Below are 138,942 nucleotides of genomic sequence, written 5' to 3'. Positions count from 1 at the left end.
CTATTATTTGTGAAAAATCTAGGGAACACCTGGGCATTCTGCATCACTGGCATCGGTAGGGGAAGGTAGACATGATGGCCCACCGTAACTCTCCCATCATACTAGGAACCATCATCCCGAGTAGGAGAGTCTTCATCACCCACTTGGCCTCCATCCTTCTTATTCTGGAGTTGTGAAGGAGCTCTTCGAGTGAGTCTTTCAGGGATCCACAGGGGGTTTTCTTCCTCCTGTGGAAAAACACACACAGCTCCCCTGGATCTTATAAGAATAGGATCCGGGCCTTTCCAGAGATCAGTCAAGACATCTTTCCATTTTACCATTTCTTTTGGCCTATCAGGCTCTAAACTGTGGCGATCAGCCGCAGTGTGGCCTTGGGCATCACAGTTCAAGAAATTAAGGGTAAAAAGTGCCATGGATACAGCAACTCTTGGTACCGAGGGTAGAACATCCTCAATACTCCCCTTTTGTTTAATCAGATATGATTTGAGTGTACGATGGGCACGTTCCACAATGCCCTGTCCTTGAGGGTTATAAGGTAGGCCAGTTAGATGGGTAACATCCATTTGCCGACAAAACTGTCGGAATTTTTGAGAGGTATATGCTGGTCCATTGTCTGTTTTTAAAATTCTGGGTTTTCCCCAAGCACTCCAGGCCTCAAGGCAATGTTGAATCACATATGAGGCCTTTTCCCCTGTTAGGGGTGTGGCAAACATTACGCCAGAACAGGTGTCAACAGAAACATGAACATATTGAAGCCTTCCAAAAGAGGGAATATGAGTAACATCCATCTGCCACATCTGCAATGGTCTAATGCCACGTGGGTTTATTCCCATGTGGGGAGTAGGTAAGAATTCGCAGCAATTCTGGCATTGAGTAACAATTTCCCTAGCCTCTTTCCTGGATAGAGCAAAACGACGGCGCAAGGTCTCAGCCGTCACATGAAAGCGCTTATGGAATTCTTTTGCTGCTTGTGCATGGGTAGACAAGGCAGCGGCCACCAGCTTTGTAGCCTTGTCCGCTAAGTCATTCCCTAAGGACATGGGACCTGGGAGTCCAGAATGTGCTCGGACATGGGTAATGAAAACAGGAAATCTCCTATTTAACAAGGCAGCTTGTATCTTCTGAAAGATGTTAGCAACTCTGCTGGAGGATCTTATTATTCCAGCTATCTCAAGGAGATTAACTGCATTAACCACATAAGAGGAATCTGATACAATATTGAGGGGTCCTGGAAAAGCCTCAAGAACCTCCAGTACTATCAGACATTCTACAACTTGAGGTGAAGTTTCATTATATTGTTTAGATATAACCCTATCCTTGACCACATAAGCTCCCATACCAGTTTTTGATCCATCAGTGTACACCACAGTCCCATCTGGGAGTGGGTCTTTAGCTGTCACTTGTGGAAACACTATAGCCTGGTTTAGGGCAAACTGTAAAATTGGATGCTTTGGAAAATGATTATCAATTTGTCCTGAAAAGGAAGTAACTAAAACTGCCCAATCACTAGATGTGGCTGCCAAGGTCTGAACTTGTGCAGCAGTATAAGGCACAATCAAGGAATCAGGATCCCTGCCAAAATGTGTAACAGCTGCTTTTATTCCGCGAAGCGCGAGCTGTGCAACAGCATCAGGGTACCAGTCAATAATCTTAGCAGGGAAGCATTTGGATGAATCCAAAGTAATGGTCCATGTTGCCACAGGACTGCAGTTGGCAATTGAGCTGTCTTAAAAACACACAGATTAAAAGGTAGTGACTCCTCAATTCGTTGTAATTGTGCTTCCTGTAAGGCCTCTTCCACCATCTGTAAGGCTCGGTGGGCGGCAGGGGTAAATTTTCTGGGTGAGGAGATATGAGGCTCACCCTCCAGGAGATCGAAGAGGGGTTTTAGATCAGCAGATGGAATTTTTAAAAAGGGCCTCAACCAATTTATATCTCCCAGAAGTTTCTGAAAATCATTTAATGTTTGTAAGTGGTCTTTGCGAATTTCTATTTTCTGAGGAACTATATTTTTGGGAGTAATCTTTGAGCCCAAAAAGAGCCCTGTATCTGCAATTTGAACCTTTTCTGAGGCAATCTCTAATCCCCACTGTTTTAATTCAGCCACCAGCATGGGAAAAGCCTTTTGTAAAACATCTAACTCTTTGTGACAAATAAGAATATCGTCCATATAATGGATAACGATTAAAGATGTAAATTGCTTCCTAATTGGCTCCAAAGCCTCCTGCACATATAGCTGACATATTGTTGGGCTATTGGCCATGCCTTGCGGCAGTACCTTCCACTGAAATCTCTTGTCTGGTTCCATATGATTAAGAGAAGGGATAGTGAAGGCAAACCTTGGTCTATCCCGTGGGTAAAGTGGAATAGAGAAGAAACAATCCTTAATATCTATAATAATAAGCTTCCAATCTTGAGGAAGTGCAGAAAGCAAAGGAAGGCCTCTTTGAACAGGGCCAAAAAGATGCATCTGATTGTTAATGGCCCGCAGGTCGTGGAGTAATCTCCACTTCCCAGATTTCTTCTTAATAACAAAAATTGGTGTATTCCATGGGGAGGTAGAAGGCTCTAGATGCCCCAGCCGTTCCTGTTCTTGCACTAATCTTGTGACAGCCTCTAATTTTTCAGAGGATAGAGGCCATTGAGAGACCCATAACGGCTCCTCTGTTTTCCATGGTATGGGTCGTGAAGCCTCAACGGCCCCTAAATAAAACCCAGTCCTTTTCTACCCCGATTTCCGTGTTGTGTAATGGGTTTTATTCTGCCTTGTTCTTGCCTACCCAAGCCTCTACCATTTGTATACCCCATCTTTGCCATAATGGCTGATGCCTGGGGGAGTATTCATTAGTTAGGGTCATGCCCATGGCTTGTAACACATCTCGTCCCCATAAATTTACAGGGAGTGGCAACACATAGGGGGTAAAACATCCCTGTTTGCCTTCAGCATCCCGCCAGGTTAAGGCTGAGGCACTGATGGCAGGAGAGGACTGGTATCCAAGACCTTGTAGAGAATGAGATGAAACAACAGTGGGCCAAGACTTCGGCCACCAATGGAGTGAAATAATGCTTTTGTCTGCTCCCGAATCCATTATCCCTTCAAATTCTTTTCCATTAATTAACAATTTTATTGTAGGTCTCTCATTTAGGGGTATAGCCAGATAGGCTGAATCACTTCCAGAAGATCCCATAGCCCTTTTTTGTAAAGTGTAGGTTTCTCCATCCCCGAGGGAGGGCAGCAACACCAGTTGTGCAATTCTATCTCCCTGCTTTATAGAAAATACACCCCGAGGGCTAGAACAGAGAACTTGAATCTCCTCTTTATGATATGGGTCAACAATCCCAGGATATATAATGAGTCCCTGTAAAGTTAAGGAGCCACGGCCCAGAATAAGCCCAATGGTGGCAGGGGGCAAAGGTCCAGGGGAATGGACTGGGACCGGTTGAACATTCATTTGGGGCATGAGTAAGAAGTCGGAGGCGGCACGCAAGTCCATTCCGGAGGTTCCTCGGAAACCTCTACTTCCTCTTGATTGCTTTTCTGAAATTGGTTCCCATATTTCTGAGGGCCCTGGGACCATGGGCCCCGTGACCCGTTTTTGATTGGGGTACCTTGGATTCTTCAATAGGGGGCAGAAGCCTCCCTTTTACATCCCGGACTGACCTGCATTCGCTAGCCCTATGATAACCTTTACCACAACGATAGCAAAGCTTCGATTCTCTTGTTCTTTCAGGGGCTTGACAATCTTTCTTAAGGTGCCCCATTCTCCCACAATTAAAACAAGCTTTTCGATTAGATAAATCTCTATACCTGTGCGTTTGTAAAATGGCGGCAGCTAGTCCTGCATTGGTTAGGGGTCCCCCAGCTCCCTGCACACTCTGAGCCAATCTTGTAAACCTTTGCTTTTGCGAGGGCGATAGCCGCTCGACATTCCTGGGTTGCTTGTTCATAGACAAGTTGCTCAATCAGGGGCATAGCTTGTTCTGAATCACCAAAGATGCGACTGGCGGCCTCTGTCATTCTGGCCACAAAGTCTGAAAATGGCTCTTGGGGTCCTTGGACAATCTTTGTAAGGTGTCCACTGGACTCTCCCCTTTTTGTGAGGGCCTTCCATGCTTTAATAGCGGCGGCGACACCTGACCATAGACGCCCCAGATGTAGTTGGTTTGATTAAGGGCATGTTGACCCTGACCTGTCAGCATTTCAAATGTCCACTGCCTCTGATTCTCATCTTCAGCCGTGGCATTAACTCTAGCTTGTGCCTGGGCTGCATCATACCAGAGCGCCTTCCATTCCATGTATTGTCCCATGTTGGGAAGCACTGCTTTCACTGTCGTTTGCCAGTCAGTGGGAGTCATGGCAAAATTAGCAAGCCTTTCCACCTGTAATGTGGTAAAGTTAGCATTGACCCCATAATTACGAACGGATTCGGCCAATTCTTTAATTTGATTGTAATCTACGGGGGTATGTACTCTTCCGCCTTCCACATTCTCGAATACTGGAAAAGCCATTTGTATTTTTCTCCGTTCCTCTAAAGGTAAAAAGGAGTCAGTACCAGTATTCAGCCGAAGCTCATATGGCGGAGGCGCTGAGAGGCGTGAGCCCGCCGGATTTATAGGCGGTGGCCTCACATTCATTTTTGTTTTCAGTGGCCGGTGTCTATCAGGGTGATATCTTTTTCCTCATACCGTGCCACCTCCTCCTCTAGACCACCTTCTTCGCTAGAATCCAGAGTGTCAGAATCAGAATTATCTAGCTCCAAGGCTTCTAGCTCTACTGCAGGGTATAGACTAGATTCTGGCTTTTTCTTTTTCTTAGATTTGTTAAGGGGTGAATGATAACTCCTTCTTTCTCTCCCCCTTTCTTAACTTCCTGGGGAGGGCCTTTTTTCTTAGACATGTCTTTTCTTTTGCGAGCTCCCATTCTCTCACTCCGTTCAGTTTCTGACATGCTATCCTGAACTTCCTCTAAGGTTCCCTGACTTTCTATTATAGCAGGGTGACAGGCCTCATCCTCCAAGCAGTTTTTAACTAGCTTCCAAATGGCTTTGGTACCTAAGCAGAGATCTCCTTCTGCATGCTTCCTGTCTAGTTCTTTACCTAGCTTGTTCCATGAGGCCACAGTGAGGGACCCGGAACAAGCATACCATGGTGCCACTCTATCTACCTCCTTCACAAAATTTTGAAGTGTTCGTGGTGCAATTTTAAGATCTCTTTGTTTTAGCACAGTCTGTAAGGCTGTAACCACTGACTGTGACGACCCCATCGCGCTGACAGCTTATCTAAAAAACGCGCTCAACTCCGTTACCAGACTGACAGCACCAGACTGACAGCACCAGACTGACAGCACCAGACTGACAGCGCCAGATGGACAGCGCCAGATGGACAGCGCCAGACGGACAGCGCCAGACGGACAGCGCCAGACGGACAGCGCCGTTCTGTCAGCACCAGCCACGATGAAGGAGAAGGACAAACAGGACTAGCACCAAAGCCTCCACTGACCCGTCCCACGGTGATGACAAACTAAGGCCAAAGTCGAGAAAGGGTTGTTCAGGATAAAGCATACCTCTCTGAACCTACGTCCCTGCAGTTCTGAATCCGCCCCGTCTTCCGAGGGGTCTCCCGCGGCGCCGGCGATGTTGAAGAGTTCCGGGTTTCGGCACCAGATGTCCCGCGCTACCGTCTCGCCAGCAAGAACGACGCAGAACACTCGGATCCTTCTGCAGTAAAGCTTTAATGCATCTTGAGAGATAGATGATCAGCTTCTTAGAGGGAGACCCCAAGCTAAGAAACCCAGCCCCTTATATAAGCCTAGGAGCTCCGAGTGAGATGTGTAGAGCCGGGATTGGTGGTTTGCACATCACCCCAGATGACGTCACGGGAGAGGCACAGTTTAAACGGTTAACTCCAACTGACAGCGACAGTTAACTCCAACTGACAGCGACAGTTAACTCCAACTGACAGCGACAGTTAACTCCAACTGACAGCGACAGTTAACTCCAACTGACAGCGACAGTTAACTCCAACTGACAGTGGATGTCAGCGCCATCTTCTAACGGCAATAGCGATAGCGAGGGCGGCTCCTCACACATATACCTATATACATAACCTCTACACACATACATACACACATATACCTATATACATAACCTCTACACACATACATACACACATATACCTATATACATAACCTCTACACACATACATACACACATATACCTATATACATAACCTCTACACACATACATACACACATATACCTATATACATAACCCCTACACACATACATACACACATATACCTATATACATAACCCCTACACACATACATACACACATATACCTATATACATAACCTCTACACACATACATACACACATATACCTATATACATAACCTCTACACACATACATACACACATATACCTATATACATAACCTCTACACACATATACACACATATACCTATATACATAACCTCTACACACATACATACACACATATACCTATATACATAACCCCTACACACATACATACACACATATACATATATACATAACCTCTACACACATATACACACCTCTACATCATATACACACATGCATAAATATATACTTACACATCTATACACAAATATACCTATATACACATACATATATGTGCACACACACATGTACACACATATACACGCACTGTGTTGCTCAGCAGTTAGCTCTTCCCTCACAACACTAACAGAAACACAATCATCTTTTAGAACAGTGGTCACCCATGTCACTCAAACATTACACTAGATAAGTCCAGTTTTTTCACCCTGTTCACCTCCTGTTGGCTGTAACAACAGAGCAATAAATCTGGAGGCAAGAAACAGCTGCAGGAACTCAGAGAAAGATTTCTTTGGACCTCAGTTTCCTCCTTATGTAAAACAAGGTTGTGTGTTTTCCAAGTCTAGTCTCCAACTACCTGTGGATCACAACAAAAGGAAGGCTGGAGACAGGCAGGACTGGGTGTTGAGTTCCATCCTTAGTACCCTTGAGTGAGTGGTGACCTCTCAGGGACTCTGTTTCCCATCTGTAAAATGGGATTGTTGATGACTGAGATGTAAAAAATAAAGGGGGAAACGCCCACCTCTCCAGGGCAGAATGCTAATCACTCACCTGCCCTCCTTAAGCTTGATCTGTGATGGTATCTTCACTTTCTTTCCAGTGTCTCTTGAGAACTCTATAGCAGGTGTGTGTGTGGGGGGGTGTATAGGGATACATGTGTGTGTGTTTGAATGTGTGTAAAGGGGTTTGTGTGTGTATATAGGGGTGCATGCATGTGTGCTTGCCCATGTGTGTGCGTGCCAAGGCCAGAGGTCAAAGTTGAGTGTGTTCTCTGTTGCTCTCCACCTTTAAGATTTCTTTATTACACTTTTATTTACTTGTGTGCATGCATGCCCATACCACCGCACATGTGTGGAGTTCGCTTCTCTCCGCCCACTGTGCAGTTTCTGGGGATAGGTTCAGATTGTTCATCTCTGCAGGAGCCTCACCCGCTGAGCTGTCACCCCAGTCACCCTCCTGGTTGGTGAGGCAGGGTCTTTAACCACTGTCTGGCCTAGACTGGCTGTCACAGAGCCTCTGGAGCCTGACTGTCCCCTAGGGCTAGGTTGTAGGTATCTACTGCCACTCCTGGCTTTTACATGGGTGCTGCAAGACCAAACTTAGGTCCTCCTGCTTACACAGCAAGCCCTTTACTGGCTATCTCCCCAGATCTGACAGCTGGCAATTTTGATGGAGCCTGAGCAATCTCTATTTTGTTTTATTGTTTGTTTTTTTTCTTGTTACATCTAGAAAGGCTTTACCTGAAACAAGGACACCAAGATTTACTTACTTTTTTTTTTAACTAATGGTTTCATAGTTTAACTTGTTTAGCGCTGCAATCTTCTCTGAGTGAGCGTTTATGTGTGGGGTGGAGAACTCTCACTTCATTCCTTGGCACATGCATATCCAGTTATTTGCTGAGGAAACTCTACTTTCTCTGTCCAGTGGTCCTGCCTCTGTAGCTGCCAATCAACTGATCACAGAGCGTGGGTTAGTTTTTGGAGCCAGTGGAGCCATCAAACCCACGACAGTACCTTGGAGTAAGTTATAAGCATGGGAATGGCCAGTTGTGGTGTTACCTGTCTTTAATTCCAACTCTGGGGAGGCAGAAGCAGGCTGATTCCTGGAGTTCCAGGTCAACTGGCCTACATAGTGAGTTCCAAGACAGCCAGAGCTATGTAGAAAAACCCTGTCTCAAAATAAATAAATAAATAAAAATAATAAGTAACTTGAGGGTGTTACTGTAGAAAAAAATCACTTTGAAAAAATTTAAATCCATCTGGGATCCCCAGAAGGGGTACACGGTACCTGTGGGTCACTTTGGGAAGTGCTGACATCTGGACTGTAAAGTCTTTCAATCCAAAAGTGTGAGGTGTCTAGTTTCTCTTACGACAATGTTTGTTGTTTACAGAGAAGAAGCTTTGTGCTCCTGTGGGATTTATTTTTCTTCATGCTTTTTAAGTGGAGTTCTTTTCAGATTGCTCATTGTTTAGACAATACACTCATTTCTGTATTTTGCACGATTGTTAACCCCCATTTACTTGTTTATTAACCTTTTAAAAATGTTTTCTCAGTACGGGGTGGGCGTGCAGTGGCGCACATGTGGGGGTCAGAGGACGACTTTTTAAAATGTTTTCTCAGTATGGGGTGGGCGTGCCATGGCGCGCATGTGGGGGTCAGAGGACGACTTTTTAAAATGTTTTCTCAGTACGGGGCGGGCGTGCCGTGGCGCGCATGTGGGGGTCAGAGGACGCTTTGCACCGAAGATGGAACTTCAATTACCAGGCTTCCTTTCCTGTGAGCCATCTTGCTGGCCCCTGGTTACTAAATATGTTGGGTGGGTTATCCAGGATTTTGATGCATACCAAATCATGTCACCCATGAGAATTCATTGTTTTACTTTTTTGCCTTCCAATTTTGATGCCTTTTATTCCAATTTTGTCCCAAGAATGTTCAGTACAACACTGGTACAAATGAAAGAAGACATCTTGGTGTGGCCCCTAATCCTTTCCTCCAGTTGCTCATTACCTTTGGCGTTTGAGGCTCTCACTGAGCCTGGAGCTGGGGATGGCCAGTGAGCATCAGAGATCTGCCCGTTTCCAACCTGTCCGCCTCATGCCGGCAGTCGGTGTTTTGTGCCACAGGCTTTTTTACGTGGGTTCTGGGCATGTGAACTCAGGTCCTCGTGCCTGTGCACTGAATTTTCTGCTGTGGTCTTTCCACTTTACATGAACCATTCATTCTGCCTCTTCTCTCTCATTTCTCCGTCACATATTTGCTTACCACAATGAGGCCCACCTGTCTGGTGCCACAATGCACCGGCTGGCCCCATGGATGCCTTCCCACCAGTCAGAGCCTTGAGGACCCTGGCTAGGTGGGGTGTGGATATCTTCCCACAGGGAATTTCTTTTTAGTGCTAATTTCTAATTTAGTTCCCTGTAGTGTTTTGAAAGAAAATGGCCCCCAAAGGGAGTGGCACTATTGGGAGGCGTGGCCTTGTTGGGGGAAGTGTATCACTGTGGGGGTGGGCTTTAAGATCCTTTGCTTAAGCCTTGCTCAGTGTCACAGTCTCCTTCCTGTGGGACTCTCAGCTACTACTCCAGCACCATACCTGCCTGCACACTGCCATGCTCCCTGTCATAATGATATGGACTGAATCTCTGAAACTGTAAACCAGCCACCCCCATTAAATGTTTCCTTTGTAAGAGTTCCTGTGGTCATGGTGTCTCTTCACAGAAAAAGAAACCCTAACTAAGACAGAAGTTGGTACCAGGAGTGGGGTATTGCTGTGATAGGTGTGACCATGTTTTTGTTTGGGTTAGGGAAGCAGTGGTTCACACTAGTAGAAGCATGGAAGACAGTAATGCTGAATGTGAGTTGATGAACTATGGAGATCAAGAGGTTTCAGAGAAAACTGTTAGTTTGTGGCCTAGAGACTGGTCTTGTGATATTTTGATGAAGGAAGTGGTTGCTTTTGGCCCTTGTGTGAAGATTCTGCCTAAGGCTAAAGTGAAGAGTTTTGGCTTAAGCCCATTGGCAGAAGAAATCTCAAAACAGTCTAGTATAGACTCTGTTGTGTGGATATTAGTAGTAACTTTAATAAAGATCTGTAATGAAAAGGAGCAAGCTGAGCAGGGTAAATTACAAAATGTACATTTTGAGAAAAAGAGCATCAGGAAGTGGAATGGAGCTAGGTCCTCTGCTCAAGGAGATAAATGGATTAAGAAATTGATTTAAGGGAATGGTAATCTCAGGGAAAGATCCCACCCAGATAAATTTCCAACTTATGAAAAGGAATGAAAGAAAAGCTTAGAGCCAAGTGTAGTGGTGCATGCCTTTAATTTCAGCACTGTGAAGCCACAGGCTGACAGATCTCTGAGTTTGAGGTCAGTCTGGTCTACAGAGAAGGTTCTAGAATAGCCAAGCTTACGCAGTTAAGGGAACCATCAAAAACAGATGTAATTGAACAAGGGGGCCATATTCCAGCCCCAACAAACAGCAGAACTTGGCAGCTTTGGCCACATGGTTTGGGCCTAAGAGTTAAAGATAGAAAAGGGGGATTATGGAATTTGCCTCCAAGATTAAGGAAAGCCACTGAGGCCAGCATCTGTCAAGGGTGTCCCTGAATGGAGGCCCAGAGAGGCCATTGTGTGAAACTGTTAAAGCCTGGATTGCCTTGGAGAACCTAAGATGTTAGAGCTGCCAGAGTCATGGGATAATGGCTGAGGAGACCTGCTAACAGGGTGGAACCAGCCCAAGAGAAAGAAGTGTGTTGCAGTCAACAAAGCGGGACGGAGTTGGAGATCTTAACAGTGTTTTGACAGCGGCCATAGAGGTGCAGAGTTTAGAGTTTACCCAACTGGTTTTAGTCTTGCTTTGGTCCAGTATTTCCTCACTATGCTTCCTTCCCTATGTTTTGGAATGATAATGTATATCCTGTGCCTTTATATGTTGGAAGAATGTGATTGCTTTTTGATTTCAATTTTACAGGTGATTATAGTTAAGAGATTGCCATGAATCTCAGAAGAGATTTGGATTTTGAAACAAGTTTGAGACTGTTATAGACTATGGGGACTTTTGAAGTTGAACTGAATATATTTTTTGCATTATAATATGGCTACAAGCATTTGGGGGCCAGGCAGTGAAATGTGGTGGTTTGAAAAAAAGGCCCCCAAAGGGAGTGGCACTATCAGGAGGGGTGGCTTTGTTGGAGTAGGTATGGCCTTGTTGGAGGAAATGTGTCACTGTGGAGGTGGCTTTGAAGTCTTTTGCTTAAGCCTTGCTCAGTGTTACAGTCTCCTTCCTATTGCCCGAAAGATGTAGGACTCTCAGATACTACTCCAGCACCACATCTGCCGAAACACCACCGTGTTCTCCATCATGATGATAATGGACTGGACCTGTGAAACTGTAAACAAGCCACCCGAATTAAATTTTTCCTTTATAGGACTTGCTGTGGTCATGGTACCTTTTCACAGTAATAGAAACCCTAACTAAAACATTCCCCAATGGTAAGAGAACATAATTCCTATTGCTTTTACATTTTATTAGATCTTCAGGGCACGGTAGTGCACACCTTTAATACCAGCAGTTAGAAAGTAGAGGTAGGTGAATCTCTACTTTCCAGGACATCCAAAGCTACATAGTGAGACCCTGTCTCAAAAAAGAAAAGTGAATTAACAAAAAGATTGTATTTGTTTTATGGCCTTTACTGCTTGTTACTTCATACTTGGAAAAGAGTTTGTATTCTGCAAGTTGTTGGGCCAAAGGGCTGGAAAAACATCACTGGGTCAGATCAGTCAATGATTCAGCTCGCCTCCTTGCATTGGCCCATTCAGGCTGCCATAGTAAACACCACAGACAGTGTGGCTTGAGCAACAGAAATGTATTATTCTTAGTCTTGGAGGCTGGAAACCCAAGGCCAGGGCAGCAATGTGGCTGGGTTCTGGAGAGAGCTCTCTGCTAGGCTTGCATACAGTACCTTGTGCTGTGTCCTCACTTGGGAGGCCAGGAGAGAACACAAACTCTGTTTAAAAGTGTTTTCCAGCATAAGGGTAACTTGGCAACTGGGAACCAAGGAATACAACAAAGTCACACCATGCAACAAACCTCACACAAGCAATTTATTTGGGAAAACACAAATAGCAGATGCCTCTGAATGGAAAAAGAGACAGCAAAGGGCTGGGCAAAGGGGAGGACTTTTATAGGGTCTTTGGAGCATGCACAGCGAGACAGTGGAAAAGTATAGCATAGTGGGAAATATTGCTTGGCTGTTGACTCTGAAACACAATTCAGCATTTAATGTTGAGTAATGGGGCAGGGATTCCCAAATCTCACAAGCTCGGGATCAAGTCAGAGACAGGCTGTGTTACCCTACACCCCCTTTTTGTTTATTATTGATAGATAACTAATCAGAAGTCAAGAAAGAGGGAGACATTGTCATTAGACTACTTCCTGTTGTATGGAGACATCTAAGTCCTTGGGGCAAGCTTGTTTTTCAACATCAGGGCATAATCCAGGATCATAGGCCTCTGATTCCACGGCTAGGGACGGTGTATTTTCTTCTGTAACTACTTCCTGCTGAAACTAGGATGTTATTGTCAGGGCCCAGGAAAGCTGGAATGCTAGCCAAAGGCTGGGATGGGATTCAAGCAATGGGGCATTCATCAGAAGCATGTGGGTAGCTGACCCAGCTGAAGAGACAGGACAATCACATTGGCTTGACTGGTTCACATCAGCTTTTAGCATGTTCAGGACTCACAACCATTTGCAGTAGTTTGTAGGCCACAGCTGATAGTGTCTACCAGCTAAGTAGAAATGAAACAGATATAGACTACAGACGAAATTAGTTTAGGAACATAAAGGAAAACCATATATTTGGAACTTTCAGACCCATAGTTCTGGTAGTTGGGGAAGGAGAGGAGTCCCGAGACCAGGGAGAGAGATCCCACCCTCAGGATAGGCAGGTGGGGAAACTTAGGCTGTACTTATCTGGAGTCCAGTTGACCTGTGAGGGGTGGATCCAAGTCCTATGACTTCCTCAATTTTCTGAAGCTACATGAATTTTTCTTGTTTACTAGAATTACCTCTGTTTGTAATCTGTACTGAAATCCACATTGTAGAAAAAGTAGTAAACAGGTGTCAGTAAAAACAGTTGGAGTAGATTCATGCCTTCAAGTCATAGCAGAAACTTTGGCTTAAAAAGCATGACATATAGATAGGACAGAGAAAATTTTGGCACAATGAGAAGCACCTTTAAGTCTGTACTTAGAAGGCAACTGTCTTGGTTGGGGTTTTTATTGCTGTGAAGACACACCATAACCATGGCAACTCTTATAAGGTAAAACATTTAATTGGGGTGGCTCACTTACAGTTTCAGAGGTTTAGTCCGTTATCATCATGGCAGGGAGCATGGCCGTGTGCAGGCAGACATGGTGCTGGAGCTGGGAGTGCTACATCTTGCAGGCAACAGGAAGTCAACTGAGATACTGGATGGTGTCCTGAACACAGGAAACCTCAAAGCCCGCCTCCATAGTGACACACTTCCTCCAACAAGGCCATACCCACTCCCACAAAGTCACACCTCCTAATAGTGCCACTCCCTATGAGATTATGGGTACTAATTGCATTCAAACTGCCACAGCAACCAAAGGATATTTATAATCTTGAGCTTGTGACTGATAATAGCAGTCAGTGTTCAGCTTATCAGAACTCCACTGATGAGTATTAAAACTCTGCATCTTCAAAACAGAGGGGAGCAGTAATCTAAAATATTTTTCATTACGTTAGATCACTTTCTTTTATCTTTACAACTGGCATTTACATACCTTACTTAAAATACTAGCTTTCACATCCTCAGACACTTTCTCAGACCCTGAGAGCTTACTTAAGCTTGTGTATCCTCAGAATTTTACTACCCCTTCTTAGGCTCCCATGCCCTACTTGTAACACTTTCTTAGACCATCTTTGTTTACTTAAGCTTCATATTCTCCATCTAACCGGTTACCAGAGACAGGGGTAGTTACTACTGAGAACAGTCATTGCAAGGCAAGTTCCTTTAAGTTCTCCTGTTTCCTTCTTTCTCTGTCGCTGTCAGATGGCTCCCCTGACACAGGACAGAGATTGTGAAGGAAACCTTTAACTATGCTTGGGTCTAGAGGAGCAGGAACCAACATCAGAGTCAGCTTTCCAATAAAGCAGGATAGCATAAAACAACTCTACTATTACCACTCTCAAAAGGTATTTGAGTCTGTGTTAAACTGAATCCAGTGATCAGAAAGCTTAGAGATGAATTCTGAGCCCTGGCCGTCAAAGCAGCCATGGCAAGCGACATTAGCAGTGGTGACTGGCACCTGGTGGCAGCAGAGGAGACAAAAGCAAAACAAATAAACACAAGACACAGAAAGCTTGCACATTCAAAGGAGACCAGTCGGGAACAAAACATGCAGTTGCCACCTTCATTCATACATTCAGCTGAGCGTGACCCATTTTTGTCTCAGTTTTCATGTTTGCACACCCAAAAGAGACAGACAAACCTTTCCAAACAACCAGAGCCAGGTGGGAGGGCAACATCTCACTTTTTGCTCTGGACAGAAGTGAAAGGGTTTTGTAGTTGGATGATAAGGTAGGAATGATGTTTGGCTATAGATGGGTTTTGGGTGTCCCATACTCAGGAATGTACCTGGAATGCTAACATGGGGAAAGGTGTGTCGGATTGTGTGATTTGGAGAAGGGGGCTGGCTGGCAAGTTTGGGGATAGCAGATTGGGGAGCAAAAGAAACAGAGGCTCCCACTTTGTCTAGAAGGTCTCTTCCCAGCAAGAGGATGGGACAGATGGCTACCACTAGGAAGGAGTGGGTAATGGGAATATCCCTAAAACCACAACTGAGTGGTGGAGTTTGGTGAGGTTGGTAAGGCTGTCCCCCTACCCTGATAATAGGGGAAGGAGAAGGGAATGTGGGTCCCCAAGACTTCATCAGGATGGAGTAAGTAGTCCAGGCATCCAGAAGGAAGGAGATTTATTGCCTTGATACCATGACGGCTACCTGAGGCTCCCTGTAGAGTTGGCGGTGGTTGGGCCAAGGGAGCCCAGGTCCCCTCAGTTGTCCAGGGCCAGGCCTAAGAGGTTGGCTAAAGGTCTGGGCCTGATGTCCCCAGACTGTAAGGGACATGGGGGCAGTCAACATGATGGTAACTTGGACATGGTTAAGGTATGAGGGCTTGGGCAGGCCCAGCCCCAGTGACCCTCCTGCTCCCTGACCACATTTGAAGCAGGGACCCAGAAGGTCTTGTGTTTGGGGAGACAAAGGAGCCTGGGCAGTTGCTATGGCCAGCTGAAAGATCTCCAGCCAACATCATATTTTTGTTCTAGGCTTTCTCGTCTCTCCTGTGGTATGTCTTGAAGGTCACTGCTAAGACTTCTGCCTGTGGGGTCAGGGCCCCCCTCTCTAGGCATTTAAGTTTGGTCCTAATGTTAGCAAACTCTGGGAGAAGAAGCTCATAAGGAATTGTTTGCTGTCTAGGGTCTCGGGATTGGGTTGGTATACTGTAGGAGGGCCTTTGTAGTGTGGTCTAGGAATTGAGACAGGTTTTCATGTTTGTCCTGGGTAGCATCTGGGATTGTTTCACAATTTACCACTTTTAGGCTAGTCTTATGGAGACCAGACAGGGGGTAAGTTATTAATCGATATCTAGCTAAAATACTCCCCTGCCACAGTATTGTAATTCTATTTGGGATCCTGGTTGGGGACTGCTTCAGCCCTGATCAGGAGGGCAGTGACAATTTGGTGAACTTTGCATGCATCCTAGCACCTCTCAGGGAGAAGGCTATTGGTGAGAATCATATAAACATCATGGAAGGCGAAGTTGTAAGAGTGGGTAATATGTTGGAGTTCTTTAATAGAGGTGGAGGAATTAGCAGTGTAGGACTCCAGTCTTTTTCCTATCTGAGAGAGTTTGCTTAGTGAGAATGGAACATGTACCCTGACTGAGCCATCCACCTGGGCAACTTCCTGCAAAGGGAAAACCATGGCCAGGTTAGGCCAGGTAGGAGGAGGGAGAGAGGGTTCCATGGTGGAGCAGGAATGAGTAGTGGGAGGACTAAGGGTTGCCAGTGGACTGAAAGTGAGTGCCCGGGAGATTTGATTAGGGTGGCCTGTCACTGGAGAGGAGCCACAGGAGGAGAAGGAGCTGTGGGCTGAGGCTGGGAATGGGGAGGCTTGTTAGCTGGACCGGAAGTGATGGCAGAATCATCTGGTTCAGGCTTCATGGCTGGGAAGAGCTGGGTGGGAAATAGGAGAACAGAGAGAGGGTTTGGAGTAGAGATAAGAGAAAGCTTGGACATAGGGAATCTTTCCATTTCCCCTATTGCTCACAATAATTATAAAGGTCCCAAATACTGGGATCTAGGGTGCTGCTAGGCAGCCATTTGGATTGGCTATCTCAGGAATTTGATTGCAAAAGTAAGTTTAGGGCCCTTCAGGTTGGGTGCCAAGTTGGGAGGTGAGGTTTTCTAGGAGGCATCCCAAGGGGGAATGAGAGAGAATGGATGCCACTTAACACTGCGTCATGGGGCAGGGATTTCCAAATCTCTGAGCTCAGGGTCAAGCCAGGACCAGGGTGTTTTTCCTTTGACTCTCACCCTACACTGTTGTCAGCTTCTGACAAAGTCATCAGTCCCACCATGAGCTAATGACCTCTGTAGGGAGCAGAGTAAATGTATGTTGCTGACATGGCTGCACCTATTCTGAAGACTTCAAGGGCTCAGCTCCATGGGTTTCCCCACATGCCCAGGCTCGAGGAATGGTAAAGCTTTCCTTGGGGGTCTAAGCATGCGTGTTTTTGAAAAAACGATCAGTGTGTGCAAAGACTGGCAACTGCAGCTTCCTCCTCCCAGATGTTTATGACTGAGAGTGCTCCCTACCAAAGAGTGCTCCCTACCGAAGCCTCCCACTGAGACTAACCTCTTCCTGCCCCCCCCCCATGCTGCACCTAATAAACTCGCTAAGGTTCCTGGAAGTGACACTTGATCCCAGCTTCCCTGTAAGTGTGTCTGTGTGTCTGTCCTTTCTTCATTCCCCTGCCTGTGTGTGTTTGCCTTCCCTTTATTCACTAGCTGACCCTAGCCAGGGTTCCAGGACCCAAGCTGCTTGGGTTGCAGCACACATCCCCAGACCTTATTTTCAGATATCATCACACTGGGGGCCTGGGTTTTAACATGTGAGATGGATGAGTACACAAATATACATTCCATACTCACTCCATCCATCACCAAGAGGAGGTATTGACATCTCTATGATAATAGTATATTTGTCTACTTGCAATTTTATCAGCTTTTGCATTATCCATTTTCAAGATGTTATTAAATGCACAAATGGTTAGGATTACACCTCCCTTATCATCTTAGCTTTTTACCATTACAAAATGAACTGCCCTAGCAATAGTAATATTATTTTCTTTGATGTCATTTTTCCCTATGTTATTACCCAGATTGGTTCAGTGTAGGCATGATACATATTTATCATCTTTACTCCTTAAAAAACAACAACAACAAAAAGGTCTCATGGATCTCAGGTTACTCTGGAACTCAGAAAAACAAACAAACAAACGAATCAACTGAGACATGTGGAAATTGAACTCATGACTTCATGCATTCTAGGTAGTCCATCTACCTACTTATCTACATTCCCAGTCCCTACTTTTAGATGACTGTGTCTTCGTAGTTCAAGCTTTTTTCTTCCAGGCAGCATATAGTTGGGTCTTGCATCTGCCCTTGGAGATACTCAAACAACTTGCATTTGTGACTACTGACATGATTGAGTTTAGGGTATCACATAGCAGTCAATCCATCATAGACCAGTTATTTTCCACTATTAATTTTTATTCAAAATATCAGTTGACTAATAGATGGTGCCCTTACTGAAGGCTGGTAGAGGTAAGTTTTTAAAGTGTGTTTGGAGTTAGTTCATCAATATTCTTTAGTCTTAAAATTATATGAGGAAATCAGGTTCCATGAACATTTTTGTGAAGTACTAAGTTGAGAAGAAGATCTTTAAGGTTAATTAAGTCATCACATGACCAAGAAAACTTTTACATTCCCATTTCCAAGTGCTCAAGATTTTAGCACCAGATGTGGTGCTTCAAATCTGTACTCCTAGAACCCAGGAGGCAAGGACAAGAGAATTAGAGGCCAGCCTGGGCTACATAGTAAGACCTTGTCTCCAGAGTTCAAAGTGGGAGCACAGCTTTAAGAAAAAAAGTTCAAGATTTTGAAAAAAAAAAAGCCAAACCATTCAAGACTTTTCTCCACAAATACTGCTAGGACCAGAGAACAAAAACAAAAATTGACCAATGGGATTATATCAAACTTTAAAAAATCAACAAAAGCAGAGGCAGGCGGATCTCTGTGAGTTCGAGGCCAGCCTGGTCTACAGAGTGAGTTCCAGGACAGCCTCCAAAACAATACAGAGAAACCTTGTCTCGAAAAACAAAAACAAAAACAAAAAAAATCAACAAAAGACAGCCTGGAGAATGGGAGAAAAATATTTGCAAACTATTCATTTAGAAAGGGATTAGTATCCAGAACAAACAGAAATTCAACAACAAAATAGTAGTAATCCAATTAAAGTTTGACAAGTGCTCTGGATAGAAATTTCTCAAAACAAACAACAGCAGCAACAACAAAAAAACCCAGACCACAAATATATGAAAAAAAAATCAACATCAAGTGTCATCAGGATACTGTAGATCAAATCCATGAGATGCCACTTTGCACAGTTAGAATGGTTCTTACAGAAGAGAACAAAATAAACGCTGACAAGGATGTGGAGAATGGGGAGTTCTCATACACTTTGGTGGAAACACAAAAATTATTACACTCATAATGGGAAACACTGTGGAGGGTTCTCAAGATAGGGTTGGCAAGACAGTTCAGCAGGTAAGGGTGCTTGCCACACAGACCTAGAGACCCAAGATCAAGTCCCAGAACCCACAGAATTGTTTTCTGACCTCCCCAAGAGTGCCATAGCACATGCTTCCATCCCTCACAACACATACATACACATACACGCAGTAATAAATACAAGTATTTAAAAGAAACTAAAGGACTGGAGAGATGTCTTGGTGGTTAAGAGCACTGGCTACTTTTTCAAAGGACCTGGGTTCAATTCCCAGCTTCTACATGGTGGCTCACAACTATCACAAATGGATGAAATGTGTGTGTGTGTAATGTGTGTCCACATGAAAAGCGACTATTGCATGTTCGTATTCATATGTGGATGGCAAACCACTGATCTCACAGATGTAGAGGGCAGAAAAGTGGCAGGAAGGCTGGGGACAGATGACTGACAGGTTTGGAAGCTCAGCTGGGAACAGAGAATAACAGTACATGTTCCATGACATAGTAGGATGACCATGGTGATAATTATATACCTCAAAACAGCTTGAAGAGGACTTTTTTTTTCCCCTGGTAGGGTTTCTCTATGTAACAGCTCTGACTGTCCTGGAACTCACTTCATAGACCAGACTGGCCTCGAACTCACAGACATCTGCCTGCCTCTGCCTCCCAAGTGCTGCGATTAGTAGCTGCCTCTGCTGCTGCCACCACCACCACCTGTATTAAAAGAGGATTTTTCATGTTTTTAAACACACACGCACACACACACACACACACACACACACACATTTGAGGTCATGGATATAACTCACATTGCTGGGAGTGGTGATACACATCTTTAATCCCCCCCACTCAGAAGACAGAGGCATGCACACAAGTGACTCCACAACCATCTGTAGATCCAGTTCCTGGAGATCTGATGCCCTCTTCTGACCTCAGAGGGCACCAGGCACACATGTTCTACACAGATGCACATGCAAGCAAAACACTCATAAATATAAACAGACAGGTAAATAAATGCATAAATAAATAAACTTAGTTAGGCCAGTCCTCTGATACTGAGACACTGTTCTGGATAGTTCTGTGAAGGTATATTTTAATTAAGATCAGACTTGAGACCAGAGTTTAAGCAAATGGAGAAGGCTGCCTTCCAACATAGGTGCGGGCTCATGTGGTCCACTGCAGGCTTTAACAGAAGACTGGTGGTCGCTGAGCACAAGAAGGGACCATCTATTAAAAATCAAAGCAACCCCTTCTGCTACCTGTCCCCTCTATCTCACTGTATATGTGATTGTAATGGTCATTCTACTATTTATAAAGATGACATTAACTCTCAGAAGAACACAGAAGTCTTCACGCTACTGAATTATTTTATTATATTATGTTATTACATATGACAGGGAGAATGTGGAAAAACTGGACCACTGACAAATGGCTGGGTCAGGTGCTGTGGAAAGCCACTCATGATGGCTAATCTTGTTACCTCGACTGGCTGGAAAGCAGCCTGCATTCTAGATTCCGAGAGCCTTTCAAGAGACCGCTGGCTTGCGTGAGAGCACGCAAAGGGTAAAGACCAGATTGAAAGTGGACCGTATCACTCAGCAGACCCAGATGGAACCAAAGCAAGAAGGAAGCAGCACATGCATACTAACTACACTCTCAACTGTGGCTACCTTCACCCATGGATGTCCGACTCCTTAGCTTTTGAAGCGATTCAAACTAGTTACTGTAGGTAACTCCAGGTCTTCAGCCTCCTACTCAGACCCTTTTTTTCTGAGGCTTCCAGATTCTTGGGGTGAGCAGTTCCTGGGTCTCCTGGCTTTCTAGCATGCATATAGTCAGGGACCAGCCAGCCTCCCACTATGTAAGCCAATTTAATACGTTACTTTTTACAATTCAATCTATTTCCACAGATTCTAATCCTCAGAGAAGTTGACTAACACAGTCCACAAGAAGTTAAGCAAACTATTACCACGTGACCTGGCCATACACTCAGAGGCACATACCTTAAAGAACTGACAACAGGTATGCACAACAAAACATGGGTTCACAGCAGTTCAATCAGCAAAGCCAAAGGGTAGGGAAAAAAACCCAGAGGCCCACAAATTAACCGATAAACACAATGTGGCATGTCCATACAACACAGGCCCACCTGCTAACACAGGTAAAACACCCAGGAAGCACTGAGCCAACGAAGAGCCACGCAAAAGGTCGCATTTGTACAGCTCTATTTATTTTAAGTACCTAGATTAAGGCATCTCCCAGAAACAGAAAGCAGGCTGTTTGCCAGGGGCTGGGAGTGAGGGATGGTGGGAGTGACTGCTTCATGGGTATTTGGCTTCCTAAAGTGGGGTAGGAATGTCCTGGAACTGGATAGTGGTGCCGGCTGCACAACATCACAAATGCAGCAAACAGCATTGAAAATGGTAATAAATCATGCTTTGTGTATCCCACACAATGTAAATTAGAGTTCACATTTAAACAGAAAAGGGCGGTTTGTGAGCTCACCAACAGTTTAATGCTGTGGAAATGAAACTGGGTAACAAACAGAAGAGTGAATGGAGAAGTGGGGGCCCTAAAATAAACCACCAACACGACAAACAGGTTGGTGGGACTCTAATAACGGCATCATTGTAACCGGTGGGTGGGCAAGTGCCTCCAACCAAAGGAAAACTCAGGCCTCCACACTTCACTGGGGAGTAGTAACAAAGACGCAGGCTGTCCCAACTCAGCTATGTGCATGCAGAGCTAAGCGGCTCTGCAAGGGGCAAGGCTGGCTGCTGCAGGTCTGCGCCAGGTGAGACACTAGCGTAGGGCAGGGCCCCGCTGAAGCTTCGAACCCCTCCAGGGACTGAGTGGTGTCAGCGAAGGGAGAAGCAAGAGACAGCCCTTTCTGAGGGCTTGTGACACAAAATGGCTTGGTCAAGGCTCCACAACTTCCTCTGGGGTGTTCTCATCCTCCCAGTCTCCCACGTTAACCCCATTGCAGGCTCTCCCAGAGTGATGTCCTTACCCAGCATGTCCTGACAGAGCATGCCAGAATGTGGCCACTTTGCCCTCTCGGACCCCAGGAGTGGAGGCCAACATCAGGCTAGGCCATAACTTTTCTCTGATCCCTCATCCGTGCACCTAAGCTGTTGTGGAATATTATTTTAAGATGTGTTATATTTGTCTATGTTGTGGAACAGTTGTTTAGTGATGCAAAGATGTGCGGCATTATTTTATGTTACAGTTGTTTAACTCTGAATGTTAACTTTGACTGTCTAAAACACCTGACTGATAAAGAGCTGAACAGCCAATAGCTAGGCAGGAGAAAGGACAGGTGGGGCTGGTGGCAGAGAGACTAAATAGGAGAAATTTGGAAAAAGATCAAGGACTGAGGAAAGGAGAGGAGGACATCGGGGGCCAGCCAGCCAGCTACACAGAAGCCATGTTAGAGTAAGAAGTAAAGAAAGGCATATAGAATAGAGAAAGATAAAAATCCCAAGGCAAGAGGCAAATGGGATAATTTAAGACAAACAAGCTAGAAACAAGGCAAGCTAAGGCTAGACAGTCATAAGAAAGAATAAGCCTCTGTGTGATTTATTTGGGAGCTGGGTGACAGGACCCCCAAAGAGTAAAAATAACCAACCACACTAGCCAACTACTAGCACCGTATCATTTAGTTTTTGCAAGGCAGGGGTCATCATAGTCCACTGGACTGCCACCCTACAGGGCCCACTCAGCTCATGGAGGCCTCAGTCTTGGGGAAGAGGCTGTTGGCACCCACTGCTCCCTGGTGGCAGACTCTACACACTGACCAGTGGTGCTCTTTGAAGGAATCCTTACCCTTGATAGCTTCCTTTGGTTCTAATGTCTCACACCTGGGTGATAGGGTTAGAGGGGTGTAGGGTTTTGACCCCCTTTACTTTAAGTATCACCTATGGTATGCAGCCTTCCAAAACACTTTTAACCTCTCATCGCACATGCTTGTAAGTTCCTACGTATATTATTTACCACAGTCACAGCTATCACTGAGCCTTTCATTCATCCTAGATCTGGCACTAGTTCCATTTGACAGACATTGTGCTTAAAGTTATCAATGGGTATGTTTGTAACTGCCTTATCTAGTTCATAACTAAGAATTCACACAGATAACCATCGTTTTTAAATGGAGGGCATTATGCAGGCACCGAGCTCACTAGGAAGATTCTCAGTAGACAGAAATGCTCTGGAAACCCAGGCATTGAACTTCAGACCTTGGAAGGACTTTAGTGGTTACTTGGGCAACCTACTTATTTCCTATGAAAAACAGCCAAGGGCCTAAGTGACAGGGAGACCTGCCCAAGGTCATCACAGCGAGAGACAAGACAGTACTTTTCAAAGCTGACTCTTTCTTAAAAAAAAAAAAAGTGATTCATAATGCTAATTTTAATATTTATCAAACCAGTGGTAGGAATGAATTTTTAATGCAAAATAACTATTATGGTCTAAAAAATTGAACAAACTGGGCTTTCAACACTACATAAAGCTGTATGAATCCCAACCTACTGTGTAGGGGAATAATGGATTCTTAATTGAATCTGTGCCTGAGAGTGGAAGAATGATTTTTAAATGGAAAACCTCCCAGAGCTGCTGAGAAATAAGTTTAGTTAGATAAATTATTCTAGGAGAAAGAGCAAAACCAGGCCAGAAAATGGCTTTTTCTAAAAACTCCCAAATAAACCCAATACAGTTCACAGCTGGCAAGCCACAAGCTCTCACCTGCCTTCCTGGCCTCGGCAATGTCGCCTGGTCCTGGTCCCTGTCTCCAAGGTGTCATGGAAGCCTGTCTAGCAGGTCTGGGACCCTACTCACTTATCTCATTTATATTACCAGCATCCTGGGACATGCTACCCAGAGTTCTCAAGGGCAATATAGGCAACAACTACCCTCAACTTTCAGGCCTGGCAGAGAGCCTGGGAATGATCTAGCCTCACAAAGCCCAGAGATAAGAAAACTAAGGCCCTGGGAGGGAGGTACCCGGTCCAGAAAGGTCACATGGCGTTAATGGCTCTAATCACCCAAGGTAAGTGTTTTGGCAGATTCATCAACCCCATTTCCATCTCCAGCTGTGAGGACCTCAGAGCCATGTCGCAGTCTCAAGTGCTAATTAAAATCAAGAGAATTATGGACATACTATTTATAGGTAGGAGTGAAGGAATTAACAAGATCATAAAAGCTGGGACCCAGAAGAGCCTACTGAGATTCACATTTTACACTCAACTTTTATTAAGACAGAACACAGGGTAGGGGTTGGGGAAGAGCTGGAGAGATGGCTCAGCAGTGAAGAGTAACTGGGGCTCTTGCAGAGGACCCAGGTTTGATTCCTAGCACACAAGCATCTGTAACAGTTCCAAGGGATCCAATGCCTTCTTCCAGCCTCTACAATCACCATACATACATATATACATGTAGGCAAAACTCACATACATTAAAAAAAAAAGAAGAAATCTAAGAGGGGAAAAAAGGAAACAGGTAACATGCAGTCTCAACTTTTCCTGACAGTGAACTAGGCCTTTAGCTGTAGTTGGTCTTGATGGACCAGTTACTAAAAAGTCTCTTGCATCATGAGAAACAGGTAATCCCACACCTGGGAGGCAGCACTGCCATCAATAACAGCAGGATGGTCATAACCATCCTCCAAACACATCGGTTGCTTCGGAGCAACCTATTTCCAGGGTCTCTCTCTCTTTTTTTTTTTTTTTTTTTTTGGTTTTACGAGACAGGGTTTCTCTGTATTGTTTTGGAGGCTATCGGTCCAGCCCAGCCTCGAACTCACAGAGATCCGCCTGCCTCTGCCTCCAGGGTCTCCTTTATTACTTTGAGTTTAACCAATAATACTCAGTCACCAGGTCTTCCACTGGATGTCAACACCAGGAGAATGGAAACCCATAAAAACTTTCTTAAAGGATGGTGTTTTGATTATTTTGCACTTTTCCTATAGCAGCTTCACTATTCTGCAAATAAAACGGCTCCCATGAGACCTGGCAGTGGGAATGAAAGTGCTGCAGCCCAAGACCTCCCAAGTGGCCATCTATGTTTGGGGGAAGTCACTAGCTGCTCTCTGCCAGGCCCCACTACTGCACAAGGATGAGAGGCTCTCTCTGCAGCAGTATCAACTGCTAACTGGTCAATCAAGCTCCAAGAGAGAACTGGAGAGGAAGTTCATCTCGTTATTTTGTTTGTGACGCTAACAGCCTCAAGGGGGAGATTCTGTGCAGACTGAATGCTCTTCACGGATGATCACTAACTACTACTCAAGGCAGGGAGAAGAAACATCACATAATGTTGTTCAACAACATCATCTTTATTCAAAAATATATATCTATGAGACATTTCAGAATATACTGCTGCCACCAATGGCAGCCTATACTTCTAAATAAAGTCCTAAATTAATATACAAATTTAAGCTTTAAAAATATCCTTTAAGAAAAACAAAACAAAAACAAAGACTGAAGACTTTCTGAAGACTATGACCCTAAAGGAAAGATCCTTGAGGCCTATGGATGCCCTAAATAAACACAAAACCAGAAGTCACCCATCCCACCCGCCAGATCAACTCTCAGGGACAATAAGTTTCATTTAAATTAAACAAGGGAAGTAAGCACACAGTTGGGAGACTGGGAGTGGGAGTGAGGGGGACGACAAAAAGATTAAAAAACCAAAGCATTTCATTAAAACGAAACTAACTTCCTCACAGGAAGTCTGCTAGTAACAGGTGTTAAGAGGCCAACACATTCATTTACATAATCGCTACAGGTTCATTTCTTGATCTTGCTGTAAGAATTATGCACTGATTGCTGGTCAGAGATGCCAAAGGATAAAACACAGCAGTGAGCTAATCCATTATGTTTCCATCTTTTCTCCTAGTGATCAGAGCTGCTATAGGCGTTTGGTTTGTGGCCAGCAAACACCTCTTCCCTAGGGAAGCAGCGACTGAGGAAGGTGTTCAGAAAAGGTGTGTCCATGTGACTCTGAAGTGGCACTCCGTGTGGGGAGGTGTTTGACAACAGAGATTGGGATTTCACTAAAGTCAGTGCTGTCCTGTAGCCTCTGGGGAAAACAATGATGGCAGAACAACGGGCAGAATAAACAAGCAAAAGGCAGCGTGCACTCTGTGAGAGAGCGCCAACTAGACCAGGCAGGCTCTAACTGGAACCGAGTCCCAACCTCACAGCAGGTGGGGCGGCTTCTCAGATTGACACACAGGTTTACATATAAAAGGATGTGTGCTTTTTTTGGTGATCCTGAAAACAGAAATTCAAAATAATGATGCTTCTCAGGCCCCTTCACTGAATTCCTTCTTAAGGCTTTTGGATTTCAGCTTCGGGCTATAATTCCTATTACACTAGTAGAGCAAATGGTTTCCGCCCTTTCCAATGTCAACAATGAGCCTGCCACATGAGAATGATTTTTCAGGTCCAAGCCCGATCTTTACTAGACTAAGATAAAAATCCTAACTACATCATTCAGTCATGTCAGCTGGCATGATAATGGAATTAAAACCCCAAATTAGTCTCCCTGCGTTCTCTCTCTGCTGGGGTGAGTTGTCTCTAGGAACACTCCTCTTTGCATGGGATCGTGGGTGCAGGGTGGCACGACCCGCCTGGTATGCTCAGTCTCCTATCTGCAGAGCTGCTCAAGTCTAGCCACCATACCGTGTATGGATGCCCACATGATGGAGTTAGCGTATACTCCAGTCCCCAAAGGGGGAGAGCAACATCCACGACAGCCCAAGCCCTCTCTACCAGTGGAGCACTCATCGGTCCAGGCATGCCACCCCGACAGCCACCTTCACAGCACCAGGGGCAGTGGGGCCTCTTTAGGGAGGTGCTCTGATACTGGAGACCCTTGAGAAGTGTAGCATGGGAAGGCTACGGGGAGACACCAGGCAAATGACTTGTGATCCCTGTCACTCTGTACCTGTGCTGTGACTTCATATCCCAGATCAGCTTTGGATCTTATTCCTAGATTCTCTAGATTGCTCAAAAACAAACCCACCTAACCCTGACAATACCTCTCTAGAAATAATGGTCAGGAAGGTCAACAATTTGGCAAACTGCCTAAGGCTGGGCTGCCAACCTTGAGGGCACACGGTAGCCAGGAGAGCCAATGCCTGCAGCCTGAGTCCCTCACTGGGAGCCTGTTCTGAACCTGGCCAAACCCAGCTCAGAAAGGGGCTACTTCCATGACATGTGCTGTCACTTGGGGCAAGATTCTCTTGAAAGCTTCTGGAAATACACATGATTTTCATGGCTTATGGGTGTAAGAGAGCTAAGAATGGAAAAGCAATGGGCATAAGAACATGAGTGGGAGGGAGTCAGTATTCTTAGCAAGTACGAATCAAAATGAGTCCATCTGCACGGTTCTGAACGGTACTCAGGAGGAGCCGGAGAATGAGAAGTCAGAGTTCCCTGCTTCATTCCTGCAGTGGATGCTGGCTGAAGAGATGGAGCCAGGGCCAGAAGGTATCTTCAACAGTGACTTGCTTCTTCTCTGGCACACATGGGAACCTGGAGCACTACACCTGTCCTAGTCAGTTGAGAAGAGATCACCAGCAGAAGGCAGCGGTGCCAAGCCCCCTGTTACGTTGGGCAGCAGAGAGAGGTCTGGCAAACTCTGAATGTGGGACTTGAGTTCCTTGCGGACCTGGGTTACTCGAGCAAGCTTCTGTTTATACTCCTAGGGAGACAAGGGGAGACTATGGGTTATACTGTGCAGGCCAGTCTACTAGCCCCACCCACCTGCTTTGCACACCCAACCAGACTGGCACTGCTCACCACACTGCAGATGCCAACCACCCGAAGGTCCAGCTTATTAAAGAAAAACCAGCTCGCCAAACTGCTGAGAGTCTGAGGAAGGACATCCAGCCCAGCACATGGAGTTGGGAAGTAAAAAGAAGTGACATGTTTGTATTCTTTTAACTGGTCCTCAACAATTGTAGAAAAACACAGGTGCTCACTTGTTCCTGAGATCTTGAGGGCTTTATCTAGACTAGCAGTTCTCAACCTGTCAGCCACAGCTCCTATCTCCAAAAATATTTACATTAAGATAATAGTACCTTAATGAATATAGATAACTTAATTTACATTAAGATAACAGTAGCACAATTAGTTACAAAGTAGCAACAAAAATAATAGTATGGTGAGGAACTGTACATAGCATTAGAAAGGTTGAGAACCACTGATCTAGACAAAGCTAGACAAATCACTAGAAATATAAGCAAACTTTTAGTGTTAAAAACTTATAAACCACTCCAGACTGATCGCTCATGAACAAGCTCTCCATCTCCACATGCTCAAAATACCCACCTGCCACCAGTTGGTCCAAGACCCCTTCACTGCCGTAGTCCTCGCAAAGGCCTCCTAGGAGCCAGTGCTAGTTTCTTTAGGGATGCTGCCAGCCTAAGCTCTAGAGTCTAGTCTCCCCACACCCTCCCACTGAGAAGGCATAAAGTGCCCCACCATCCCCACAACTGCTCAGAGCCCAAAGCATTTGAATGTCACTGATTCCAAACTCATTCTCTCCCTTCCTGGCCCCTCTGAACACGTTACTGCCTGTATAGTCTAGTCATCCAGGACTCTCCTCTGGCTGCTTCTCTTGGTCCTAGCAAAGGCTGATTCTGCCCCTCTACCTACTGGCTGAGTGCCATCTGCCTCAGAAAATCCACTTAGTGCTTAGAGAACAGGTGTCCACTCACACCTTTGCTCTACAGACCTCCCATGCTGGGTGAGCACTAGAGAGCCCAAGCAGCTGTTCAACGTTCACTCACCTCAGTCACATCAGATTTCCACAGTCCTTTACATTGTGACTCCCAGTGACAGAAATAGGCAGGGTTTTTTTTTGGTCTGTAGCTCACAAATACTTGTGATACCTCTGTATGGGAAACCACTGGGTCATGTGATGTCTGAAGCTTAGAGACTCCTAGAGGCTTATTTCCCCCACAAAGCATTTTACAAGGATAAGGAGGTTGCTGAGGCTGGGCACAGGATGCTTAAAGACTTTCTTAGAGGACCCTCGCCCATAGCATTGGTTAAGATTCCGAGGCCAGGGGTTGGCACTGCTTCTGCCTGTTCTGTCCCGTTTGAGACATATTTCCTTCTTTCCTGCCCAAAATGCAGGAACAGCCTTTACCATAAAAGTCTTTTTTTGGGTGGTAGGGACATCTGAGACAGAGTCTCACTATGTAGCTATGGCTGTCCTGGAACTCAATATGTAGACCAGGCTGGCCTCAAACACAGAGATCTAACTGCCTATGCCTCCCTCCCAAGTGCTAAGATTAAAGGTATGCACTACCACACCCAACAATAATTCTCAGTTCTTAAATGCCAAATACCTAGGCACACCAGGAAGATGAGTTTGATGGCTTATATGAACTATTAATGAAGACTCTTCCATCAAACCAGAAAGCTATGAACCCATATGCTCCATTCCACGCCCGCCACAACTCAAAGTGCCCAGAACAGCTCACAAAAGACAAACATATAAAAGGTATAGAAATCTTCCTTACACTTGGACTTCCGGCAACACTTTCACTCCTACAAAGAAGCTACCTTCCAGTCTAAGCTCTACAAGGCTAAGGTCCCCTTCCTCTGCTTGCACCAACACTTAAGTGGCATTTGTCTAACACATCAAGCCAATGGTCTCTTTCTGGGCAAGATGCATTACTAATCACAGCACTTGGAAGACTGAGGCAAGAGAATCACAAACTCAAGGCCAATCTGAGCTACACAGAGAGATCCTGTATCAAAATCAGAACAAATGAAAGACCTAGCAGGCCAAGAAGCTTAAATAATCAAAAGGGTGAGTCAAGCCTGCATTAGAACAAGGGACAGCAGAATGATCCATCTTGGTGACTGAGAGGTGACCAGGTCGAGTTGTAGCTAGTCTTTTTATGGGTCACAGAGCAGACTCCATCTCTTCCCTTTTTGAGGAGTCAGGCTTTCCAAATAAAGTCAACTATAAATGCTGCCATGAACTAACAAAACATTCAAGAACAAGCCCAAGCAAAACTATCCCAAGTGCAACTTCAGCGCACCCTTCTAATTCTCCCCTTCCTATGCTCCCCAAAGCAGGGCAGTGTACCCACCCCCACTAGGTGCCTTCCCAGTTTTCTCTGGTTCTGAGCAGGGACCATAAGCATTCAGGAAAATGTAAGAATCCTATTTCTCAACATACCAGCCTGCCTTTCCTCCTGGTAGTGTGTGGTCCTTAAGCTGTTGCTAAAAGACTCCCTTGGAAAACAATGCCCGGAGCAACTCTTGACCCTTTCCATAATGCCACCTGCGGTGGTTTCAATAAGAATAGCCCCACGGGTTCATATATTTGAATGTTTGGTCACCAGGAAGTGGCACTACTTGAGAAGAATTAGGTGTGACCTTTTCAGAGTAGGTGTGGCCTTTTCAGAGTCACTGTGTCACTGGAGGTGGGGTTTGAGGTTTCAAAAGTCCTTGCTAGGATAACTTCTCTTTCTTCCTGTGGATTAGGATATAGCTCTCAGTTACTGCTCCAGTGACATGTGCATAGCTATATTTCCTGATACGATGATAAGGGATTAAGCCTCTGAAACTGTAAGCAATTAATGCTGTCTCTTTTAAGAGCTGCCTTGGTAATGGTGCCTCTTCACAGCCAAAGAACAAACAGCACCCAGACCAGCTGCCTCTGAGGAGGCACACGGGGGGGGGCGGGCAGCGGCTCTGATGCTCAGAAGGTGCAGCTTTCTTCTCTTAGCCACTCAAATAGGGCAAGGACAGAGGCCACAGGCCATTTGTTAGAGTCTCCTGCACTTGTGTGTAACCCTGATCTACCCACTCACACCTCCCTGCTTGGTCCAGGCATTTGAGAAATTAGGAGCCGCACCATGGGCACCCCAGGATGCTGGTGCTGCAGAGCCCTGCCAGCTTCCTTCTCTCCTGCAGCTGTCCTCCTAGACACAACTCACAAGGCCTTTGTTGCCCTTTTCCTTCACAAGTACCTTCCTGAGAAGCCAGGGCAAACTCCCAAGCCCCACCCCTATCCTTCCTGCTTGGGCATATTTCAGCCCCTGGCTACTGCAGCCAACCTACCCACCGGACATCAGTGCAGAGACCTGAAACAAGTCAAGTCACATCTGACCTGATGCCACTACCTGAGTCAAAATCCAGGGGCTGAGATGAGCTTCCAGGGTTTCAGTGGCTGTAAATGTAGACAGCCTAAGGTGTGCCTAGGATTTATGCTCCTGGCAATGCTTTGGAGTCTTCCTCACAGCCACAAACTACAGGAAAAAGTGCTCTAACACCCCTTGCTGTCCCTGAACTCAAGCACCACAGCACATGGGATGGGGTGCTGAGGGAGCAGGGCTTTCCACATTCTTTGCCTTTTATGGCCAGGGCAGTAAGCCAGAGGAGCTCTGGGATAAGGGGTTAAAGATGACAGGGGCTGACAGCACAGTGACCTTTTTACAGGAATTCCATTTTGAAACAAATAAAAGTATGTGCCTTTCCTCCTGCAACTTGAGTAAGATATTCAGATCGGAACATGAGTGCTCTCAAGCCCACTGTCTCCTGGGCTGAACTGCTGCAATGTGGCACCGCGCTGTCTCCTGTATCACCTTCTGCTGAGTTATGGGATGGACACGCTCCTCCAAGGTAAGAATCACGAAGGACTACCACGCACAACACAGTTCGTGGAGGGCCTTGCTTTAAATAAAAGTGGCACCAGATCAAACTTAACTCCAGGAGCCACTTTGGTACAGGAGAGGCTGGCCTATGCAGCTCTGTGGTACAGCACTTGCCTGGTGTTCACAAGGCCTCGGCAACAAACCCAGCACCAGGAAGTGGAAGAAGAAGAAAGGAAGTAACTTTTATCTGGGTACGATTTAACCTAACCCAACTCCTCCCATAGCACCAGAAGGCTTAGCCTCCACTACGGCTCACAGGACCTGCCCTTAAAATCACAGCCTCGGTAAGCAGCTCCCTTCAACCATCCTTCTGGCCAGGAGAATAGCACGTACATCTTCACATTGGACATAAAGAGTGCTGCTTTAAGTTTTCTGTCAAAGATCCATGTGGAACAAAAACATCACTAACCTGTACCTCTCTCCCAGCCAGCTCCAGGGCAGTTATCACATTTCAAAACGATACACTCTGGGTGCCACAGCAGGGCTGGAGCTGCTGAGTGAGATGCTGGGGAAGATACAAGGAAAAGAAGGAATTGTGGCTGCATCCCCCAAGCTTGAGGCCTGGTCAGCTTCACTACTAAAGCCAATGATAAAAGTGTATACAGAACCTTCCCAAAGAGATAGACGGCAAGATGGCCACCAGAGGACGGCCCTCTGAACACCCGCCCATCGATGGTGGTGGGCGTCTTAAACACTGGAACACACAAAGTTTTTCTGGGAGCCTTCATTACCCCTGGCGACCCTCAGGTGTTTCTACTGTCACAACAAAACCCCCCAGTCTTGGGGCTACAGAGATGGCTTGCAGATGAGAGCACTTGTTGCTCTTCCAGAGGACCTCAGTTCAATTCCTAGCACCAACATAGTGGCTCTCAACCGCCTGTAACTCCAACTTCAGAGAATCTGACATCCTCTTCTGGCCACTGTGGGCACCAGGCATATACATGATGCACAGACATACACGCAGACAAAGCAGGCATATCCCCGCAAAAAAAAAAAAAAATTAAAACAGACAAAAACACATCTGACAGGGACTGCACAAACAAGGGAAGAATACAAAGTTATATATGCCTATACATACACTAAGAACATTGTAAAGGACAAAAAAATATTTAGGATGAAGCAATTCTTTCTAATTTTAATGTGGTGATAAAAGAATTCACAATTTAAAGTCACACTTGGGGGTGGCAGGCCTGTAGCCACAAACAAGAGGATCACAAATCCAAGGCCAGCCTGCACTACAGAGGTAATCCAAGGCCAGCCTGCACTACAGAGGTAATCCAAGGCCAGTCTGCACTACAGAGGTAATCCAAGGCCAGCCTGCACTACAGAGGTAATCCAAGGCCAGCCTGCACTACAGAGGTAATCCAAGGCCAGCCTGCACTACAGAGGTAATTCAAGGCCAGCCTGCACTACAGAGGTAATCCAAGGCCAGCCTGCACTACAGAGGTAATCCAAGGCCAGCCTGCACTACAGAGGTAATCCAAGGCCAGCCTGGGTAACTTACGAGGGCTGAAAACACAGCTCAACAGCAGAGTACCTCATGTTCAAGGTCCCACATTTAACCTCCAGTTCCTCGGAGGTTAAAAAAAAAGCACAAATAATAATTTAATAGAAATCTGTAAGAAACATTGAAGAAAGACCCCCCTTGGCTTTCAAAATGCAGGTGGTTGTGCAATGGGACGCTTATAACATATATGCCAGTAAAATCAAAATGCTAAAACATTTTTTAAGATAGTGTTTTTTTGTAGCTCAGGCTAGCCTTTGCTGTGTATCTAATGATGACCTTGAACTCCTGATCTCCTGCTCTGTCTTCCAACCCCTGTGATTATAAGGCTTTCACAGGAGTAGGAACCATGCCTGTACTGTGGGTGGCTAGGAGGCTTGGACAAAACTAGTATGAATTAACAGATTTGAGGCAAAAAGAACCAGCCCTCCTAGTTTCTATTTTTTTATGTGCAATATTTAATCTTTCTGATTTATATGTTAAGAGACATGTAGATTTGAAGAAAAGGAATTATTAATGAAATACAAAACCCTCTTTTCACAAACCATTCAATTGCCCTTATAGTCAAGTAACTTTACCAGACACTGCCTTGAGAGTATGAAAGGCCCTGTGACCAGAGGCATCCTTTCTTCTCTAAAGGCCTGCCTCTAAAACCAGGGGAGGGGGCGGACCCCAGGATCTTTTTAACTAAGTGACACCACATTCCAAATCCATGCATCTACAAACCTGGAGAGAGGAAGTATGCTACCAACTAAGCCCAGAGCTCATGGGAACACCCTCGGAGTAGAAGAAGTTCCCTGCCAAAGACAAGACTCTTCACCATGCTCAGAAATTTGCCAAGCTATGACCAGCCCTGACTGCTGAGCTAAAGGGGGCTAGAGGTATAAGAATGGTGACACATACAGCATTTATACAAACAGGGGAATAACTAGGAATCTAAGAGACGCAGAGCTCTGAGAATAAAGTGGAGGCAGAGGTCACATGTACAGGGAGGGAGGACTTGGCTTTACAATGTGGGGTCTGAAGGCATGCTGCCCAAAGAGGCAGTCAGGTACAGATAAATGACGTCTTAGTTAGGGCCTCTGTTGCTGTGAGGAGACACCATGACCATGGCAACTCTTATAAAGGAAAACATTTAATTGGGGTGGCTCATAGTTCAGTTTTCCATTATCATCATGGTGGGACATGGCAGCATGCAGGTAGACATGGTGCTGGAGAAGGAGCTGAGAGTTCTACATCTTGATCCAATGGTAACAGGAAGTGAACTGACACTGGGTGTAGCTTGAGCATAGGAGAGAGACTTTAAAGCCCTCCCCCACGGAGATACACGTCCTCCAATGAGGCCCCACCTCCCAACAGTGCTGCTCCCTATGAGTTTATGGGGGTCAATTACAATCGAACTAGCACAGATGAGTAGGAACTAACAAGTAAGGGAAACAGTGGAAAGTAAAGAAGTATTTCAAGCAGGAGAAGGAAACAGCCCACATAAAACCAGAGATGAGAAATCAGCAAGGGCAAATAGCAGGCTGGTGGGGAAGAAGGGGAGGCAAGCCATGGCAGGGTTAGGAGAAATGGTGATTTGGATCATTTTAGGGGCAACGAGAAGCCACTTAAATGGTTAGGCCAGGGAATGGTATGCTTAAAACTGCATTTTTTAAAACACGAGAGAGTTGTATGAAGAAAAGATTACAGGGCAAAAAGAAGTAATCAGCAAGTAAGGCTACAGCAGGAAGGTGACAGCAGAGGGGTCAGAGTCAAGAAAAACAGAGACACTCAATAGGGTTCGGAGGCCAATCTGAGGAACTAAGAGGTACAACAGGGAAACTAGGGGATTGGGACTAGAGATGTGGACTACTGGGTAAAGTTCTGGGTGAGTGCCAGCATGTTGGGGAGGAGGCTCTATGCAGCCTCGCACGGCTCCACACTCACCATCCTCTTGCCTCAGCCTCCTGAGTGCTAGGATTACAGGTGTGCCGCTCTGCTAAGTAGCACTGTCACGGTGGGACTCAGTGGGAAGGAAGGAAAGGCAATTTAGCAGGAGGACACAGCCTGCCTTACCATGTTGTTTGAACTGTTTGAGCCAGCTAAGGCACAGTCATGCAGATGGGAATTAAAGCAAACGAAGTGAGTCTCTTGGGAGAAAGGTCCAGAATGAGAAATGGCTAAAGGTATGCCAACCCCTACAGGACAGAGATGGAGAGAAGCACCACAGAGAATGGGTAGGTAGACTAGAGCCAGCAGAAGGAGACTCAAAACAGGTAAAGAAAACACCAGGTACTGAGAAGACAGTATATTAAAGGCTACAGAGAGGGTCAAAATACAGAGTCTTGAGACATACTGACAACTACCTCAGGAGTTAAACTGTTACTTTACAAATGACAAAAATCACATTAAAGGGCAGGAGAGACCTGTTCTTCCAGGACATGGGTTTGGTCCTTAGCACCAACATCAGGTGGCTTACAAACACCTAAGACTCTAGCTCCTGAGACCTAATGCCCTCATTGGCCTCCAAGGACTTCTGTATACAGTAGTGCACACAAATCTCTCTCTCTCTCTCTCTCTCTCTCTCTCTCTCTCTCTCTCTCTCTCTCTCTCTCTCTCTCTCTCTCTCGTGAAAAATAAACAAATCTTAATCTCAGCAAAGCTAAAAAAGCTGCAGTGGCCATAATGGTGAAAGTCAGGGACCTCCTGGAAGAGGCCAAGCAGCTCCCCACCACAGGGTCACATGGGGCACAACATCTCTGCATAAACAGCTCTCAGTCAGGCTATGTCCTATAGAAGTGAACTCTGTGAACAAAGCATCAGCCAGAGATGGCATGGAGAACTGGACCTGCTCACTGTGCTGGTTTCAAGGATGCTCAGAGACCTTCCTTGCTGGGCAATTTGCTGTGCTGAAATTTACAAAGTTACTGTGCATGCTAAATTAAGAAAAGAGAGCTAACCACACGTTATCTTCAAGATAAAGAACCTAAAACAGGAAATGAACAGACAAGGAAGTGGACAAAGCCTATAATGGTAGATGAAGCCACCTTAAGTTTCATTTTTATTCCTTAGAATAACCAGAAAGTTGCTGTCTTGCACAAAAAGACTGTTTCGGTCCTTGTTTTAAGCCATACCTTCTATAGTGAACTATTTATTTTTAAAATTGTGTGTTTGTGTGTGTATCTGAGTGTAGTTGCCAAGGAGGCCAGAAGAGGGTGTCAGATCCCCTGGAGGTGTTTTAATTTTTAAATTTAATCATTAAGTTATATGTATATGGGGGGTGCACATGAGTGCAGGCGTCCTGGGAAACTAGACTGGTGGGTGTTTGCTGGAGCTGGTGTTATAGGCAATTATGAGCTGCAAGAAGTGGGTGCTAGGAACTAAAGCTGGGTCCTCCCAAAGAACAGGAAGTGTTCTTAACTGCCAAGCCATCTCTCCAGCCCCTTACAGGTGGTTTTGAGCACCTGATATAGGTACTGGGACACAAACTTGGGTCCTCTGCAAGAGCAGTCCACACTCTGACCACTGAGCCATCTCTCCAACCCTTTCTTTAAAAAAAAAAAAAACCCAAAAGACAGAGTCATTTGTAGTGCAGGCTCCTACCTCAGCCTTCTGAATGCTGGGGCATAGCTATGTATACCTGGCATTACAGACAGAAACAGACACAACTCCTGAGACTGCAAAGCATGCAACCATCTTCCAGTTTCCCCCTTTCCAAACAGCCAGTATGAAGTGAGAGTTAAGGCCCAGCTTAACAGCAGGACATTCACAGAGACTAAAATAGCACTCACTCACGGGGCAAACAGAGTTAGCTACCACAGCTCAAATGTCTGTCATCTGAACCCTGCTCTGAAAATTCTGTTCACTCAGGTCAGTGTTATAAGTATCTGCCATTTCCCCACAGCTGTTGCAAATGTAAACAAGTCCACTTAAAAGCCAGAAGACAGCCCATTCTAATTAAACTGCTTCACAAAACAAAGACTCCCCTTAACTTGGGGAGGACTGTATCTAGAAGCTTTGGAAAAGAAGGAGATCTCCTAGGACAGGAGCGTAAGTTGGGGAAAGACCCTGAAACAAACACTCTTCCGCGTGCAGAAAGACACACAGACACCACATGTCTACACAGAGATACGTCCCGAAATATAGAGTAAAGTCATCCAAACACCAAGAGTTGGCAGAGGAGGTGCAGGTGAAATGGAGAGACCGAGTGAGGAGAGAAATGCTCACAAGGGACCACAGGGACCCAAATCACTCACAGCTTCTGTTAGCAAGGAAGGTAATTATGCAAAGTAAAAACAAGATTTAAACACACTAAACACCACCCCGTATTTTAAAAGTTTCTCGTAGGGAGAACTTTGTCTCCCTACATACAACCCAGGCTGACACTGGCCTGCAGCTTATGATCCCCTGCCTCAACCTTCTCCCTGTTGGAATTACAGGTGTGTTCCACCATGCTTGACTCTCCATTTTAACTTTCATAGAAAAATAAAAGAACTAGATCATAATTAACAACGATTCTTTGTACATTATAAACTAATAAGATTATGTTTTTTCCTTACATGTATTATCTGAGTGGTGATATATTATTTATGATTTATTAAAACTTGCCTGAGGATTCAGAAAGCAAAGTCAGCCACAAGCCACAGAATCCAGGCAAACACCTTTAATCCTAGGACTCAGGATTAAGAGGTAGACAGATCTCTGTTGAGTCCAAGGGCACACAGATCTACACAAGATTGATCCAGCCCTAAAGAGAAACAGAGCACACAAAGATGGTCTCAGCTCCTGGGATCACAGGGTCTTCAGCAGTCAGTCTCAGGCATTCATTCTCCAGCCACACTGAGGATAGGCGACAGCCCTTTTAGCCTGCTGTAGCGGTAAGAGCTAGTGGCTGGCTGCTTTGCTTTTCTGACCATCAGCTTGAAGTTTGAACTCCAGTATCTGTCACTGGTTATTTATTATGTTACATCTGGGTTTCCTCTAATTTATTAGTTTTACAATCAGAAAAAAAGAAAGAACAAAGTATTTGGAGTGTAAGAATGGCTGTGTACTAGGCAGGAACTGGGGAGCAACAGAGTCAGTTTGCACCTACACACATTGTATGTGACACCCACACCAGTGGAAACTCAGCAGGGCTGCTCAGAAGGCAGCTAGCTCAGTGCTGCCAACAGTGGGCTAGGGGGTTCAGCTCAGAGACATAGCACCACATACACACACACACACACACACACACACACACACACACCTCACACACTGCTCCCATCCACTCACACTCACTGCTCACATCCATACACACTGCTCACATACACTCACACACACTACTGACACACATGCACACACAATACTCACACACACACACTCACTGCTCACATACTCACACACACACACTGCTCACATACACTCATATACACACTATTCACACCCTGCTAGACTGCTGCTCTGGATAGAATCTGGCCTTCACTGTAAGAGTTAGCCAAGTGAAAGAATTAAGAGGAATGTCCAATACCCCAATGTCCAGTCCCATGTCACTCATGGAAGCCCAAATACCAACCCAACACAAGCCCTCACAGATTGAAGGGAAACATAAAGAGGAGGAGGCGGGGAAGAGGCCCTTAACAAGGCAGGGAGCAAGCCATGGTCAGCTAGGGAAAGGATCTAGGTACCAGCCCCCAGGATCACCTAGCAGCTGTGAGCAGAACTGCATCTTCACTACGTGTTCTAACTGCCCTTAGAGGTGATAATGATGGGCTGGTGAGGACAGAGCTGTCTGCTGCAAGGGCAGATAGGTGGGGCCAGCTCGAGTCTGTCTCAGGACACGTGGCTACCCTGACACGCTCCATGTAGGTCAGCTGCAGTCATGTTCACTGGAGTCAGGAGATCCCGTACTGGCACTATGACCTTGAGCTCCTCATTTAAACCTGGTGCTTAATTCTTTTGTGAAAAACAAGGACTAGACTGTAAGGGAAAATGAGATAAGATTGTGGTTTTGATCCTGTGGGAAAGAGGAAGACTGTATTCCAAAGCTGACAAAAGGGAGCTCTCTATCTCCACCTACTGTTTGTACCATTGTCAAAACAAATGTTTCTAAACATCTGCACCCTGAAGAGGAAGAAGAAACGCTGCCAAAACCAACAGGCCATCATCAGCGTGGTTTAGAAGCCCCTTGGCTGGAGCCAAAGAATTTCTCGAGTTGTTAAAACCTGCAGTACACAGAAATACATAGAGTCACATGGCAATGCTGGACTTTTCATCATTCTGCCCTCCCAGCTGTGTTGTCTGAAGTCAAATTCTTAAGGATTCATTACAGGCCAGGAAGAGGTGTGGAGAAACAGCAACAGCCTCGAGTTCACTTCTCCCTGCCACCAAGCCACACATGGAGGGCATCAAGGAGCAAAGTGGATTCTCAAATAGTCACAGATCATTCTGGAATGCTTGCCAACTGTTGCTGTCACTTTCCTGCATAAGATATCACTGCTCCACAACAAGATGTTTTGGGGATTGTCTAAATGACTCAACTCTGGCTGCTCTTGTAATGAGTAAGATGTCTTCCTGCTGTTTTTCTCATGGAATGAAGTTTCAAAAACAAAACATTACAAACCTGAATGGCAAGCTATGAGATTGTGTGTGTGTGTGTGTGTCCCAGATTCTACTCCTGCCCTATGGCTAGCTCCCTACAGGTCTAAGTTTCTTCACCAATTCAAAATCATACCATGTGTTCTCTACAATGTCTTAAACTCAATAATCCTGTTACACAGACATCCACAGCCTGGGAACTTTGCTGACAATACACATTCATGCTTTCTAGAGATGAGGAGCACCACCAGATACTGAAAGGACATTTCTACCCTCAATCTGTGCCAAGGAGACTTATGGTGCTTAAGCAAGGCTTTAATGGTGCCAAACACATCAGTAAGTGACACTATAGTATGCTTATTAAAATTCTGCAGCAGAAGCGTGGGTGGTAGTGGTGCACGCCTTTAATCCCAGCACTCGGAGGCAGAGGCAGGCAGATTTCTGTGAGTTCGAGGTTAGCTTGTTCCAGGACAGCCAGGGCTGTTACACAAAGAAATCCTATCTCAAAAAAAGCAAAAAAAGAAAAGGAAAAAGAATTTGCAGCAGAGATTAAAGCAGGCTTAATGCAAGGCCATCTAGCGCTTGTTCACAAACCATAAAACAAGATCCCACCACCAATAAGATTAAATGCAATTGCTAGTAAAATTCAAATGGCGTTTTTTTCTGTTGTAGAAACTGAAATGGTGATGGGAAAGTCTTAAATTCATATGAAATTTTAAGAGGTCTTACACAAAATAATTCGAGGTGGGGAGGGGCAGATTGAAGACTTATTCTTCTTTCAAACTTCCTACAGAGCTACATGCTGAAGTGATGTACCATCATGGGGCATACAGAGGTCAGTGGTACCCAACTGAGAATACATACATCTATGGTCAGCTGTTTCTTGACAAGGGTGTCACACATTCAGATGGAGGAAGAACAGTCACAGATGCTGCTGGGCAAATGAACATCTAAATGAACATCTATACACAACAGGAGTTGGTTGGTTCCCTACCTCACATCATATACAAAACTAACCCAGAACCGATGACACCCTAAATGTAAGAGTTCAGACACTAAAGCTCCTAAAAAACAAAGTGAGAATCTTCATGTCTTCGAATTGGGCAATGGGTTCTCAGAAGCAACACCCAAAACAAAATCAAAAATTAAGAGTAAAACTGGAACTCATCAAAATAAAAATGACTTTCAGAATAGGAGAAAATATTTGCAAATCTTATCTGGTAAGAACACAGCTATCCAAGTACATAAAGTACACTTAAGACTCAAACTGCAAACAACCCAACTGGAAAATGGACAAAGGGACTTGAATAGACAGGCTTCCAACAAGGACAACAAACAGTCGCGGAGCAGGTGAGGATGCTCATTGCTACTGCTACTCTGGGAACCACAAATCAACCACCACAGGTACAAGTCACATTCTCTAGGCTGGATAGAAGAAAGAAGTGGTAAGTACTGTCAAGGATGTGAAGAAACTGAGGCTTGTACATTGGTGTTGGCAGCAGAAAATGGGCGAGCTGATGCTGGGTAGTGGTGTCACACTTCTTTAATCCTAGTACTTGGGCAGCAGAGGCAGGAGGGCTGCTGAGTTCGAGGCCAGCCTGGTCTATAGAGCAAGTTCCAGGACAGCCAGGGCTACACAGAAAAACCCTATCTCAAGAAAAAAAAGAAAAAAGAAAAAGAAAATGGGGCAGTTGTTATAGGAAATAGTTGGATAGGTGTCAAAGGTTAAACACAGAATCACCATTTGATCTAGCAAACTTCAATTCTAGTATAACACACACTCAAGAGAAATGAAAAGATGTCTACAAAAACTTGTACATCACTGTCTATACAGCAGCATTATTCATTACTCACAGTAACAGAAAAGTAGATGTCAAATGCTCATCAATAATAACAAACAGACAAATTTGGTAGATCCATATAATAGCTAATAGCTATTACTGTTGCAATAATTATCAATATTTGCACTAACATTCATCCTCAGTAAGAATGAAGTACTGGCACATGGTACTTTGTGGATAATCTCAAATTATTATCTAGTTAAAAGGAGAGGCATGAGTATATAAAATTCCCAGGGGCATCGAGGGTAAGGGCAGTGCTGAAAATGTTAGAGGATAGCTGCTCTATACTATGAAGTACTAAACATCACTGAAATCGAGGTTCTTTAACATGGTTAACTTTATGTTACATACATTTCCACCTCAAACTACAAACAAGCTGTAGCTAGGGATGCATCTGGAACTCTCTCCTGTTTCGCAGTCTTAGTGCACCACAGACAGCCCCTTTCAGTCTAGACCATGGACACACTCGTGACAGTGCAGGAAGCTGCTGTGCTAGAAGGTGAGACTGCAGGAATCTGACCCTTTGATTTCTTTCTTTCAAGCAGAACTCCTTTGGAAGAGGCACATTTTACCCATCTTTGTGCATGTGTCCATCAGTGAACAGGTACAGACTGGTGACTCCATAAAGACAAGACCCCAGTTCCACATGGGGTCTGCAGTGCCTCTGTCCATACACTTTATTCTCTGAGAACAGACAAGACTGGGCACGCTCAGGGTGGTTATGGCTGCAGACCATACGCTTTATTCTCTTCATACACCTGTCCAGGCCTCTGGCTGCTCCCCTTCTATAAACATATGTCTCTCCTTCAATTGCCATTTCCTTTTACAAAAAGGCTTTATTTCCCATCAGGGATTATCTTAAACCACAACCAGAATTGTCAACTGTCTTAACTTGTTTGGTTTATATTCACCTATTCTGTTGACACCAGATTATGACTTCCTTGAAATGCAATTTCCTTCTGGGAGCAAGAATGGGTCTTCCTCCCCTCTGGACTCTGACCCAGCACCTCTGCCACTTCAAGATTCAGAAGCTACTAGAAACCAACATAAAGTTCTTAATGGAAAGGAAAAGAGATGCTTCCTATCTAAAGGAAAATACAAAGCCACCGAATAAAATATAGAATAAACTTAAGTATTCACAAATTTGAGCTGTGGGGAAAGATTCCCAAAAAAACACCTGTACATCAGGAGCCCATCAACTGTGGCATTTACACACTGAAGGCAACGAGAGGTTTCCAGACAAGATTTAACTAGCCTTCTGATTTGGCAGTGTTCAGGACCAACAATTACGAAAGGGAGGTGGAGGGATTGTGGCATTGAGGTTTCTCTCAAGCTGTACACTGGGTATTACCACCACCGTCTGGACAGAATGAAGATCTGTCTATTATAAGGGGTGAGAGGAAATAGTAGACTCAGAAGAGCAGACTGTTCATGTGTTTAGTAAGCATGGGTAAAGAGCTAATGCCATCCATCAGCCTCTAACATTTTTATCTAATCATTTTCTTTTTCAAATGTAGCAAACTTCTTTTTATTTTCAGAAATAAAAAGAATGGTCCTGCCCAGTTGGCTAGTTGAGTTCTGTCTTGCAGTACCAGGGTCTTCCTACTCCATCCTCAAGTGCTGGGTTCCAAAGCCATGCCATTCTATGAAATAGAAACAATGGGACTGAAAAACTACAGAATGGATTGAACTGTGACCTCTATGCCTCATAACCTCTTGGGGCATCCAGTAAGCTACCTGTTGTGCAGAACAGTCACCTATGAACCAGACAGCTAACTGCAGCTGGGGAAGGGATAGAACAAAGACTTAACAGGCTCTACCAACAGTCTCCTTCTCAAAGACTGTCCTCTGTGGTGCTTGTCACGTTCCACCCAACAACAGCTGCTCATGATAATCAATGTCTGACAGATCAGAGAAAGCCCTTAATGTGTCGCCAAGGGGCAGTTCAACAGATGGCACAATGACTTACAACCAGAATCATTAATTACAATCTCTTATTAGTCCCAAGGTACTGTGCTGAAATGCTTCCTCAGTGAAAGATGAGCGCTTCAGATAAATGGCCGTCTGCTACTGCTGATGACGTTCCCTTTAGGGTTCTGGTCAGTGCTGAATCTACAGGAAAGCCACACTACTGCTCAGCTGTCTCCTATCTTCCACATTCAAGCTGGCTAGACGGTTGAAGTCCCCAGCAGCTTTACCTATCACAGCTTCCAAAATCATTGCAGGTAAGGCTCTGGCATTCCCTCTCTAGTCAGCTGACCACAGAATGACCAATGTAACAATCACCAGAGCTAGCTCAGTGTTCCCTCCCTCTGTGTCAGAGAATTTTCCTTAGCGGGAAAAGGGTGGCCTTCCGCTCCCTTATCTACTGAGGGGACGTCATGAGATGTTTCTTGCGATCATTATGAGCTATTCTCTGACTCAGACCCCTCTGTCCTTCCCAGAAACAGAGAGGAGAAACTGCTAAGAAACAAAGCTCAACAACGTGGGGCAGACGGAACCCCAACAGCCACACTGATGGCTCTGCTCCCCAAGGACAAGGAGCTAATCTGAATTAAGCAGATGGTGAGGGGATTCTAAACCCTTTCTTGCTGGAGACACCCAGATACATGCTCTCAACTCAGGAAAAATGGGTTCCTGCCCAGTTTGAATCAGGCTACATAAACACAACTGAACTTGTAGAATATGTACAGGAAGAGGTTGGAGGCAGGAAACTTACTGGTAAGCATGTGTATATGTCAGAAATAAACCTCAAAACAATTCAGATTCCCAAATATAAATAAGTAAGTACCCTTTGGTTTTGCTGACCCTTCTGTATCTCAATTTATAATGTTTCAACTCTAAACTGAAGCAATTTTAAGATCCTAAATGCTGCCACTGTTTTCACAATGTGAGTTTTTCTTTCCTGAACATGCTAAAAGCATGACTTCAGCTCTTAACTAGGCTACAGTAAACACAGTTATCCGATGGACACTTCTAGTTTTCAGAAGATAAAAATAAAGGTTAATCCAGGAATAAAATAGGAAGGGCAGGCAGTTTAGGTCTGTTCTGCAATGTACTCACTTCTAGCTTTTTCTCTTTTTCTGACAAAACCTCTTTCTGGTTTTGGGTATACTCCACCAGCATCCGAGCCAGCTGGCGCCGGTCTTCCAGTTCCGCTGCCAGGCGCCCGTTATATTCCGCTAGTAAGAGACATGCTTCATCTACTGTTTTTGAAAGACGTTCAGCTGCCTCTTTGTCTGAGTACAAATAAGAGCAGAAAACAGACAACATACAAATCACACAGGTATGACTGCAAACATTCCTGAGAGAAGGTTCACAGAATCCAAGAATAAACCGGAACCTGCGAACCAACAATGCTGGCCAGCCAAGAATCCAAAGGTGCCAACTCTGTCAATAAGACACATTTCCTAATTACCTGAAGTGAGGCAACTGGATGGGGCAGGAAAGCTGGCAGGCTGAAAGAGCTTCCAGCAAAAGCTCTCCAAACAACCAGCATACAGATATTTAGGGTCATCTGTGAAATGATATCCCTCGCCTCCGAGAAGATGAAGCACTTTTGCTTCTATTACTGCACTAAGAATATGTTTTCCACTGTTCTGAACAGAGCAAGTACTCACTCTTGGGTGTGGAGAGACTGACAGGAAACAGAAGTTGTATGAGGGGCTCAGATGTGGTCTCAGAAACTGACCTGCATAACTCTGTTCACCAGAGAAAAAGCCTGGCATGTGGGAATAAGTTTGCCTCCCACGCTTGCAAAATATAGGATCTAAAAAGGAGGAAGGGTCTTTCAGATGTATGTGAACATGACCCTCAGTAGAAATAGTTTATAAAAACACAAATAAGAAGCAGTGCCACGTATGGTGACTGCCACAAATTCCGATCAGCCTGCTTACACAGCAAGATCCTAAAAACAACAACAAAACAAAACAGAAAAAAGAAGGGGGAAACATATTTTTCTTAGATGTGCACGATATCTTGTGTTGCATTTTAAGTGTCAGTCATCATTGAGCAGACTGATATCACGTCCACATAATGTGTCCTGTCAACCATGCTTTGGGGAAAGAAGAGAAACACTAAGTACAAGAAAGGTATTCTTGGAAAGAAGTGCTGAACAGAGGCTGGTGTACAAATGAGCAGAGACAAAAGGATGATTTAGCCATAAGGAACTGCTGCAATTGTGTGGTGATGCTGTAAGTTTAAACACGTGCATCTTTCTTTTGGGGGCCGGAGAGATGGCTCAGTGATTAAGAGCACTTTATTGCTGTTCTAGAGAACTTGGATTTGGTTCTCAGCACCCACATCAGGTAGCTCACAATCACCCGTAACTCCAGTGCTGGAGGATCCAATGAAATTTCGGCACCTGCATACATGTGGGGCATATAAACTCACATAGGCACACATATAAACATAAATAAAAAAATATTAAAAATAAATAAAAGAAAAAGGTCTTTTGGGTGAAAATAGTAGGTTGATGCTTCAAAATAGAGGTTACCAGAGCTGCCAGCAGTTCCACAGACAGTTTGTCCAGGCAATGGAATTTAGAGGTTCCAGCACAGAGTAGCTATCTGGTCCTTACTTGCCTCTGTGAACACCGGAAAATGAACTGCTGAGGGCTCCCTGATGCCACAGATGAGGTTTTCCTCCCTCCTTGGGTTAGAGAACACACACTTGGGATGAGTGAGCAAAGCAAGGTGGGCAGAGGGCCTGGGACAGAGGGCAGGGACCAACGCAGTGCAGACTGGCAGTGCGAGCAGTGAGCAAGCTGAGTGGCTACCTTCGGCTTTGTCAGCTCTAGACTGCCGATCTCTTTATAACAGCAATTGCTAGACACCTGTGGCAAAAATGGCAAGGAAATACTAATTTTTAAGATTTAAGATAAAAAAAAATCAATTCTCACCCACGAGAACTTGTATAAAGAAACCAGATCATTTATACAAGTAATTGGAACTCAGAAACCACATTTTATCACTTAAGAGTTACACAAAACCACAGGCTGGGAATCAGATTAGTGTCTTGCTCAACCACCAGGGGGAGGGGGAGGAGGAAGAGAAGGGGGAGGGAGGAGAGGGGAGGGAGGGAGGGAGGGAGGGAGAGAGAGAGAGAGAGAGAGAGAGAGAGAGAGAGAGAGAGAGAGAGAGAGAGAGAGAGAGAGAGAGAGAGAGAGAGACAGACTGGCCGACTGTCTAAATGAGATGTCTTCATCAAACCCCTCCCCTTAGGGCTCAGGGAACCCCAAGGTTATAAGAACAAGAGCCAGTGGGGATGGAGGGAGGACACTAAGGAAATAGTGTCTTCCAAACACAACAGGACTGATGCTCATATGACTTCACAGAAACTGTGGTAGCATGCATGGGAGCTGCACAGGTCTGAGGCAGATAGGGCCCCAGTGCTGAGTAGAAGTGGACAAGAGCCCCCATTCCTAACTATCTCTAAGCCCCAAATCTTCACAAAGGAAATATTAGTTTTTTCTAGTGGAGTCTCTCTGGACATACAAACCACATTTACAGGCAGGCCCATGCCCAGCAGTAGATGGCCAACATGAAACGAACTCGATGGTACTTAAGATGCTTTGTCCTGTAATTTGTTAGTTAAAATTCACCTTACTGGTCTTTTGCTTATATATATGGGTTTCTGATTTTCTGTTTTTATATGTTTTGTTTCTTTGTGTGTGTTTAATTATGGTTTATTTGTTCTTCTATTTGTTTTCAAAAGAGAGAAAGAAGGTATGGAGTTGACGGGTGGAGAAATAGGGAGGATCTGGGAAGAGGTGAGAGGGGGGAACTGTGATCAGAATATATCATGAAAAAATTTCAATTAAAAAGGGGGGGTAGCCGGGCAGTGGTGGTGCACGCCTTTAACCCCAGCACTTGGGAGGCAGAGGCAGGCAGATCTGTTAGTTCGAGACCAAAAAGGGAGAGTGTTTTACACAAAAACTGTAGTCCAAATGCAGAAGCAGATATTACCTGGGGTTGACTGTGGCTGTGCTCTGGCCTGCCCTCCCCAGGCCTTGCCTCCTCTATCTGGGCTCAGGAACCCTGATTCCTGGGTTGACTCACTCAAACACTTAATTTCTGATAGTCCCCAAGTTTTCCCCGTCCCCTTCATTTCTCCTTTCTTAAGAGCCACCAGCATAGGAGGGAAACTGTAGCTGTCTCCCACCAGCATAGGAGGGAAGCTGTAGCTGTCTCCCACCAGCATAGGAGGGAAGCTGTAGCTGTCTCCCACCAGCATAGGAGGGAAGCTGTAGCTGTCTCCCACCAGCATAGGAGGGAAGCTGTAGCTGTCTCCCACCAGCATAGGAGGGAAGCTGTAGCTGTCTCCCACCAGCATAGGAGGGTAACTGTAGCTGGCTCCCACCAGCATAGGAGGGTAACTGTAGCTGTCTCCCACCAGCATAGGAGGGTAACTGTAGCTGTCTCCCACCAGCATAGGAGGGAAGCTGTAGCTGTCTCCCACCAGCATAGGAGGGAAGCTGTAGCTGTCTCCCACCAGCATAGGAGGGTAACTGTAGCTGGCTCCCACCAGCATAGGAGGGTAACTGTAGCTGTCTCCCACCAGCATAGGAGGGAAGCTGTAGCTGTCTCCCACCAGCATAGGAGGGTAACTGTAGCTGTCTCCCACCAGCATAGGAGGGTAACTGTAGCTGTCTCCCACCAGCATAGGAGGGAAGCTGTAGCTGTCTCCCACCAGCATAGGAGGGTAACTGTAGCTGTCTCCCACCAGCATAGGAGGGTAACTGTAGCTGTCTCCCACCAGCATAGGAGGGTAACTGTAGCTGTCTCCCACCAGCATAGGAGGGAAGCTGTAGCTGTCTCCCACCAGCATAGGAGGGTAACTGTAGCTGGCTCCCACCAGCATAGGAGGGTAACTGTAGCTGGCTCCCACCAGCATAGGAGGGTAACTGTAGCTGTCTCCCACCAGCATAGGAGGGAAGCTGTAGCTGTCTCCCACCAGCATAGGAGGGTAACTGTAGCTGTCTCCCACCAGCATAGGAGGGTAACTGTAGCTGTCTCCTACCAGCTAGTACTTCTTGGCTATTACCTCACTTTCCTGCTCCCCTCAGTAGCAAATCAGGAGCACTTACAGTCCCAGCAGTCAGCCCCTCTCTCCTATCTCAAGAAGTTCACCCCAATCAGCCTTCCAAATTCTCAGTGTATAACCTTCCAGTCTCTGTTGTGGAATATTTGTACACTGTGTAAAAATATATTGCCATGACTGGTATAATAAAAAGCCGATAGCTAAGAAGAGGTTAGGCTAGACTCCTCTATTTGACCAGGAGTGATTGTGATGAGCTCAATAGCACACCTAGAATTCTAGGCACTGAATCACCTTAAAGTTTGTCAGTGTGTATCATACATTTTTTTCCTTTTAGCAAAGGATCTTGAGTTTACAGCCTATCTCTACTGCTCTACACATACACTATTTGCGCCATGTTGCCAACAGATCTTATTTAGAGAGTGGCCAGCTGTGACACCTCAGCATTTCTGCTGTAACTATTCAGATCACTACGTACATTCTGTTTCAAAAATTCCTTTTGTTGTGGTTTATTTTTATCTATTTATTTAAGATTTTTATTTGTACGAGTGTTTGCCTGCATGTGTGTCCGTATATGGCCTGTATGTCTGATGCTGAAAGCAGTCAAAAGACAGCATCAGATTCCCTGGAACTGGAGTTACAAGCGGTGCTGGGAACCAAACCCAGATCCTATGAAAGGGCAGTAAGAGCTCTTAACTACTGAGTCATTTCTCCAGCCCCAAGATTTATCTGTATTATTTTTATTTATATGTATGAGTGCATGTGAGTATGCCATATGTGTGTGAGTATTCATGGAAGCCAAAAGACTATATCAGATGCCCTGAGCTGGAGTTAAAGGTATCATTAGCTGCCCAATGTAGGTGTCTGAATTGGAACCCAGTTCCCCTGCAGGAGCAGGAAGTACTCTTAATGTGAAGAACTTCCTTGTTCAGCATGCTGAATGGCTTCACATGCCAAGATGGCAGAGCACCCATCACACTGACAGTCTCTGCCTAGGATATAGCGTGACTACAGGCAGCTCCTTCTTTCCTATCTTTCACCTAAATGACCTTCTTACCTGTTATTTTTTCCAGCAAAGACACATCTTGCACTTCCTGGGGTAGGGACGCAATCTTCTGTCGCACAGTAGCATCCCCTGATGCAGCATTTTCCAGATCCTGCAATGCTTTGATTAGCTCCTCAGTCTATAAACAGCAAAGACAAATAATATAATCCATTAAGACATAATGGAGTTAAAGAAAAGTAGCTTGAGGCAAATTATAAAAAACGGTCATTCTTAGCATAAAAAAAAAAAAACCCAAAAACAAACAGGCCAAAAGTCACACAAACATCTATTGTTACTACCAGGACTTTGTGGATGGAGATGATATGGATGGATCCTAAAGACATGAAGTTAATTGTTCTAAGTCTACAACACATAAATAAACCTTTACAGAATGCTTTTTTTAATTAAAGAGCATATTTTTGGCAACTTAATACGGCAACTTAAGAATAGTTCATGCTGCTTAATTCCAAATGAAGCATTGTTTACAGTATAAAACAGTCTATAATATAGAAAAAGACAAAAGCACCAGATGTTGAACAGCTGTGTGTTGACTGATTAAATTATTTTTAAAGTTTGCTGTACAAAGTAAAGATCACTGCCAACATTAAAATGTCAAATGAATTAACCCATTAGGAGTTAAAAACAAGAAAAGCATTTTCTGCATCTATCAAAGGGGCTTTCCCAAGCCATGAGAAAGCCCAGAATGCTGATAAGTGGCAGAGCACAATGACCCAAGAACGTTATCCTGAAAGTCGATGATCCAAGCTCCCACCCTTTAAAGGTCTTAGATGCAAAGATATGACCTGACATTGCTTTTATTTAATCCTGTCTAACCCATTGTTTTAACATTACACAACACATACATACTTCCTAGTTACCTATGTCCTGACCATGTTCATGTAGAATACAGTTAAGATGACATGAGGCCGTCTCATCCAACCAACAGGACATGGACAGCCAAGCATTATGGCATACGCTTGTCGTCCCAGCACTGGGGAAGCTGAAGCAGGAATATTGGTTTTTTTTAAATAGGACCTCACTATATAGCCAGGCTGACCTTAAACTCCTGATCCTGTTGCCTCAGACTCCCCAGTGCTAGTATTACAGATGTGATCTGCCATAACAGGAAGATGTCAAGTTTAAGGCCAGCTGGCATTACACAGTAAGATTCTTATCTCAAAACATTAAAAACAAAACAAACAAAAATGGGGCATGGACTCTGAATAATGACAGATCCAAATTCAAATTAAGATACTTGGCAAGTCACTTAAATGCTACTCAATCTGGTTTTGTTGTGGCTCATTTTCTTTGATAATAAACAGAAGAACCAAACCAAACTTATTTCATATGGGGTTATCTAAGGCAAATGCACCCTTAAATACTAACTCCCTGTTACAATACTTTCAACAGAGGCTATAGTAAAGTAAATTTTCTACTGGCAGTTACAAGACTGTCCTTAGATAGTAATAAGTTGCTTGTTTATAAACAAGAGTGTTATTAGCAACAGGCACAGCAAAGTGATTCAGAACATCTTTATCATGCCATATAGATCTGCTTCTAAAGAATATTTTTCATTTTTAGAAGACAAAACAAATTCCAAATACTTTATAAGACAAACCCATTATAAAGTCATCCTGTGAAAGGCAGGGTGAAGTCAGATGTCTCAGAAGTTCTGGGTGAGCTATTGTACCCGCTGCCCTTTGACAAGCCACACTACTAGTAACAAGCGCCACCTTGTGGCCATGATCTTCAATTAGGGGTCACCTGGAGTTATTTTGTGCCAGGGTCACATACCAAGAGGGGGCCTGCGGAAGGATCTTGGGGAGAGTAACTTCCGGGGTAATCATCATCTTCCTCCTCTTGTATCTGCTGAAAAGTTCGTTTCAGAGACTTCTTCTCTTCTGTTGCTAGGAAAATAATGTGACAAATGTGAGCTGCACGTCCTGCACAAGCATCCCATGCTCTGTACAATGACCACAGGTAAAATTGGGGTGGGGGTGGGGTAAGGTGTTCAGTTTCAGAGATGGCTTCATGCTGACTTTCTTGCTAGTTCTTTTAAATTGGTGTAACTTCTTATATTATTGAAGAGACAAAAAAGTTCCCAGTCTGCCATCTCAGATCAACTCTGAATCCAAGAAAATGTTACTGGAAAGCATCTAAAACTGGTATGTCCCAAGCTACCAGTTAGAACCTTCCTTCCTTCAAAAGAAGTAAACAGTAAAATGGTAAGAAAAATGAGATAATATAATGAAGTAAAGCAACATGTATGAGGGGGACAGAGAACACACTGCATATGAAACAGCTTTATGCTTTCCAAGGATCATTTTAGAAAATAAATAGGAGGGACAAATTCATCAATAAAACTGTCAAAGATTTCAAGTACAAAAATACCCTATAAACTCTTTCTTTAAAAACGGAATAAACCCAATTTTAATGTAAAATAAAAAAAACTATTACTGAGAAACATGATTGATTCTACTGGAAGAAATTACTTAAGTTTTCATTCTAGAATTAACTACTTTTGAGGCTGGCAAGTTACATTCTTTATTATCTGTCCCCTGTGCTTTTATGTGATTATGATAGATGTGTTAATTCTAAAATCATTCCTATTGCATCACATCGGGCAACACAAAACAAGCACAAACAACTGGGGAAATAAATCTAAATGATAAATCTGCATTTGAAAGAAATATTGGGCACGAAGTATGTGCAGAGCATTGTGATGCTTTCTTTACCTTCATCCTTCCAACAACTCTGACAGAACATTCCATTACAAGCAGAAAAGGACCCAGGGAGGTTAGACAACTCCCTGGCACAACACCAAATAAGCACAAGTACTTTTATCTGTCAAAAAGGAGGTACCAGGTACCTGCCTTGGAACTTGTTGCACATACAGGGTAACTCACCAGGAAGGTGCACACACGTTCACTTACATCTCTTATGGAACCAAGGATGCAGCTCCCATTTTCTATCTTACTCATTAATTAGCTATGTTAGACAGGAAGGCCAATGAATAGCATGAATTGTAATTTTTTCTTATAGTTTTGTTTGTTGTATGGAAGGGAGAAAACATCCAGCCACATTTATGATAGAGATTGTCCCTGTTTTGCACAATGCTAAGATGGAGAACAGCTCTCTCAGTTTAGTGAAATGACACCAGTCCCCAGCAGCAAGTACACTTCAGGTCTCATGGCCAGGTGTATTAACTCTGAGTCCTGGGATGAAGTGATTTCTCTAATATTTCAGTTCCCAAATCACAACAATAACCAATCATTTCTTTTCTGCCATGTCTGGCAGTGACAGTCATAGTGTATCAGTTCCTCAGCCCACAAGGACAGGTGAGTGGATAGTTGTGTCACCCTATTTCTCAGTGATAGATACTACATGACATTTCATAAAAATATTAAGTAGAGAATTGGCCATAAAAGTGAAAGCACAACAAAGAAGCTGCAATTAAAGCCATGGTGGAACTGAATCTGAATAGCACTAAGAGAGATGAGGAGTAAGAGCTTGAGTAAGGCTAACTCTGCACAGAGGGCCTCGTGATGCCGTGAGGCTAACACTGCACAGAGGGCCTCGTGATGCCGTGAGGCTAACACTACACAGGGACCTCGTGATGCCGAGAGGCTAACACTGCACAGAGGGCCTCGTGATGCTGAGAGGCTAACACTGCACAGAGGGCCTCGTGATGCCGTGAGGCTAACACTGCACAGAGGGCCTCGTGATGCCGAGAGGCTAACACTGCACAGAGGGCCTCGTGATGCCGTGAGGCTAACACTGCACAGAGGGCCTCGTGATGCCGTGAGGCTAACACTGCACAGAGGGCCTCGTGATGCCGTGAGGCTAACACTGCACAGAGGGCCTCGTGATGCCGTGAGGCTAACACTGCACAGAGGGCCTCGTGATGCCGTGAGGCTAACACTGCACAGAGGGCCTCGTGATGCTGAGAGGCTAACACTGCACAGAGGGCCTCGTGATACCAAATTAGCAGCAAAAGTGAAGAGGATGATGGTTGAAGAAGTGATCCCACAAAAACACTTCACACTAAAGCAACTTTCAGAATGTATTGAGTAACAAATAATGCAATCTCAGCCAGACAGAGGCTGAGAGAGGAATTGAGAATTCAAGGCCAGTCAGGACTACACAGCAAGACTGTCTCAAAATAAAATAAAAAGGGCGGAGGATGTTAACGCACAGGCAGAACACTTACTTACCTGACACACGTGAAGCCCTGTCTAGTACCCAGCCTTCAAAACATATTAAAAAGAACTTTCCCAGTTTTAAAACACTGAAGGCAAGACTGTTCAAACTATTCTTGATACATTTCTTACAATGAAAATAACTATTTCAATATTTCTTCTTTTTGATTTTTTCTAGTTCTAAGAATGAAATTTAAGGACTGGATCTTGTTCAGCTTCATCCTAGACAATGGTTTATTGAGACAGGGCCTTGTTATGTGGTTCAAGCTGGCCTTCCAATCACAAGGTAGCCCAGACTGGCCTCAAACTAACAATCCTCCTGTCTCTGTCTCCTGAGTCCTGGGACTACAGGAATGTGCCACTGGGCCCAGCAAAAGCAACTGTTGATTTTATTGTTTTTCTTTTCACTATATATATATATATTTGTAGTCACTGCTTTAACTGACCAAAAAAAAAAAAAAAAAAAAAGGCACAGAACTGCAGTTTTCTACATGGATTACTACTAAGTTATTTTTGCATAGTTTCAATTTACATGGTCACTTTGTAGGCTTACAAACACTTAATATATATTGTTAAGAGGAAAACCCACTAGCATATGGTTTACATATGAGGTACCCAATAGTACACAGTGCACAGTAGCTGCTTAACATGTGGCATGTGGTATGAACCCCACACATTCAGCCACTACAGAAATAAAAGTGCCATGTGAAATGAGTGGCCACCAGAATAGGAATATAAGATCAAAATAAACTTTACACTGCTGTGGCACTGACAAGGTAGCTAAGTGGTTAAGAACAGAGGCTGTTCTTGCAGACGACCCAAGTCTGTTCCCTTTACTCACATGGCAGCTCACAGCTATCTGTAACTCCAGTTCATATATGCATAATTAAAAGTTTAATAAATACAAATAAACAAAGAAAAATCTTCTTTAAAAAGTTCCACATCTTTTCTTGTAAAGGCAGACTCTACAAGTTGCCTGAAGATAATGAATTACCCATGAATCAATACTGCAATATGAATGAACTATTCAAATTTGGAAATGAGCCTCTGGGGAAGTCAAGGGTGTTTGAAAGGATGGTAGCAAATGACTAGTCATCCAGGTCCTGAGAACACAAGAATGAGCTGCCATGACTCACATACCCAGGGAGCCCATTGAGTGTCTGTCTTTAAAGGATGATGGGGAAGAGAAACTATCTTTAGACAACTGACACCAGCACATGTCACTGCTAGTCTGTTAAAAAAGGTCAAACCCCAAAGGGGCCATTCCCAGCATGGCCACATCTGTGGCTGCTCCCTGTGGTGTGCAATTGTTTCTCCCTCCTCTGTGCTCTTTTCCAAAGCACCTCGTACAGCCTAACACATGTGTGTAGCAATGGCTGAACAGACATTCCAACCCTGGCTTCAAGCTTCCTTTAATTCAAGAGCTCTCCTACTTGTCCCAGGCACTCTACCGAATGAACTGTAAAGCAGGGTACATCTCTCCAAACTACATTTACAGTGCAAATTCCAAAGGCCACAATGCTGTCACTACTGGAACCCAAGGCAAAAAACAGCTTGCTTTTCAGAAGTATTTTTTAACAGTTCTAAGTAAAACAACAATGGCCCAAAACCTGAAAACATTTTCTTAGAAAGTCTTTCAGTTTACTGTAACATATATGTAATTTTAGAGCTGGAACAAACTGTAAAGAGTACTTCGGAGCTTGTCATGCTAACTAAAAATAACCCAAACAGCTGGGCAGTGGTGGCGCACGCCTTTAGTCCCAGCACTCAGGAGGCAGAGGCAGATGGATCTCTGAGTTCGAGGCCAGCCTGGTCTACAGAGTGAGCACAACTAACCAGAGACTGAAAAATCAAACATGTGAACTTACTCTTTAGAGAAAGAAATAACATGAGTTCTTAAGAACTTTAAAATTCACATACATACTTCCTAAGGATACCCTGGGCTCAGTAAAGACCAAAATCAATCTAGACAATAAACTGACTACCATAAAAGTATACAAAACTAGATTTATTATTAAGAAAACCAAGTTCTAAAAGGGCAAGGTACTTATCCAAGGCCCTGCTGTGGTCAATGTCAGGACCAGGACGAGGTATTCCTTAGCCAAGCACAACTCTAAAGAACTTGGTTCTTCCTTTCCCTGTGTGAGGACAGTGCCTGAAGAGCAAAGGGGGCAAAAGAACACACAGAAAGTGAGGAAGTGAGAGCACGCAGCAGGAGCACAAGAACCAGGCCTGCCCACTGCGAGCACTGGATAAATTCTCACCATCGCTCAGGATCATCGCGCTCTGAAGAGTCATAAAGCGGCTGGTGGATCACAGCAGCCCCAGCAGCCCCCACTGCAGCTTTTCATGTGGGATTGGGAGGAGCAAAGACCAAGAGCTGTAAACATGTGGTGATGTTTCTACCTTTGGGTGGAGGGCTCTTGGAGTCCTCCATAGACAGCTTCAGCTGCTGTATGAACTCGCCGCCATACACACTTCGTTCTTGCCAGATGTTCAGCAATCTTTCTAAAGGTTTTTTACAGCCTTCATCTGCCTCTCTGCCCAGAAAAAAATGAAAAGATATAGCTTAAGTTTTTGTTTTTAATTAGGACAGATCTACTTAAAAACAAAATCAACAACTGCCAAAATGATTAACATACTTAAAACAAGAATGTGGTATACCATGGGCTACTTGGACTCCCAAATCTGGACGGAACTACATTCCTCCCATGGTGAGCGGGGAAGAGGCATCCCATAACCCAAGGAATCTTTTTTCCCATCTGAAAGATGGAGGGAATAGGAAAAAAGCCTATATGCTTAGTTCTAACAGACAGGAAAGAAACAAAAAACAAAACAAATTGACCATATCAATTGTGACAACTTGCCTTTTCAGAAGTCATCAATTTAAATAGAATCCTAGACATATACTGGAAATTAAAATAAGCCAAATCTTTAAGGTTTTAAATTTACTACATTAACACACCAACACCTCTACATACATACAAATATGTGCTGAAAGTGTTTTATCCTTAACTACTTCACAATGACTTTCACGCTGAATTAAGTTCCCTGTTCACACTCATATATCTAATGGATAATCCTGGAAAACAATGGAAATAATGCAATTATTTTTAATTTATACCTGAAAGAAAAAGCTAGGTAATTGTTTTCCTGGTATGGTGCTCTTGAAACAGAATACAGCTGACACAGCATTAATCTCCTACCTAGTCAACATATTGGCAGCAGAAAAAGCAGACTTTCTGAAGAGACCCAGGCCCTCTGTCTGCCACCTGTGGGCTCCTGTGCACTCTGTTTAGTGAGAATGCATAAAAGCCAACATCTTAACACTGAGAACCTTAAGAAGGGTCACCTTAGGGATCACAAGTTAGCTCAGCAAACAAATATGCTTGCCTCCAAGCCTAATAACCTGATTTCCATATTCAGGACCACATAGGAAAGGTTCCTGTCTCCCATGAGTGGGTCATGTCTCTCTCCAAATAAATTAAATTAAAATATAAGTATTAAAAATGGGAGATCTTGGGTTAGAGATGTAATTTAGTTGATGTGCTCATCTAGTCCTGGATTCAATCCCCAACACTGCAAAAGATAAGCATGGATAGTAATTTCTACAATCCCAACAGTAAGGAGGTACAGGCAAGAGGACCAGAAGTTCAAGATCATCCATCCTCAACTACACAGTGAGTTTGAGGCCAGACTCAGATATATAAGGCTATGCCAAAAGAAAAGCCCTCCACATCATAGAGGCCAAATCAAATGTCTTCACTAAGAATATCAAGAATACCAAATTCAACTGAGGTGGTAACTCTACCCACCATGAGCTCTGACCACACTTCTGCAATGCCATGCTAATGGCTCAGCCTGGTCTGGCCAGATGTCCTACTTACAAATGACTAGTAGCAAGTCAACTACACTGAGATCAAAGTACTAAGTCAGGAAATGTATAAATTAATTTTTATAATTTTTTTCAAGTCAGAAGTAAGCCCTAGGGAAATGCTTCTCTGCTACATCTCAAAGAACTCGTCTATAAGCAAGCTCTCTGGTGTTTATGCGGAGACACCCAGATATGAATTACTCTCACACCTTCCTCTGTCAGCAGCCTGGCCAAAGCAGCAGCCATTTCCAACAGGTCTCCTCTGACAGCCTCATTACTGCCTTGTCCTCCTACAGCCCACTCCAGCTTTAGTAAGAATTCCAGCTGCTGTGGGAAGGCACTCTTACTTCTTTCCATTCTTCTCAGAACAGACAGTCCTCACAAATCCTCACGGCTTTTCAACATCACCTGCCTACTCTGGTTCTCAGCATAGCTGCAGCAGCCAGCTTTGCCCTGGGAGGCCCCCTCCCTCTTCAGTAGCACTTCCCTAGTCCCCACAGTGACAACACTTGTTGCCCCGCCTTCGTTTTGTCCCACTAGCCTACCTCTCACGTGCTGTGCAGAAGAGCTGTTCACTTTTCCCATATAAAAGCAATTTCTGAGCACAGGGGCTTGTTTTTCCTCCCACAAAGACCATACTGGCTGAATCAATCTTTTTTGAAATTAAAAAATAATGTTTTTTTAATTCTATTTAAAACATTTGACTTCTAACTTTTCTGCAAAGTCATTCAAGTCACAAATTAAACTAACCAGTTTTGAAATAAGTCACTCCAGTGAAACAGACTTCAGCACCCAGAATCAGATATAACTAGAACAAGAAAGCAGTTTGACAAAAAAAAAAAAAGAAAAAAAAAAGGCACCACCTTTTCAGGTTACACAGATTTCATTCTAAATTGAGGATTCTTGAGGCTGGAAATATAGTTCATTTGGCCGTGCTTGCCTAACAAGTACAGAGCCCTGAGTTCAAGCCCCAACAGTGCATAAACGGGGCATGGTGGTGCATGCCTGTAACCCCAGAACTCAAGGGGTGAAGGCAAAAGATCAGCCTTATGTCACGCCTGGTTACACACATACTTTGGGGCCAGCCTGGGCTACACGAAAACCTGTCTCCAAACAAAACAAATAAATAATGTGTATGTGAGAAATATCTAAGTGAAAAAGTAATTTTAAAAATATTTGTTGTTGGGGGAGGAGAGGAGGGAGAGGGAGCTAGGACTGACATGTGAAGCAAGCTTGTTTCTAATTTAAAGAAAAAAAATTTGCTGTTAAGCAAGGGGGGGAAAGAAGAAATAACTACCCACACAATGGGTATGCATGTTGAATGTTTAATACATATTTTAGTTCTAATTAAATTCAACTTATGTGTACTTTTCTAATACAGATGTTCAAAACTGATGAAACTGTGGCTAGGGATGGCTCAGAAGATAAGAACACTAGTTTATCTTCTAAAAGTCCTGAGTTCAATTTCCAGCAACCATATGATGGCTTACAACCATCTGTAATCAGATCTAGTGCCCTCTTCTGACCTACAGGGATACATGCAGATAGAATACTGTATACACAATAAATAAATAAATCTTTAAAAACAAAACCAAAACAAACAAACAAAAAAACTGAACAAGTCCTATGTGTAGTGTGCTCACACCGAATTGTTTCTCCAAGAGTCAGCAGGACATCTAAGCCCTTGCCAAGCTAGGCTTGGGAGCATTCCTTCCTGTGCTTTAATGGTATTTCTTTGAATATATATTTTTTCATGTGTGTGCTCGTGTGTATTTTATATTTGTTTTTGATTTGTACATTAGTCTGATCACATATATAACAAGTCTGTGGTAGACCTAGTAGAAGTAGAATCCTTTCTTCTAAAATGATTGTCAGCTCTTCCCACAATACCTCATGCAAAGCAGGGACAGAAAATGTCTTCATAATTGTTCAGAAAAGAATCGATGGGGCTAGAGGTGGATCAGCAGTTAAGAGCACTTAGTCACAACAACCTCCAGCTCTAGCTCCGGAGAGAATCTGGTGCTTCTGGCCTCCATAAGCACCCGAACTCATGTGCACATGCACCACACAGACACAAACTAAAAATAAACTTGAATTAAGCACTCAGGAGGCAGAGGCACGTGGACCTCTGTGTTTGAAGCCAGCCAGGTCTATAGAGTGAGTTCCAGGACAGTCAGGGCTACACAGAGAAACAGAAACCAAAAAAGAAAGGAAAAGAAAAGAAGAGAAGAAAAGAAAAGGGATGAATATAAATGTTATGTCCTAGAAAGACCTACTGTCAGCTGGTGACTGCTAAAATCATTTGTGTATAAAGTGGTCCCACAAAAAGTATCCAATACTGAAGACTCTGTCCCCAGCCATGAGGGTGCTGTGGATAAAGGTGCTTACATCATCAATGAGTTCACAGATGGATGGACCATTAGGGGATCTGCTTCAGAGGGACCCCCTCCAATCCCTTCCTGTCTTTCCTGGCCATCATGAGGGCTCCAGCACACTCTGCTTCCTTACATTCCAAAAGAGGCAGAGCTGGCAGCAGGAACTGACACCTCTGGAACCACGAGCTCAGAGAGATCTTTACTTCCTTACATTTATCTCTGGCGTTATTTTCCCACAGTGACAGAGCACACTAAGGGACTGAGGTTTCGGGATGATGCTCTACTCACTTCCTACTGATCTTGGTGGTTTGTGTCTCAACTGTGTAAACAACATGGTTCTATGTGAATGACCGCTTACTTTGTAAGAATAATGGCAGAGGTGCCTTCCACAAATCTCAGCTGAGTCTCTTCCCCATAAGAATGAATTCCATACCTGCAGTCACAATTGCCCACGAACCTTTCCCCTTTGCTGATTGCCTGTAGTCCTAGGTGTAGCAACTCACCTGGGAGAAGTACACAGACCCACAAACAACAAAGAAGTATCATGTATTCGGCATGATTTACCTCTCAAGAAGTTAAGTCTAGGATCAGAAAAGATGGCTCAGTGGGTAAAGGTATGTGCCATCAAGTCTGTAATCTCGGAGTTCAATCCCTGGGACTTACATGGTGGAAGGAGTGAACTGACTTCTGAAAATTGTCCTCTGACCCCCACATGTTTGCTGTAGCACATGCACAGACACAGAGTATATATATACACACACAAACGTAATTTTAAAAAAAACCTTTAAGGAACCGGGGGTGCAGGAAAAATAGTTCAGCAGTTAACAGCACTGGCTGCTCTTTCAGAGGACTCAGATTCCATTCTCAGCACCCACCCGGCAGCTCACAACTGCCTATAACTCCAGTTCCAGAGGACCTGATGCCTGTGTGGTCTCTGTGAATACTAGGCACACACATGGCACACATGCATGCAGGCAGGCAAAGTGCCATATACATAAAATAATAAAAAATTTAAAACTCTCTATGAATTTTAAAGTACGTTACCCATGTGTCTATTCAATAATTTCCTCTTGGAACACCTAACCAGCCATCTTAAACGTAACGTGGCCAAACTAAAACAAAAATCATTTCTTCCATCAAATCTTCTTCTCTCATCTTTAGTTCAGTAAACAGCACCATCAGTCCTCCACTTACACCAAACATTTCTTTCCTCACTGCCAACTCCCACTTAATTCCAATACATTGTGTAAATTTTATAGGGGAGAAAACACCATCTACAGAATAAGCATTCAATAAATAGAGACAGCCTTCTCACTGCAAATGTCTTAACTGACCTCATCTTAGCCAACACCAGAGCAATACCTTCCAAACTCAGGCTTTCTTGCCCGTCACAACCCATTCTCCACACAAGCCTTTTACACACACACACACACACACACACACACACACACACACACACACACACACAGAGTATGCCTGCATGTGTGAGCAATTTGAGTATATGTATGTGTGTGTTTCACAGGTGTGTATATGCATGTAGAGGCTCAAGGTTGACATTAGGTGCTTTCCGCAATCGCTCTCCATATTACATATGGAGACAGGGTCAACTGTACCTATAGCTTGCTGATTCAGCTAGTTTGGCTTTTACCCTGAGTCATCTATTCAATCTAATACAAGCCTTTAAATTTTTTAAACATCTTCAGCCGGGCGGTGGTGGTGCACGCCTTTAATCACAGCACTCGGGAAGCAGAGACAGGAAGATCTCAGTGAGTTCGAGATCAGCCTGGTCTACAAGAGCTAGTTCCAGGACAGCCTCCAAAGCCACAGAGAAACCCTGTCTCATAAGCCAAAAAACAAACAAACAAAAATCTTCTCTACATTGTAATGAGACGACACATACCCATTGCCTTATCATACATTAGAGTAGTTGGATAAAAAGATACATCTCCTAATATACTGAAAAAAAATTTTAGGCACAACTTTTGCCAAAAGTGTTTACTCATTATTTTATAAATGGTTAAACTTTTCATGAAGTAGCACAACCATTGAATTGACTGGGGAAAAAATCCTAGATATATTCTTAGGTTTCTTTTCTCTTTAATTTTATCTAGGCTTTAGATATTTACCCTTTTTAATTTTTTTTATTTTTTGAAATTATAATTACACCATTTCCCTTCCCTCTCTCAACCCCCCCTATATACTCATTCCAACTCCCTTTCAAATTCATGACCTCTTTTTAGCTGTTATACACGTATATGCACATACAAGCTTTTTAAAAAAGAAGGGTATTTTATAATGTCTATGGGAATTGTTCCTGCCTGGCATCCTGTCAGAACAGACTCTCGGGGAATATGTAACTGGTCACTTTCTACCTCTCTGAGCTCACCTGGGCTACATCTCACTTGGCTCACCATAGCCAACCACACTGGCTTTCATCCAGTTCTTCTTAAGACGACATGATTACTTCTACCTTAGGTTCTCAAATGTCACTTCCTTACCCACAATGCCTAGAGGAGATCCCACCCTAGAGCACTATTCTACTTAACTGTGTCCATATCATTTCAAAGTATCTTGTTCACTTCACTGTCCTGGTCTGCCTTCTTCCCTGACATCCCCACGCTCTGGATCAGCACATGACACACAAAGAATACCCATACATGTTGAATGATGAATGTGTAACTACCTCCAAACTTTAAAGAAAATAGTCTACTTATAACCATAATATGTTCATAGTTTGGTTAATTAAACTGCTACTCAAATAACATGTACCCTATGAACTGTAGTTGGAAGCTTTTCTCTGTCTCACCGGGTCCCGGTGGACCGGTTTCTCTCTCACTCACTGGTCCCTGCAGACACTTGTTAAATAACCATTCTGAAGCTTAATATTAATTATGGTTGTTTGGCTGATGGTTCAGGCTACTGGCTAGCTCTACATATAAATTAAATGATTTCTAATATTCCATATTTTTCCACAAGGTTCGTGGCTTGTTACCTCACATCTTGCTTCCCCAGCAGTTACATGGCTTCTCCCTGGCTCTGCCTTTTTTCTCTCTGAATCTTTATTATTTCCCATCTAGCTATATTTTTCCTGGCCACTAGTCAAAACAGCTTCATTCATCAACCAATAAAAGCAACACATATTCATAGTACACAAAAGGATATCCCATATTAATGAACATTGTGCTTTCTCTAATTCAAAGATTTTTTTCTTAGGGATAAAGCATCATAAAAATATTGACCATCAATTTGAGGATTAATGGGTCGGCCACCTTGTTCACCATTTGGCCACAGCAAAAGCACATAGGAAAATACTTCTGGCTGATAACATCTATTAGTATTAAAGTAGCTATTGTACTTTCTGTTGTAATGATGGGGTAAAGGAGAGAAGTCTAGAAACATGGTCCAAACTGGACCTTAAACAGACTGGAATGCAGACAGGAGCTGGGGAAAAGTCAGGTAGACTATGCCCAGATGTTTTTCCAATGCCTCCTGGTTCCTTTTTTTTTTTTTTTTTTTTTTTTGGTGACAAGATCTTACTACATAGCCCAGTCTGGCCTCTTGAGTACTGGAATTACAGGAGTGTGTTGGCATACTTGGCATCTGTATAGTTTAATATGTATCCACATACTAGACAAGCCCTCTGAATCTTGGTACCCACCTTTTAGTCCTTTCTACTTGTCCTTTTTAAATTTAAGACAGTAAAGATTATCATTTTTAAATAAAAATGTTAATTTACTACCTCTGTAGGGTAATTCCTTAAACCAGATCTTTTCCCCAATTAGTCACTATTATCCTAATTCAATCAACAAATATTTACTAAATCCCTGCTCAGCACCAGGACAGACCCCAGTGCTGCTGGGTCTTGGAAAGTCCTTTGAAAGGCTATATGAATGCATTTCCTGAACTGAAGGCTGTGCACTAGGCACTACAGGGTGTGCAGCCTGGAAGCTAGGAAAAGAAAGAGTCCTTCCCTACTGGGAGTGTAGTGCATGGAAACAATTAAGTAAAACGTGGACCAGATCTTAGAGAACTTCTCACCCTACTAGGAGTCACAATCACTAAGAGATAAGAAGTTCCCATGCATTTTAACTAGGTAGGAAACTTGAGCTTGAAAACTTAACTTATGCACCCAAAGCCACTCACATGGTGTTTGAGACAGAGCAATATCTAAGGCACCAAACTAAGCCTTATCAAAACAACAAATCCTTGCCTCCAATCCCAGATAGCTGCTCCAGGGGTCACTTTAAGCTTACCAGCTGTTTGAAGGTTCTTCAAGTTAATAATAGGCTCTGCTACTTCTATGCCCATGTGCAGCAAAGCAAGGATCACAGGTAGAAGCAGAAATCTTTCCCAGCTTTAGAAAGCTAGATGTGGTTTTTAAAGCTTTTGGACTCTTAATTTTATTCCAATGAACATTTCAAATCCTTCAAGGAATACAGACTTTAAGTCCTGTCACTCACATCTTCTTAGACCCCAGAACATTTCTTGTTTAAACCACTAGTCTCATTTTCACTCTTCCTAGTTTCTTTTTGCAAAGATTTGTGTATTTTTTGTGCACACTTACAAACATAACTGTCTACAAAATAAAAACCACCATTATCCTCTTGGAAACCTAACTCAAACCCACAGTAAGAAGTGAAAATAAGCACAAGTGATGTAAAGTTTTAACTGATGTGAGCTTTCCACCCAGCTGCCTGAGCGCTCCACCATCCAGCATTCTCTGCAATTCGAGCAGCAGACTCACTACAATCCAGCTCAAGCTTCTACTTTTCCACACTTATAATGACTATTTTTGTAGTGACAGTAATGGCTACTATTTTTGGCAAACTAGAAATTGAGAAGGAAATAAAGAAGTCTCAGTAACCAATTTCTGCTACTGAAGAGAAATTACTAAAAGGTTCCTTCATATTACAAGCTCTGGCTTTTGATCATAAGCTAATGAGGCAACTCAGCCATGGAAAACATACTCAAGAAAGAAATCCCGTAGGTGAATTCAGGGGCAAAAGATGTGTCTGATACCAGAATGAATCTCTTCAGTGTTGTAAAATGTTTACATGTCCAGATTATAGTTAAGGCCCCCCAAAAAAACAAAAAGCAAACATAAAGCCATAATTTGTCCTTCACAACATTCTGTAAAGCACAAAGTTGTCAATTTATAATGGACATTACAAAAACAACAGAACAAAGAAGTGCAAAATGTAAAAGCCCCCAAGTAGAAAACATACCTGGCAACGTGAGAAAAAGCATCCACAAGGACAGATTCAAATTCTCTCGTGAACTCAGGTCCTTTCCTTTTACTGTTTTGGATGACATCATTTGCTAAGTACAGAAAAGTAAGTTTTCTATTTGATTTGGCTGGAAAAAAGAAAAAGAAGAAAAACTTAATTTAAACCAAAGAAATTCTAATTAGTGATGGTTAGGATATTCCTAAAGAACATTACAAATGAGAAGATGGTTCAGCAGTAAGGCACTTGTCACACAAACATGAGGACTGGAATTTGGATCCCTAGCACCCAAACAAAATGCCAGGTGGAGGTAGGTTCTCTGAGACTGGCAACTAGCTAGCCCAATTGCTGAGCTCTGGGTTTAAGTGAGAAATCCTAACCTGCTATTATAAGGTGAATAGTGATTAAGGACGACACATCAACCCCTGGCCTCCACACACATATGCACCTGCACATAAGCAAGCACGTGTGCGCGCGCGCTCGCACTCAAAACATTAAGGTGAGTGTTACCTCTCTGAGTAAATAAGTGAATAAAACAATGGAATAAAATAAAGGAACCCCTTAAAGTTTCTAACATGCACATTTAGGAATACAATTTTGGGAGAATGAAACACAACAGCTTCATTTTTGTGCTACTTTAACACAGGTAATTAATGGGCAGCAAGAATGAAGATAATTCAAGGAAAATTCTTTTTTTTGTTTGTTTGGGTTTTTTTTTTGTTTTACAAGACAGGGTTTCTCTGTATTGTTTTGGAGGCTGTCGGTACAGCCCGGCCTCGAACTCACAGAGATCCATCTGCCTCTGCCTCCCGAGTGCTGGGATTAAAGGCATGTGCCACCACCGCCTAGACCAAGGAAAATTCTTAAAGATAAGTTAAACCAAAGTATTCATTCACTGTGCTGTGAGAACAGACGTCAACTTCACATACAATCTTCATTACCAAACATTCTAGAGTGAAGCACTGAATTAGGATTCAACTTTGAAAGAAAATCTTACAACTGATGCTTTCAACTGAGAATCTTTCCTTGATATGCCAATAACTATAGTCAGTCAATGATACTGACTCTACAGCCCAGAAGACTCTTAAGATACACCAGTGAATGTTTATCTCAAACACAAACATGCAGAAATGTTGTATCATTGTTGAAAATTTACACATCTCAAGTCTGAATATGCAAAATCATGGCTCCCACAAAAGCCATAATTCCTCTCTGTTACACATACAAAATATGCCATTTTCTAGTACTTTATACGGTATCGTATATTAAACCATAAAAGCTTTATGCAATACACCTGAGTTACTGCTGCTTGGGGAACACTACTGAATTTTCTAGCTTCTATGCACATAAGTTCTCAACTCTAAAGTTATATCACTAACATTTTTGCTCCCAGTTTTCTTTTAAAAGAAATAAATATGAATATAATAAGATGCTTCAAAACACTAAGTTTTCTTCAATGTTAAAGAGAAAACTCTAGCAATATTTATGCCAACTTTTACACACTGTGTACCTAGCCCTTACGCCACTGCTCTCAAAGAACACTTCTGAAAAGCACAGCAGGTAGAATATCTGACATTTTAAAACTCAGCTACAAGTCTGGCTATGGTGGGTAGCACACACCTTTAATCCCAGCACTCAGGAGGCCGAGGCAGGCAGAGCTCTGTGAGTCTGAGGTTAGCCTGGTCTACAGAGTGAGTTCCAGGACAGCCAAGGCTACACGGTGAAATCTTGTCTTGAAAGGCCAAAAATAGGGTTTAAAAGCACATTGTAATTGTTTTGTTTGTTTGAAGACAGAGTCTCAATAAATATGCCAGGCTGCACACTAAAGTTTAAACTATACCCTAAAATGCTCACAGAATTAGACAGGAAGATAGTGAACTACACTAGCCATCTAGTAATAACCTAATTTAGATAATTACTTGAGGAGATTGTGGAAAATCTATACCTGTCATAATGATTATTCAAAAGCAAAATAAAGCCAGGTATATTGAGTAGTGCATACCTTTAATCCTGGGAAGACAAAGGCAGGAAAATCTCCATGAGTTTGAGATTAGCCTGGTCTACCTAGAGCTAACAAGTTCCAACGCAGTCAGAACTACATACTGAGACTGGTTTTTCTTTCTTTCTTTTTTTTAAAGTAAAAATAAAAGCATCAATAGTTGGCACAGTATCTTACTGTTGTTACAAAGGTAGGATTATAGCAAGACTGGAGAGATGGCTCAGCAGTTAAGAACACTCCTGATAAGTGTAGTCCTCCTCCCCACCAAAGAAACTTTTCTTTGCAATAGATGAAGACCATTACAGAAAACCACAACCAATCAAAATGCAGTTGCAGATCCAGTCTCACCTACAAAAAACAAAACAAAACCACCAAGCCTGCACGTAAGGCTCAGGGATCAGGAGAGGAGATAGAAAGATATTACAAGTTGGAGGCCACATCTGCAAAGTCTCATCAACGTGACCGCCTAAACTTAACTGATGAGCTGAACAAGGACAACAGCAGACATGCTAACATGGACAGAGAAGGGGCCCTGAGGCGTCAACCCTACACAAAGAACTATAGAGACTAAGGGATGCTGAGAGAGGGAGAAAGTGTCTTTCTCAGTAAAGAACATACCAGTTGGTTATCCAAAACCAAATGGTCAGCCCTGAAAACGTACATATGAGTAACACTATGCAGACAGAGCACGTTTTATTTAGAAATATATATGTGTGTATACATAGAGGTACATAACAACAATTAATAAAAAAAGTTATACTGGTGTGGTGGTGCACACCTTTAAACCCAGCACTTAGGAGGCAGAGGTGGGCAGATCTCTGTGAGTTCGAAGCCAGTCTGATCTACAAAGGGAATTCCAGGATAGCTAGAGATGTATCACAGAGAAACACTGTCTAAAAAAAACAAAACAAAACAAAAACAAAAAACAAAAAAAGAGGCTATAAATTTGGAAGAGAGCAAGGGGTATATGGGAAGGTTTGGAGGGAGGAAAGAGAAAGAAGAAATGATGTGATTATATTATAATCTTTAAAAAACCCTAATTTTAAAAAATGATGCAATTAAAATGTCACATAGACAGAATAAAATCAAGAGTGAAAATAGAAAAGAGGAATATGATACTCGACGTAGACATATTAAAAGTTCTCAGTTCTGATAAGCATCTAATTATGTAACCTAAAACTCAGGGTAAATGCTTTGGTCACTCAGTACAGCTTTTCCTTTTATGACCTTTAAAGAAATAATAACAAACTATTATTTTGATTTAAGGGGAAAAAAATCACTCCTACGGCTGGGTATGACATGACTGTGATCACAGCACCCGGGAGGTAGAAGGCAGCAGATCTCTGTGAGCTCCCAGCCAGCTGGGGCCACATAGTGAGACCCCATCTCACAAAAAGAGCAGACTCACTGCTCTTCCAGAGGGCCCAAGTTTGATTCCCAGAACCCACATGACAGCTCAAACTGCCTATAACTACAGTTCCAGGGCCTAAATCATACTGGGCCTAAAAGAGCAATACAAGTACCTCGTGGTAGCAGCGCTATGACAAAGACACACACTCCACACATCCCAGTACTCCAACACTGGGTGACAATCTGACAAAATGTATCTTCCCACCTCCTACCAAAGCCCATTCCAAACCAGTAAAACTAGTTGCTGAGTAAAGATTGAAGGACTGGCTAATCAAAACATTTTTGATGTGTAGACTGAAGCTACAAAGTATTCTGGAAAAAGGGAACTATTTACCTACATTGTGGCCACAAACAAACACCATAAAAAATAATTTATCTTGGCCAGGTGTGGTGGCACACATGCCTTTAATCTTAGCATTTGGGAGGCAAAGACAGGCAGGTCTCTGGGAGTTTGAAGTTGGCCTGGTCAATACAGCATGTTTCAGGCCAGCCAGGGCTACATAAAGAGAGGGGGAAAAAGTTTTTTGTCTAAAAAAAATTATCAAATAGCATTGTAATACCAAAATATTCCATAAAGGAGAGAAGTTCTGCTTACAATCTAAAGGACCAGTGAATAATTCTGAGAAAGTGGAAAGAATGGAACATATTAAAACAAAAGCAATTCCTAAGTGAGAGGAAATCATTTTTGTACTGCTCATAGGTACTTTGATGACAATTCAGAGGCAATGGCAATGTCTTAGATGGGGAAAACAACTTCTTCATAAACACAAAAGGCCATTTTTAAAAACTCAGGTGAGCTAGAACGAAAGGGACTAGTCAGTTTCAACATCAGAGCACAAACCCCTTTCTGCCTTAGTTTGAGGACATTTTCAGTTCACAAGGGAACCTGGGTAGGAGATGAACACTCACCTCAATGCTTGAGGAAGAACTCTAGTTCTGCAAGATCCAATCTGGTAGCTATCTGCCATGGGTGGCCAGTCAACACTTGGGGAACTTAAATCATTTTATTTAAAACTGGGGAACTTAATCATTTTATTCAAAAGTGTAGTTCCTTTGTCACCATTTTAAATGGCCAACAGCCCCATATAGCCAGTGGCTACCCTGTGGGAAACACATATACTGAGGCTGCCACAAACAGCTGAAGCAGTGCTGCTTAGATCCTTTACTCAATATGAAAACAGTATCAGAGGCACAGCTAAACTCATTTTTAACTAGGTAATAGACACAATTGTAACCACATTAAAAGGCCTTGATGAAAACAAACCCAGTGAGAAAGACATAACCAAGAATGAAGTAAAGGTAAATAACGGGATGGGAGACAATATTCAATAGAGGAGAGCTGGCTGCACTCAGACCACCTTCACTCATTAAGATCACCGAGGCACTAGGTACTTGAAAAAGCCCAAGTCTTGGATAGCAGTCCTCCCTGGGCCCATGTCCTTGCTACAGACCCCTGATCTTGCTGTATCTATAAAATGGGGATAGGAATGCCAGCCTACTTGCTACAGAAGACTCTATCAGATAAGATTAGAGATAAAGGAGCTTCAGCAATGAAAGTAGTCTCTAAATTGCTATTTTTCAAGAACTCAAGCAGGGTACAGTAAGGAATTGAGAAGGCTTCACAGAAGGTTGAGATGGGCCAACAATTTCAAGGTGATCAGGAGATTCTATCAAACAGAACTCAGCAGGCCACTGGCAGTTCTCTCATGTCTCCCCAGATGTTATAGATATATAGTCTGGTGCAGGCTGGGCACCCCAGGCTCTACCTAACTGCCCCAGAGAGCTGAAGGGATTCCTATCTCAGTATAGCAAATCATAACTGGGAGGTTCTGCAAGGGGCCTAGAGTCTAGTCTCCTGGGGAAAAAAAAATCCTGGATTTTGGTGCCTGCATAGCCTCTCCAGTTCAAAGCCTTGAATATACCATTATCCACTTCAGTTCCTCATCTACAACACAGTGTGTAGAGACACACATGGAGTTACTGTCCACTACACCTCACTTCTTAGCCTTCTGCTAAGGAGCCCAGCACAGTGGGAGTTACCACTGGACGTGCTATGCTCACTGAAGGCAAAGACCGCGTCCACCACGGGGCAATCAACAGTCCTGACTCACCACTCTGCTGCGAGCCTGCACTCTGCCTACAGCACACCAAACTGTTTACTGGATTATCCTGGCTTCTTATCGCAATCGGCTTTGTCCAGCCCTGGGGTTTCCCCATCCTCAAAGTTCCTACTTCAAAAGGCCCTGAGAATTAAAAAAACAAAACAACAAAAAGAACCACCGAGTATAGTGGCATATGCTGTTAATCCCAGCATCTGGGAGGCAGAAGCAGGGGGATCTCTGAGGCCAACCTGGTCTACGTAGGGAGTTCCAGGCCAGTGCAGAATAAATAGTGAGGCCCTGTCCTAAAGCAAAAACAAAAGCAACCTACATACAGTGGCACATGATAAAGCCATGGCAACACAAATTATCACATCTCCATTTTCTGTAGAAGGAAACATAACGGGCACAGAGGTTAAGCTGTTGGGGCAAATGGCAAAGGCAGGCTTAACTTCCAAATAGACGCCAGAGACAACTTGCTATTAAGTGTCCCACACAGGGCCTGGAAAGTAACAGGCAGAGCTCACTCAATGAACATCAGATTCTGTAAGTGCAGAAGGCTACCCAATTTACAGGGCTGTTTTGAAGTCTATGGCCAGTGACTTAAATGGAGCAAAGGCTTTGTAAATACAGCTAACTTCGTCTCCATTCTACAGTAAGAATACACAGACACGGGGATATAAGAAACACGCCCAATATTACTTAGCTAGAAAGCGTTTGCGCCAGGTCTCAATGTAGAGTGTCCGACCAGAGACCGCTGGATCTTACTCCAAATGCCCAAAACAGGGTCTGGTGCATAATGCTCCCAGCTCCAAGCACAGCCAAGATTTAAAAACAAAACAACAACAAAAACACAACCGTCGCCAAGTGTGAGGGGAGAGTCTGAGGAGAAAAGCAGCTTAATTAACTCCAAGTCTGGACATTGGAGCCCATAGAACCTCAGATGAGTATCTTACACCTTAATGGGCCTTAGTTTCCCCCTCCAAGAAATGCAATAACAATGTGTCCAATCTCAGAAGCTCAGTCAGAGACCCAGGCCTGCAAAGCGAGGCGTAATTAATAAGAAGCTAGAGGGGTCTGGGCAGCACACCATGGGAGAGCCCAGGGGCGGGGGTGATCACCTTTGCGGAGCTCGCGGTGCCACACGGAGACGATGGGTCCTGCGTGCTTGCGGTGGTGGATGAGCCACAGGGACAGGGTCTGCACGCTCTGCTGAGAGTTGCTCAGCTCTGAAAGCTTCTTTTCCAGCGCTGACTCCGAGAAGGAGGACATGGTGGCGACGGGGAGGAGCGGTCTGGGCCACCCGGTGAGACGGGGAGATCGACCGCACTCGGCCCGGGCCTCCCCTGACAGGCTGCGGGGCTCTCCGCCGACTGACAGACAGCTAGGGGTACCAGCCTGGGGGAGGGGACAGGTCTCCGCAGTAACAGCCACCCGCGCCGCCGCCACAAGATGGCCACCCGACCTCTCACCCCGCCGCCACGGGGTCAAAGGGCAAGGGCCACAGCCGGGCGCCGAGAGGCTTCGGAGCCGGAGGAAAACGATCCTAGGGAGACAGCGGTCTCCTTTGGCCTCGCTCAAGGGACTTCGAACGGGGAAGGCCGAGGAAACAACTCCAGGTCCTCGGAAGCCGAAAGGCGCTTTAACCGCTCGCGCCAGCGCGCCGGCGCAGTAAGCCTCACGGGAACCCTTTCTCCCGCTCCGGCAGAACCTTTCTGGCGCGGCGCGGCGCTCCACTTATTCGTCACTTCCGGCTAGGTGCAGGAGGCGGGAGAGTGAGGGAGAGACTGGAAGACGAGGTAAGAGTGGCGGGAGCGAGAGGGAGTTCGGCAGTTTAGAAGCGTCCAGAAGCGGATCCTGAGGGGACACTGAGGCAGAAAGCGCGGGGCCTGGGTGTGGGAAGGGCCGCGTCGCTCAGGTGGCTGGCCCAGGCTGCACTGTCCCTCCGTGACGCGCGCGCACACACACACACCCTCCCCCACCCCTTACTACACACACACACCTTCCCCCACCCCTTACTCCCCCGGGGCGCGCACGCACACACACACGCACACACAGACACACACACCCTCCCCCACCCCTTACTACACACACACACGCGCCCCTTACTCCCCCGGGGCGCACACACACACACACAGACACACACACCCTCCCCCACCCCTTACTCCACACACACACACACACCCTCCCCCACCCCTTACTACACACACACACACGCGCCCCTTACTCTCCCGGGGCGCGCGCGCAATGACTCAAAGGGTCAGAGGGCTTGCTCTGCCAGAATGAGGACCTGAGTTCCCATCCTGACACTCATTAAAAAACTCAAGTTGGTGGACCAGGTCTGTAACTCCAGAGCTGTGGGACTGAGGCAGGAAGATCGCTGGAGTATTCTACTTGCCAGCTTAACTCCAGGTTCACTGAAAGACACAATCTCGAAGGAATAAGATGGAGAGTGATTGAGCCTGACACCCTCCTCTTCCCTCAGTGCCTGTACCCACCCACCCCCACACACAAACCTTCCCTGATCGTTGTTAAACTTATTTGTGGGCCCATCCCAGCTTAGAAGACATTCCTATAGTTGATGCCTGGTTTTCTTAATTGCTTTGTTCTTAGTATACGTGCTCTGACCCCCTCACTTGGACTACATCGTGATCGTAGCAAGCACAGTGAGAATTGCTATGTGCTAGACACTTTTCAAAGTCTCATGGTTTAACAAAGGTTAAACAGAAGGTTAGAGAAGTATAATGAGCATGTAAGTTCCAAGATCACATAGCGCAGATCTGAGTGAAGAGAGTGTATCCTAGTGTGCCCCAGCATCTGGGATCAAAGCTGAGTTCATAGATGATTGACTGAATTAACATAAAAGTCAACACCTACTCATAATTATAAGCTGGAGTTTTTGAACTAGGTGTGATGGTGCACATCTTTAATTCCAGCACTTGGGAGGCAGAGGCAGGTGGATCTCTGGGAGTTGAGGCCAACCTAGACTATATAGTGAGCTCCAGTCCATCTAGAACTACAAAGTGAGACCCTGCCTAAAAAAAAAAAAAAAAAAAAAAAGGCTAGGGCATTTGAGAGTTAATCTAACCAATGGCTGAGTATTTATTAACTGTCATGTACTAGGTACTGAGTCTATGTATCCATCACATCACTACTAAATCTCAATCCTTGACAACAGTGCTCTGGAGTGGGGATTGTCATCACCATTTGATAATAAGAACCTATCTGAAGTTGCTCAGGCATAGCAAGAAAACGGCAAAACTAGAATTCAGTCAAAGTCACCTGATCACAAGTTCTCCACCTTAGCCAAAGGTTCTTTCATTTAGTAAATCATTTTTGAGCACCTGTGTCTGAAGCACACTGTTTCTAGGCAAATACAAAACATCCCTGTCCTTGGAGCTTACCTTCTGCTAGAGAAGATAGGAAACAGGTATGCAAGTAAAAAATGAGTCAAAGATGACAAGGGCTTTGCATAAAAGTCCAGGAAGCCAAGGGGAGTAGAAAATACATGGGGTTGGAAAATATATAAGTTGGTCACATAGAAGTCTATTATATATGCCCTTCAGAGAGGATAAAGTAAATATTTAGTCAGCTTGCAAAGAATTATCCATAAGCTGTCTTTCAGGAATAGAAAAGATAGTATAAGCAGAATGAGAGAAATCAGAAAGGTAGCTAGAGATGAACCCAGAAAAGTATGGAGGAACCATGTCACATGGGCACATGAAGGCTTACTAAGTAAGGATTTAAGGTTTCTCTGAATAGACGGTAGCAATTGAAGGCAGAACATTTTATTCTTAATTGCACTGTACTGTTTGTTACATTTGCATAGAGGCTTTGCTTACATAAGCAAAGCTGTTATGTAGGAAACAGTCGTGGTACAAGAAAGACAGGAAGACCAGTTTGTCAGCTGTTGTAATAACCCAGGTAAAAGGATGACTCAGACCAGGATTGTACCAGTGGAGGAAGTAGGAAAATGATGGAATATGAAGATGTTTTAAAGGAAGAAATAACAGGATTTGCTGGTAGACTGGGTTCGGATATGAAAAGAAGACAAGGGTTGAGGTGGCCCCAGGAATACTTAACTAAGCAATAGAAGAATGGAATTTCTGTTTACTGAATTAAAAAAAAAAAGAGGAAGAGAGAGTAGCAGTTTGGGGGGCTGAAAGGGACAGGGTGGACATGTTTGGTTGGGAATGCTTATCTAGGAACAGTCAGCAATCACTGGTCAGTGTCTGGGGACTGGTTCTAGGATAGTGCACCACCACACAGGTGCCGCATCACCTCTAGTTCATATATAGTACAATGTAAGTGATTTGCAAAAGTGGTTACATGGGCTGGGGGGTGGCAGTGCATGCCTTAAGTCCCAGTACTTGGAAGGCAGAGGCAGGCAGTTCTCTCCATGAGTTCAATGCAAGTCTGATCTACAAAGTGAGTTCCAGGATAGCCAGGGCTACACAGAGAAACTCTGTCTCAAACAACAAAAGAGTTGTTACATAGTTTTTTAAGGAATAATTAACACTAAGGAGCAGAGTACATGTTCAGTACAATCACAGGCTTTTTTTCTTACCAAATATTTTTGGTCTGTGCTGGGTTGAATTGGTGGTTTAGGACTCACAGGTACAGAGGCTACCTATACAAATACATAGGCAATTGGACTTATCAGCCTGGAATTCAAGGGCAAGTTCTGGGCTACAGATAAAGATGTAGGAGTCCTAAGGAAGAAGGTGCAGAAAGAGGCTAAGGCTTAGGATAGGTTACCATTGAGAGGTCTGGAAGATGGAGGTGTTGTGATTATGCAACTTAGCCTCTTTGGTCTTTTAATATTAATTTTACTAGGGGTTGATGTTCAAGTCCTGCGCCAACCGTGAATTTCCAGAACAACTTTACTTTGTTGTAACCTGTTTGTACTGCTAAAGTGGGTGTCCTGATGTTTAGTTTAGAATGTGTGTGTCTGAAGCCAGGCGTTGGTGGCGCACGCCTTTAATCCCAGCACTCGGGAGACAGAGGCAGGTGGATCTCTGTGAGTTCGAGGTCAGCCTGGTCTACAGAGTGAGTTCCAGGACAGCCTCCAAAACAATACAGAGAAACCCTGTCTCAAACCCCCCACCCCCCCAAAAAAAAAGAATGTGTGTGTCTGTAGACATGAAGGAAATTAGTCTGTAGGTTTTTGTTACTACTGTTTGCGTTAATTAATTTTGTGTGTGTGAGTTCACACATGCATGTCTAGCACTCTTGTGGCTGTTGGGACACTTTGCAGGAGTTGGATCTCCTTCCATCATGTGGGTCCTGGGATGGAATTCAGGTTGTCAGACTTGGTGGTAAGTACCTCCACCCACTGAGCCATTTCTTCAGTAACCCTATCCCCTTAAACACCTTAAAATGTTCTTGTTAATGATTATTTGTTTTGAGTGTTCATGGATGTGTATGTGTGTGTGTGCGTGCTCTCAAGTGCATGCCCATGTTGAGGTCAGAAGACAGCTTTTCAGAGTAAGGTCGGGCCGAGGGATTGAACTCGTGTTGTTGGGCTTGATAGAAGTGCTTTTGCCTGTTGAGCTTTCTTACTGTCTCTAGATCGCTAGCTTTTTTTTTTTTTTTTTTTTTGAGGCTGGGTCTCTATATAACCTTGGCTGTCCTGGAACTCAGTGTGTAGATCAGACTGGCTTCAGATTCACCGAGATCCTCCTGCCTTTGCCTCCCGAGTATTGAGATTAAAGCCTCAGTCTTTAGTTGTGTGCCAGCATGCTACTGATGTCAGAAAATGGAAACTGTTTCTTCCACTTCTCTGTCAATATCATGCAGAATTGGTGTTTATCTATCTCTAAATGTCAGTTAAAGTTTGCCAGTGAATTCGTTTTGGTTTTTTGATGAAGTTTTTAGTGACAAACTTGTTTTCCACAGAAGTTGCAAAGCTTCAGCAGTCTTTCCTAATATGTAATTGCAGTGATTTGATTTAAACCACTGTGTCTCTGCTGTGGTCGGAATATGACTTGTTGGCCCTATAGTGCTTAATGTATTAAAACTTAATCTCCATTGTGGAACATTGAGAGAGCGGGCACTTTGGCATTCAGAGGTATGGCCTTTGGGTAGCAACTGGAATTATTAACAATTAAGGATGTTAAAGTGAAGCTCCCCTGATTAAGTAGCTTTATGTGATAAGGAGGATAACAGACAGGTGCACACGTGCACTCCCCGTCTCTTGTCCTATGAGGCCCTGTACCACTTCAGGAACTCTGCTAGCAAGAAGACCATCACCTAGCACAGCCCTTAGACCTTGTACCTCTAGAACTATGAGCCAGAACAAGGTAGTCTGCCTTTGTGTGTCTGTGTGTGTGTATGTGTTTTAGTTGTATAGCCTTTTATTAGAAACTGAAATGTGTGTCTGTTGAACAACAGGAATGGTTAAATCTTCTGTAACTGCAGACTTGCTGTATTCTAATAGGGATCATTTATAAATGTAATTTTTAGTCTTTGGGTATGTGTGTCTGATGTATATGGATATTTGTGTGTATGAATTTGAGTGTCAGGTGCCACAGCGTGCATGTGGAAGTCAGAGGACAATCTCAGATGACAGCCCTTGTCTTCCACATTGAGATAGGAGTCTCTTATGGTTTGCAGCAGGGTCTCTTAGCTGTTTGTCACTGTATGTTGCCATGAGAGTTCCAGGGAGTGTCCTGTCTACCTCCAGTCTCACTGTAGGAGCACTGAGATTACATACAGATGCTGCTACTGTACCCAGCTTTACATGGTGCTGGAGATTCAAACTCAGGTTCTCATTCGTGCACAGTAAGTGTTTTACCCACTGCGCCACCTCCCCTGTTCTTAATGCAATTTTGTTTTAAAAGCTTCTGCCCATTTTAATGAGTTGAGATTAAAAGAGGGCTGTCCTCCCTAGAAAAGAAGAGAGTTCTGTTTTCCTGAGCTTTCCCCCAAACCAAACCAAAACTATCATCTTGGTAAAGGCTGGGTGGGCTGAGACCTTGGACAGATTGATAATGATTCTGTGAAGGGGCATCTCTGAGGATTGGGGCTTCAGAGGGCCCTGAGTGCTCCAGCTGCATTGCTCACTGACCTCTTTTACCAAATTCTCTACTGGCTTAACTGGACTTACACTCATGCATTCTTCTGTGAAAGCCGTTACTATGAATGCCCCAATGAGATGTCTTCCTTCTACAGTATTATGGTATTTCTTCAAATAATTAATAAAAGAGACAGAATCTAATTGTTTATAATACTCCTAGGGGTCTGGGATTCATCATAATAACTCTAATAGATTCTTGACCTCCAAAGGCAAAAAAAAGGTGGCTGGGGGGATGGGGTGACGACAACACATGAAGTCATTACTGGAATCTGTTAGCTATTGTGTAAGAGGTTTTTTTTATATTCAGAACTCCAACTGGCACAGACATAATGGTAAATGCATCTTCATGGGGTACCCGTGGATAAGGAAAATGCATTCCAGTACTGTGCTCATCTTCATCTGTCTTCAGAGATGTGTCAGACATTCCCATCTTCCATAGGTCCCAGCAAAATTCTTTGTCAATATGAAGGTCGTACAGGTGCCCTTTATCTGTCCACGCTAGAAAGTGCACAAGAGAGCACAAAATATGGGGGTTCAAGGATAGAAGCACCCCCAGTGATAGTTGGGTTCGTTTGTTCGTAAGCATAGGCAGTACAGGACCCACAGTGAGCAAACCTGTGTAGATTGCAGTGATGGCTCTAGAAGGTCTTTCTGTAGACAGCATTGCTGAAAGCCAACCTTCAGTGGTAAGAAGTGTGTGTGATCTTGAAACAGCAGAATCACTATAAAGTCACACCCTATCATGGATGACAACCTTATTGGAGCTGCAGTTGGGAGTTCTCTACCTTCTGAGATTTTGTTGTAGTCACAAAAATCAGACAAATACTGTTTGAATTGTCCGGTTAATTTGGAAAGTTATTCATGGTGTTCTTGTGTTATTTTTGTAATGTCTGCAAAACCTGCCCTGCTATTTGATTTTATCGTTGTTAACATGATGTACCTCTCTCCTTTTCTCACTGTCTTCCCTTTTGGTCTTGCTAGAAGTTTGTTTTGTTGATCTTTTCAAAGAACCAGCCTTTGTTGACTTTCTTTTCTTCTCATTTGTTTTTGCTTTGGATCTTTATGATTCTCTTCCTTCTGCTTATTTTAAGGTTAGTTTACCCTTTCCCCCCTAGGTTCTTCGGAAAGGAGAGTTTGAAACCTTTCCTTTCTTCTAATATATAACAATATCATAAATTTATCTCTGGGGTGGGAATATATAGTCAGTGACAGAGCACTTGCCTAGCATGTGTGAAGCCCTGAGTTCAATTCCCACAGAAATTAAATAAATTTAAAAAATAAATATTTGCTTCCCAATGATTATAGATGTTATTTTCATTTTTATTAGCTAGGTTCTCTTTCTGTCTCTGTCTCTGTCTCTCTCTCTCTCTCTCTCCCCATCTCTCTCCCTCTCCCTCATTTGGTTTTTTTCCCTCCACAGTACTGGAAATTGCACCTTTGTGCATGCTAGACTAGTACTCTCTCACTGAGCTACAACTGTGTAGCCTGGCTGGTCTGGAACTCACAGAGATCTGCCTCTTTGGAACTTATTAAAAATGTGCACCGTCACTCCCAGGTGCTTCAGCCCCTTAAATGTGGGGTTGCAAGTATATGTCACCAGTCAGAAAAGAAAAAAAGATACTGTATTTTTGTTTCATTATTTCTTTGGTTTTATTTGCTTATCTTAAAGTGTCTTCTTTGTTCCATGTGTTGTTTACTTGTCACATTTGTGAGATCTTAAACTTGATTCCATTATGACTGGAGAACATTCTCTGTATGATTTGAGTTCTTTAAAATTTGTTGAGGTTGGAGGCTGAACAGATGGCTCTGTGACTAAGAGGATGTACTTACTGCTCTTGCAGGAGACCAGAGTTCAGTCCCAACACTGAACTCCATAAATTCCTCATCCATAAAATGAGGAGCCCAAGCTTCAGAAAGATGAAGTAAGGTCCACACAGAGAACAGGTATCAGACAAAGGATTTGTCTCATGCACCCATTCAACTTCTGTACAAATTAATGTTTTGCCTGCATGTATGTATGTGTATCACATGTGTGCCTGGTGCTCACGGAAGTCAGAAAGGGATGTTGAATTCCTTGAAACTTGAATTGCAGAGGGTTCTCAATTACCTTATGGGTGCTGGGAACTGAACCTAGGTCCTCTGCAAAAAGTAACAAGTGCTTTTAACTGCTAAACCTTCTCTCTAGCCCCATGACCTATCTTAGTATTGTTCTGTGGGCTCTTGACAAGAATGTATATTATGCTATTGTAGGGTAGAGTGTTGTATACATATCATAGGTCTTGTGGGTGGTAGTGGTATGACTTCTTCAGGGTCTGCTGATTTTCTGCCTGGCTATTATTTATTAATTGTTGACTTAGGAGTAGAGATGATCTCCACCTGTGTTTTTGAATTTGTATACTTTGTAGCTTTTTTATTTTTCACACATTTGTCAGCAGTCGTTTTGTGTGTGTAATTTGGAAGTGCTATTTCTTAGTAGATTTACTCCTTAACTATTATATGCTGTACCTCTCTGTCTCGGGTAACCTTGATCTGAAGTCTGTATCTACTATAACTCTTACTGCTTTAGTTAACATTTGCATGGTAATATCATCTCTGTCCTTTGGATCTCATTCTACCTGATTGTTACATTAAGTGAATTTCTTGTAAACAGTCTTGCAATTAGACCATAATTTTAAATCCATTTTGGCAGTCTCTACCTTTTAATTAGTATATTTAGGCCCTTTACATTTAACTTAATTAATGATATGGTAGAGCTCAAGTCTGCCTTTGGTTCTGTTTTTGTTTCTGTTATCTTTTTTCAGTCTTCAGTCTCTTAGAATTCCATTTGATTTACTTATGATGTTTTTATATCTGTGTATGTATCCTTTTCAAAGGTTATTGTTCCTTATAGGCTTGTAAGAAACAAGGCCAAGCAGGAAGCAATAGAACTTCAGTGTGCTGAGAGTTTTATATTTTCTTTTGTTCATTTATTGTGTGAGGGAACCACAGGCCAAGCTGCAACTCTAAATGAGTACATCCTTTAGTGGGAAGACAGACAAACTGTCTTTTGAACTCAAGACAGTATTCCTCCAAACACCCTGAATATGACTGTTAATGGAATGTTGAGTCTCTTTCATTGCAGAACTCCTGTTTTTGAGATAGAGAGCCTGCATAGACTACATGTTGCAGGGTTCCTACTCCTGGCTGACCTTATGAACTCATAAAGTCATGAATTCCTAAGCATTCTGCCCCCCCCATTGATTGCAATTCATTAAATCTGGTATGGATCCCAGGAAGTTGAATTTAAACTGTTCCTTAAATCTGATGAACAACCAGACTGGTATAATACAAAGCCCTGGTATATACAAAAAATATACCAGCATTTGGAGTCCATCTTGAGACAAATCCTTTGTCTGATACCTGTTCCCTGTGTGGGCCTCATCTTTCTGACGTTTAGGCGCCTCAGTTTGTGGATGAGGAATTTTTGTGGACATAAAGTATCTAGCATGGCCAGGTACAATGGTGTATGCTTTTAACCCCAGCACTTGGGAAGCAGAGGCAAGTGGATTTCTGTGAGTTTGAAGCCAGCCTGGTTTACGTAGTGAGTTCTAGGCCTGCCTTGACTACATAAAGAGACCCTGTTCAAACAAACAAGCAAACAAACCTAGCATGGGGGCTAGGGAAATGGCTAAATAGGTAAAATGCCTGCTACAAAGGCATAAGGACCTGGGTTCCAATCCCCATCATCCACATAAAAAACAAGGAACAGTGATGTGTACCTAAGATCCTAGCACTGGGAGTATTTTTTTTTCTTCTTCACAGCACTTAGCACCACCTGTCAAACCAGATTACTACCTACCTTGAATTATGGCCAGTAGCAGCATGAAATAACCACTTGGTGGCAAGAGTAAGAAACAAGCTAGGCAAAAACCAAACTTCCTAAAGTCTATATTTAAGGGAGAGGGGGAGGGAGGGAGGGAGGGAGGGAGGGAGGGAGGGAGGGAGGGAGGGAGGGAGGGAGGGAGGGAGGGAGGGAGTCTGTTGGATAGAGACAGGTGGGCTCCTCAAAATCATTGGCCAACCAGTCTAGCAGAGTCAGTGAGCTTCAGATACAGTGAGAGGCCCTATAAATAAAAGTGAAGTTAAGGAAAAACATCTGCTTTTGACCTCTGGCCTCCATCCGCATTCATGAGTTCTTGCACACAAACATGTTACACATCCACACTACAAGTCCAACACACAAATGCCTAGTACAGTACCTAATATGGGGTGGGTTTTGGTTGTTTTATTTTTTAAGATTATTTCTTTGTATTTTATTCATATGAGAGTTTGCCTGTGTGTATGTCTGTTTACTGTATGCATGCCTGGTACCTGTAAAGGTCAGAAGAGGGCAGCAGATTCCCTGGGACTAAAGTCCCACATGTTATGAGCCACCATGTGGAATCACACCAGATCCTCTGCAAGAGCAGCAAGCACTCTTGAACAGTGAGGACTTAGTCCAGTCCTCATAGGGTGACAGTCTTTTCAAAACAAAACAAAAACCCACAAAAAAACAGCACTGATTTTCTTCTTCCACTTTGGGAATTGTATACGAACTTCTTATGTTTGAACTCCTATCTCTGTAGTTCAAACCTTTCCATTAGCAATCATTAGAGACTGAAAGTTTTGCAGACCATATTATCCATCAAATTTAATTTTTTTTGAAGTAGCTAAAACTTAAGGAAACCACATAGCCAGGACTGGGAGAATGGGGACTGAAACCCACCTCAGAAAAGCCCTTGTAGTGGTCTCAGCTACAGCCACAATCTAAAACTAGTTGCCTTTAAAAAAAAAAAAAGTAAAGCCAGTCCCTCCAGGGTTAATCAGATCAACTGCCTGGAGGGATAACCCCTCCCAAGAGAAAAGTATGGTGGTTCTTATCCAGAATCCACTTCACACACAGCTGCATCAGAGTTCCCCCAGTGAGAGAACCAGACCTTGGGTCCCAGCCATTGGCAGCATTAAACACTCAGTGCTTCAAACAAGCTAGACAAAGATGACACTTTTTAGAACCTACATTCGAGTGAATGGAGGTGATCCTGCATATGATCCAAAACTAAAGTAAACAGGTAGTAATCTGGTTTGACAGATGGTGCTAAGTGCTGTGAAGGAAAATAAAAGGCAGGGAAAAGAGGTTGGGAGGACCAAGGTGAGGAGTGAGAATGAGTTGCAGTTTCAGATAGGGGTGATGAGGAGGCCTCACTCAGAAGTCACATCCAGCAGAGGCCAGGAGGAACAGTGAGTGGAAAGCCTAAGCAGGTGATCTCATTGGTGACACCACGGGGTGACACCTCTTGTTAGGTGTTCTATCTCTGCTTCCATCCTGCCTATTCTTGTGACAGGATTTTAGGTATGGTCTTCCTCAGTATAAATCCTCTATGAGCACTTCTCTGTTGTCATCCAATTTTGAGCCCCTCTTGCCTGCTTTTATCTCTCTATTTCCATTGTTTGCTTGTATAATATGGTAAGTGCTTTGTGATCTGCCCTCTTACCCTTCTGGTGGCAGTAAAGGAGCTGAGAGTTGGTGACACACACCTTTAATCCCAGTACTTGAGAGGCAGAGGCAAATGACTCTCTGTTAGTTCCAGTATAGTCTTATCTACATAGTGAGTTCCAGGACAGCCAGAGACCTGTAAAGACATCCTGTCTCAAAACAAACAAAAAGTATCCGTAAAATCTGTAAAAGATAATGGTATCCTGTACAGAGTCCACCTTTGGATTCACCCACTGTTGGTATGGCACATCTCTGAGATGAGGCAGAAAAGCTTGCAGAGGGAAGACATGATTCACCCCTCCAGTTGCAAGTGCTTCTAAGACCATGAAGGGAACATAAAACTAGGAAGACTTTAGATGGCCACTAGCAATCATGGCTGTCCACTCCTGCTTATGTGTAGTTCAGGCTGGCCTCGAACTCGTGATCCTCCTGCCTCCACCTCCTTCAGCAAATCCTACCTTCGTGTGCCACCACAACCGGCATCCTGCTTATGCAGCTACTATCTAAACTCCTAATTGTTTACTTGTTCTGCTTGCCTCATCCATCCCAGTGTCACTTTGGGGGCCCCTGTTTGTAAACCACAGCAGCAGTCCCACATTAAATAATAAAGGCTGTGGTTTAAAGTAGAATCCAGAACTCTACAGCTCTAAGTCTCTAAACAATTCTGTCTGTAATTGACATATTGTCATACACACATGATTTCATGACAACCCTATAAAGCTATATGATTGCCTTTTATAGTCATATCAAAGTAGCAATGTGTTACATTATCTTCCTTACAAAAGTCTGCTTTTTATTTCTCATCCTTAGCCCATTCTTTAGAAGTCTGGCTGTGGTAAGGTTTAATCTGGATGGCATTCCACTGAGAGATGATAACACTGTTTATCCATAGGTAGACGTTTGGGTAGCTTCCATGCCAGGGTGACAATGAGTGGCATATTCCTGAATTTATCTTCTGAGGACATTGGACATTGTATATGCATTTTTGCTGGGTATGTATCGGTGTGGATTGGCTAGACCATGGAGCACACCTGCTCTGCTGCAGAATTAGTTACCGTTGAAGCGTTTTCCTGAGTATTTGTGTTGCTTCCTATCCTTGCCAGCATCTAGAATCATCATCCTCTCCCCATAGATGTGCAATGATGATAGTATTGTAGTTATTTAAGACAGAGTCTAACTATGTAGTTCTGACTGGCCTGGCACTTACTTTGTAGACCAGGATGGTCTCAAACTCACAGAGATTCTCTTTCCTCTCTCTGTCTTTTGAGTACAGGGATTAAAGGTGTATACTACCTTACCCAGCTTTTATTGTTACTTATTTTATGTATATGAATGTTTTAACTGCATGTATGTATATGCACCACACATGTGCCTGTGTCCACAGAAGTCAGAAGAGGGCAAGAGATCCACTAGAACTGGAATTACAGGTAGTTGTGAACCACCATGTAGGTACTAAGACTCAAACCCAGGTCCTTTGCAAAAGTACTCTGTTTTATTTTTATGACAGTCTTAACACTGTACCCAGGCTAGCCTTGATCTCATTATCGACCTCATATTGATATTGAGCTTGGTACAGTTCTCCTGCCTCAGCCTCCCAAGTACTGGGATTATAAATACAAGCCACCACGCTAGGCTTTTAGATACTATTTAAGAAACTTTTGCTAGTTGGGTATGTTATGCCTGTAGTCCCAACACTCTGGATGCTGAGGGAGGAAGACTATAGCCAGTTCAGGTTACGTAGTAAGACCCTTGCAGCAGAGAAAAAGGTGGGGTTCCTGTTGTTTACACACAGCAAAGTCACAGAAATATTCCTCTTTGGGGAGTTTTCTTTGTTCTACATTATACATTTAAATTAGTATGAGAGGGAGGGAGCCCCTCATCTCCCTCATCTATAGTTCTGACTTCCATGATTCAAAAATACTGTCTTAGTTTCATTCCTGTTGTCAGTAAAATACCCTGACGAAAAGCAATTTAGGAAAGAAAGAGTTTATTCTAGATCACAATTACATGTTATGGTCCATTTCTGCAGAGAAGTCAGGAACTTGAAACAGCTAGCCACATCACATCTACAGTCAAGAACAGGTAGAAGTGGATGCCTGCCTGCATGTTTAGCGCTCAGCCAGCTCTCTCTACTCTTAATAAGTCCAGGGCCCAAAACCAGTAATGATACTACCCACTCATAGCATGGGTTTTCTCACATCACTTAAGACAATCAAGACCGTCCCCCACAGACATTCCTACAGGCCAACTTGATCTGAACATCCGTCATTGAGACTTTCCCCAGGTGATTCTAGGTGTCAAGTTGGTGATCACACAAATGTCTTGGCAAGAAGAGTACATTCATAGACTTAGTCACTTATTATAGACTATATTCTCATAATTTTAGTATTGCAGTATTGCTGTTAATCTGTTCTTGGGTTTGTTTTTTATTTTGCTTTTTTGTTTGTTTGTTTGTTTGCCTACTTTACTAATTAAACCTTCTCAGAGTGAGTATTTGTAGGAAAAAATAGAGTATGTATAGAATTTGATACAATCTTGGTCTTAGGAACCTATTGGGGTCTTACAGCACACTCCCCATGGATAAGTAGAAATGACTATACTTTTTTTCATATACAGTGTTAAGTGATATGGCATCTTTAATTGTAAAGGTTATTCTTGAGCCAGGCGTGGTGATGCCTCAGCACTCTTAAGTATTAGGGAGACGGAGCCTCTGAGTTTGGGGCTACAGAGCGAGTTTCAGGACAGCCAGAGCTATACAGAAATCCTGTCTCAAAGAAAAGAAAAAAGAAAAACAAAGAAAGAAAAGAGTCTTCTTCCACTACATTTCACTATCACCTTTGCCAAGTATGCACAGCTAAATTTTGGCAGTGTTCTACATAAGATACTAATTCTGGACTTTATTTCCAAAAGTATATATGTCTTTCTTTATGCCATTATGCAGCAATTGTATCATTCCAGATATGTTTATCTTGAATCAGATAAGGTGAGTTCTCCAGTTTCATTCTTTAGGATTGTCTGTGATAGCCTAGATCTTTTGCATTCCCTTAACCATTTTAGAACCATGTTCCTTTCTTGTTTGTTGCTGTGTGTTTGTTTACTTGCTTTAAGGCAGAGTCTCACTGTATAATGCAAGCTAGCCTCAAACTCAGAATGTTGTAGCCTCAGCTTCCCTAGCACATAGATTAAAGCAGGCACCGCTATGACTGGCATTACTTTCTAGAAAAATCATGCTGCGTTTTTGATTGGGATCCTGTGGATTTTCCTAGTGGTTCTCATCCAGGAGTGATTTTTGGCCTCCACAGGACAGTTGGCAATAGCTAGAGACATTTTTGGTTGTCATAGCAGTGAGAATGCTAATGGCATCTAAAATCAAAAGGCCAAGAAAACTGCTAAATACCTAGCAATGCTTAGGGCAGCCCTCCATCAATGAATTATCATCTAGCTAAAATGTTGGTAGCACTGCTGTAAGAAACTCTGAATTGATGTGCTCTACTTGGACATTGTCTGCCATCTTACTATTTGTTTTCTAAGTGGTTCATTGGTTGGTTTTTGTTTTGTTTTGTTTTTCATTTTACCTTCTTTTAGATTAATCAAAAATGGGTATTATCCTATTTCTACTGACATTGTAAGGATATTTGCTTCCAATTCTTTTAAGAGCACATCTTCCAAATGTTGACATCTTTATGCAGTTCATCTGGTAAAATTGTCTACCACTTCCTGGCTCTTGTGGACTCCCGAAACACTTAACTTCACCCCATTTTAGTTTGTATCCACAAACTACAAAAGATGTGATAATGACTGATGTGTATGTACATTTAACACTGTTTGTACTGGCTAGCTCCATTGTCTTCATTCTACCTACTTTCCATGCTTCTATCTAGGTTAATTTTCCTACTCTACTTCCTTTAATGCATCCCTAACAGCAATGAATTCCCTCAGTTTTTGGTCTAAAACCCAAGACCTTGAGCCATGAACTAAACCCCAAACCATACTTTTCATTTTTGAAAGTGTTTTTGTGAGGCATAAAATTCAAGGTTGGTAGTTGTCTTCTGTCCCATTAAAGAGATTGCCCTAGTCACTTCTAGTTTTTGTCATGCTGTTGAGAAACCATTTCAATCTTATTCTGCTGCTTGCAAGATTCTCCTTGTTAGCTAGGCATAGTAGTATACACCTGTGACTCCAGCACTAAGAGGCAGAAGCAAGAATCACAAGTTTGAGGCCAGACTAAGCTATACAGGGAGAATATCTCTTGCCCCCACCCCACTATAAGAAAAAGTATCTGAGCCAGGCGATGGTGGCACACATCTTTAATCCCAGCACTTGGGAGGAGGAGGCAGAGGCAGGCAAATCTCTGTGAGTTCAAAGCCAGCCTGGTCTACAGAGAGAGTTGAGTTCCAGGACAGCCTCCAAAACAATACAGAGAAACCCTCTCTCAAAAAACAAAACAAAAAAACAAAGAAAGAAAGAAGAAAAAGTTTCTGTTTATTTGCCTTTGGTTTTCAGCAATGACTGTGATTGGCTGGTGTGATTCTATCACCTTGGTCAGCTGAGTTTCTTGAATCTGGGGTTAAGTTCTGTTTTGGACATTTCAGCCTTGTTTTGTTTTATGTTCTTTCTTCTGGGACTTACTCACACATGAGACCTTTCAGTGTAACCCATTGCTTGCCATTCTTTTTTCTTTCTTGGCTTAAGTTAGGGCAGTTTTTATTGATTTACCTTCCACATCATTAATCTTGTCTTGTGCTAAATCCATTTGCAGCTAAACCTTACAGTGTGTTCTTAATGATAAGTACTGTATTTCTTAGCTCTATGTGTCCATTTGATTGGGGGGGTGGCTTTCCTTAGAAAATAAGGATTTTCAAATTTATTTAAAGTTTTAGTTATGTTTGTAAGGTTTCACTATGTGGCCCAGCCTGGACTTGAACTCATAATGTTTCTACCTCATCATCCCTTTTAGGATTACAGTCCTAAAAGGATATGACAGCAGAAAATTATTTTAAGTAAAAGTACTAAAAGTTTAGTTGGATGTAGTAATGCACATTTTTAACCCCAGCACTTGGGAGGCAGAGGCAGGTAGATCTTTGTGAGTTTGAGGCCAGCCTGGTCAGAACTACAAACAAAAGAATAATATTTGCATTTCGAGGACATTGTATATAAAATAAAATGAAGTCAAGATGTGTACCATCACCAAAAGTTCTTGATTAAAAGTCTACCTAAGGGCTGGAGAGATGACTCAGAGGTTAAGAGCACTGACTGCTCTACCAGGGATCCAGAGTTCAATTCCCAGCAACTACATGATGGCTCACAACCATCTGTAATGAGATCTGGGCCCTCTTCAGGCATTCAGACAAAATGCAGACAGAAAGAACACTGTATACATAATAAATAAATCTTTAAAAAAGAGTCTACTTAAAATAAAGTATAATGCTGGGATTCAGTAACTGTGTAATCAACTTTTAAGTATAATTCAATGAGTTCAGTTTAGCTTCTATTAAACAAAATGTCTTGGATTCATAGAACTTTCTTAATTCTAACTTTTGCTTTAATATCTTCAAGTCACTTATTAAAAAGAAGGCAGCAGTAAGTAAATAATACCTTAAGATAAACAGAGAAGCTACCTCAAAAAAAAAAAAAAAACAGGTCCAGCAAGATGTCTTAGCAGGTAAAGGTATTTTCCATGTGAGGTAGAAGGAGAGAACGAGCTCTTCCCAGTTGTTCTCTGACCTTCTCTCTCTCTCTCTCTCTCTCTCTCTCTCTCTCTCTCTCTCTCTCTCTCTCTCTCTCTCTCTCTCTCTCTCTCTCTCATAAAGGTGTTCTTTATTTCTTGACTATGTTAATCTTACTATTCTTTTTCTTCCCCAAGACAGGTTTCTCTGAGTAGCCCTGGCTGTCCTGAAACTTAAGATGTAGACTAGGGCCGGGCGTTGGTGGCGCACGCCTTTAATCCCAGCACTTGGGAGGCAGAGGTAGGCGGATTTCTGTGAGTTCGAGGACAGCCTGGTCTACAAAAGCTAGTTCCAGGACAGCCTCCAAAGCCACAGAGCTGTCTCGAAAAACCAAAAAAAAAAAAAAAAAAAAAAAGATGTAGACTAGGCTGGCCACCTCTGCCTCCCAAGTGCTGATACTAAAGGCAAATGTATGCCACCACTACCTAGCTAATGTCGATGTTTAGGTTGTCTGTGGGTCTGCTTGTATTGTCTTTCCTGTGGCATGTCAGTTATGTGGTCTTGTTTCTACACATGTTCAGAAGTGTCTTATTGTATGTGAGTATATAAAGAGACTTAGTGACTCCATGTAATGTTATCTTCTCAGGGGTCTCTGCCTTTCCACTGCCAGGCTCATCACACACAAGAGCCAAGACTGAACTCAAAGACTAACCAAGTGTTTAAAGTTTGAGGGCAAACCTCCAGCTTTATCACCCTAGTCTTAAAGAACACCAAAGTATCTCTTGGTTTCTATCTCAGGAACAGCCTTCTTTCCAAAATCTTGTATTTAGAAGGTTCTCAAAACTAGATTCATCTTCTAGCCCCATGAGGCCATTGCGTTCTTTCTACACTGATAGCTCTGCCCTGTGAAGACCCCCAAGGTGTACCGAGTTAGGGTGGGGAAGCTGAAGATCCACTCACCCTCAGCACCTCCCTTCTCTGCACTTAGTCTTCATTGCTCCCTCAGGTATTGGACACTTAAGAAATGACTCTCCTCCATAATCCAAACACTTGGAAGCCTGAGGCAGAAGGCTTGCCATGAGTTTAAGGATGTCTTGGGCTATTGTTCAGATACACACAGACACACATGTATACATATATACATACATATGCACACACATAGTAATTTTTGACTTTTCAGCCATTAGTCTGAGGGTTAGTCTGCCATATCTACTGTACCCTGCTTAAGAATAGGATTTGTAAGGATCTCTAGAGATGTTGAATGTCTGCCAGAGGCTTTTCTTACTTGTAAGTATGGGGTTGCACCTGCCCTCCCAGAGCCCTGATCTAAAATAGTAAGACACACATGTTCACATGTAGCCTTTTGGTGCTGTAGTTGAGGTATGGGCTAGAGGTGGTAGGAAAGGGGAAAGAAATAAGTAGTACATCTGTTTAGAAAGTGGCAAGCTTTTGTTTTGTTTTTGACTTTTTGAGACAGAGTTCCTATATAGACCTGGCTGTCCTGAAACTTACTCTGTAAACCAGGCTAGCCTCAAACTCACAGAGATCTGCCCGTTTCTGCCTCCTGAGTGCTAGGATTAAAGGTGTACACCTCCACCTCCCCAACTAGAGAGTGGCAGGTTTTATAATTGTGTGTGGTTACAGCATTGACCAATGAGGTTGGTACAGTGAGCAGATGCCTAACAAGGATGCTGCAAGACTTGGTGGAGGCTTAGGTGACTGTGGAGAGCACCGAGAGGACTTTAAGCATGGAGAAGAGGGGTGAAATTTTGGTTTTGAAAGATTATTTTAGTGTCAGTTTGAAATGTGGATTCAAGAAGGGCCAACACACCGGACAAGGGGTGGAGGGCTGTTAGAGTTGGCACAACATAAAGTTGGTTTAGGGAGGCATTGATAGAGTGAGGATGTGAAATTGAAGGAATGGTAAGATTAGGAGAAAAATGAAAGAAAGCTTCTAGCTGAGTGAGGACCACAGCTAACAAAGGAAGTCCATTCTGAACATACCATGTACTTCTGTTTCATTAGGCCTGTGTTCATATACAATCCTAAGGGACTCCCAGCTCCCTAGCTCTTTTCATGAAATTCCCAAGGTGAATAAGAGAGGTGTACAGCTCCAGGCAGTTGCCCTCACTTCAGACTTTTCTGAGTTTTTTTTTTTCCAATCCCAGCTCTCTCTCCCTCCCCTCCCCCACCAGCCCCTTCAACCCCCACCCAATCCCTACTCTGCTCCCCAGGGAGGGTGAGGCCCTCCATGAGGGTTTTCCAGGGTCTGTCATTTCATCCAGGCCTGGGCCCTCCCCCATGTGCCAGGCTGAGAGAGCATCCCTCGATGTGGAATGAGCTCCCAAAGTCCATTTGTATGCCACGGATAAATACTAATCTACTACCCAAGACCCCATAGATTGCTGAGGCCGCCTCACTGACATCCAAATTTAGGGGGTCTGGATCAGCCATCTGTCTGGGGTCCAAGAGCTCCCGCTTGTTCAGGTCAGCTGTCTCTGTGGGTTTCACCAGCCCACTCTTGACCCCTTTGCTCATCAGTCCTCCCTCTCTGCAACTGGGTTCCAGGAGTTCAGTTCTGTGTTTAGCTGTGGGTGTCTGCTACTGGATGAAGGCTCTAGGGTGGCATATAAGGTAGTCATCAAACTCATTAGGGAAGGGCATTTAAGGTAGGCTCTCCCTTTTTTGAGTTTTATGTGTTATATACTAGACATCCACCTGAACATTGTATTTGAAGAAAATTCTCCACACTAAAAGAAAAAGAAGTGCCACTGTTTTCTTTTTTTATTCCTCTCCCTGTCTTAGGTCTCTGTTGTGTTTTATTGTTGTTGTTTTGTTTTGTTATTTGTGCATATCTGTTTTGTGATTGTGTATACATGGGTATAGGGTATACATGTAAATTGAGTATACATGCCTGTGCATGTATGTGGAGACAGAGGTTGTAGCTTTGGGTATTGTTACTCAGGAACCATCTACCTTGTTTTGTTGTTTTTAGACAGAAACTCTCACTAGTTAAGCTAGACTGACTGGTCAGCTGTCCCAGGAATCCTGTCTCTACCACCTCAAGTGTACATACATCACTTGGCTTTTGCATGTGGGTTCTCAGAGAAGATTGAACTGAGGTCATTGTGATTGTACAGCAAGCACCTTGCTCTCTGCCTAACCTACCAGGTCACTCACTGGTCTCAGCAATTAGCCATCATCCATTCATTATTATATCATCAAATGGACTTTAGGGGCAGGGAAAATCATGTTTTTAATGCTAAGAAATATCTTTTATTGTGTACTTGAACTTCTTTAATGCAGATTCTCATCTGCCTCTAGTAGTAGTTCTACTACAGGTAAGATTCACCACCTACAAGAGTCTGAAATGCATTTCCTGCCTCTGACCAAAGGTTGGGGGGGAGTCCCAGTTAGCTTCCTTTCCTATTCATTAATGCAGCAACTATTACCTCAGTCAGGAGATAGCACAGGTAGTGTGTGAGCCAGTACTGAGGGTGTCATTGGTCCTCAGTTAGCTTCCTTTCCTATTCATTAATGCAGCAACTATTACCTCAGTCAGGAGATAGCACAGGTAGTGTGTGAGCCAGTACTGAGGGTGTCATTGGTCCTCAGTTAGCTTCCTTTCCTATTCATTAATGCAGCAACTATTACCTCAGTCAGGAGATAGCACAGGTAGTGTGTGAGCCAGTACTGAGGGTGTCATTGGTCCTCAGCCAGCTTATGGCATCCACACTTGGCATTTTCCTAACCTAGATGAGTGTGGTGACTTTGTTTTGTTTATGATCTAACAAATAAAAAAGCTTGCCTGAAGATCAGAGCACAGAGCTAGCCACACTAGTACACCAGTATATACATACTAGCACACACTATTGTGTGCCACCAGACAGTGGTAGTACATACCTTTAATGCCAGCACTCGGGAGACAGAGGCAGATGGATCTCTGAGTTCAAGGCCACCCTGGGCTACACAAGATCAAAATCTGTCTAAAAGAGAAACAGAGCTCACACAAGGTGATCCCAGCACTTGGAATCACACACCTTTGATTTCAGCACTAGCGAGGTGGAGACAGGAGTGATATGACTGGGCAGAGAGAGGAATGTAAGACAATAGGAGACAAGAGAGAGATGCAGTCTGAGGATTTGTGGAGACGGGATGGCCCTTTCAGTTTGAGGAGAGGTAAGAGCTAGTGGTTGGCTGTTTTGCTTCTCTTTCAGCTTTCACCCCCTAATATCTGACTCCAAGCTTTTACTGTTAATACTGATTAGAATTATTGTTACCGATGAGGAAGCTTAGAATCCTTTCCCTGGCCTCATAGGGGCCATAGATGCCAGCAATAACCTTCCTCACGGGGTCTGTGGAGCTCCGGAGAGCAGACTCTCTAGAATGTCTCTGTGCACTGGAGCCTTGTCTCGGTTCGCAGGCACAGCCCAACACAACTCTCTGGAGTGGACAAGTCTTGGTCCATGCACACACCAGGCTCCTCTGGCCTGCCAGCCCTGTCTGTGGCCACTGGATTTAGGAGTGCTCACTCATGAGATGGAGGCGGACAGTCAAGGGAAAATGCAAGCCCGCCATACTGGATGATCACTAATCCAGCCACGGGTGATCACCACCCAATGCCAGCATTTTACAATGTTACACACTTACATCTCCAGCTTTGGCTCAATCCTTAGTACCCTTGAGCCACAGTTTTGTGTCTTCCCAGCATGCACTGTTTTCCAAAGGGAGTGTTTGAGGCTTTTATTTCTCTCCTCAAGTTCTGTGTTTTATCTTTTTTTTTTTGTTCACTCTCAGACTCAGAGTTTGGATTTCTCCTCACAAGAAAGAAAGGCTTTCAGGCACTAAGCTGCTCAGCCTCTTCATCACCTCTACACCTGCCTGCCATCCCGCTTTCTGTGTTGCTGAAATCTCTTCCCCGTGACATCTGTAGCAATATGCATTCCTGGGTTCCCATCGCATGCCCTTCTTCCTTCTGTGTTGCTGTCAGTCTCACCCAGCTCTGATCCTTCCTCCATATTACCATCCACATAAAGATCATGGTCTCCAAACCACACACACACACACACTCTCTCTCTCTCTCTCTCTCTCTCTCTCTCTCTCTCTCTCTCTCTCTCTCTCTCTCAGTGACGAGAACAGGCAAAGAACAGGGGAAGAAGAATCAAGTGTAAAGGACATGAGAGAGCCTTCTCGGGTGCTAGAAACATTTTCTGTCTTGCTTTGGGTAGTGCTTATGCAGGTCTGTACATATGTGAGAACTCGCTAACTTGTACACCAGGACTGTGTTTTACTCTGTATATGTCTCTTCTTCCAGCAGCCAAGTCAGGAGTTAGAACCCAAACTCTAGCCTAGCCCAGAACCTTAGGCATTTGTCCCCAGGTAATGGTTCAGGCATGCTATAGTGAAACTCAATCCTGGCTCTTCTAGGGATGTGACTCCTCCCTGCTCACTTAGAACCTAAGCTTAGGTCTATCCTAATCCCTAGAGACTGGTGTATGCTTACATCACTCACTAAGCTGGAGGTACTCCAAGGATAGGAGCCAGGTCTTTGCAGTTTCTTGCTCCCCTTTGCAATGGCTGGCACTTAGGGCCCCATAAATGATGGATGGACGGGCAGGCGGGCGGATGTATGGACTGACTTTTACTTTGTATTTGCTTTGAGCTTGACCCTCTTTACTGAGAAGCTTCCCTCTTCCAGCCTGCAGGATGTTTCCTTGGTGAGGGGAAGGCAGTTGTGCAATGGCGGTGTTTGATACTCCTGAGGAGGCTTTTGGCATCTTGCGTCCAGTCTGTGTTCAGCTCACAAAGGTCCAGACAGTGGAGAATGTGGAACATCTGCAGACACAGTTACAGGCCGTGAGTGATGCTGCCCTTCAGGAACTACAGCAGTATGTCCTCTTCCCTTTGCGATTTGCCCTGAAGACCCCAGGGCCCAAAAGAGAGCGCCTGATCCAGAGCGTGGTGGAGTGCCTCACATTTATCCTCTCTTCAACATGTGTGAGAGAGCAAGAGCTTCTCCAGGAACTCTTCTCGGAACTTTCAGCCTGTCTGTACTCTCCCAACTCCCAGAAACCCGCAGCTGTGTCAGAGGAGTTGAAATTGGCTGTGATCCAGGGACTTAGCACTTTGATGCACTCAGCTTACAGGGACATCATTCTAACTTTTTATGAGCCCTCCATTCTTCCTCGTTTAGGATTTGCTATGTCTTTACTGCTGGGCTTGGCAGAGCAGGAGAAGTCAAAACAGATTAAAATTGCTGCCTTACAGTGTCTACAGGTTCTCCTCCTTCAGTGCGATTGTCAGGACCATCCGAGGCCGATGTTTGAACTGGAGGAGGAGCAGCAGCTGGGGGACTTGTTGGCATCTTTCTTACCTGGAATCTCAACTGCGCTGACCAGAGTCCTCACAGGAGACTTTAAACAAGGTCACAGCATTGTTGTGTCTTCCCTAAAGGTCTTTTACAAGACAGTGAGCTTCATCATGGCTGATGAACAGCTCACAAGGGTCCCAAAGGCCCAAGCAAAGCCTGCAGTTGAGCACAGAGTGGCAGCCTTGATGATTCACAGGGAAACAGACTGGGTAAAAAGCACTGGTGACAAGTTGGCCATCCTTATTAAAAAGATAGTTGAGTGTGTCTCTGTTCACCCACACTGGAAGGCGAGGCTGGAACTGGTAGAGTTTGTGGAGGTCCTGCTTTTGAAGTGCCGTCAGTCCCTGGTTGAATCCACAGGTCCCCTCTTGAAGGTGTTAGTTGGCCTAGTAAATGATGAAAGTCCTGAAGTCCGGGCACAGTGCAATACAGTGCTAAGGCGTTTTGCAGAGCAGAAAGTAGTGGTGGGCAGCAGACCCTTGGCTGACATCTTGTCAGAAAGCCTGCATACACTTGCCACATCTCTTCCCCGCCTAATGAACACACAAGACGACCAGGGCAAGTTCTCTACTCTTTCCTTGTTACTAGGATATCTAAAACTATTGGGCCCCAAAGTACATGTGATTCTCAATTCTGTGGCCCATGTGCAGCGCCTTTCCAGAGCACTTGTCCAAGTACTCGAGCTAGAGGTGGCTGACGTCAAGATGGTGGAAGAGCGGCGCTGGAACTCTGACAACCTGAGTGCTTATCCAGAGGCCTCAGATGCACGGCCTTGGAGCCGAGTCCAGAGGAGATACTTCCGCTGCTTCACTGACGAGAGGGTCTTCCTGCTCCTGCGGCAGATCTGTCAGCTCCTTGGTTACTATGGGGACCTGTATTTGCTTGTGGATCACTTTATGGAACTGTACCATGCATCCGTAGTTTACCGAAAGCAAGCTGCCATGATTCTTAATGAACTGGTTATAGGGGCTGCTGGGCTAGATATAGAAGATATTCATAACAAACGTACAAGCATAGGCCCAGAGGAACTGAGAGAGATTGTGAAGTCTATACTGGAAGAATACACAAGTCAAGAAAACTGGTACTTGATTACCTGTATCGAAGCTGAGGAGGGGGAGGAGATGACAGTGAAGCAGCCTGGCCTCAAGGCCATCACATCTGGTGCACACACCTGCCAAGTTGTACCTTTTCCAGCCTTGTCAAAGCCAAGCCCAACTATCTGCTCCATGAACAGTAACATCTGGCAGATATGCATTCAGTTGGAAGGGATTGGCCAGTTTGCTTATGCATTGGGAAAAGACTTTGGTTTGCTTTTGATGTCAGCTCTCTATCCAGTACTGGAGAAGGCTGGAGACCAAACCTTGCTCATTAGTCAAGTGGCTACTAGCACCATGGTAGACATTTGCCATGCTTGTGGCTATGACTCTGTACAGCACCTGATTAATCAAAATTCAGACTATTTGGTAAATGGTATCTCTTTAAATCTACGTCACCTTGCTCTGCACCCTCATACCCCAAAAGTCTTGGAAGTCATGCTTCGGAACTCAGATGCTAGCCTACTTCCTTTGGTAGCAGATGTGGTTCAAGATGTCTTGGCCACCCTGGACCAATTTTATGATAAGAGAGCTGCTTCCTTTGTCAGCGTTCTGCATGCTCTGCTGGCAGCATTAGGTATATTGAAGCCCTTTTGATGCCTCTTGAGGAAATAGGAACCAGGGTCCTGGTTTGCCTAGTCTTATTTTATTTCATGTTTAGGAATGTGCCGAGGAGGACATTGGAAAGATTGTTTCTGTTTCTCCAGCCCCACAGGACACAGGAGATTGTCAGGCTCCAGTATTTATTTTATACTTTGAATATCTCTGCCATTTATTGAACCCTGCTCTATGGCAGGGATATAAACCCCACAGACTAGGTAAAACAGCATTTTTTATTTTACAAATAAGAAAAACCAAGGCTCAGTGAGATCCTGCTCAGCCAGGGTCACAATATTAATAAGGGATAAAGTTGGATTTCTGGCTAGTTTATTCTTCCCAGTATAGTATGCTGCAACTGTGCTTCGTAGAGCTGGCAGCATCTGTGCTGGAGCAGCAGGAAGTGCTCCGCCACAGAGGGCTGGAGCAGCAGATAGAAACTTTCTCTTCTTTCTTTGGTTGGGGTTGACTCTGGGAATTGAACTCATAGCCTACATATGCTAAAGTGTTCTACCACTGAGCTACATCTCAACCCTCTAGAGTTTCCTGATGATGATGATAATACTCTTGTCTCTTTTGCCCAGTGCAATAGGCAGTAGCCATGTGGGGAATTTTTTTGGCTTGGGTTTTGTTTGTTTTTTAAAGACAGGGTCTCACTCTGTAACTCAGACTGCCCTGGAACTCGCTATCTAGCCTAAACTTTGAACTTGCAGCATTACTTCTGCCTCAGCCTCTCAAGTGCTGAGATTACAGGTGTGAGCCATTATGTTCAGCAGAGCATTGAAATTTTAATTTTGTTTGTTTTTAGCCACATGGACCATACTGAACAGCAGTAATCTATAAGCTTAAAAAACATTTATGTTTATTTTATGTGTATGAGTGTTTTGCCTACATGTGTGCGTTGGTGCCTGCAGAGGCCTGAAGAAGGCACTGTATCTCTCAGAACTGGAGTTACAGTTGGTTGTGAGCCACCATATGGGTACTAGGAATTGGAACTGGGCCTTTTGGAAGAAGAACCAGTGTTCTTAACTGCTGTACATCTCTCCAGACCCTGGCTTTTTTAACCTTTTGTTTTGTTTTGCTTTTAGTATTTGTTTGTTTTATATGTACAGCTGTCATGCTTGCATGTATGTCTGTGCACCATATGCATGCCGTGCAATTGGAGGCCAGAAGAGGGTGTCAGATCCCCTGGAACTGGAGTTACAGGTATCTGTGAGCTGCCATGTGGGTGCTAGGAATTGAACCCAGGTCCTCTGGAAGAGCAACTAGTGTTCATAACCACTGAGCCATCTCTCCAGCCCCTCCTTTTTACCTTTCAATTGTACCAGTTGACTTAGTTGTCTCATTTATAATTTGATCCTGTTGGGTGCCTGTTAGGGATGTTAGCCGCCATTAGTGTGGCACAATATTGTACCATGAAAAAAAGTCAGGCTTAGGATTATACTGTAATCCTAGCTGCCAGGAAACTCAAACAGGAAGATCATGAGTTCAAGGCCAGTCTAAGCTACATAGCAAGACTATGTCTAATAAATAAATCAATCCCTCAACTGAACAGTTAATCATTGAGTAAAAAACAGGGAGCTATATCCTTATGCCTTTGTCCAGAGAGCATATCTCCAGGCTGCCATAGCCTCTGAGGCAGAGGGAAAGGTCCTTGGCCTCATTCTGTCAGATGAGAAACTTTCTCAGGAGAGGTGACAGGCAGGGACTGTGCTCTGCTCTGAGGTGACACTTGGAGTGTTCACTCATTCATTCATGACCACATACACCGTGAGTGCTTTCTTCACTTGGAGAATGCCTGCTGTATGTCAGATGCTACACTAAGTAGTGAGGAGGTGGCAATGAACAAGATAAACTCTCAGAGCTCTCCTGCGACTTCGAGAGCAAAGATAAACAAGTAAGGAAAGCATTAAGCAAGCTCGGGGAGCCTCTGGTAAGCCCTTTGAAGGAAATGAAAACTTCATGCTAGGAAGGAACAGGGATAAGCTACTCTTAAGGTGCGCTGTCAGGAAAGACCTCTCTGGGAAATTCAACCAAGGCTGAGACTGGGAGGAGGAGGCGGCTGCCGGGCATACAGGGCTGTGGCACTGTTTGTGTGACTCTAAGTGCACTGCCGGCAGAGGGAATGGGGGTGTGAATACCCCAAGGACACAATGGGAGAAAATGTTGACAAGTGTAAAACACAGTTAGGTAGGAAATAGGACAGATCGTTATGAGCATATAGGCCATGGGAAGAAGTAGAAAAAAGCTTTTCATGTCATAGCAGTCGGGACACAGAGGCAGAGAGCAAAGGGCAAGTAACAAGACACATCCTTCTTGGGTGTACCTACAATGATTGCTTCTTCCACCCAGGTCCCAGCTCTTAGAGCCACCATCAGTTAATGGGCACGACCTTTGGGAGGCATTTCAGTTCCTAACCATAACACCTATCTGGGGCTAATAGTCACTGGCAAAGCAGCTGTGAACAAGACCTACCCAGCCCTGGCCTGGCCTGGACCTCCTACCAAGATAACTGCTTAGACATTGCAGACTGGCCAGCTTCTGTGGCCAGATGCCCCATCTCTGCTACACTGGGGAACTAGATTATATTTCAGCTTGAAATATTTTACAAAACGGCTTAGGGAGTCGGAGAGATGGCTCAATGGTTAAGAGCTCTTGTTGCTCTTGTAGGTTGCCCAGGTTCAGTTCCCAGCACCCACATGGTGGATCACAGACATCTGTAACTCCAGTCACAGGGTCTCCAGTGCTTTCCGCTGACTAATGCAGGCACCAGCTGGTACACACATGGTACACAGACACATACATACAAGCAAAATACTCATACACATTTTTAAAAAAACTTAAAGCATAGGAAGTATGTCTTTTTAGGAGATAGCTGAATTTGGATTTTGAAAAATTGAATTTCCTTAGATTTTTGATGTCTTTGGTCATTTGAAGGAGAAAAGTGTGTAGCACTTTTTAAAACTAAAGTAAATGTGTAGGGTCTCCATTGCAGAAAAGAAAATAAGGACGGTTAAGATTGACTGGAACATGGGGTGCGGAGAGTAAAGCAAAATTGGAAACAGATTTTGCACAAGTTTTGAAGCAACCCAATATATAATTGCATTTTGAACAATAAGTAATGAAATTACTAGTCACTGACAAACCAAAGGCCCACTTGAAGCTGTCATTTCTGTTTGTCATGCGATTGCCTAGTAGATGGTCTTTCTTTATGATGAGAATGGAGGTTTGCTTTCAAGGAACTTCTGAAAAGTCTTGAAAAACCAGGTACATGAGGTACATGTGTTAGGGCAGTAAGTTAACCGAACGTTCACACTACATATGCATTGACCAAAAAGCAGCAGGTGCCCACGGAGGGCAGAACCAGCAGGCACTGATTGGCCAATTGTTGATAACAAGGAAAAATCAGGAAGTCTTCCTGTCAGTTCCTGACAGACTCCGCACTGGGGGTGTGCCCCATGCACACAGGGCTATGCAGCTCTTACCAGTGCAGCACATCCCGGTGTCATGGCACTGGTTTTTACCAGACCCTTCTTGCTTGACATTTTGGCCCTTTCTCATCCTTTGCCACCACCACAAAAAAAAAAAAATTAGAATTAAAAATTGCTGCACTATCTTTTGCCTTCAATATATCAGTAGCATAAATTCCTAAAAGAAAGGCTTGTTCAAAGAGTTTTATATTTAGATTTTTGATTGAGAGTATCAAATTGCTCTCCTAAGAGGTTGCACCAATTTAAGCTCCATCAGCAATGTAAAAGTGCCAATTTTGCCACACCCTCACCCATACTGTCTTACTACTGAGCCTTTGATCTTTACTAATCCAATAGGAGAAAAATTGTACCTTATTATAGTTGTAATTTGCATTAAGAGTGAGGTTGAGCTTCTTTTCATACTTTTAAAACCCATTTGTGAGCAAAGACACTTTCCAATCTAACATTAGCTTTGAATATAGAAATAATCTGCAGTGTTTGAACTCCCAGCAATGAAAATGCTGAGGCTAGGATTTACTCATTTGGGGACCAGCATGTTAGAATATGCCCAGAGCCTAATATATACCTGGGAATGGGGCACTGAAGAAATGGCATACTTAGCTATGCACGAAGCACATGCCTTTACTCCTAGTACTCAGGATGCAGAGGCAGACAGATCTCTGCTAAAAAGGATGCTTAACTCCAAATGTAGGAGCCTCCAGATAGTGGCCAGGAAACCGTCATCTCAAGCATTTGCCCCTTGATATTCAAAGTACCTGAACCTGTCACCTCCCTTCTGCCATTCTGGCTCTGGGCAGTCAGTTGCTTCTTAAGGAAAAGGAGATTAGCAGGTACTAAAAATGACAAGTCTTTTTCCTGCTATAGGCAGAAGGGAGGGAGGGCACTGGACTGACCAGAGGCTATGGGATTGGGGATCTTATTGCTTTATTGTTTATTCAGAACCTTTTTGAATTAAGGACTTTGAAGTGTCTTAATATCCAAGAATGGTTGAAATTAGAACTGCTGTAGTTGACTGAGGAGACCCTGGTAGATGGTCCACATTCACCCTGACCTCCTGATTTCCCCTGTGTGGTTGCTACAGAGACTTAAGGCCCCTTGGGACACAGTTGAAAACCACTGGAGTGGTTTAAGCTTTTTTCTGTGGTGACATATCAGAGACACTAGAGCGTTTTTTCTGTTAAGAGTTCCTTGTAAGACTGTCCCTTCTCATAGTTCTGCAGAGTTGCATCACTTTTTATGTTTTTGAGTTCCCACCCTATGCTGTGGCATATTAGAGTCAAGAGTTCCATGGTGAAGAATCACATACCAAACAGTACACATAAAATAGATAGTTATAAAATACAAAGGGAAAGAGCATTGTCTGCAATGGAGGCTTTCCTGGGAAAGTTCTGATTGTTCTGAAATGTGCAGTAATTTGTAACTGACCAGTTGTAAAAAGAGAAGTATTCTGGACATTCAAGAGCGGTATATGTAAGAGTTCTAAGGCAGGAAAATGCCTCACATACTGGAGCCACTGGAAGATGGCAAATTGTCGGGCAACTGACTAGAGTGGTAGAAGGTGGGTTACAAGGCACAGGCAGTGAGTGTCTGGATGGTTCAGAGGGCTGTGCCAGCCTTGCCAAAGTGCTTGTTCTACTTATAAAGTGCTGGTGCCTGTCACTAATCGTCAGTCACGATAACTTTTTATTACAGTCCACTGGTTCCCAGACACAGATTCTACTGGGCAACTCCAGCAGAGCGGTTTAGAAGAAGAGGGAAGGCAAACACCAGCAGCCTGCGAGGCTAGCACCACAGCCGAGGACATCGAGCGGTTTGTGCTGAGCTACCTCAAAGAGAAGGATGTGGCAGAGGGGAATGTTTCTGACCTTGAAATTGAGGAAGGTAATTGCTATTTGTTTTTACTAGTTCCTTTTTGAAAGAGATCATTGTGAAGACAAAATGTCATTCAAGTAAGTAAAAGAAAAGTTGCCCCAAACCTCACTGTGCTCACAGCTGTTCGTGTGTGTGTGCGCGTGCGTGCATGAACTTTTCCCGTTCCCTTTATTTTTTAAAACCCTGGATTTACATGGTTGCAGCTGTAGCTTTTGTTTTGTATTAGTGAGGCTTGTACTAGGACTCACTACCATTGGGCTGTACCTAGTGCCTCCTGCTCCAGAGCCCAAATGTACCACATCCTTACTGTATCTGGTTGTAAAAGACCCTCCCAAGTTTTCAGACTTTATTGTTGGAGGGGCAACTACCAAGTGTCTATCCCCCATGTAAAGTTGATGCTGCCTCAGCCTTGCTGTGATAGGCAGTGTGGCAAGGAATGATTCTGTGTGTGATCTTTTCCTCCTATGTGAAATCTCTATCAAGTCTCCCAAGTAGGGTTCCTTGGTCCAAGATAAGAGCATCAGCTAGTGCTGACCAGATTGCCTCCCAGACAGTCATATCAATCTACACCTTCCTAATAATGGTGATTACCTGTTTAATTTTTTCTAGTTTTAACAAGTTAAAAATGGCTCATTATTTTATTTTGCATGTCTTGATTAATACACAAATTGGACAGTTTTATTTATGCTTCTTCCTAGCATTTTTTTCTTCCTTAGACCCATTGTTTATTCATGGGCTTCATGTATTCCTTTATTGGTAGAGAATGATTGCAGTGTTTTCTTACCTATTTATATGATAGAGGAAAAAGAGAGTCCCAGCCAGTAGCAGCTCTGGCCTCTTGTTTTATTCACAAACTCAATCTGGAGCTTTAGGTCATGGAAGGATTAATAAATTATTAGAATCGCCTCTGCAAATATAAAATGCCAAGTCATAATGAGCTTGGTGGTCCCAGAACTATCCTAAATCGAACTGAGTCCCAAATTAGTTTGTTAGGTTGGAAGTGAGCAGATTTCTTTTTTCTTTTTCATTTTTCCCATCTGTGCTCTCATTCTGGTGAGTTGAAGCCAACGTGTCCAGGATAACAGGAAAGTATAGCTTGCTGCAGTGAATGCAGCAAATTCCTTCTGAGCAGTGGCAAGCAGAGGAGGTCCAAACAAGGCTCTTGCAGAGATGAGCTGGTGTGGTTCCCACAGCCAGCACTCTGGTTATAATCTGTCAGGCTTTGTCTTCCATTTCTCTGCTGAACCCGCCAAACCCTCCTGTGAACCACACTCCACCCAAACCTGCACCTCGGGAGAAGGAAGTGACTTGGCCTTTCAAGATCAAGGTGGCCCTTCTGGTCCAAAATCCATCAATAAATCTGCTCTTCTGTGATTGAGGTCTTCTGGTTCTACTGAGGTAATTCAGTCAATAAAGTGCTTGCTGTGCAAGCATAATGACTCAAGTTTGATCCTCAGAAGTCACGTAAGAAGCTTGGTGTGGTAGCATGGACTTGTAATCCCATACTCAGGTTGTGAGGATAGGCAGGCTCCCAAACTCTCTGGCCAGATAGCCTGGCCTACTCTGTGAGCCCCAGACCAAATGAGAAACCATGTTTCAAAAAACAAGGTGGGTAACTTGAGGAATGAAACACAAGTTTGACTTCTAGTCTTTACATGCACTGTACACACGCAAGCAGCCACATGGATATACACAAACACAAAGATCTAGTTCTAGTGGATAATTGCTGGGATTGAGAGGAATGAATCAAACCTTCCTCCAAAACCAGAAGCTCACATCCCTGAAAGAGCACTCCACACCAGGCAAAGGCAAATAACAGACCGTCCTCTGAGGAGAAGCAGTCTAGCCCTGTTGCTCTTGCAGTTCTTTATGCGTATTTGACTTCCTTGACTTTGTAAGATGGTTTATCTTGATATAAGTTTGCCGTGGATGTTCTGTGCAACCATGTAAAGGCACCTACACATCCAAGGTCTCTTTCTCTGAGAAAGCCAAGCAAGCATTCTGCAAATGCATCTCCCTTCATCTTTGCAGCACCTAGTAGGCACTAGTACAGCCTTAAGGCTAAGGTTTTCCTGCAGAGGAATCTAAACCCAGAAAAAGTGAAGTGAGTAATGCCCAGCTCAGTGGGAATGCTTACTCACAGCGGCTGGTGGGACAGTGGGACAGGGTCTTCTGCCTCTCAAACAGTAAGAACTAGACAGGGAGAGATAATAAGAGCTGTGTATCCTCCTCGCTCACTCTCCTAGCAGCAAATGATATGCCTTATCCCTTTGGTGCAGGTAAGATAATGTACAGTGGAAGGAGGTATTGACAGGTTGTGGAGTCTCCCTGGTCCAAGCCCTACATCTGTGCATTGCACCAGGTTGCCCTATAATGTCAGCTCTCAAACAAAGATAAATAAGTTCTTAGTGTTAGCCATCCAAACATCTTACAAGCTAGTAGAGATGATAAACTTTTACCCTCTGTGGTCAAGGGATGAATCAAAACGAAAGGAAAGAAGAGAGAACAGAGAAAAGGCCACCCAGGGCACTGCCCAGCCTGGGACTCCAAATTAGAACTGTGCCCTAAGGAAGTTTTAAGTCATCTATTATCTTGTGGCCTACCCCTCCCAATACATAGTTTTTCTTTATCCCATGCAAAAATTCATCATCATAGAGCTTTGCTGCATCTGTAAATGTGGGGGACAGGGCAGGAAGAGAAGTGTGATACTACTCACTGTGTAGCCTTGGCTGACTTCAGACTCTGATATCCACCTGCCTCTCCCTCACGGGCTCTAGGATTAAAGGCACACACCATCACTCCTGGTGAACTTGTAGACTTGTGAAGTTTGGCCTAAATTCCTTACAATATACTGCTATACATTTTTCTCTAAGTCGTTGTCTCAGGGTTCTGTTCCTGTGAAGAGACGCCATGACTACAGCAGCTCTTATAAAGGAAAACATTTAGTTGGTGATGACTTGCAGTTCAGAGGTTAGTCCATTATCATCATGACAAGAAGCATGGCAGCACACGGGCAGACATGGTGCTGGAGAAGGAGCTGAGAGTCCTATGTCTGCATTGACAGGAAGAGAAAATCACACTGAGCTTGGCTTGAGCATCTGAAATCTCAAAGTGACACACTTCCTCCAATAAGACTACACCTACTCCAACAAGGCCACACCCCCTATAGTCCTCCTGCCCATAAGCCTATGGGGGATATTTTCTTTCAAACTACCACAATCCTATTCCAGAGTTTGAAGCTAGCAGCCAAGCTGAATTTTTCTAAAGCATTATCACTAATTCTGTTCTTTTAGAGGAGCAGTCATCCACCCCCAAAGTGGACGAGAATGACACCCTTCCAGATGTGGAGCCACCACTGCCAGTGCATATCCAGATAGCGAAGGATGTGATGGAGCGCTGCATCCACTTATCATCAGATAAAAATCTGAAAATCCGCCTGAAGGTCAGTGTGTGGCCCTTCTATTCATTCATAGAGCAGTAGGTCTGAGATGTGTTGTGGTTACTGGTAACTGGATAAGCAAGCAGATTTCCTCGTCTCCTGGTCCTTGTATGATGTCCATGAGAAAGAAGCATCAAGAGGAGTCTTTCTGTGGGACGGTGGTTTTAATGTTTTTCTGTGTAAGCCCAGATGCAGAGAGGGAGCTGAGTCTCAAAGGCAGGAAATGCTGTGTGCTTTGAAAGGCTGTCATTACTGTGCTAACTTAATACAGGGTGCAGCTTTTACTACTTTAAGGTAGTTGTTCTTCTGAGCCTTATCTTTGTTTCTGTTTCTATTTTCATCATAGAAAAAAACCAACACTTTCTGTAATTTGACTTCCTCATGTGTAAACAGTTCCCAGATAAGCCCCATCCCAAGGACTGAGCCACACAAGTGACTCAGTAAAGAACCATGGGGAGGGGGATATCTCATAATCACTCCAAAAGAGTTCTTAAGCCAAAGAAAAGCATCACTTCTCTGTACATCAAGCAGGAGGGAGATCAATTGCCTAAATTGCTCCACATCAGTAGCCTTGTTAAAGGATGGGAACCCTGATCTGCAAGTTATCTGCAGTGTCAGGTCTGTGTTATGGAGCTTTTTCAGTCTTACTCAGACGTCTTCACATTACACATTCCACTTCAGTTTTACTGCCTACTCACTATTTTGTCGCTTTCTGAATTCTCTTCATCTTTATGGCAGCTATATACACACTGCAGTTTTAAAGAATATCAGTTGTTGTCAGGCATGGTAGTACACACCATTAATCCCAGCACTCTGAAGGCAGAGGCAGGCAGATCTCCATGAGTTTTAAGACAGCCCGGTCTACAAAGTGAGTTCCAGGACGTCCAAGGCTACACAGTGAAACCTTGTCTTAAAAAAAGAGTGTCTGTCAGTTAGACTAGCAAGATAGCCCAACAGGTGATTCTAATGTGCTTGCCACACATTAGAGTCAGCTCCCAGGACCTCTACATTAATGCTGTGGCATACATACTTGTTACACAGATGCACATGCAGATACTTCGTATACACAATAATAATAAAAAATGAATCTTTTAGAAGCCTGTCAGTGTGGGACCCACATAACTGAATTAAGGTGATGCCTCTGCTCTTTACTAGCTATAGACCTGGAGTAAGTTAATTCACAGCTTTAAGCCTTCACATCAGCATGAGGAAAGTGGGGACAAGGATGTCACCCTCACAGGGTTGTTCATATAAAGATACAAGAGCCCGACGTATGGTGTGCACACTCATTCATTCCCTCCCTCATTGAGCCCTTATGCAGGGCATGCAGAAGACAGTGGTACAGATGTGAGCCCTGTCTGCCTGGAGCTTTCTATCTATTGTAAGGAGGGGGCAATACACACATATCCAAGTTTAGGTGGTTCTAGCAAGATAATGAACAGGCACCATGATAGAGAAGGGTGATTCACCCATGAAGCAGAGCTTGCTTCTGATTCCAACTAGCCAGCTAAGCAGGACTCTGAGGTGACAGCATTTCTAAAGGTTGAAGATCTGGCTGTGCAAAGGGGCAAAGGCAAAGAAAGAGAACTTTCCAGGAAGAGGAGGGAATCGCTTTTTAAATCCATGAAATAAGATGCAGCTTGTCCAAACAATAGCACCAAAGCCATGCACTCGTGCTCTCTTCTGTCTCACTAAGCTTTCTTTTCCACCTGCTATTTGCTCCAGAGGTGTGGCCTCCTTTGTTCTGTCTTTGGTGTGCGGTCAACTGGTTGTACAAGGCTCCTCCTAAGAGTCCGTTGACCAGCTTCACTCTTTCTGACTCAAGGGCACATACCCTGTGTACTCTTTGGGGGCACCCATCCTTGCAACACCTGTGTAGGCTGCTGTACTGATACTACCTGCAAGTGATCCAGTTGTCGGTGTCCAGTAGTTGACTAAAAGGTCAGTGTGCATATAGGCTAACCCAAACCTCTGGTAAGATTGGCTGGTTCTCAGCTTCCTGCCTGCTCCTCCCCGCTGCTTCAGTGGCACTGATTGGTGCTCATGTTCTACACCTGACTCTGAGCAGCTTCACTGAAGTCACACAGTCCTGCTGAAGTCAAGCAGGGTTCAAATCCTTTCCAGAACAGGTTCAGATCTTTTCATGGTTCTGCCAAAATCATGTGACCACATGTCTCTTTGCTGTGGGCTCCTAGGGGCCTTTCACTTCTTGCTAACCCCTTCACCTGCCTTCTTCACTCAGCAACTAGGATGACCTTCAGAAAACATGGATATGTCATGTCCTTTCCCTGCTAAAACACTTGGAAATGCCCCAGTATATTTAACACAAAGTGGAAGGTTCTTAACATGACCTTTTATGGTCCAGCTCCATCTCACTCTTCTATTTTGGCTGCTCTCATTTCTTAAGCAGGGCAAGTTCCAGGGCTTTGTAGGGTTTTTTATTTTGTTTTGTTTTGGGGGGGTGGGGTGGGGATTGATGCTAGGGATGGAACCCAGGATACTGCACATGCTCAGCAAGCACTCTGCCACTAAGATCCACTCCAGCGCCAGGGTCTTCTTTGCTGTGATCCAGCTATAGGAACTCTTACTGCACTGAACTAGTGCCTGCTCATCATTTGTGTCTACATTTAGAAACCATTTCTTAGAGACACCTTCCCAAACCTGTTTTAGAGATTTCTCTTCATTTCTTTACATTACATACTTTATGGTCATTCTTGAAACAGTAGCTAATCTTTTCTCTATTGAATGGTATCTAAGGTCTTTTCCAGCTGACCCTAAACTCCATAAAGGCAAGAAAATGTATATATTTTGTCCTTGTGTATTTGCGTGCCCCTAATACCTGGGCTGGACTGAGGTCAACAGTAATGACCAAATCTCCAGGAAATTAGGTTCGTGTTATTTTGGAACTAAATATTGTATCAAGTCTCTATTACTATCTTAATGCATTTCTCAGGCTCACTTTGTTGAACAGGGACTTGGTCCCAGGCATCTGGTTTTAATTCCCTACTGCCTGTTGAAGTCCTGTCCTTTCTTTCAGGTCTTGGATGTGCTGGGTTTGTGTGTAGTGGTTCTGCAGTTCCACAAGAACCAGCTCCTCCCACTGGCTCATCGAGCCTGGCCTTCACTCGTGCACCGACTCACAAGTGATGACCCCCTGGCCGTGCTCAGAGCCTTCCAGGTATTGTGACCCTGCATCTTCTGCATCACTTCTCTTTATCTGACCTCTGGCACAGACCTTGAAAAACGTAAAGAAAAACAAGAAAAGCACAGAAGAGACTAAACGACACTTTCTTTAGAATTTAAAGCTGAGTGATCTTATAAAGCATCTCTTGTGTGCCAGGCAGTAAGCTTAGCATTGGCCACATGGAAGTTCATGTCATAGTAGGAAACAGGTTCAGAGACAATAGCATGCCTTGGAACTCTACAGCTAATAAGGGATAGAACCCAGGTCAGACTCACGCTCAGTGAACCGGGTGAGAGTCTAGGTGACGGCCCACTTCTGCCCAGCCCAAGCCCACAGTCACCCATTCAGGGGAGATTTTGGTACAGTTTTGTCAAGGATGAAATAGGATTCTGGTGAAGACCTTTGGAAAGCTACATTCCTCTAGTGTCATTCTCTCTGGCTAGTTTGGCTTATTTGAATATTTATTTATTTATATCCTTCCTTGTTCTAAAAAGCACTTAACGGTGTCCTACAGAGATACATTTGCCATGCAAGACAGCATAAATTAGAAGTGGATGAGCAAGATAAAGAAGAGGAAAAAGATGTGGAGGGGGGCGGATGGGAGCTGGAGATGCACACAGTATGCCTGGCAGAAGCAGTCTGGTTTCCTGTAAGATTCTCCAGTAGATACTAAGCCAGAATACCAGCTTATTTGAAGGGCATAATTGTTAATGTTAATTCCAAAGCAAAGTGCATGAAATGGGGTGTGTGTGTGTGTGTGTGTGTGTGTGTGTGTGTGTGTGTGTGTGTGTGTGTGTGTGTGTGTGTGTTAAGATGAAAGGAGAGAGAGAGGAAAGGTATGTGTGTAGAGAGAAAGGAAAAAACCTGGGAGAGGCAGAGAGGGAAGGTGATATTACTAAATCTTACTCAGATGTCCTGTTTGCCTTTATGAAAATTAATAGGTATTTGAAATGACAGCCAGCCAGTGTAGAAAAATGAAAACATACTAAGATGTGTGCGCTGCAAGCAAGGCTGCTTTTTCCACATGCAGACACATTAATAGTGCTTTACCTGAAGTCATGTGATATAGCTAAGGGCCCTTGAGATGAGAACCTTACTCTGCAGACTGGACAGACACCGAGTGCCCATTATGCCTTGCTTCCTGGTTCTTAAAGAAATTCCTGTCCTCCTGTTCACTCAGTTTTGTGCAGTGGGGCAAAACATTTCAATATGTTCTGCTACAGAAAGTTTAAATGACACATGCAAAGAGACTGCCTGTTGTGAAAGATAGAAAAAGGGTGATGTACATGAGAGATTGTGCAGTCAAACAGACAGAAGGCAGAGATGGCTCCAACCACGGGGACTAGCCTTGGCTTAGCCAAGGACCATAACCTGATCACCATCTTTCTGATGCCTGTACATGGCAGCTGCTGAGCCTCAGAGTTGTGTTTGCTCAGCTAGCCAGAGTTAAAAGCCCAAGTCTTCTCAAGAGATGTTAGGAAGATTACAGAGATGATCTATGTGAACTGCTTTAAGCTCTCTCTCTTTCTCTCTCATCAAAAAAAAGAAAGAAAATCAAGGTATTAATTATATTTATTCCTCCAACCCAAGCTCCCTCTGAATTACTCTCCATGTAATCTGTATTTATGGATCGAGGCATCCACCCTTAGAAGCAGAGACCTCTGAATTCTTAACTGTGAGAATCACAAACCATGGGAAAGGAATTAACAGTATTAATTCCATTTTTTTTCCTAAGTAGAGCCCTATATAGAACTGAATTAGCAAGTATGGCCCAGCCCTCTTGCTGCTTGAGCAGGCTGGGGGATTGTTTCTGCAGGTTTTACAGACACTTGGAAGCAGATGTGGCGATTTTCTCCGGAACCGGTTCTGCAAAGATGTCCTGCCAAAACTGGCCAGCTCCTTAATCACCCAGGCCCCCATCAGTGCCCGGGCTGGACCAGTTTATTCTCACACACTGGCCTTCAAGCTGCAGCTGGCTGTCTTGCAGGGCCTGGGTCCCCTTTGTGAGAGTCTGGACTTAGGTAGGTGCCACATGGGTCTCCTGACTACAGAACCTGCACATGACTCTGACCCTGCTTTGAATCCTCTGCCTAGTGGCGATTGTGCCCCTGGCCTCCCTTCTTATATACCTCTTTCTGTCTACCCTGGCCCCCAATCTGTCCTTTTTCCTTAGGGTATTCCTGGTCTTGCTGGACAAAGTAAAGAGCTCAGGGAACCTTGTATGGTTTATCTTAGGTCCCCAGACAGTGATTGGTTATTGCTTGTCCAGTCTAAGGGCCTGAGGCTTGTTTTGTTTTTCTGTCCTGCAGGTGAGGGTGACCTGAATAAAGTGGCTGATGCCTGCTTGATTTACCTCAGCACCAAACAGCCCGTGAAATTACAAGAGGCTGCCAGGAGGTACGTCTGCTTCATCACCCGCATCTCTTTACGTTTGTTCTAAATTATAGATGATTTGCTAATGGCGAGCAGAGTTGAGGCAATCTCTGTTCTCTTTTCTCTCCTTGCCAGGTTAAGATGATTTCTATAGCTGTGCCAACTCCAAAGATGGTATTTTGACTAGATGCTTTCTCTTTGCACGTGACCTTTTCCTGTGCTGCAATGTCAGCAACTATTCCAGAGGGGCACAAAGCAGAAAAGCTGAATGCTGGAGGGAACCCAAACCCTCCTGGCTGGAGGGTTTCCACCTCTACTCTGTTCCTTGTGGTCAGTGATCCAGCACCTTTCTATGCCTCTGCTCCCTCCATAGCAAAGCCAAACGGAAGCACCAGGTGTGCCATGAGTAGTAATGAGAGAAAGTCATAGATGGAAGAAAAGTCTGTGCAGAACTGGGTGCAGTGCAGGCAGATGAGTGCCTGTTTCTAGTGTTCATGGCACTCACCTGCTTCTGTCAGCTTACTGACCCAAAGAGCAACCTGATAGACCTTTTGATTTCAAAACTGCATGAGCCTGATTTCCCAGAGTTTTGGCCATGCCTGTTAGAAAATAGCTGTGCCTCTAACACAAGCTATTTCGGTTTCACAAGGACTAAGTGATTTTTCTCATAAGCCAAAACTGAGCACAGCAGCATCCTTAACTTGAGATCCAGAGTGTACTCTGGCCTCCTTTCCCCAGCACTCCTGCCTGCTGGTAACAGCCTGTGCTCTCTGCAGCTGCTTGCCCCTAGACACTGCTGCCAGTGCTGCCTGGTCTTCCAACTCATGTGGACATAGTCCCTCCTCCCTGGGTCTCTGAAGTTAGCCCTCATCTTCCTTGCTGGGGTGGGAGTCAGGCAACTCCTCATTCCCCCTAGGAGCTGGGAAAGCTGCTCTGACTGTGGAATGAGGAGAGTGGCATGCTCCCTTATAAACCTTGCATTCCCTACAAGTGAGGGGAATATCTTTTGGAATTGATTTATTGTCTTTATAATTCTTTGCTCTTGATTTCCTTGGTAGCTTTGTTTCCTTCTGTCCCTTTCTCGTCAAATCTCTTAGACCCAAATCAGTCATGGTCTCTGGAGCATAGGGGTGCATCCCAAGGAGCTTCTCATACTCAGGCACTCCTGTGGATAAGAAGAGAACCAGCATAAGGTGAAAGTGGTCCTCCCTGGCCCAAGCCATGACTGGTTGTGCAACCCAAGGATGTGATGACTTTATATTGGAATAAATTCTTTTGAGTTATAGAAGTCTGATTTTCACACTTCCCATCCTGCTCTACTTTTCCTACATTTACTGCATCCTTCAAGTTTAGAACCATCAAGCTAATATTCACAGTACATTTATCTTTTCATTTCTAACTCGTTTGCCACTGAAAGTAATTAAGCCTAGAATTGGACCTTGCTGAATCTTAGGTTGGTGTTCAAGGTGGCTGGAGGAGGCAAATGCAGCCAGACCACTTGGCTGTGGCTCCCTTTGTTTGCTCCAGTGCCTTCCCTTCCTCCAGGGGTTGAGTCAGTTGACCCACATCTGCCTTGTGGGAGGAGAGAGAGGAAGTGCACAGCTGACTGTCTCACCACACCTCATCTGCAAACTTATTTTGAAGAGGGCAGGGTTGACAGTCAGTGTTGTCCTTGATCAGGAGCTGATCTAGTGTCTTGATTCAGAAATCAATGCGCTCTCTAAACTGGTGGAGTCACCCAAAACAACAGGTGGGCCTGGTGTCCTGAGCCACCTCATGGAGTGAGGGCCCTGATGAGGCTGATTGCATTGAACAGTCAAGGTGGTTCTGAGCAGAGTAGGCAGCTGAGGCCCAGCCTTTTGTTCTTCTCTTTCCTTAGCCCCTGCATCCCTTACTGTCTGCCCACTTGGAAAACTGTCTGTTCTCTTCCATTCCAAGTACTAGTACAGTCAGGTCATGTAGCCCATGACCCGAGACACCACAGAGGCCTCTCCTTCTCCTGCAGCTGCTGCCTCCACCTCTGCCCCCACATAGCTTTAGAGTAACACAACACACAGTCATGGGAGACGGAAAAGCTCTTGAGTTTAGAGAGCTTGTAGCAGGGTTTATAAAAAGACAAACTCAGCGTAGGCTCCGAAAGTAACAGGGAAAGTCAGAAGGGCCCACAGATGGCCCAGCTCCCTTCAGAACACATGAGCTCCCCACCCTGCTCCGCTGTCTGCCAGAGAGCTCGTGAGGGAAGCTTGGAGGGCCCTGGGGGTGGGGGTTAAGCCCCCTGCCTTCTACAAGATGGTGAGCCACATACCCAGGGTGTCAGTGCTCTGTGGGCCTCAGAGCCATCATGATGTGGCATACAGGAAAACCTGGCAAGTGGTGAACATTCCTTTCATCTGCATCGTGGCTAAGTTTTCCTTCTTCCTGTTTGCTTTTTCTGGCTCCAATGAATGTCCTAACTGTTTACTTTTTTAATTTGTCATATTAAATATAGCCTTCATGGTAGGCTTTTACATCCAGGTTGTAAACTCTGGAAATGGAAATTGATCAGGGGGTGGTTGATATAACCAAGGCTGTAAATGCTAAGAGTGGAGATGCCATTCCAGTTTAATGCTTTTATCTGGCAAATGTGCCTTGTAAGGAGGGGGCATAAATCTTACAGCTTTGGGGAGGGGTGGGGGCAGGAGATAACCTTGCTGCTTATTACCACAAGGTGTCACTGTTAACTGGTTATTGGGGGGAGGGGAAGCTCCTTCAAATCCCATGTGTTTAAGTAACTTTAATGGATGACAGATGAGTAAATCATATTCAGGTTATGGGAAGAGTGGCCAACAAACCAAGGGTTATAAAAGAAGGCAGTGTCAATAAGAGTAAGCCTTGGTCAGCCCCACCCCACATAAGCAGGAGGCAGAGGCAAGCTTAACTGATTCAAATTCCCGAGTGGCCTGGAAGCTTCCAGGATATCTCCTAGCATGCAGTTCTGTGCCCTGATCACTGGGGCTTTGCCATTTCATACCTGAAAAGAATTCCAGAGGGAGGAGAGCAACTCCCCACTCTTGCAGCCCCATCCCAATTTCAGTTTTCCCCTGAATATGTGCACTCAGTGGGCCAGTCTCCTGCTAGCCTCTGAGGCTCTCTGCCCTACATCAAGGTCTCATTTCATATGCATCTTCACTCTGGGCCAAAAGCAAATATAAACTAGGCACTATCTACTGGTAAAGCATAAAGTTCGTCCCTGATGTTTCATGATAAAACAAAGCTCCAAGGCTGCTTGGTCTCTATCAACTCCTGCCCCCTGCCAACCCCATATTCTAGCGAGGGATTCGGGTAGCCACCAGCTAGCATACCTTCTGCATTCTGGCCATGCAGGTCCTGATGCTGTTATTGCTTATTTCTGGGGCAAGCTGGGGTTATTGAGGTCACACAGTACACAGTACTCATTTACCTTCCTTCATCTGGCATCATGTGTGAGCAAGGAGCACCAGTTGGACAAACCTGGGTTTGGGTCCCGTATCCTATGATATGTGGCCGCATGGTCTCTAGTGTTTTTCAGTTCCTTCCTCTAGAAGGGGAGGGTGGTGATGTCTGTCTTAGAGGGTCTTTGTACAGGTGAGTTGTTTTTATATAGTGAACTCCTATGTGCCAAGCGTTGACTTGGGTACTGCAAGTAGAAGAGAAGACAGGAGGCCTCTGCCCTCGCCATGTGTGTTTCTATATGTATGTACATATGTAGGAAATGCATGTCTGTTTACACCAATCAAATGATGTGTTGTCATACATGTATACACCTGGGTGCAGCCTTCCTTCTAAATCTCCTTGTTACTGAAATCTGAGCAGGGCTTTCTTCTCAAAGGTTTTTTTTTTTTTTAATGTTAATTGGGGCACCCCTCCCTATCTCTATTTGTGGGGAAGTCAGGAACAGGTTCGAAGGTTTCTTTATTGACTGACTTCCCAGCTCTCTTTCTAGCAGTAGGATCCCAGCCCATCAAAGAACCAGCTGGTACCTTCAAACCCTGGACAACATAGACTAGCACAGGCTCCTTCATTTCATCCCCACCAGAGCCCGACTCCTCTCTACGCCACCCACAGGCCTGTCTGTTTGAACAGATCAGGAACCATTGAGGTGATCCACTAGTTCAGCTAGCTTAAAATGAATAGCTTGTCCCCTGAATGGGGTGGGCAGCTCGCTTGAGGTCTGGATGCAAAGCTGTTTCCCCTGGGGTGCACCTGGCATGGAAATGAGGGCACTCCTCATATTTTTCCTTTTGACATTTGATTAATAGTTGACAAATCCAGACCCAAGTAGTTAGCTTCCCTATTATCCATCTTTTGACAGGCACTGCTGCTTTTCTTTTCAAGGCCCATTGTTCTAAAAATACACTCAGATCTGAAGCTGTTCACTGTGCACATAGAGGCGTAATTTCATGGTGTCAGAGATAAGAGACATCTGCCATGCAGATTACAAACAAAGCAGGTTACTGGGTTTCTGACATGAAGGCAGGGATCTTTGTACTACTTAAACCATGTGTTGCCAGTATTTTCGTGAGGCTGTAGTGTGTCGTGGAATTGCTAACCTGCTGGGGTTTGCACCCTGTGTGTGTATGGATGGAAGTGGGGTAAGCTCGCTTTTACACATGCATGCAGAGGCCAAGTGCCAAGATCAAAAGCAGGCGCCATTCTACCCCACCAGACATCCATTTATTTCTAGAGACACGTCTTACTGCACCCACCAATGGAAGCTGCTGGCCTAGTGCCAAAGCAGGGGTCACAGAAAAATCATTTGAGAAGGAGAGGGCAAGACATGTAGATCGTCACAAAAGTTTCATCTTTCTTTTGGGGGCAAGAAGCACTGCACGTGGCCTCTGAATATACCAGCCAGTGCTGAGACAAGAGGCTACTTTGAAGCCAGTGGCAAGCAGCACTCTCATGGGACCTTAGCCTGGGGGCCTGGAGGTAGAAGAGCTAGCCAGATGGAAGGGGCTGCATTTAAAACCCAACCAGTAGGACTTAAACCCTGCTAGGTTCTGGCTTTGTCTGTAACAGATTGGGCCTCTCCGTGTCACGTCCTTTTAAATATGCATGAAGTAATGGAAGCATTCTACTGCCTTTATGATACTCTGTCTTGTGGTACTTTAGGGGCATGATTAGCATCATACTCTGCTACTGGTGTTTATGGTTTTAAGTCCTGTCCTCTCTGCATTTAAATATTTTTAATGGGAGTCTGAGTGTGCGTGTTGGAGGTCGATCGATGGATGAATGGTTTTGAACAGGTAAATATAGTTAAGTCTAACAAGTAAGTGTAGCAGCAAAGGTAATTGGTAGCATGTATTTGGAGAGTAAATTGTTGCTTCCAGTCATAATCCCCCATTTCCAACATTTAGAGACAAAAAACAGCCTCGGTGCATAGGAAGATAGCTAAATTGAATAGCAAGAAAGGACAGGCTTGAAATACTGGTTAACCAATGAACCGAGACCCATTAGAGTAAATTACCGAGTGTGGAAACACAGCCCCACTGCTTGCTGGCTGGGACAAGTCAACACTCTGGGCATCCATTTGTTTAAAAGGCAGCACACAGCCTCATTTGCAGTATTGGCATGCACGGAGTAATGGAGGCAGAGATGGCCAGAGAAGGGTGTGGAGGCTGTTCTGCCGGAGAGGGGAACAGGCTTGCTTCCCAGTAAGTGGTGTGCTTTCAGTCACATTTGCTCAGGCCCCTGTGGAAAGAGTGTGTGCTGTGCTCCTAAGGAAATGCCTCAGAACCACCTCCTTAGATGCCCCCCAAAAAACAGACAAACATCACAAAGCCACAAGTTCTTTACCTCTGTCGTTTGCCCTGACAGCTCCTGAGAGCATTTTATAAATCCAGAAAGAGACAGGGAACATCAGATCCCTCGGGCAAGTAATTGACAGAGAAAGAATAGCCTGTCACCCAGTCTTGTGCTTCAGTTACAGTTTGTTTAGCAATGCTGGACACTGATTTGTTTACAGTTTTTTAGAGCTACCTTTGAGTGGATGCTGTCTAGACAGAGGTGGTAAAGACATACTCTGCTGCTGCAATACATGGCTCTCTTTTGGTTTTGCCACTGGGTGGAAAAGAGGAGGAGGAGGAGGAGGATAATCCAGTGATCATGCTACAGAGCTGTGGTGGCCCATGGAAGCCAGACAGCACCTTGGAACTATCAATCTGCCCCTTGAGTCACCACTGGCCATGCATACTCCTTTGGAATCCTTCCCTGGCTGCACCCACAGAGGGCCTCCAGGATGGCCTACCCATACTACACCATGATGTCTGCCTTTCCCAGCAGATGGGACCCTGAACCCATAGCCTTCATCTACCACCTTTGTAGCGTCTCAGAGATCCAGCTGGCTCATTGGAGCAGCACTGATCCTGAAGGAATGTTCTCCCTCTGTTGGTTTGGCCTCTGGAGTTTATTAGGTACTTACTGATACCCGTCTACTGTAGATAGGGCTGAAGTGCAGGGAAATGGCCGCCTGCATGAAGTGAAATTCAATAAAACCGCATTTTAAGTGAAAAATCAGTATAAACACCAGGCTTCTTTGCCATGGAAACAGAGGTTGCTTAGAAACTGCCTAACGGCGAGTTCTAAATTTTTTTAAAGTCAAGTTATCATTTAAGCTACACGGCCCTACAGGTTATTGAGAGATAATCACCTGCCTCAGGACATGTGGAGGCATGAGGCACAGCTGAGTGCCTCCTGTGCCTTGGGGACCAGGTAATCTCTTGATAACTGTGCTCCCCAGAGCCACCAATTTGGGCCTGGGGGAAGGAGAAAGGAGTTTTGTTCAGAAGTTCAATAGTGTACGTTCTCTTTGGATTTGAAAAAAAGGTTGAAACTGGCCGTTTGGCATGTTCAACAACTGTCCCTACCATGTCTGGAGATCGACTGGGGACGTGTTCCAGGCAGTTGCCCTGGTCACTCAAAGTAGAAGGCTTGCCTTATTATGCAGAAAGGCTGGGCAGTAAGTGGCCCCAAGCAAAGTGCTCCAGCGTTGGGAATCAAAGCCAGGCCTCTGGAGCCCTCAGACCCAGCCTACCAGGCCTCAGGCTCAGCTCGGCATGCCTCCCAGCCAGCAAGAGTGCAGCTGCTCTTGCTAGCCACATGCCTTCACGGGTTAACTCCCCACCTCAGGCATGCAGAAGGTGAAATGTACTGCATTCCCCTGTCCCTGAAATAACAGACAAAATTAGAACCCTGTGGCTGAGAATTGGACCCCATCAGGGCACTGTGGAGTTGAGGGAGACAAAAGACGGATGTTTTGCCCTTTTCAGACTGAGCATTATCCGTACAGGTGATGCTGCTGGAGTTGGTGGTGGTAATCATCCCTCAGGCTTGTGCTCCCCGCCCCATCCCCACGTCTCTCCCTGTCTCTCTCTCCCTACCCCCTTCCTCATCTCTCTTGGTATCTATATCTTTCTGTCTCTGGAACAGTGCTTTCATTAAACTCTCAGAGTGCTTCCCTGCCCCTCCCCTTCTGTCTCCTCCCCTCAGAACAGTCCTGTGGGTAGGTTAGACGCCTGTGATCATTCTTGGGAGAAAGCAGGCTCTGGAGGCAGGATGCTTTAATTCCAGCACCTGAGGCGGGAGGAGGAATTTGCTTACTTGAGCATCTACCCTTTTAGGTAGCAGAGCACTGACGTCTAAACTGATTTCTAAGAGTTTGGCTCTGCTTAATAAAATCAAGTGAACTCTCTCTGCACATGCTTTCTTTGCCTCCCTGTTAGCATTTTTCTTGGAGATCTCAGAGGGTGAGTGCAGCATCCTGTTGAGCCTGCTGAAGGGGTCTCAGGAAATGAGTGTCGCTATGCTCCAAGCCTGTACGCAGAGCAGTGCTGAGCTGGGGGCCTCGGCACCTTCTGCTGACTGTTGCCCAGATAAAAATATTCCTTGAAGGAAGAGCAGCTGCAGCTTGAGAAATTGTTCCAGTTCTTGAAGTAGAGGGAAAAGAGTCAAATGAAATCATTTGCATTCTAACAGTCTTTGGCACCAAGGGAAACTGTCAACAGCGTCACGTGTAAACAGAAATGTGCTTCCCAGGGTTTTTTTTGTGTGTGGGGGGGCGTTATGTGTTTTTTATCATTTCCCTCACCACTCTAATTATCAAAGATATTTTTGTTTTTAAACAAAAATTGTCTCCCACACAGGCCCATCTCTTTTCTGCAGTGAAGTGGAAACGATGTATTAGAATAGTATAATCACTTCTTCAGCAACCACTGTGTAGGTTATAAACAAGATTATTCTAAGCTAACACGCGCACACACACACACACACACACACACACACACACACACACAGTCTCCCTACCCCCAGGATATGTCTGTTACACATAAGGAAGAAAGAAAAACTGACTTCACAGGATAAGGCCCAGCTCCCACAATGGTACAGGTTTTTCAGATTCATGAAAATAAAAACCAAAAGTTGTTTTATTTAGCAGTCATTTTATTCCCACTTCACACTTAAAAGTATGTTAGAGGGCCCTAGAAATAATTGGCAAGAATGAGGTAATTGTTCCTATCTATATAGTTGTTCCTTGGTACCCAAGAGATACTGATTCCAGGTCCCATAGGTACCAAGTCCCTTTGTGAACTGACAGCATGCCTGCACAACCTGGGCACATGGTGAGCACCTAACATGGTGTAAAACACTGAATTCTGAGAGTTCAGGGCGTGATGACAAGGAAAAGGCTTGTGTGTGTTCAGTATAAATGGAATTTGGTTTTCAAGTATTTTAATCCACTAGCTGAGTCTGTGGTGTAGTTCATTAATACTGGTGGGTAATGGTATTTTTAGCTGGTAAATGGGGGATCCCATGGAGATGGTCAAGAACAACATATAATGGCATTTTTGTGTGAAAACTATAATAAAACCCATTACTGTGTATGCTAACTTCAAAAATAAATTTAAAGTATAGTTGGAGGCTGGTGAGATAGATGGTAAAGGCACTTGCCATGGAGCCTGATGACCTGAGTTCCATCCCAGGAACCACATGGTAGAAATCAAGAACCTACTCCTGCAAGTTGTCCCTACCCCACACATGGCATGAACGTATCCAGGAACACACACTAAATAAATGTAAAACAACAACAAAAACTGTTTTAAAGGATTTAGTAGGGACTGATCTGTGTTTTAAACCTTAGCAAAACCCTATAAAAAGAAAACTGAAAAACAGGTGTGGTTATGCTGAAGGAACTCACTAGTACGTGGTAAGTAGAAGCAGGAAAATCAAGAGTTCAAGGCCACCCTCGGCTACATAGGGAGTTTGAACCCAGCCTGGGCTACATGATACCCTGTCTCAAAGGAAAAAGGGGGGGGGCAGTGGAGAAACTGAAGCCAAACCACATGTATAGTTTCCAAGGTTTCCATGGCTGGTGACGTTTTGTTCACCCTGTTCTTCCATGATAATGACCTCCTGACCTTTCCTAGATCCTTCCCAGAATGTAGACTCCAGGAAGGGGTTTCCCTTAGAGTCATTAGTCAGTCCTCAGGCAGTGAGAGCCTGGTCAGCAGGTATTCACTGACTACTTTCAGCATGCTGAGCCAAGGGAAAGCCAGTAGCCACAGTCCATACCACTGGGAGACAGCTAAGCACAGGAGTCCTGAGAAGAAACGATGGTGAGAGCCTGGATAGTGAGAAAGCAGCCTCTCCAGCAGCTATTCACTGGGTGGACTGAAGGAGGGTGTCCGTTACCCTGGGATTGAACAACCGGGTGTGTGAGGTTTACAGAGGACAGTCCAGTATGGTGGCCGTGGGCATGGGACTGGTGGTTCAGAAACAGGAGTTGAACAGATAACAGCCAAAGTTCAGGTCAAGGTGAAGGATTTCATTCCTGGTAGCACTGTGGCCCTGGACTTGAGCTCTGGGTTGTGTTGTATAGGACATCAGTACCGGCAAGCCTTGGATGAGCACATATTCTGAGGCCCTTGAAGAAAAGAGGCTTGCCCGGGTCCCCAGGCATAGCTGATGATGCTGGCTAGGCCTATCATTCCTTCAGATTCCAGCTTTACACCGAAGAGCTTCTTTGTGTCAATGCCGCTCCCCTTGGACTAATTATGGTTTTACTCCATGTCAGTGGATTGGAAGCTGTTTGCCTCTATTTCTGTTAGGCTTTGAAACTGTCCTAATGGCTCTGTCTTAGTGGGTTGCCTTTGCTGTTTGAAGTGACTTGATACTGTGATCAGTTCCTTCTCACAGTCTAGTAAACAGCCTCTGGGATGAGCAGTAGCCCTCCTTCCTTCCTCCTCCCCTTTCCCTCCCCTACTCATGCAATCCTCTCTCCACAGAGTCTTCCTCCACCTGATGAAAGTAGACCCCGACTCTACCTGGCTTGTCCTGCATGAGCTGTACTGCCCTGTGGAGCAGTTCACAGCCCCCCACCCCAGCCTTCACCCAGTGCAACTGCGGGTGACCACTGAGCAGCAGAACCCGTATGCCACCAATGTGCTCCACCTGCTCCAGAAGCTACAGTGACCATGCTGGACCCTGCCAGCCAGCCAGAAGTTGAGCTGAGCCACCCCTGGTGGAAGTGGTTTGCAGCAGCACAGAGAGGTGGTGAAGGTGGATTAGACAGGCAATCAATATATAAATTGATCAATCCCACAACTGATTAGAAACTGGATTGAAGGAAAGTAGCTGACTGTTGTTTATATTTCATTCTTGTTTTCACATGACATTGTGTGGCTGCTCTAAGAACTTAACTCTAGCCTACTATCTGTACAGCCCCTCTGCCTCATGGTTGTCCTGTGTCATCGTCTCTTCCCCCTCCACACACACATACCCTACCTCTGCCTCACTGGTCCCACATACACACGCGTGTGCACACACACACACACACACCTACCTGTGCTCCAGGCCCAAGTTTGATTCTCAGCACTTACTGGTAGCTCAAAACCATCTATCTATAACTCTAGTTCCAAGAGATCCAACACCCTCTTCTGACCTCCACAGGCACCAGACTTGCACGTGATACACAGACACACATATGAGCAAAACTCTCATACTCATTAAATAAATAAATAAATAAATGTTTTTTAAATTCTTAATGAGAGATTGATTTCTTAATTTGTGGAGGATAGAGGTTTTTCTTCACATTTCTTTATGGGGTATGGGATACGCCATGCTGGTCATGTCACTCATCAGAGGACAACTTGCAAGAGTCACTTCTCTTTCTACTGTGTGGTTCCCAGGGGTTGAACTCAGGTTAGCAGGCTTGGCAGCTGTACCTTTACCTGTTGAGCCATCTTTCCAGCTCCCCCACCCCACTTTTTTTTAAGACACAGTGTTACTCTGTAGCCTTGGTTCTTCTGGAACTCTTCTAGGTAGCCCAGGCTGGCCTTGAACTCATGAGAATTCTCCTTCCTCAAGTTCCTGAGTATTGAGATTTCAGACATGAACCATCACACCCAACTTAATTTCATGTATTTATTCCATGTGTGTGGGTGTTTTGCCTGCATGTATATATGTATCTGTGTATGTGCGTACACCATGTGTATGCCGGGTGGTGGATGATGTCAGAAGAAAGTGTTGAGTACTCCGGAACCAGAGTTATGGATGGGTTGAGCCACCATGTGGGTACTCTGATAGTAGCCAGGTGCTCTTAACTGTTGAGCCATCTTTCCAGCCCTGTCAGCTGGGTTTCTTTTTACTGCTAGTACTAGCATAGTAGCCCTTCTAAGGGCTGAGATGGGTGTAGCTAAGCAGTGAAGCGTGTCCAAGGCCTTGGGTTTGACCCTAGCACCACACACAGCCCTGCCCATTTGCCTAGCTCACTCAAGCGGATCCTAGATATCTTACACAAGCTTTTAAGTGTGGGAATGTAATGCCTATGTGGCTGCATCTAAAGCGCCCAGCAGGGATCCAGTGATGTCAGATGTTCAGTGTCTTCATTTCCCTATCACATTTAAATCAGAATTAAAGTAGGTTATATTCATTGGGGATACTGATGTGTCCTCTGGTACTTCCCGTTTACAGCTTCCCCCTGCCCCTCTCTTTCCTTGAAAGGTTTGCTGTAAGGACACAGGCTGTCTTGTCTACTCCATGGCCTCCAATTCCTACTGAATGGATTTATTAATTGCAGCCATGCAGGGTCAGCTCAGACTCGTCTGGAATTTCTGTCAACTGGGAAACAGCAAGAGCCCTGGTCAGGCATGGCTCTTTTTTTCCCTCTTCCAGTTTTCTGGCTTTGCACCATCCCCCATAGGTGCTTTAATCAGGCGTTGTGACTTTCCTTGTATCAGCGGCCATTGGTGTGCCCAGCTGTCACCACTCACTCATTAAGTTGTCAAATATTGCTTGGCCAAGTCTCCTGTGCAGACTTGCCTTTGCCTGGGGTATCTGTGTACCAAGAATCTCTCTTTCTCGGGCACGTGTAGCCTGCAGCTACCATTTATGTAGGAAAAGCAGGAAAAAATACTTGGTTTTCTTCCTAGCTGAAAAATTTAGCATAGTACACATTTGAGTGTGCAGCTAGGGGACAGATTGACAAATGCCCTTCCAGGCACCAGCCAGATAGCTCTCTGAGTGACGTGGGTAATCTTCAGGCTCCAGCACTTCATTGGCATGGGGGGGACACAGGATTGAGGGGCTGCAGCTAGTTCCACTGGTCACTGCTCCACAAGGGCAGTGGAATGTTCAGCTCCCTCGGGTCTTGATGGCTGCTCTTCAGGTGGACACTCATGGGCTTCCAGTGGAGGGGTTAGGCCAGAGGAAGGCTCTCCAGAGATACACCCCACTCTTCTGCCACCGTGGGGGCACGGCATCATCTCACATGTCACTTAGCTGACGTCACAGAACTCTGTACAACTCCCGAGATTTCACCTGGGACCCCAAGCTAGGAGCCCGTGGCAGCACATGCTATCATTTGGCTCCCCTAGTTGTGAAGTTCTGGAATGGCTTTGTTCCCAGCTCTACCAGGACAAAGTGATTGGCTAATTCAGTCTCTAGCCTCTGACAGATGAGAGAACAGGTTGGCAAGGTAGCATGCTTTACAGAGCATTACTTAGCTAGTTATTGGGGGGGGGAGCTAACAGAGAATGCAGGAAGGATTGTCACTGTGCTCCAAACTCGCTCCTCCCCCAACAAAGTTAAAATAGGCTGAGCTGCTTTCTGATTCCAGCAGGCAGATTGTTACACTTGATTAAAAAAAAACTAATTAGTGTGCCTCTGTTATTATATTCAGGCAACTTTAATTTTGAACCTGCCCAGCTGACTCAGGATAGTCCCTGTTAGCATGGGTGTCCAACAGCGGACCTTCCCCACTTCCGGCTGCTGAGGTGGGAAGAGCTCCTCTGCTTCATCGGGTACTAGCACCAGTACACTGGACAGACAGTGACGCCAGACATCGGGGTGGGGGTGGGAGCAGTCAGGAGGGCAAGGTCATCCTCAGCTACACATACGACCCTACTGAAAATAAAAATAAAAACAGCAAAAGGACTGGTAGATGGCATGGCTGGTAGAGGCGCTTGCCACCCAAGCCTGCCAACCTAAGCTCAGTCGTGGATCCCGTGTAAGGTAAAAGGAGCCAGCAGTCCAGAGTGTCCTCCAACCCCCACACATGGGCTCCTCCCCACACTCACACGGTAAACTGAAGATGACAGCGAGATACTGGGTACAGGGTTCAGTTAATGAGACCCTTGCCTTCCAAGCATGAAGACCTGAGTTCAGTCCCCAGGACCCACAGAAAAGCCAGCTAGCCTCGCCTGATTAGTAAATTCCATCAGGCCTGTCTCAAAAACAGCAGGGTACAGACTGGAGTGGAGGCTCACCACTTAAGGGCATTTATTTCTCTTGCAGAAGACTTGTGTGGCAGCTCACAACCACTGGTAACTGGTTCCAGGGCACCCGATGCCTTTTGACCCCCAAGGGGGTCACATAGTACACATACATATACAAGTGCAGGCAAAACACTTAATACGTAAAAATATTATTTTTATTTTTGTTTTTTAAAAAGGTGGATTACTCATGAGGAAAAACACTGGACTTGACCTCTGACCTTCCCACGTGCACCTGCACACATGAAGAAAAATGAATGGGTGAAAAAAGGTTTTGAGTGTATCTAAGCTATATTCTGTAGGCAGTAGACGGTTCTGGAGAGGTCAGGAAATACAGAACTGGGATCCTGTGAAGGTGGCTGGGGTGCCACGTTGAGGGAAGAACATGGATGTTTGTCACATCAGAGCTGGGGTGGATTCCTACCTCTCCCTCTGAGTGACTGCTTGCCCTTGGACTGGTCATTTTTACTTCTGAGATTCATTTCCCATCACTCATGCCATTGCTGCCTCGGCCTCTCCCAGCAGCTGTAAACTCTGTTATCAATCACACAGACTCAGCTTCCACCTATGTTTCCTGCTTTCCAACTTGCTGCCGTGACTTTATCACACCATTCTGACTGAGAAAGTCCCTGGTTAGCCCTCAGCATGAACTGAAGGGAACTGCAGGTTGGAGCTGGACAAAAGACTAACTCAAGAGCGCCAATACCAGGACTCCCACTGGAACTGCAAGACAAGCAATACACTGGTCGCATTAAACGGCAACGAGCCTTGGATGGCTGCTGGCGGCCACCTGCTTGAGAAGGCTTCGGGGCCGTCTCAGATTCTGTACAAAAAGCTGGAAGATGGAAGCTGAGGAAAGGGCCTAGCCTGGGGAACGTGGGGATTCCTCAGAAGGGGGAGTCTACGCTTGCAGGCGTCTACACCCGTGCTACCTGCTATTGGAAAGATAAAAGACTCACGCTAGCATGAGTGCCAACAGGCCAGACTACACCACGTGTCTTCTCCATCCTTGGACTCCTGTTTCCCTGGTGTAGCCTTCACTCTCCTGTAACCTCTATCCAGTTAGAGATGGCCGCCTGCAGCCATTCCACGTGGCCATTCTCTCACATTCTCGGAGATTCACCTCCTTCAGCCAGAGCCAGATGTAGTTCAGAGTTCTTGCTCCTTGGTTTAGTTGGCTGTCCTACCTACCCCCAAACTAGCCATCAGCTACCTACAGCAGGTAGCAGAGATCCACCTAAGTAAAGGGACGTCTTTAATCCCAGCATTCAGGAGGCAGAGGCAGGCAGATCTCTACGAGTTCGAGGCCAGCCTGGTCTATAGAGGGAGTTCCAGGACAGGCTCCAAAGCTACACAGAGGAACCCTGTCTCAACCCCCACCCCCAAAAAAGGGACAGGCAGTGAGGCCCTTGGTCCTATAAGGCTAAAGGACTCTTCACCTTTGACTTGCTTATGCAGGCGAAGGGAGTTAAGTGTGGGAGCAATGTACATATGTGCAGGTGTATGTGTACATACACATGTGTATGGTTGTGTGTGGAGGACAGAGGTCAACTGGGTGCCCTTCCACAGGAACCACCCATTTCAAGTTTTCAATTAGGGTCTCTCACTTGGCCTGAGACACCTAGTAAGTATGGCTGACTGGACAGTGAGCCCCAGGGATCTGCCTGTCTCCTCTTCCCTGGCTCTGGGATAGCAAGTGTGCACCACCACACGTGGTTTTCCCATAAGTGCTGGGGATTGAACTCGGGTCCTCGCGCTTACAAGGCAAACACTTTACCAAGCAGCGTGTTGTTGCAGCCTCTATACATCCTTTTAGAAAATAGGTCTGCCACCATGGTGCCCGTGAAAAAGCTTGCGGCAAATGGGGGCCAAAAAAAAGGAAGCAGGTTTTGAAGTTCACCCTTAACTGTACCCACCCTGTGGAAGATGGAAACGTGGGTGCTGCCAATTTCAAGCAGTTCCTCTAGGAGAGAAGCAAGGTGACCCGGAAAGCTGGGGATCTTGGCAGAGGGGTTGTGACCATCGAACAGAGCAAGAGCAAGATCACTTCCGAGATGCCTTTCTCCAAAAGGTACTTGCAGTATCTCACCAAGAAAGACTTGAAGAGGAATCTCCCAGACTGGTCTCATGTTGTCTCCAACAGCAAAGAAAGCGATAAACTGCATTACTTCTGGATCAACCAAGATGAAGAGAAGGAGGAGGAGGATTAAGACACATTGGTCTGGAATGTTTTGCATTAATTCATAAATAAATTTTAAGAACAACAACAACAAAATAGGAAAGCCATTTTAGCTCAGAGGTCGAATAAAAACTCCCCCAACCCTGTTCTGCGTCTTCACAGACAGGCCTGGAAGCACACGTCCAGGTCATCTCGCCCTGCCACGTGGGGAAGGAATCGGGGGTGCAGTCATTTCCCTCTAAAGGAAGAGCTGTGTTAAGCTGCCTGCAGATGCCGGGGTGGGGAGGTGGAAATGACAGCCATTTATCACCTTGCATTTGCAGCCTGTCAGTGACAACATGCTGGTAGGGGGAGGGGCTTGGGGCAAAGCTGAGACCACACTAGAGAGCTCTGAATGCCAGGTCTCGGGTCCCAGCCTTGCGGGATCAACCCGGTCTTCTTGGAAGGTTCTCGAACAGGATGTTTTAGGAGGACATTTTAGGAATATCCAGCTCATGGCGGCATACGGAAGAAACGGGAAGAGAGAGGGGCCGGCAATGAAACTGCTTCTGAAAGTCCCAGGACATGTACCTCTTCCAGCAGCCCAGAACTGACACATGCGGTGGTTCACGAGCGACTTGAGGCACATAAATACGTGTTTCAAAGTTTAAAAGTACGAAGTGAGATGAATGGGGCCTCTGATGAGACCTCCTCCCGAGCAGCGTGGAAATGATTTTCCTCAGCTCCAGCTGTGCGGAACAATGCAGGAGCCCCTCTCCCTTTGTGTGGCTCGCCTCGGCTGCTTGATTGGAAGCTGGGAGCCCGGATTGCCTTCCCTCCAGAGTGAGGAACAGAGGCCAAATTTCAGAAAATAATTCTGAGTGATGGGGGACTCTGGCGAAGCGCTGATTGCTTTATAAATGGCATTCTCCCCGCTCCCGCACCCCCACCCCACCACTGCTGACTTTGGGAGGCAGTGGCTTTTCAAATCATGCCTGAAAAGCAGCCTGATTTCCCACAGGAATCATCTCCAACATTAGGAGCTCGGTTCCCTTTTCCTACAGTTTTACCCTGAGCCAGAGCCTGCCTGCAAAGAGGGAGCAGGCCCTGCTCACTTCAAAGTGCTCAGCTCCTACCATTTGTGGGAATGTCCCTCACAGCAGCCTCGGCCTGGTACCCAGGACTGCCCGCACTTGCTGCAGGAAGGGTTAAAAGGCGCTGATGAGTGAATGCCTGCACCACCCCCGTCTGGTTCTAGTCCTTAGTAATTTGCCATTCTTTCTGCACAACGGCTATAGGTCTCAACCTCCTCTCTCAATCAGTACCCCCACGTCCTCAGCATCCTCCCACATAGGTTCAGAAGTGAAGAAAGCACCTTTCAGAGTCTAAGGCCGTTTCCAAGGGAAAAGATGAGAGGTGGGGGCCAAGATGAGGGAAGGGAGTGGAGAGAAAAGCCAGAGTTTCTTTTGGAAATATATAATCTGTCACATCCCCTAAGGTGCAGGTGTGCAGCAGAGGCCTCAGAGGGCCCTATGGGGCCCATCTTCTTCCACAGGAACCCCACCCGGTGTCCTCATTCTGCCCAGATGTGTCCCTAGTTCTCTGGAGCACAGAGAAATAGAAGTCAAACTGGCACAGCCCATAAAGTGACCTTGGGTATTCCTTCTGTCCTCATGAGCCTCGGTTGTCACATCTCTTCCACGAAGAAGGATTTGGACCAGTCTCCAAGCATAATTCTACCTCCTAAAACAGCCGTGATTTAAGACAGTGCTGACATTATGGAAGATGGGTTTGTAACTGGACCACCCTCCTTGAGCTCTGCTGAATAGAGCACATGAAAATGTGAATGCACAGACCATTCACCGGCAGTGTTTCTTAGAGGTTCTACAAGGCTCATTAACTGACTAGAACCTACATGATTGTGGAGAGTTGGACTGTTGCTGCTCTGGAACCAAGTTATCTTTGGCTATTTTTAGTTCTTTAGTGGCTGTTCCTTGCCTACCTCTGTCTCTGAGCTGACACCCTTGTGACTAGCAGACTGTCAGCTTCCATCAACCCAAGGGCAAAGGCATCATCAGAGACTATCTGAAGGCCTGCACCAAAGGTTTCCCTGCTTGGCTGTAGCCTGCCTGGGCAGCACTGAAGTGCTCAGGAAATGGACCACATTGGAACATGGTATTTGGGGCAACATAAATCTGTGTTCCCCAGCCTTGGGCACTCACATTTGGCTCCAGAATCAACTATCATTTATCCCCTTTGAGAATTGTGTCTGTGTGTTGACTTTCCTTGTTTACAAAAGCAATCACATGTCAGATGTCCTGTGTGTCAAAGCATCAGACAGCAATGGAATCATGGGATCAACTGGTCTGAAGCAGACGAGACACTCTGTGTCCCTGCCCAATATACAGAGTCTACTGAGCAGCTATGCCAATGTGCTGTGGATTATTTCCTAAAAAGTAATATAGGGGGGACTGAGCAGTGAAGAGCACTTACTGGTCCTGTAGAGGACCTGGATTCGGCTCCCAGGACCCACATGGAAAACTCACAACCATCAGTGACTCCATTTAAAATGATCCAGTGATCTCTTGTGGCCTCTGAGGGCACTGTACTCATGTGCTACAAATATACAAGGGACAGTGTGCTTCTTTAGAACAATGCTGGGCCACATGTTTAAAAACAAAAACTGTAGAGGTGTTCTTTTAGATTTGTTTTCAACTTTATGCGTGTGTATGTGCGCCACATGAGTGTTGGTACAACACACACACACACACACACACACACACACACACACTGGATCCTCTGGAGCTAGAGGTATGTGCAGTTGTGAGCCACACAATGTGGTGGGTGCTTAAGGCAGCTCCCTTAAGGATGTCCAAGTGGCAGCCTCTAGGGAGGGGAACCGAGTGTCTAATAAGATGTCATCAGAAATGCCCTTTACACCTTTCCTTTATCTTAAATGGGCATGTGTAACCTACAAAAAATTGTCATTAAAGTAGAAGGCTCAGGAGTTGGAGAGCTTGCTGTTCCTCCAGAGGACCTGAGTTCAGCTCTCAGCACCCACTCTGGCTGACTCACAATCAGCTGACCTCTCAGAGCTGCTGCATGCATGACCTTATGTGCAGACACACGCATATACATGACAATAAAATAGTTTTCTAACTAAAACCCTGTGGGTTTATAGTTCTGTAGTTAGCTCGCACTGATATGGGGTACAGTGGGGGTTCCCCATCATGTGGACCCCTCTCTGCAGGCAGAGAGGTTATCTCACCACACCTAGCTCTCTGGGCATCCAAGAGGCAGACCAGACCTCTTAGCCTTCCTGACTGCCCAGGCTGAGTTCAGGGCTCTTGGCCTGTTGTTCTTGAGACACTGCCTGTCACCTTCTGTACTTTGTACCCTGATCTTTCCCAGAAGCTCTGTCCATCTCCCACCTTTTCCTCTCAGAGGGGTTAAGTTATAGTTGGGCCTGCCTCTTCAGCACCATGAACAGAAACACGCACAGCTTCATGCTATAGTTAGCATCACACATAACTGAACACCCATTAGCTCAAAGGCACTGAGAGCCACGCTGAGTTTGAACCCAAAGCTGCTAAATGTCACATGATCAGACACATCAGGACTTATGTAACAGCACCCTAAACCTGTTGGTTGGAAACATCAATAAGCATTGTTTTAAGGCCCAGAAGACAAATATTCAAAATGCTGCCTCCCAGGAGCTAGGCCCAGAGGAGAGCTAACCAGACAAGCTGGTGCGGAAGATGCAGTAAGTCAGCAGCAGCAAGTGAGCGAGCGGCAGCTTCTCCCAGGAAGGCTCTGGAGGCAGGCGGCCTGGGTCTGCAGCACGCCCTGGAGAGGGCACACAGAAGACCACGGTGCTGGGAGGCCTGGGTGGAGGAAAGGTGAGGATGAAGGGCCGGGAGATCTGGACAAACCATCTAGTCAGCAAGCAGGGGGAGTCTCAGGCAGAGGGACAGCAAAGCCTTCAACACTCAGTACATCACTCCAATTGTGAGTTGGGCGAGAGCAGCAGGCAGTCAGAGTGCAGACAGGGCAAGCCAAAAGGAGGCTGGCAGCTACTCAGGGCTTCCCTGAGCAATGGTGGGTGGCACCACCTCAGGTAAGTTGTTTTCAAAGCTTTTCTCCAGGGCTCTGTTTAGCTCTGGCTTGGAGCCCTGGCTTTGTTATTTATCACACAGGCCAGCCATGCGCCCTTTTAAAACAATCTTTTATTTATTCTTTGACAGTCCCATACATGTAAACACCGTATCTTAATCCACCCCAGCTTTCTTTTACGTTTCTGTTTGCACCAGATACCCTCCCTACCATGTCCCCTTTCCTGGTGCATGCTTGCATGAGTGTGTGTGTGTGTGTGTGTGTGTGTGTGGTATAGATGTCCCATTTAGGACTGAGCTTTCCACAGTCATTTATTGTCAGCACTCTGACCAGTTAAGAATCTCCCTCAGTCGCACCTTGACAAATCAGCTTTTTCCTCAGTAGAGTGATCAGTGGCTTCCCCCATCGAACCTCAATGGCTTGGTTTTTGTTGTTGTTGTTGTTATTGTTGTTTGTGGCTTTTTAAAAAATGTTTTTAGACAGAATCTCTCTCTGTATAGTCTGGAACTCACTATGTATACCAAACTGGCCTTGAACTCATGAAGATCAGTCTGCCCTTGCCTCTCAAATGCTGAGATTAAAGGACCAGACCTCAATGACTTGATTTAATGCATGCAAAGGCTGAGGTCAGTAGCTTTCACCGAGAGCCTAAGGTCCCTGGGAGCAGGAGGGTGTGGGAGACCCAGGAAGGGTGCGCCCTCACCTGGTGGTGTGCAGTTTACCAGAGGCAAGCAAGAGCCAGCTTCCTGCACACGGCTCAGCATGCAGAGGCGCGGGGCAACATAGAATAGACAGGCGAGAAGACTCAGTGGGTAAAGGCACTGCCACCAAAACTGACAACCTGAGTTCAATTGCTAGGACCCACATAGTGGAAGGGGAGAACCACTCCTGCAAAGTATCATCTGACCTCTCCCATGTGTGCCTTGCATGCAAACACATGAAAGGGGGCGGAGGAAGGGGAGAAGGAGGGAGGGAAGGAAGGAGGGGGAGAGAGTAAATGTAAATGAATTACTAATTTCTTTTCAAAAGATGGACAATTGCCAATGCCTTTAATCCCAGCCTGGTCTACATAGTAAGTTTAGGACAGCCAGGACTACATAATGAGACCCTGTCGAGAGAGAGAGAGAGAGAGAGAGAGAGAGAGAGAGAGAGAGAGAGAGAGAGAGAGAGAGAGAGAGAGAGAGAAGACCTGAGCATATATGACCATGCACAGTCTGTTGGTTGCATGGAAGAAACAGGATTCTGTGCCCATTTTACAGAGTAGAAGCAGCTTCCTGATATCCCTTTGTGGAAGAATGCTGGGAATCCAGGGATCAGCCTAGGTGTTTCCAGCCTGTAGCACCTGCTTTGCTGAATTCTGGGTGTCTGTGCAAGAGGGGTACAGCCTTGAGATTATGCTCCAGTGCGGGAGGCCAGACTTCTCCAGAAACATTTTCACTTACTAATGGGTTTAATGAGTGCAGAACTTCCTATTTTAAACAAACAAGTCATTAGCATTGACTATAGACTTGGAAATGGATCCTAATGAATTGCTAATTAGCCTCCTCCTCTTCCCAAGCTCTTTAGCTGACAGAGTCTGTCTCTGGCCATCGGAGCCTTTATTCAGCTAGACCAGGATCTGTCCATGAACATATTTATTCACTCACCCAGTCATGTACATTTCTTGAACACCTACTAGGTGTTACTGAACATGACAACCAAGATCTCTTCCTCACGGATTGATGGGGAAGACAGCAATAGTCAGCTACCCTCAGGGAGATGACACACTGTGGGACAGGGCTGGGGAAATCTTGTCCGGGGCTGATATGGGGACTTTGTGGGTTATTCCTTTAGGCTTTGTGAATATATGTCACTGTGACTGGTTTAACAAAGAAACTGACTGGCCTATAACAAGGCAGTATAATGTAATGCGGAAGAGTCAGACAGAGAATGCCGGGGTAGAAGGGTGGAGTCCGAGGAGGAGATACCATGAGACACAGAGAGAGCGGGATGCTAAGTGTGTAGGTGAGGTAAACGAAACTTGGGGCAGCATGTAGATTAATAGAAATGGGTTAATAATTTAAGATATAAGAGCTAGCTAAAAATGGGCCTAAGCTATTGGCTGAGCATTTATAATTAATAAGTCTCAGTGTATTATTTGGGGAGAGGCTGGTGGGGCAGACCTGATTGGCAGTCTAGATGGAAAACTTCTACAGGACTTCCCTCGGAGGAGCTTATGGGAACGGTACAAGGAATGATTGAGCCAATATCTGAAGAATGTGTAGATGCACTGGATGCAGGAAGAGGTGTTAACCCTGATGATGGGAGGAGAGACCACTGACTCAAAGCATCACGGACAAATTAATCAAGGCAAGCAGCTAATTAAAGCAAGCTTTTTTATTTGTGTACTCTGGCTGCCTCCACCCCACCAAGGCGCTGTTTGAGAGGTCAGCATTGACTGTGAGGATTCAGGGGTGGGGGCTTCTAAATGGGGGACTTGGAAGGCAAAATATGCAGGTTTACAGGAGCAGAACATAAACATAACATGTTATTCCTAAAGAGCTCCTGAAACAAAGACCCGGTGGCAAGGTGGGCACAACAAGGTAGTCAGAAAACAGGAAGTCACAGGGTAGTCAGAAAACAGGAAGTCACAGGGTAGTCAGAAAACAGGAAGTCACAGGGTAGTCAGAAAACAGGAAGTCACAACCAGGTGGTCATAGTCACAACAAGGTGGTCATATAACCTTTTGAAACAAAAGTAGGATTGCAAGATGGTTATAAAGAACTTTTTGAAACAAAGATATGATTGCCATTCCTGGAACAAGCAGTGCAGACCATTTGTAGTTAAGGTGACAGGTGGGGCATAGCCCAATTCTTGAGAAACAGGGATTTAATCATAAACAGGGAGGAACCTAGTTTGTCTTTATTATAGGATGGCTTTTGAGCTCAAGATGGAGGCAGGCTGGTTCCACAGGGGAAAGATTGTCCCAGACTTTGAATAGTCTGTGTAAAGGTCTTGCAGTGAGAGTGAACAGGATGATGTGAAGACGAGGGGTGTGTGTGTGTGTGTGTGTGTGTGTGTGTGTGTGTGTGTGTGTGTGTGTGTGTACGAGCTCGTAAGCTGTGTCAAGGGTGCTGTTCTTCATCCTCTGGGACACACAGCACTAGGTGCCTGCTAGCAGCCCTCAGGCCTTACCCCTGAGGTGTACCAGCCACTTTCCAACTGCCTCCTGTTGGTTTCTTTGCCTGAGAACATTCTGTGTGTGTGGGGGGGGGTTCCATCTGCACTCTCAGCAGGCCAGAATGCTTGGTGAATTAAGCAGGAATTTGAGAACAGACTGACAAAGGATGCTCATATCTCTAAGCTCCATCCACCACCTCCTTGGGCAGAGTGGCTTTGAGCTTCAACTTCTGTACAACTTCCCAGGGTGCCTAGAAGGCCTGAACCTGACTTGTGCACTGTGTTTGAACTCTCTGCCTACTGCCCTTTTCCTGGCTTACTTCCTGCTGGGAACGCTGGTAGCTCTCCGCCTGGAACCGCCTTCCCAGTAAGGTGCTCTCTCTCCAGTCTTTGTCCCAGCTCTGCCTCTGGAGGAATCCACACTGAGACACCCTTGAAACAAGACACAAATGTGCCTCTGGCCTCCTGTTCCCATCATCCTTGTCTGGACATCTTCATTTCACTTTGCTCTCTCACTTGTGGTGTGGGAACTGAATACTTTATTTTGTTTATTTTGGTTTGAAATTGATATGCAGGGAACTGTACACTTTATTTTATTGATTTGAACTTAAATTGATATACATGGATTGTAGCAACATTTTGGGCACAGCTCTGGGATACATCCTACCCCTTGAGGATACAAAGTTTCACAGAAATCAAACCTGGTAAACTATGGGAGAGTCAGGGGACCCAGGTCTCTGTGCCCCACCCCACCCCAACTAGCAGGCCCATCTACTGATTCCATCACCAATCCCCTTCTTTGAATTCAGTTCTTCAGTTGTTTTGCATTCTCTGTAGCAGATAACCTCCAGAAGGAATCACCGAGGACGGTAGTCAGGGGTTGGAGGGCCTAGCAAACACCTCCTTAGGATTCAGCATACTTTCTCAGTATGCATGTAAGTGTTCAGGTCAGAATCAAGCTTGAGGTAGACTATCAGGAATCTATCCCTGACCTCATCTAAACAAAAGAGTTCTGGTACACATCCAGATGTTCAGTTGGTCAGAATGAAGGCCTCATCACTAAGCTTCCCTTGCAGCTACGCGTGACCATGGGAGTAAATTCTGACCCACAGTGAGTAAGCAGAAATGGCCTGTAGCTTCAGACAATATACTTGCGGGGACTGTATGCTTCTCTCTCCCCCCTTTTCCTCTCTCTTTCCTGCTGGCTGAAACAGGCCTCCATGGAGAGCAGAGCAACTATCCTGGGCATGAGTCGGGGCGGGGGTGGGGGGGAGAATATTGTAGTAACAGGATGGAAATGCCAACTAGCTCCCAACTAAGCATCTTGTGACATTTAGGAAGAGGGGCAAACAAGAACTATAAACTTGCAGGAGATCCAAAGCTTGAACAGCTCTCAGCTTTCCAGGTCTGTGTGTGGCACATCTTTTATTCATGGACTTCTTAATCGAGTGGGAGCCAGGAGCTGAGCACTGAGGGGTCAGAGGTGGGATGGGGAGACCCTGGGGATGCAGTTGGAAGCTGGATGCTTGGAAACTGACCACAATGCCTTCATCGCCATTCCTGACATTTCATTCTAAAATGTTTCTAAAGTCACCTGCAGTGACGATGGAACTGAGTTCATGCTTTAAAAATACCCTCTGCTCCTCACCCGGAATGCCAGAGTGCAAAGGCAGCAGCTGCTTTGAAAAAAGGATGTAAGTTTCTCTTTCTTCCTTCCTTCCTTCCTTTCTTTCTTTCTTTCTTTCTTTCTTTCTTTCTTTCTTTCTTCTTTTTTCTCTCCTTTTTTTGTTGCTGTTTTGTTTCTACAGGGTCTTGGGTAGCTCAGGCTAGCCTCAAACTCCTACACAGGCAAGCCTTGAGCTCCTGATCCCCCTGAAACTACCTCCCTAATGCTAGGATTACAGGTGAGTTACCTGTAACCTAGAAGTTTCTATGAAGTTAAGCATATACTTACCACACTGCCCAGGAACCCTACTCTTCAGTGTTTACCCAAGGGAAACAAAACCATTTATGGATGTTCACCAGTCCCAAACTGGACACAATTCAAATGTCCATCAAGAGAAAATTTGATAACCATATCCTCACGCAACTGAATACTATTCCAAATGTCATGAAGTGTGGGAGTCCTCACCAGGGCTCAGTGAAATGCAACACAGAGCCCATCCTGCCTCATTCCACTGACAGGGAATTCTAGTAAATACAAACTGATGTTGGGAGGGACCAGTGCTGTATGGGACAGGACTGGAAAAAGAGACTGCAGAGGAAGAGGCAAAACTCTAAGGGGTAAGGAAAATATCTTTCATTTGTAGCCATGGTTCTGTGACTGTAGATTCATCAAAATCCACTGTAGATTCATCAAAATCCACTGGATTATGCGCTCCAGTTGGCAGTCTTATTGAATGTAAGTTATACTTCAGTAGTTATGATATTAAAAAAAAATCCATGAACTAATGGGGAAAATGTCTTCCACTTACATAATACTGTAAAAACAGACTTTTTTATCAATTTTATCTTTTAAAGTTAAAAAAATCACACTGGTAAACAAGATAAACTTTTCTTTGGAATAAAAAGAAACTGAAACACAAAGACGAAAAATGGACCGTGTAAGCTCAGGCCAGGCTGTCACTCTGCAGTGGTCATGAGTTCAAGTACTACAGAACATATGGGATAAAATTGGCCTCAGGGCTGGAAACCACACTGTGGGTCACCAGAGGAAACAATGGTGGCCTGAGACAAGCCATCCAGACTCAGTCATCAGGCCTGTGACTTGTCTGCTCTCACCAAAGGCTAAGAACCCTGAGCTGTTGATGGGAAACTGCGCTTGGAGCTGGGGTCTCGAGGGACTGGCTTTACCCGGGTGCAGAGAAACAACAGGGACAAAACTTCTTCTTCAGAGTCCACTGCCAGCACAATTCTACAGCCCAGGAGGGAAACTGACACTGAGGGAGATCTAGGTAAGCAGGATGGTTCCATGGTTTTTGATACAGGGTCTCACCCTGGTTGGTAACCCTGGTTGTCTTGATGTCACAAAGTCCCTTCTGCTTCCATTTCCCAAATTCTGGGATTAAAGATGTGCACCTCCACACATGGCTCAGTAGATTTTTTTTCCTTAGCAGCACTGGGTGGCCTGCAGGAAAGTAATATTCTGAGCATGCCCAGTAAGGAGAGTCAACCAATCTACCTCAGTATATAATAAGTGAACTTTGAAAAATGAGAACATGTCACAGACATTTTCAGAGTAAACTAGTTCCCACTACACAGCTGTCCTGAAAAGATTACAGAAGTTAGCCAAATACACTGGCAAACCTAATTTCTGATCATGTATTCGATTTAGATTGTTTTTTATTTATCTATGTAAGGCTGGGGATTAAACCCAGGCTCTTTTTTTTGGGGGGGGGTTTCGAGACAAGGATTTTCTGTATTGTTTTGGAGGCTGTCCTGGAACTCACTCTGTAGACCAGGCTGGCCTTGAATTCACAGAGATGTGCCTGCCTCTGCCTCCCGAGTGCTGGGATTAAAGGCGTGCGCCACCAGCGCCCGGTTAAACCCAGGCTCTTGTATATTGTAGATACACACTCCCCACAGATCGATATTTCTGACCAATATATATTCTAGGACTGTGACTGTTGCTCAGTTAGTAGAGTATCTGCCTAGCACTCACAAAGCCCTGGGCTTAATCTCCAGTTCAGTATAATTCAGGTGTGCGGGCTCACACTTGCGCATTGGAAACGATATAATTCAGGTGTGCTGGCTCACACTTGGGCATTGGAAACGATATAATTCAGGTGTGCGGGCTCACACTTGGGCATTGGAAACGATATAATTCAGGTGTGCTGGCTCACACTTGGGCATTGGAAACGATATAATTCAGGTGTGCGGGCTCACACTTGGGCATTGGAAACGATATAATTCAGGTGTGCTGGCTCACACTTGGGCATTGGAAACGATATATATAATTCAGGTGTGCTGGCTCACACTTGGGCATTGGAAACGATATAATTCAGGTGTGCGGGCTCACACTTGCGCATTGGAAACGATATAATTCAGGTGTGCGGGCTCACACTTGCGCATTGGAAACGATATATATAATTCAGGTGTGCTGGCTCACACTTGCGCATTGGAAACGATATAATTCAGGTGTGCGGGCTCACACTTGCGCATTGGAAACGATATATATAATTCAGGTGTGCTGGCTCACACTTGCGCATTGGAAACGATATAATTCAGGTGTGCTGGCTCACA

General features: G+C 44.6%; 2 protein-coding genes and 1 pseudogene across 4 annotated transcripts; 2 read left to right on the top strand and 1 right to left on the bottom strand.

The window, feature by feature from the left end:
* Positions 1–25,279: 25,279 nt before the first annotated feature.
* Positions 25,280–72,441, bottom strand: Rprd1b (regulation of nuclear pre-mRNA domain containing 1B). 3 transcript variants are annotated; one of them, XM_021234433.2, is made up of 8 exons: positions 71,935–72,441; positions 65,306–65,435; positions 56,238–56,371; positions 51,427–51,539; positions 49,645–49,771; positions 44,613–44,788; positions 32,059–32,154; positions 27,544–27,673 (listed from the first exon to the last, which is right to left on the bottom strand). In XM_021234433.2, exons 1-7 carry the CDS (start codon positions 72,083–72,085, stop codon positions 32,101–32,103), a joined length of 885 nt encoding a protein of 294 aa, XP_021090092.1. In that variant the 5' UTR covers positions 72,086–72,441; the 3' UTR covers positions 27,544–27,673; positions 32,059–32,100. The 3 variants fall into 3 exon arrangements, with proteins under 3 accessions (XP_005082713.1, XP_021090092.1, XP_040589014.1); XM_005082656.4 differs by lacking the exon at positions 32,059–32,154 and having other exon boundaries at positions 25,280–27,673; positions 71,935–72,437; XM_040733080.1 differs by lacking the exons at positions 27,544–27,673; positions 32,059–32,154 and adding an exon at positions 42,272–43,192 and having other exon boundaries at positions 71,935–72,440.
* Positions 72,442–72,500: 59 nt separating this feature from the next.
* On the top strand, positions 72,501–122,386 carry Tti1 (TELO2 interacting protein 1). The gene is made up of 8 exons (XM_005082658.4): positions 72,501–72,612; positions 94,768–97,110; positions 102,314–102,502; positions 105,787–105,935; positions 108,970–109,110; positions 110,933–111,137; positions 111,426–111,513; positions 121,785–122,386. The coding sequence occupies exons 2-8, from the start codon at positions 94,809–94,811 to the stop codon at positions 121,969–121,971; spliced, it is 3,261 nt and encodes a 1,086-aa protein (XP_005082715.1). The 5' UTR covers positions 72,501–72,612; positions 94,768–94,808; the 3' UTR covers positions 121,972–122,386.
* Positions 122,387–127,103: 4,717 nt separating this feature from the next.
* Positions 127,104–127,480, top strand: LOC101828495 (annotated as a pseudogene).
* Positions 127,481–138,942: the final 11,462 nt, after the last annotated feature.

The sequence above is a fragment of the Mesocricetus auratus genome, unplaced genomic scaffold (genome assembly GCF_017639785.1).
Source record: "Mesocricetus auratus isolate SY011 unplaced genomic scaffold, BCM_Maur_2.0 Super-Scaffold_100028, whole genome shotgun sequence".
NCBI classification, from domain to species: domain Eukaryota; kingdom Metazoa; phylum Chordata; class Mammalia; order Rodentia; family Cricetidae; genus Mesocricetus; species Mesocricetus auratus.
This window is presented reverse-complemented; position numbering and strand designations above follow the sequence as displayed.

Excerpts from the sequence above, each read along its gene's own strand:
- Rprd1b (XM_005082656.4), bottom strand. The coding sequence starts at position 72,085 with ATGTCCTCCTTCTCGGAGTCAGCGCTGGAAAAGAAGCTTTCAGAGCTG. Across the intron at positions 49,772-51,426 it reads CTTCCGCAGGCCCCCTCTTG|ACTGAGGAGCTAATCAAAGC; the intron begins GTATGTGACCCT and ends TGCTGTTTATAG. Across the intron at positions 44,789-49,644 it reads TTTGCTGGAAAAAATAACAG|ACAAAGAGGCAGCTGAACGT; the intron begins GTAAGAAGGTCA and ends ATTTGTACTCAG.
- Tti1 (XM_005082658.4), top strand. The coding sequence starts at position 94,809 with ATGGCGGTGTTTGATACTCCTGAGGAGGCTTTTGGCATCTTGCGTCCA. Across the intron at positions 97,111-102,313 it reads TGCTCTGCTGGCAGCATTAG|TCCACTGGTTCCCAGACACA; the intron begins GTATATTGAAGC and ends TTTTTATTACAG. Across the intron at positions 109,111-110,932 it reads CCGTGCTCAGAGCCTTCCAG|GTTTTACAGACACTTGGAAG; the intron begins GTATTGTGACCC and ends TTGTTTCTGCAG.